General features: G+C 42.9%; 4 protein-coding genes across 7 annotated transcripts in view; 2 read left to right on the top strand and 2 right to left on the bottom strand.

Annotated features, from left to right (window-relative positions):
- Positions 1 to 63,554: 63,554 nt before the first annotated feature.
- On the bottom strand, positions 63,555 to 88,764 carry ric8a (ric8 guanine nucleotide exchange factor A). 2 transcript variants are annotated; one of them, XM_069327003.1, is made up of 11 exons: positions 88,662 to 88,764; positions 83,930 to 84,066; positions 83,257 to 83,381; positions 82,842 to 83,040; positions 81,790 to 81,922; positions 73,713 to 73,891; positions 72,750 to 73,020; positions 69,866 to 70,109; positions 67,886 to 68,036; positions 65,220 to 65,339; positions 63,555 to 64,559 (listed from the first exon to the last, which is right to left on the bottom strand). In XM_069327003.1, exons 2-11 carry the CDS (start codon positions 83,998 to 84,000, stop codon positions 64,430 to 64,432), a joined length of 1,623 nt encoding a protein of 540 aa, XP_069183104.1. In that variant the 5' UTR covers positions 84,001 to 84,066; positions 88,662 to 88,764; the 3' UTR covers positions 63,555 to 64,429. The 2 variants fall into 2 exon arrangements, with proteins under 2 accessions (XP_069183104.1, XP_045597103.1); XM_045741147.2 differs by lacking the exon at positions 88,662 to 88,764 and adding an exon at positions 84,808 to 85,046.
- Positions 88,765 to 89,645: 881 nt separating this feature from the next.
- Positions 89,646 to 123,517, top strand: TppII (Tripeptidyl-peptidase II). Of its 2 annotated transcripts, none has more exons than XM_045741146.2 (25): positions 89,646 to 89,800; positions 91,949 to 92,060; positions 93,322 to 93,450; positions 94,457 to 94,624; positions 94,951 to 95,144; positions 95,615 to 95,778; positions 97,397 to 97,501; positions 98,526 to 98,661; positions 98,939 to 99,135; positions 99,731 to 99,866; positions 100,532 to 100,691; positions 101,542 to 101,722; positions 102,378 to 102,487; positions 102,663 to 102,820; positions 103,303 to 103,480; positions 104,222 to 104,380; positions 105,566 to 105,667; positions 108,109 to 108,231; positions 109,332 to 109,577; positions 110,443 to 110,567; positions 112,310 to 112,394; positions 115,612 to 115,771; positions 117,243 to 117,472; positions 119,891 to 120,058; positions 121,021 to 123,517. In XM_045741146.2, the coding sequence occupies exons 1-25, from the start codon at positions 89,745 to 89,747 to the stop codon at positions 121,228 to 121,230; spliced, it is 3,792 nt and encodes a 1,263-aa protein (XP_045597102.1). In that variant the 5' UTR covers positions 89,646 to 89,744; the 3' UTR covers positions 121,231 to 123,517. The 2 variants fall into 2 exon arrangements, with proteins under 2 accessions (XP_045597102.1, XP_045597101.1); XM_045741145.2 differs by having other exon boundaries at positions 112,310 to 112,433.
- A 3,898-nt stretch (positions 123,518 to 127,415) lies between these two features.
- On the top strand, positions 127,416 to 134,303 carry LOC123757480 (zinc finger protein 525). Of its 2 annotated transcripts, none has more exons than XM_045741144.2 (3): positions 127,416 to 127,573; positions 128,891 to 129,515; positions 132,440 to 134,303. In XM_045741144.2, the coding sequence occupies exons 2-3, from the start codon at positions 129,047 to 129,049 to the stop codon at positions 133,939 to 133,941; spliced, it is 1,971 nt and encodes a 656-aa protein (XP_045597100.1). In that variant the 5' UTR covers positions 127,416 to 127,573; positions 128,891 to 129,046; the 3' UTR covers positions 133,942 to 134,303. The 2 variants fall into 2 exon arrangements, with proteins under 2 accessions (XP_045597100.1, XP_069183103.1); XM_069327002.1 differs by lacking the exon at positions 127,416 to 127,573 and adding an exon at positions 127,640 to 127,680.
- A 2,611-nt stretch (positions 134,304 to 136,914) lies between these two features.
- LOC123757479 (uncharacterized) overlaps positions 136,915 to 144,179 on the bottom strand; it is a 14,248-nt gene continuing 6,983 nt past the window's right edge. The window contains exons 3-6 of the mRNA XM_045741143.2: positions 143,854 to 143,955; positions 141,444 to 141,557; positions 140,889 to 141,048; positions 136,915 to 140,186 (exon numbers count right to left, since the gene is read on the bottom strand). Coding sequence (XP_045597099.1) covers positions 140,935 to 141,048; positions 141,444 to 141,557; positions 143,854 to 143,955 — 330 coding nt within the window. The 3' untranslated portion in view covers positions 136,915 to 140,186; positions 140,889 to 140,934. The remainder of the gene's footprint in view (positions 140,187 to 140,888; positions 141,049 to 141,443; positions 141,558 to 143,853; positions 143,956 to 144,179) is intronic.

Genomic DNA, 144,179 nt, shown 5'->3' with positions numbered 1-144,179 from the left:
CAGCAGACACGTGCCCCAGCAGACACGTGCCCCAGCAGACACGTGCCCCAGCAGACACGTGCCCCAGCAGACACGTGCCCCAGCAGACACGTGCCCCAGCAGACACGTGCCCCAGCAGACACGTGCCCCAGCAGACACGTGCCCCAGCAGACACGTGCCCCAGCAGACACGTGCCCCAGCAGACACGTGCCCCAGCAGACACGTGCCCCAGCAGACACGTGCCCCAGCAGACACGTGCCCCAGCAGACAAGTGCCCAGCAGACAAATGCCCAACAAAGAATCTCGCTTTCTTCAGACCCAAAACAGGGGGCTTCACCCAGAGGGAATCCCAATATTCCCCATGATGAAGGGAAGACAGCAGGTGTGGGACTACACGTGTACCTACACACACACACACACACACACACACACACACACACACACACACACACACATGTAGGCATACATAGACATATACATATTCTAAGAATGTGTCATAAAGGCGTGGGAGGGAGGTGCAGTGCGCGGGGCTGCCACCAGGGTGGTCAAGAGATAATGGGGCGCGGACTGGAGAATATTAAACGGTTTATGGCCTCAATATCGAGTGTGAGACGGGTCATCTGTGTTTTTTGTAGGGTGCCTCGCCCCCATCTTATGGTCCACACTGCTTTTGTGCCCGGCTGTTGCTCCTGAGTTACTGCTGGGGCGGCCTTTCATACTCCTCAGTCCTCTGTGTCTGTTCCTTCATGCTTCCACGCTTGGCGTTCTTCCTTTCTCACTTGTCTCTCTGGTTTAGACATATTCCCGCCTATTTACTAAATTTGCTCACTCGTTTTCATGTTTTTTTTTATATAAAATATACTCAAGTATTTCATTATTTCGTCTAGTATACAAGTCTCACTTTATAATGCATTTCTTCGTATCAATTTGTTACCGTTCATGAAGAACTATGGATGATTTAGTATTATACAAACAAATCAAGAAACCAAAACATAACCAATTTCCAGGAGCGAGAGACCAGAGTTCGTTAAGATCTAGAATATAAAATGAACCTTTTTCGAGGTTCTTCTTTATATAATTAAAAGTAATAATAATATCAATAATAATATTTTTTATTTAGGTAAAAGTACAGTCGTACACAATGAGTTACAAGCACAATGTTGGACTTCTAGATAGAGTTAGTATATGAGAAAATCCACTGGGGCAGTGAGGTGGGGCTCGAACCCTCGACCCCAGCATTGCCAGCCGCGTACTCTACTACCTGACCACCGTCAACGTGTAAAAGTACGCGACCCAGTGGATTTTCTCATTGATATAGATGAGGTTAATGCGATGTGTGTGTGTTAGAGTGCCTATATGCTCAGCCTAATGCCACTAATACGCCACTTTGCGTTTCATGCAAAAAGGAAGGAAGTCTTTCAAGGAAGTCTTTGAGAGATCATCTAGGAGCTCCCGGGGTGTATATTGGGGTAACTATGGGGAAATTACCTGCATATTTCTTGCACCTCTCTCACTAATAAATATACAATGCGAAAGAGACAGATTATCAAAACAAGATAATAATAAAGCATATTACAGAAGGTTCTCAGACCCATGCGAGGCGCTCTCTCCCTCCTCACAATCCTGTTATACAAATAGTCCTGTTTATACCCAAACATTACACATGCAAGTTGGCTGACACACTGTTGACAATTATCTGAAGCCAAGTGAACTGTTCCCTCGGTATTTGGGGTTTCCCTGTGAGGGGCGTCCCTGTGAGGGCGTCCCTGTGGGCGTTCCTATGAGGTCGTCCCTATGAGGTCGTCCCTAGGGGCGTCCCTGTGAGGTCGTCCCTAGGGGCGTCGCGAGGTGAGAAAGGCGGATATATCCATCAGACGCTAAGGAGATATATATATATCCTTCAAAAAATATATACAGGACATGGATATATCCAGCAGACACTACAGGAAGAGGGACATATCCACCAGACGCTGCCAGAGGTTCCCGCCACGCGTCGTTACGCGTCACAACACTCTTCTGTCCTCGCGCCAAAATTCGCGCCGGGGGGAAACAGGCGTAAGGAGTAGAAAGAAAAAAACATTAAAAAAAGGGGGGGGGGAGACGGGTCGCGTTTTCGTATGTAGTTGATTTTAGTGACTTGAGATGTCTTATATAATTTAATATAGTGTTGTTACAGTAGGTGTGACCTTGAGGGCACGCTACACCTAGCAGGCTTCCTGTCCCCGACCGTGGCAACCATATAGCATTATCTTCCCTTTTGTCTCATATATACCCACAATTCCTCCTGTTATTCTAAACAATTCTGACTGTTCCCTCAATCCGCCGCAAAAAGCTCCCTACAGTGTGTGGCTCAGTTGTTGTGTCTATAATCTTCAGAAACTGAATGTATCTCTTAACCCTGATAAAACTGTTCACTATATTCCCCCTTGGAAAGATGTGGAGGTCTCTCTGCATTATACTCCCATCAGTGTAAAACAAATGTATAACACTGACATTTTGAGATGTATAACATTAGAAGCTATTGACAGTCATCTTCAAATTCTCAAACCGACTGAATCCTATGCCTTTACTGATGGCTCTGTGCAGTTAGGCACTGGTAGAACAGGTTGTGCATGTGCAGTGTATAAAGGGAATGAAATGATCATGACTAGTACACAGAGATTGAACAACTGGGCAAGCACGACACAGACCGAGCTATTGGGTATTTATCTAGCCACTGAATACCTTAAGCTCAATGGTGGTGGAGTTATTTTCTGTGACTCTAAAAGTGCTCTGCAGTCCTTAAATAACCCATCACAATGTATGTCGGAAGTAGCTTGTAATATTAAATGGAATGTAATTTTTGCCAATGATAATAATTCTTGTATAAAATTTGTGTGGATCCCATCCCATGTTGGAGTTGAAAAACATGACTTTGTAGATCAATTGGCCAATGAGGCTTGCAGGAAAGAAAACATTGATTATGATTTTGGACTATCTAATGCAGTTATTAGAAACATACAAATTAAAGAAATTAATTCAGATTTAGAAGAACTAAGAAATGCACAGAGACCTGAAAGCTGCAGTATTAAAAGTTATGACAAGTTCTGTAATAATAGGTATTTGTATGGTCAGCACAGTAACCGGACCAGGCAATGTGATGTAGTAATCGCGCGAATTCGCCTTGGCTATAGACACATCTGGCAGGTTAGTGAGGCTGAGCCACTACCAGAATATTCAGATTGTAAACTCTGTGATAAACCTTTAATGCATTCACTAGAACACTATATTGATGAATGTGAAACCGTAAAGGACTTTAGACCTCCTGGCCTATTGTACCACCAACTGTGTAACTATTTTATTGACTCAGGTGTTCTGGACGACATCCTAACAATTTACCCAAAATTTGCTTGTCCATTTTAAAGAATGAAGAACAATTTCTACTTATATTCTAAGCTGTATCACTTATGAACCCATCCCTGCACTTGTGTGGCAGTGCACAATAGAAAGTTGTTTTCACATATCCACACATTAAAACATTGATTGTAACCGTGATATATATGTGCTTCAGCCTACAGTTTAGGCCTATTGTCTTATGTATGACCCTCTGTCCTGCGTGACAGTGAATACTAGCATTAACCTCAATTTAATAAGACTATCAAAATCCTCAGATTAGGCAAAATTGTAATTAATTTTGTCAATAAAGATGTTAATAATAATAATGTTATTCTTCCCTCATCTCCTCCTTTTCTTTTCTTCCCCCTTTGTGTACATTCACATCTTCATCATGACCTCTTCCCCCCCACATGACCTCGTGTGGGCCCGGCTCCACACAGGCAGGACCGAGGACTGTTATCAAAATGTTTCATTGGCCATTAAATCTTCGTTTGTCTGCGTCTTGCCCCCCCCCCTCACCTCTCAGGACCCCTACCCCCCTCCCTCCCCCCTCCCTCCTCCCTCCCTCCTCCCTCCCTCCTCCCTCCCTCCTCCCTCCTCCCTCCCTCCTCCCTCCCTCCTCCCTCCTCCCTCCCTCCTCCCTCCCTCCTCCCTCCCTCCTCCCTCCCTCCTCCCTCCCTCCTCCCTCCCTCCTCTTCCCCCTCGCGTCTGCGCATTAACACGCCATAAAATCTCAATTAGAAACTTTTGTGGACTAAAAACACGAAATATTTTCCATTTTCTTTCTTGAAGCGGAAATAAATCCCGTTTTCTCTGTGAAGGAGAGCAGCCCATTTTCTACGGAAAAGTGCGGGATATCCGTTTTCTTTACGCAAGCGTGAGGGACATCCGTTTTCTTCACCCAAAAGTAAAAGGGTAAACTCCCACAATTCAATTTCCTTTTTTATTCACAGAGGGTAAGGCAGAGGTGGAAAATGATGGAGGGAAGAATGGTGAGGGAAGGGGTAAGGGAAGGGGAGGGAAGGGGAGGGAAGGGTAAGGGAAGGGTAAGGGAAGGGAAAGAGCTGGCTTATAAAAGGGTTAGTCAGGACGTCCAAGTTTCCTCCTCTCATCAAGGTTATATATTTTTTATTTCTTTCTCCCCACTTCCGCGGGAGAGTTTAATAATCACTTGCTGGAGTTTGACAGATGTGGAGGTCACCAGGGGTCGCTGAGGGGAGGCTGAGGGCAGGCTGAGGGGTCGCTGAGGGGAGGCTGAGGGGTCGCTGAGGGGAGGCTGAGGGGTCGCTGAGGGATTAGTGTATGAAGGGGAGTGTGTGTGAGGGGAGAGAGGGTGGAGAGTGAGGGAAGGTAGGAGAGGGTACCTGATGAGTAAGGAAGAGATGGGAAAGAATACAGGTCATGTTGGAGGAGATCTTTGATGAGTCTTGGGAGAGAATCCTGAGATGGAACAGGACACTTAACATATCCTCGATGGGATAGATAGTTGACACACGGCGGCTTGCCTTGTTTCTGGCTGTCATGTGTAAATTAGGGAAATGAATCTTGATTCATTTCCCTAAACTATGTATTAAGGATGTATGTATGCAGCTTGTTGAACTAAAGATTCTCGAGTATAATTGCAACCCTTCCTTGTACAGCAGGTCTCTTGTACACTAAAAGATTCCGTGTATACTAGAAGGTCCCTTGTACACTAGAACTAATAAGTTGGGTGTAGGGTGTTGTGTAGTGTCAACACTGTAGCAGCTTGAAGATCAACTTTTAGCACACAAAAGCCAGCCTCTGCTACTGCCCGGGGTGTTCCTGCTACTGGCTGTGGTGTTCCTGCTACTACTGCCCGGGGTGTTCCTGCTACTGGCTGTGGTGTTCCTGCTACTGGCTGTGGTGTTCCTGCTACTACTGCCCGGGGTGTTCCTGCTACTGGCTGTGGTGTTCCTGCTACTACTGCCCGGGGTGTTCCTGCTACTGCCCGGGGTGTTCCTGCTACTGCCCGGGGTGTTCCTGCTATTACTGCCCGGGGTGTTCCTGCTACTGCCCGGGGTGTTCCTGCTACTGCCCGGGGTGTTCCTGCTACTACTGCCCGGGGTGTTCCTGCTACTGCCCGGGGTGTTCCTGCTACTACTACTGCCCGGGGTGTTCCCGCTACTGCCCGGGGTGTTCCTGCTACTACTACTGCCCGGGGTGTTCCTGCTACTACTGCCCGGGGTGTTCCTGCTACTGCCCGGGGTGTTCCTGCTACTACTGCCCGGGGTGTTCCTGCTACTACTACCCGGGGTGTTCCTGCTACTGCCCGGGGTGTTCCTGCTACTACTGCCCGGGGTGTTCCTGCTACTGCCCGGGGTGTTCCTGCTACTACTGCCCGGGGTGTTCCTGCTACTACTGCCCGGGGTGTTCCTGCTACTGCCCGGGGTGTTGCTGCTACTGGCTGTAGTGTTCCTGCTACTGGCTGTGGTGTTCCTGCTACTACTACTGCCCGGGGTGTTCCTGCTACTACTGCCCGGGGTGTTCCTGCTACTGCCCGGGGTGTTCCTGCTACTACTGCCCGGGGTGTTCCTGCTACTGCCCGGGGTGTTCCTGCTACTACTACTGCCCGGGGTGTTCCTGCTACTGCCTCAGTAACGGAGTCATTTTCCAGGCCAGTAGCGCGCTGAAATACGAGCAGAGACGCGTCTCTCCCGCCATAAATCCGGGTCGGGTTGTCCTGGCCCGCCGTCTATCATCGCCGCCGCTATGCACTTGTCTCTCTCGCCCGCCACAACTCGGCCGAGCGGTAACCCTCTCGTCCAGTTACTCGGCCGAGCGGTAACGTCCTCGTCCAGTTACTCGGCCGAGCGGTAACTCTCTCGTCCAGTTACTCGGCCGAGCGGTAACGTCCTCGTCCAGATGGTTCCCTCACTAATTATGGCCGTAAGTTGATGGCTTAAAATATGTAGCTTCGACGAGGATGGTTGAGGAACAACGTCTAAAGGAACGTTGTCTAGCGATGAATGGCTGCCATTCACAGTGGCTGGGCCAAGGTTCACACGGTGGCCGGGCCGGGCCAAGGTTCACACGGTGGCCGGGCCAAGGTTCACACGGTGGCCGGGCCAAGGTTCACACGGTGGCCGGGCCAAGGTTCACACGGTGGCCGGGCCAAGGTTCACACGGTGGCCGGGCCAAGGTTCACACGGTGGCCGGGCCAAGGTTCACACGGTGGCCGGGCCAAGGTTCACACGGTGGCCGGGCCAAGGTTCACACGGTGGCCGGGCCAAGGTTCACACGGTGGCCGGGCCAAGGTTCACACGGTGGCCGGGCCACAAACAAATTAGCAGCGGCGCCTTGTTCATAAAACCTCTGATTGTTTTGGCCCTCCGCAGCGGTAGTAAGGTGGCGCTCACTGTGGATGTTGCTCAGGTCTGCTGTTCGTGTTGACAGTGTAGCTGAGATTGTAAGTTATCTTTCTGTGATGGAACACAAGTTGAAAGTGTCTCGCTCCATGCAGGTCGGCGTTCAATCCCCGACCGTCTAAGTGGTTGGACACCATTCCTTCCCCCCGTCCCATCCCAGATCCTTATCCTGACCCCTTCCAAGTGCTATATAGCTATAATGGCTTAGCGCTTTCCCCTTGCTAATTCCTTCCTTCCCCCAGTACTTCCCAAGTCCATGTTCTTGTAACGTATAGGTTGTACCTTGTAACTAGGACGTAGGTTCGAATCCTCGTCGCGGGCCTTGTGGATTTGTTCATGCTCTTGTTCTCTGTGTTCGTCAAGAGTGTCCCTGAGGCGTCTGTGGTGTAAAGTGTGTCCTCGGGGGTGAGGCTCCCTTCACCCTTTGTAATTCTTCCAGAAGTTTCCTGGGTTTTTACCGCCCGTTTTGATTTAGCTTATTAGACCAATCCATTTTTTGTGTGTATTCTGTCTTGTATAAGATGTGCGACTCGTCTTGTGGTTCCCTTTGTGGCCTTTTGTGCTTGTGAGTTCATGGGTTGTGTTACAAGCGGCAGGTGGTTGTTATATGTGGCTTGTAGCCTTGGAGGAGAGGGGGGGGGGTCCCCTGTAGTGCTAGTAGTTACGTGGTCTTTGGGGGGTCTTTAGTATCGGTTGTTTGAGTGGTTTCAGTTGCCGCTGATGCTGTGAGAGTCTGCAGTGTTGACTTCCTGCTCTTGTCGGGAGCTGGCGCCATCTGGAGTGTTGAGAATGTTGCTGGACTAACTGCAGAGGTTGTGGAGATGGAAGAGAGGAGAAATGGAATGGGAGATGCAGAAAGGGAAGGTGGAAGGTGTGTAAGGAGGGGAATTAAGGGTATGACTGAAGGGGGAAGAATGGCCAGGGTCGAGGGGTCACAGTCAACTCCAGTGTTAAATGGTCAGTAGTTACATAATTGGGATTTGTCACACCCCAGAGTCGCCCCCCCCCCCCACTTCACCCTGACCGCACACAGCCCACCCCACCTCAACCCACCGTATATATTTAGCTGAGTCCTATAGGCCTATACGAGGCAGCTACTATTTATATCCACCCAAATTTATATATATATATTATATATATATATATATATATATATATATATATATATATATATATATATATATATATATATATATATATATATATATTATATATATATATATATATATATATATATATATATATATATATATATATATATATATATATATATATATATATAATATGTGTGTCTAACCTACGCTTGAAACACTTCCGTGATCCCGATAATTTGTTCCACACATCAACAACCCTGTTACCTCGCCATGCTTGTCTCATGCTATGTTGTCTCAGTACCATGCTGTGTTGTTATGGTATCATGCTATGTTGTCTCAGTACCATGCTGTGTTGTTATGGTATCATGCTATGTTGTCTCAGTACCATGCTGTGTTGTTATGGTATCATGCTATGTTGTCTCAGTACCATGCTGTGTTGTTATGGTATCATGCTATGTTGTCTCAGTACCATGCTGTGTTGTTATGGTATCATGCTATGGTGTAGTGGAGTCATGGTAGCCTGCCGCCATCATGGTAACACTTGTCACGTGTGACTGGTCAAGGTGTGTGTGTCAATACACATGTGGTCATTAAGCTCACTGTCCGCTCTATCATGGTACCAGTGGTCACTGTCCTCTCTATCCAGTGTTTACTCTCCATGGTTCATCTTCCAGCCATCAGGGGGTTCTTCTTTCCCACTTGCCTTCCCTTACATGCCTTACGTCCCTCCGTCCGTCCCTCCGACGCGCCCCTTCCAGCCGTCCCCGTCCCACAACCCCCATGAGGATACTCCATTAAATATATGTTTGCCGTCATTAATATTTCCGGCGCTAATATCCTCCGTGGACACTATACTGCATAATTCCTCCATCACTGGGGGTCAGGCCGGCCAACACTGTCTCATTGCTGGGGTAACCTGGGGGGATTGGCGGCCCACTAAGGGGGTCCTGCCCTTTGATTCATTCAACCCCTTGACTGATGTAAGGGGGTTAAACCCTTAGCTCTCTTAAGGGCGTGGGAGGTAAGGGGTTGGGGAGAGAAAATGTGGAATTATCTTTTCCCGTAGTGTGACGTCATGTTTGTTGTTGGTGTGACGTCATGTTTGTTGTTGATGTGACGTCATGTTTGTTGTTGGTGTGACGTCATGTTTGTTTATATCATGGTGTTTCCCGTCACGTGTTTCTCCGGAAGTTCCCGCCCCCCCCCCTGTCTCTCACTCTCCCGCCCATCTCACACTTTCCCGCCCCCCTTCCCCCTCCCCCCCCTCCCCCCCCTCCCCCACACTCTCACACTCCTCCGGCCCTCTTTCACTCTCTCTGGCCCCTCACACACAACTCTCTCACACTCCCGTCACTCTCACGTCCACTCTCACACTCCCAGCACCTCTCCCTCACACTCCCAGCACCTCTCCCTCACACTCCCATCGTCCAGATGCTGGGAGTTTAATCTACTCCAATCTGGCCAAGGTTGATTAAGTTTAGATTGGTTGTGCGCACATGTCTTCGCGACCAATCACATAATCAACGTTGAAAATCAACACAACTTGCAGCCAATCAACGTTATCCTCACTCCCCGCCATTCCCGAGATACCAGAACCATAACAACTTGTATCTTGGTGTCATCACTCAGTTCTGACTCTTATCTTCCTTAGTGGTCCTTAGACACGTGTGGTGGCAACGCTGGTAGTCGCCCCCCAGAGTTGCCATAACCACAACACCTTACATCTCTTCACTCATCAGTAATGTAATATTTTATTAAAGGCCTCGTGAAGCCTTTCGTGATGAAAAGGATATCAAGCGGCCGGGGATAAGAGATATGATATAAATTCCTTGGTGTGTTGAGGCAGTCAAATTGTCAAGTGCCTCTGTCAAGCGGTAGTGTGTGGGCGGGAGGTGGCAACACCCCGGGGGTGGCAGTGGTGCCAACGCCAGGCATCTGTGGGTCGCGACGCCTTCTAAAACATGTTTTTTATCAGGTGTTGACCCGACAGTACTTGCCTAAGAGTACTTGCCTAAGAGCACTTGCCTAAGAGTACTTACGTAAGACTGCTTGCCTTTTTTTTTTTTTTTTTTTTTTTATCTTTATTTGTATTTGTTCTCAACACTTTTTATTCTTTATGCTCAATTAGTATTAAGTTCTAGATATTAATGTTTTTCTTGCCCGAAACGCATTGCGTAATAGTGGCTTTAGGCATTGTATGTACTAGCTCTATCTATATATCAATCCATTAATGTAACATCACTTGTATGTATATACCTTACCTGAATAAACATATTTATTTATATTTATTTATTTATTATTTAAGTGACTTGGAAGGAGTGAGGTGTAGCTCTCACGCCCCGCCTACCACCCAGGTTGAACCTGTCGAGTTATAATTTAACTTTTATTGCATTTTAATTATCTTTTACACAGGTGGGTACAGGAGCAGACGACTTCTGACTCCTGTTACCAGGACCACAGCCTGCCCTTCCCACAGCCTGCCCTTCCCACAGCTCATGGTAAGCCTTGCTCACTAGTTTCCCCTGGAACACGCCCTGCTAATCGGTTTATAACCAGGTACCCGATTACAGCTGGCTGAACAAAGGAGAACAGTTATGGATTGGCGCCTAGTCAATCTTCCCTTGCCAGGATTCGAACCCAAACCAAACCAGGGACTGTTACTTTGTTGACATAGTGTCTGGAGGCCTCCAAGACCTCTCTTGAGTGCACTTAAGTTGCTGACCACCTGTGCACGATAAGATTTTAATTGGCAACAATTATTTAATTGGCAATTGATCTACAAGTATGACACAATTAAATGCATTGATGACTTTCAGGGTGAGTGTGATGCCCCTGGTGTGAGGTTATGACCGTGAGGGGTGGGGGGGGGGGGTTATGGGGCGAGGGGGTGAGGAGAGGTTTGTGGGGTGCGGGGAGGTTTGTGGGGTGCGGGGAGGTTTGTGGGGTGCGGGGAGGTTTGTGGGGTGAGGGGAGGTTTATGGGGTGTGGGGTGAGGGGAGGTTTATGGGGTGTGGGGTGAGGGGAGGTTTATGGGGTGTAGGGTGAGGGGAGGTTTATAAGGTGTGGGGTGAGGGGAGGTTTATGGGGTGTAGGGTGAGGGGAGGTTTATAAGGTGTGGGGTGAGGGGAGGTTTATAAGGTGTGGGGTGAGGGGAGGTTTATGGGGTGTAGGGTGAGGGGAAGTTTATAAGGTGTGGGGTGAGGGGAGGTTTATGGGGTGAGGGGAGACCATTGGAGACAGTCTGGAGGAACATGAAGAAAGAGCTCTGCATTACCCGGTCAACTTACCATATGAATGGGGGAATGGGACGCCTGTAGGGGGGGGGGGTGGGATGTGTCGTCACACCTCGCTCCGCCGCCGTCCCTACAGGGGCTATAAGGGCCAGTTACTGTAGTTATAACTGTACTTTAGTGACCCCTATGGGAGGGGGCTGACATTACTATCCCCTGAGGGAGGGGGCTGACTTTGGCTACACCCTGAGGTAGGCCCTGACCTTAGGGACCTTATGGCTCAGGGGCCTGACACTTGTAATTCCTGAGGCTGGTGGTGGTGGTTGTGGTAGTGTGGTGGTGGTGGTTGTGGTGGTGGTGGTTGTGGCTGGTGGTGGTGGTTGTGGCTGGTGGTGGTGGTGTCTACACCTAGCTACACCTTCTCATCTGATCATAACACTTCACGAATCTATCACCCTATTTCTACACCTATTTTTTTTTCCAAGGTACATGACTTATCCAGGTATATTCTCATCCCCCCTCCCCTCCCCCACGTATCCTGCCGTTATCCATCCTGTACTATCCTGACGCAGCCTGAGCAGCGCTTTCCACCTCTCGGGGTCAACTTTGTCATCCTTCTCTGTGAGGTGTGAAGGATGTTTGTGTGGGTTGACCAGCGGGCGACCCACACCCCACCTGCGTACGGTGAGTGGCGTCGTAGGGGCAAGATAGCGCTCAACCATATAATTTTGTTTTATCTTTATTGAATAATAAGTCATAAGTCCAGCATTAGGTGTCTAACCTTCGCTCGAAACACTCCAGTGACCCCGCCTCGCTTCCCCCTCACTCCATACATCAACGACCGTCTTGCAACACTAGGAGTGATCCCTGTGTGTTGCCTGAGCCTCAACACACCAGTAGTGATCCCTGTGTGTTGCCTGAGCCTGAACAAACCAGTAGTGATCCCTGTGTGTTGCCTGAGCCTCAACACACCAGTAGTGATCCCTGTGTGTTGCCTGAGCCTCAACACACCAGTAGTGATCCCTGTGTGTTGCCTGAGCCTCAACACACCAGTAGTGATCCCTGTGTGTGTTGCCTGAGCCTCAACACACCAGTAGTGATCCCTGTGTGTTGCCTGAGCCTCAACACACCAGGAGTGATCCCTGTGTGTTGCCTGAGCCTCAACACACCAGGAGTGATCCCTGTGTGTTGCCTGAGCCTCAACACACCAGTAGTGATCCCTGTGTGTTGCCTGAACCTCAACACACCAGGAGTGATCCCTGTGTGTTGCCTGAACCTCAACACACCAGTAGTGATCCCTGTGTGTGTTGCCTGAGCCTCAACACACCAGTAGTGATCCCTGTGTGTTGCCTGAGCCTCAACACACCAGTAGTGATCCCTGTGTGTTGCCTGAGCCTCAACACACCAGGAGTGATCCCTGTGTGTTGCCTGAGCCTCAACACACCAGGAGTGATCCCTGTGTGTTGCCTGAGCCTCAACACACTAGGAGTGATCCCTGTGTGTTGCCTGAGCCTCAACACACCAGGAGTGATCCCTGTGTGTTGCCTGAGCCTCAACACACCAGGAGTGATCCCTGTGTGTTGCCTGAACCTCAACACACCAGGAGTGATCCCTGTGTGTTGCCTGAACCTCAACACACCAGGAGTGATCCCTGTGTGTTGCCTGAGCCTCAACACACCAGGAGTGATCCCTGTGTGTTGCCTGAACCTCAACACACTAGGAGTGATCCCTGTGTGTTGCCTGAGCCTCAACACACCAGGAGTGATCCCTGTGTGTTGCCTGAGCCTCAACACACCAGGAGTGATCCCTGTGTGTTGCCTGAGCCTCAACACACCAGGAGTGATCCCTGTGTGTTGCCTGAACCTCAACACACTAGGAGTGATCCCTGTGTGTTGCCTGAGCCTCAACACACCAGGAGTGATCCCTGTGTGTTGCCTGAGCATAAACACACCAGGAGTGATCCCTGTGTGTGTTGCTTATACACACAGTATACATTCATTCGCTTCCTGGCCTCAGTATACATGCGACCTGATCTAGTGTCGTGTATACATATGTATGGTGGCCATGTGTATGCTGTGTACCAAGAGTTCTTATACTGTATAACTATATCAGAACATTCTGTCTGTTCAGCAAATAACTTACAAGGTAAGCGATGGTGGAGGCGCCTTCAGTCACAACACTGTGCCGTGCTGATGTCAACACCCTCACTACTGTGACGTCCTCACTACTGTGACGTCCTCACTACTGTGACGTCCTCACTACTGTGACGTCCTCACTACTGTGACGTCCTCACTACTGTGACGTCCTCACTACTGTGACGTCCTCACTACTGTGACGTCCTCACTACTGTGACGTCCTCACTACTGTGACGTCCTCACTACTGTGACGTCCTCACTACTGTGACGTCCTCACTACTGTGACGTCCTCACTACTGTGACGTCCTCACTACTGTGACGTCCTCACTACTGTGACGTCCTCACTACTGTGACGTCCTCACTACTGTGACGTCCTCACTACTGTGACGTCCTCACTACTGTGACGTCCTCACTACTGTGACGTCCTCACTACTGTGACGTCCTCACTACTGTGACGTCCTCGCTCCTGTGACGTCCTCGCTCCTGTGACGTCCTCACTACTGTGACGTCCTCGCTACTGTGACGTCCTCGCTACTGTGACGTCCTTGCTCCTGTGACGTCCTTGCTCCTGTGACGTCCTCACTACTGTGACGTCCTCACTACTGTGACGTCCTCGCTCCTGTGACGCCCTCACTACTGTGACGTCCTCACTACTGTGACGTCCTCACTACTGTGACACCCTCACTACTGTGACATCCTTGCTCCTGTGACGTCCTCACTACTGTGACGTCCTCACTACTGTGACGTCCTCACTCCTGTGACGTCCTCACTACTGTGACATCCTCACTACTGTGACATCCTCACTACTGTGACACCCTCACTACTGTGACACCCTCACTACTGTGACACCCTCACTCCCAGTAATAGTCTACCTGCAAACTGGCAAGTGAATCTTAGTTCTGAACAGAGACTATTCTCAAGTTATAATTTCATTATATTATAAATCATTAATTTAAAATATAAAAAGTATACGACAGAAACTTTTTTGAAGAAAAATTTGGTTTTCCGTAAACGGAATTCTCGGGTACACTCAAATAGTTTTCAAGCTTGATATTTGACATTATCCTCAATGATACACCATATTATCGTAACCAAGCGTAATGAAACCTAACCTAATCTTAACCTAAAGTACCCTTAGCCGTTCTCAATCCATTCCCTTGAGTGGATCTACTCACCGAGGACAGGTTGCAGACTTACATATCAGAGCAGCCAAGCTTCACGACTCCTTGAAAACTTCCTGAAAATTTATTCAGAATCTTGAAAACATTGGAAACAAAATACAATACGCCCAAGCTGTATCAGCAGTCAAAATACAGCTACATATACAGAGGACATAGCCAGTAAAAGCAGTTAATGAATATACACACAAGACATACAACTGGCCTGGTCAAATTCACATTGTGTTATATTCATGAATTTTAATACGGACCAGTTGGGCAGTTTTGAAAGTGAGGAGTCATGGTAGACTATTGTATCTGGCTGCTGTGAGCGGTGTGTCGGGCTCAAGGTGAACCTTGATCACCATCACACACGTCTGGGAGGCTCCCGGACGCAGGTTCGAATCCTCGTCACGGCCCTTGTGGATTTGTTCATTTATCACCGTGCTCTTCATGGGGCCTCCTAGATATGCAGGTAGATATATAGCCGCATATTCTGTATTTACTATTTTCTGGTTTAGGGCTTCTATCCCTCTAACTATTTTCTTAGCATCAGGGCTTAGCTTAGCTTTTCAGCTAAGCCCTGATGCTAAGAAAATAGTTAGAGGGATAGAAGCCCTAAACCAGAAAATAATAAATACAGAATATGCGGTCATATTCAATGAAACATGTTTGAAAGAAAACCTGCTGCCAGTATACACCAGTAGATATATAGGTAGATATATATAGGTAGATACATTAGTCTACAGTCATTATCATACACGACATCTACTTTACAGAGAACTCTGGTCAAACTCGTCCAACACGTAAAGCAGACACGCCCGCGGCCACAGAGGAAGACAGAGGACAATCGCTCGTCAAAGGAAGAAGAAGGAGGAGGAAGAAGACAATGTCAGAGGAGGAGAATAGGGGGAGATAATGGGAATAAATGGGGGGGGGGCAAGAAAGAAGGGGAAAAGACGTGTGTGGATACATGTGTTGACCCGGGCGGAGATTGTCACTTTTTGTGTGTGGCTGCAAGAGTGGGGGGGGGGGGGCGCCTCGAAAGGGGTGGAGGGGAATGGGGGTTACGAAGGAGGGGGGAAGAGGGGGCCTGATGATGGAGCTGGTGGAGGGAAGAATAGGGAATAGAGAGAGGGGGGAGGGGGATTAAGGGAGGGGAGTGGAAAAGTGGGTGGAGGACAGAGTAGGGGGGAGGGGGGTGGCCACAAATGACAAAAAGATACAAGCAGGGTGGGGGGGGTGGGGGGCGGGGGGTCGCCCACTGTTGGGTCTGTTGACCTTCTGTTGCTGGCATCCGTTGACCAGATATATTTTGACTTTCTTTATTTTTCTGGATGTTGGGAGGAGGAAGCTGAGACGGGGTAGGAATAGGGGGGAGAGGTGCATGGTTGGGGGGTGGGGGGTGAGGGGGGTGTGGGTGGGGGGATGTGGTGGGGTTTGAGGGGTGGGTGTGGGATGGGTTGTGGGGGGTGTGGGGGGGTGTGGTAGTTGTGTGTGGTGGGGGTGTGGGGGGGGGGGGGAGCATCAATACCTCGTTAACAGCGGAGGGGACAGCCAAGAGTAATTACCTAACAGTACTTGCCTAACAGTGTCTACAGGAGAGTGAAGTCTAGCTCCAGGGCCCCACCTCCCAGCCTTATTGTACCTGCTGTAATATAAGTTAACTATTCAGACGTTCGAATTGTTTGTTGACTGTGGCCATGAAGTTGTATACCTGGAGGTGGCTTCCACACCTTCTTACACGTCAACTACCCGTACAGGGTACAAGGATTACCTTTTATTCCTTCGGCTCCTTTGTGTTTCCACCTGTGTCCACTTGTCCTAGTTGTCTCTCGGTTTACAGTGGCTATCCTTGTCCACCTTGTATCTCCTCCTCAGTATCTTGCATGTTGCGATCATATCCCCTGTTTCTTCTCTGATTGTGAGGTCTAGTTCCCTTAACCTTTCCTCATAGCTTAACCCTCTCATCTCCGGCACTAATCTTAGTTACAAAGCTCTGTATTTGTCAACTTTGGGTATAAGCAAGGTACAGACTCCAGGCCTGGACCACGTCTTCCAATCTTGGTCAGGAGTTAGGTTAGTAAACAACATTTTAGCGTCGACTATTTTACTGAAGTAATATTCTGAAAGATCATTTTCACTGGTCGGTTATTTATAATTATGATTTTACCTAAGCTAGAGTAATGTTAAATTTGGCTGATTGTCTCGTTAACTTTGACCATCAGTTTGGTCTGCTTCACTAACCTAAACTTTACCCACTGTGGCAGCACTTATCTCCTCTTCTTCCCTACTGGTCACAAGCTTTTGGTTTTTTGTTGACATTTCAATTGTCCTTGTGTGTGTGTGTGTGTGTGTGTGTGTGTGTGTGTGTGTGTGTGTGTGTGTGTGTGTGTGTGTGTGTGTGTGTGTGAGTGATCACATAATAATAATACTTTGTTCAACTTCAATTCTGTTTGGCCAGTCAAACACGCCACCTGCGTCCTCGCCCTGTGTTTTTTTTGGGTGGGCTTGGGAGGGGGGGGGGGGGTTGGGGGGGGGGGGGTTAGTAAAGAAAATGGAGAGTTAGAGGTGAAGTAAAATTTGAAATGTGGTATTTGGAGTCCGCCATGATGGCGGGCGGCCTGTCCGCCTTGCTGACACGCTGATATGATAGTATGGGTGGTGGTGGTGTGGGTGGGGGGGGGGGAGGTGTGGTCAGGTGTTATGGGGTGGTCGTTGAAGGTGAGGACGTATGGGTAGCATGATCAATGGGCGGTGGGCGGCAGTTATAATGCCGCCCACGTCCCCATGATGGGCGGTGGTCATTATCCTTCATCCCCCCTCTCTCTCTCTCTCTCTCTCTCTCTCTCTCTCTCTCTCTCTCTCTCCCCTTCTTTATTCCTTCCCCTCTTCTTCCTCTCTCTTATACCACCTGTGTCCCCCTCTTGTACATATATGATGCTCTACACCATCAGATACATGAAAGAGGGTCGTCCCTGCCCCCCTTATATAAGAGGGGGTTGGTATAGGCTCCGTCCCTGCCCCCCTTATATATGACGGGGTTGGTATAGGCGCCGTCCCTGCCCCCCCCTTATATAAGAGGGGGTTGGTATAGGGGCCGTCCCTGCCCCTCCTTATATATAAGAGGGGGCTGGTATAAGGGCCGGCCCTCAGTCCCCTATGATTGTCCCCCTACCACCAGGTGAAGTTTGGTGACACAAGCCGCAAGCGTCTGGTCTCCGTCCTGGGACAGGGAGAGAGACTATACCAAGTGAACACTTCTCAAGTTATCCGCTTCTTACCCAAGTGAAGAACAACTGGAGAACTGCTGTGAAGAACACCCTCCTCTCCCTCCCCCATTCCTCCCACTCAGCCATCCCACATCCCCAGCCTCACCTTTCCCATCCTCTGCTTACCTATTCCGCGGGGATACCTCCTCCTCCTCCTCCTCTCCCAGTGTTGCCAACGTGCCAGGGACCTCCTCCACCCGTCCCGTTTACCTATTCCAGGGAGGCTGTCTGGCCGACTTATTGCATCCTCTCTCTCCGTTCATTCTTTATCACATCGTTATCAATTAGCGTCTTCTGCTTCACATATGCCGGACACCTCCCCGGAATGTTGATAACTGGGGTGAGGGGTGGTGCTGGGGGGTGCTGGGGGGGTTAGGGGTGGTGCTGGGGTGGTGCTGGGGGGTGAGGGGTGGTGCTGGGGGGTGAGGGGTGGTGCTGGGGGCGTGCTGGGGGGTGAAGGGTGGTGCTGGGGAGAGGGGAGGAGGGGGTGAGGGGTGATGGGGGTGCAGGAGGGGGTGAGGTGGTGGGTGGTGAGAGAGAACTGACAGATGAGATAAAGAGAGTATTTACCTCTGGTGGAACACAAACAAGGAGACATAGGGTGGAAACTCAGTGCCCAAATGAACCACAGAGACATTATAAAAAAAACTAGACAACAACTTTTATCACCCCTTTCAAGACCATCACAGCCCCAGGGGGAAGCACTCAGTGCTCCTCTGGTCACCCTGTTGCAATTGGGAACCTGGTTGTAAACCTCTTAGCATGTCGGGTTTCAGGGGGAAACTAGTTAGGTAACAGTTACCATGATCTGTGTGAAGGGAGAGGTGTCAGAGGGGGTGACAGGAGTCACACGTCACCTGCTACTGTACCTTTGCTGGACACTTTTGTCCAGTCCTGGTGGTCCAGTTGACCGGCACTCAGGTCTAACACAAGAGTCGCTCTGTGGTGGTTATCACGGCGGTCTGGTCCTCTTGTGGGGTCCTTGTTAGTCCTCTCGTGGGGTCCTTGTTAGTCCTCTCGTGGGGTCCTTGTTAGTCCTCTCGTGGGGTCCTTGTTAGTCCTCTCGTGGGGTCCTTGTTAGTCCTCTCGTGGGGTCCTTGTTAGTCCTCTCGTGGGGTCCTTGTTAGTCCTCTCGTGGGGTCCTTGTTAGTTCTCTCGTGGGGTCCTTGTTAGTCCTCTCGTGGGGTCCTTGTTAGTCCTCTCGTGGGGTCCTTGTTAGTCCTCTCGTGGGGTCCTTGTTAGTCGTGTCAACACTCTCGGGGGTCTCGCCCTTGCAGACGAGGTCCTGTAACACACACAGGAGGTCCTGTAACACACACAGGAGGTCCTGTAACACACACAGGAGGTCCTGTAACACACACAGGAGGTCCTGTAACACACACAGGAGGTCCTGTAACACACACAGGAGGTCCTGTAACACACACAGGAGGTCCTGTAACACACACAGGAGGTCCTGTAACACACACAGGAGGTCCTGTAACACACACAGGAGGTCCTGTAACACACACAGGAGGTCCTGTAACACACACAGGAGGTCCTGTAACACACACAGGAGGTCCTGTAACACACACAGGAGGTCCTGTAACACACACAGGAGGTCCTGTAACACACACAGGAGGTCCTGTAACACACACAGGAGGTCCTGTAACACACACAGGAGGTCCTGTAACACACACAGGAGGTCCTGTAACACACACAGGAGGTCCTGTAACACACACAGGAGGTCCTGTAACACACACAGGAGGTCCTGTAACACACACAGGAGGTCCTGTAACACACACAGGAGGTCCTGTAACACACACAGGAGGTCCTGTATAACACACAGGAGGTCCTGTATAACACACAGGAGGTCCTGTAACACACACAGGAGGTCCTGTAACACACACAGGAGGTCCTGTATAACACACAGGAGGTCCTGTATAACACACAGGAGGTCCTGTATAACACACAGGAGGTCCTGTATAACACACAGGAGGTCCTGTATAACACACAGGAGGTAGTCTCCACTCGCGCGTCTGGCCAACACATTACACACACACATTTACTCAAGGGGAAAATGATAGAACGGATAAAAATAAATTGTTAAAACAAAGAAATAAAAGGTTTTTCTACCTTGAGATGAGTGTGACTGGAACAAATGTAGTGAGTGAAGCAGCACCAGGCGCGGCACTCCTCCACCCATCACGTCTCGTCATATAACACCAATGACATGGTTGAGAATGTTACAAACTACATCATCAGATTTGCAGATGACACAAAGACCTTTGCTAAAATAGGGCGCCAAAGCGACTATGAGGTCTTGAAGAGAGATCATTAAACTCCACAAATTAGTCGGCAATGCTTTTTAATATTGAAAATGTTGTTGATCTGGACAACTTCCAAAGGTCAGATGTAACACAAACAAGGAGCAACAGTTTCAAGCTCAACAAGCCACAGTGTTAGGCAGAAAACGGTGCTTTTTTCCGCCTTCAGAAGATACATCTCTGGAATCTCCTACCCGTTGTAGCCGTAAATGCCAAGACATTACTGCAGTTCAAAATCCAGTTGAAAAAAAATCCTCAGGAATAATGAGGGTCAGCCTTGACAAACTGATGGCTTCCTGTCCTCGTCGAGGCCACTTGAGAAATACTGATCCACTGGAAAATTTAAGTAAAAACTCTCTCTCTCTCAGATTATCCTGTGTCTCTATCACTCTCTCCCTCTCTTCCGCACACTCTCCAACTCCCTCTCTTTCCACATTGTTTCTCCCTCTCTTTAGCGTTCCCTCCCTCCCTCCCTCCCTCCCTCTCTCTTCCGCTCCCTCCCTCCCTCCCTCCCTCTATCACGTAAAATAACAATGGTAAAAATGTGTTTCGTGATGACCCTGGAGTGTCATGTCCAGAATCACGACCCTCAGCCCCGTCCGTCTCTAGTCATCCCCTCTCCCTCAGAGTACCACCTCTCCCCTCTCCCCTCTCCCCTCCCGGCTAGGATCAGGGATGGTGAATTAGAAGCGCAGGAATGGGGAGTGTGAGGAGTAATATTGGACGTGCTTGTTATGAGTGAGGGTCGTTATAGTGGGAGTGGTCGTAACGAGCTGGTGGTCGTAACGAGGTGGTGGTCGTAACGAGGTGGTGGTCGTACAGGGGTGGTGGTCGTAACGAGGTGGTGGTCGTACAGGGGTGGTGGTCGTACATGGGTGGTGGTCGTACAGGGATGGTGGTCGTACAGGGATGGTGGTCGTACAGGGGTGGTGGTCGTGCAGGGGTGGTGGTCGTACAGGGATTGTGGTCGTACAGAGATGGTGGTCGTACAGGGGTGGTGGTCGTACAGGGGTGGTGGTCGTACAGGGATGGTGGTCGTACAGGGGTGGTGATCGTACAGGGGGGGGGTGGTCGTTATGTGTAAAAGACATCTGACCGTAACTCAAAGATCTGCCAGCAACTCTCCAAGAAAATGACGTCACTGGTTTCTTCTGTTTCTGAAATAATAATTTTCTCAAACTTTATTATGAAATTTTTTTAGTAAATAAATAACTGGAAAAATATCCAAAAGACCAGAAATTGGGCCGCGATGTGACCTATTAGCCTGTTGTTGCTGGCTTGTGGCACCACCAGTGTGTCTGATGTTGGAGGGGGCCTAGTGGGAGGGAAGGAGGGGGGCTAGTGGGAGGGAAGCAGGGGGCTAGTGGGATGGAAGGAGGGAGGGAGGGCTACACATCTGGCACCCCGCGCCTCGGAGGACCAATTAGCAGGTGGAAATTAGGTGTGGTCGGCACCCTGGTCACGTGACCCACTATTTACTGCTGTAAAGATTTGGCCCACCGGGGGGGGGGGGGGGGGAATTCTGGGATGGATATAGGGGGGGGAACTCTGGGAAAGGAGAGGCATGAGTGATGAGGGAGGGGGGGCGGTGTGAGGGGAGGGGGGGAGGTGGGAAAGCACATTACTTGACAGGACAAGTAAACCTCATTATCCAAGTCTGTTGTTGGTAAGATTTTCCTTGTCTGGCAACGTCTGTTAGTCTCTGATGATTAGGACTGTTCATGGTCCCCATAGTGGCCCTCACTGCTCATGGTCCTCATAGTGGCCCTCACACTGCTCATGGTCCCCATAGTGGCCCTCACACTGCTCAATTCAAATGTTTAATAAGTGAAACTGGGAAGCGTGTCACCCTAGAGTTTATATACTACCAACGGTACAGTATCTGAGCTTTGCAATTACTTTCTTCACTCTCGTATTCTTGAAGATATCCTCACAGTGTAACCAAAATTTGCCAGTGCCGGCTATTGAACACATGGCCCTGTATGACTAGCCATCCTGCGAGATGGGGACTTTTAGTATCACACATTATGTAATCCTTCATATAATCTATGGTAGCTGTATAAATGCCGATATATCTAAATAATTTTGCTTACAAAAAAGCTTGAATAAAATCCCTGCATTGAATATATGTCATGCAAGTACTTATATTAATCGTATCTTTGATATCTACATTGCGCTTTGGGACCCAGATGACAGCCATGGCATGGCTTCTTTTGCAACAATTATAAACTGATGAGTACTTGCTCCTGGACAGTACTTACTGTCCAGGAGCCTTCTGGAGAGTACTATTCCTAAGCTGTTTAAATAAAGCTTGCAACAGTTTCACCAGACGCTGGACACAGCTTCCAAGGCCAGAGTCACACAAACACACAAATTCCGATCCATTTTATGGAGATCACATATGTGCACAGTTCCTGAGGGCCCCACACTGCTCAGGTTAATATTTCCCAATGGACATTACCCTGCTCATAACCTGTGTGGCTCTCTTCCGGGGAGAAACCCCTCGAGCTCGCCTTCCTCACTTTTATCCAGGCAGAAACTGTCCTCTCACGGGGCATTTTGTGCTCTCGAAATGTCTCTGAACTCAACTCTCCACCCAAACAACCTCAGCCAGCGCCCAAAGCCACTAATCTAACATTCTACAAACGAGACTTAGTTTGGTTCTGGACGCGAGAGCTCGGGGGATAATTCTTCGTTTTTCTAAAACACAAAATGTGCCTAATTTTTAGCTAGTTAATGTTCTCGTTGTGTAGTTTGTGGAAAAGGTCAAATATTCATTAAGATCTAACAAGTTTTCAGGTGAGTCTGACGCTGGCCAACAAACTCGCCCTTCGGGATACACTAAAAATTAAATTTTAAGTGCACGGAGCAGTTTGTTAACTGTTCGGTTGTTGTTGTTAAAGATTTGCTACCTGGAGCAAAGTTCCAAGTAGCACGGGCTATGGTGAGCCCGTAGAACTGTTCGGTGTTCTAAGAAGTTGTATTTATTAATGTATATTGGTTATACACACGATGTTGTTTGGTTATGATATAACCAAGGCCTTGACCTGGGGGTCTTGACCTGTGGTCTTGACCTGTGGTCTTGACCTGTGGCCTTGACCTGGGGTCTTGACCTGGGGTCTTGACCTGGGGTCTTGACCTGTGGCCTTGACCTGGGGTCTTGACCTGGGGTCTTGACCTGGGGTCTTGACCTGTGGCCTTGACCTGGGGTCTTGACCTGGGGTCTTGACCTGTGGCCTTGACCTGTGGCCTTGACCTGGGGTCTTGACCTGGGGTCTTGACCTGTGGCCTTGACCTGGGGTCTTGACCTGGGGTCTTGACCTGGGGGTCTTGACCTGGGGGTCTTGACCTGGGGGTCTTGACCTGGGGTCTTGACCTGGGGCCTTGACCTGGGGCCTTGACCTGGGGCCTTGACCTGAAGCCTTGACCTTCGGGTAGGCCTCGTTGCACCACCTTTAACCCTAGATCACTTTACCCGTTCAGGCAGAAACAGTTTTTTACCACTTTCGGTATTATAATTCCTCTCAATTATTTATGCATAAAATTAAATATTAAAGGGAGACAATTCTGGCGTCGTGGTGGCAAGGAAGGTGTCCGTTCCCGCGCCCAGCAGGTAACATGAAGACAGCAGATAGTTTCTGTACGATAGCGGGGCCTGGTTACCCGCTATCATTAGCCTTATGGTCGCGAGATGGCCTCCTCGACGCGGCGACACACACACATAAAATAATATCCCACTATCTGGAGGAATCTTCCCTAGGTAGGCAAATCTGTATTGTCGGTGAGAGCCATGGCGGGAACGGCTCGAGAGGTAGCCATTGTTCTCTTGTCGCCACCCACGCGTCCCGACCTGCGCTTGTGGCTTCCCGCCCCGAACACCTCTCAACAGTGACGGTATGATGGAATAATTTAATGTATTTTCCTCTCGTTCTGTTGTTTAGTAGGGGTAGTATTACTTGGGGATTGACAAGACGGGTAGTTTGTTTGGTTGTTAACGAGGGAAGGAGTAGTTTGGTCGGGGGAAGAGCGCATCGGGACGAGTTCGGCGGGACGCGGGCGTCATTCAGGTCTGACCCGCCCTGGGCGGCATTGTCGCGGCACGCACACTACCCCCCCTCTCCCCCCCACACAACACCCCCTTACCCCCAGGCACATCCCCTTACCCCTAACACACCCCCACATTCCTCGGAAACACCCCTAACACATCCCCTCACCCCCAAACACAACCCCCCCCCTTCACCCAAAACATTCTCTCATCCCCAACACCCCCCCCCCGTCACCCCAGCCTACCTCCGTCAAGAACCCCCCCCCCCCTTCAAGTACAACATTTTTTCCTCATACACAATCCACCCCTCACCCCAGGAAACATTCCTCAGTACTCCCATTCCCCCTCACCTAAGAACTGTCCTGTGCCCCTTCATCCTCTCTACTCCCCCCCCCACCTTCCCCACCAAAAAATAGGCCAGAATACTACACCCCCGCACGAACCCCCCCCCCCCCCTCATGCAACCCACTCCCCTCCCCCCCACCTTTGGAAGAACTTCGTAACACACCATACAACATGGGTTTTGGGATGGTAAATCTTGCCTCGCAGATTTAATAGAATTCTTGGACCAGGCGAGAAAAATTGGACAAGAGAAGGGTGGGCAGACTGCATATTTTTGGAGTGTCAGAAAGCCTTTGACACAGTACCCTATAGGAGAGTAATGCATTGACAGGAGAGAGAAGCAGGAGTGAGAGAGAGTCAGTGTGAGGGGGTGAGGTCTCAGAGTGGAGAGGTGCTGCTAGTGGAGTCCCACGGGGATCAGTTCTTGGACCTATGCTGTCTCTCATGTATGTAGCGAGCTTCCAGAGGGAAGAAATTTATTGCTCTCAATGTTTGTTGATGATGCAAAGACTGAGGAGTATTATGACATAGATGGTAAGGCTTCATAATGAACTGGACAAACTGAAAGCATAGTCCGACAAATGGTTACTAGAGTTTAACTCAAGTAAATGTAAAGTAATGGAGCCAGGCGGAGGAAGCAGGTAGCCAGAGGCTAGGTGACAACTGGGAGCTGAAATCCTTGGTGAAACAGACTATCCTCTTGGAGGCCCAACCTGACCTCTAGCCTCTCTCCCTATTCTTTCCCGCAGTATTTCAAATGATGTACACAGCCTATGTGCGCTCTGTCACAGACTATGTCGCACCCGTCTTGTGCACGTACTCCCAAAGTGATATGAAAAGACTTGAAAACATACACAATGAAGCCATACCAGTCATTCTTGCCCCAAAAACTGCTAAAACATCTATTGTAAGAGAGGCGTTGTCTCTCCCCGGTGTTATAAGCAGAGTTAAGAAAGTGAATGGTAAGCCAGCAGTTAAGATAGCCAGAGATCCCCACTACAATGATATTGTCAAGAAAAAACTGAGTTGTGTGCTCCTCACAGGATGAAACAGGAGAAGCCAAGAATGTCATCACAGATGAGTCTGCCACCTGGAAGATCTTCACCTGCTTGAGCACCTGCCTGGGAGCTCCTGCTTGAGCACCTGCCTGGGAGCTCCTGCTTGAGCACCTGCCTGGGAGCTCCTGCTTGAGCACCTGCCTGGGAGCTCCTGCTTGAGCACCTGCCTGGGAGCTCCTGCTTGAGCACCTGCCTGGGAGCTCCTGCTTGAGCACCTGCCTGGGAGCTCCTGCTTGAGCACCTGCCTGGGAGCTCCTGCTTGAGCACCTGCCTGGGAGCTCCTGCTTGAGCACCTGCCTGGGAGCTCCTGCTTGAGCACCTGCCTGGGAGCTCCTGCTTGAGCACCTGCCTGGGAGCTCCTGCTTGAGCACCTGCCTGGGAGCTCCTGCTTGAGCACCTGCCTGGGAGCTCCTGCTTGAGCACCTGCCTGGGAGCTCCTGCTTGAGCACCTGCCTGGGAGCTCCTGCTTGAGCACCTGCCTGGGAGCTCCTGCTTGAGCACCTGTCTGGGAGCTCCTGCTTGAGCACCTGCCTGGGAGCTCCTGCTTGAGCACCTGCCTGGGAGCTCCTGCTTGAGCACCTGCCTGGGAGCTCCTGCTTGAGCACCTGCCTGGGAGCTCCTGCTTGAGCACCTGCCTGGGAGCTCCTGCTTGAGCACCTGCCTGGGAGCTCCTGCTTGAGCACCTGCCTGGGAGCTCCTGCTTGAGCACCTGCCTGGGAGCTCCTGCTTGAGCACCTGCCTGGGAGCTCCTGCTTGAGCACCTGCCTGGGAGCTCCTGCTTGAGCACCTGCCTGGGAGCTCCTGCTTGAGCACCTGCCTGGGAGCTCCTGCTTGAGCACCTGCCTGGGAGCTCCTGCCTGTAGAGAGGTTACCTCACTGGGAAGAGGTACCATTTAAGATTGTTATAAACCAGATGACAACGAAAAAGTCCAGCATAATACCACGAGAAATGAGGCATAAGAATCTTGAGGAAATTTATAAAGAAGCCGGAAGTGAATGAGATCAAGTCTACACTGATGGGTCAGCTAATGCTACCAATGGCAGGACTGGTGCAGCATACACTGTAATTAGAAATAATCCCTTTCAAAACTGTAGTGAGGATAATATACGTATTGAAAACTGTACGTCTTCAACGTAAGCAGAGCTAACTGCTATTGTTAAGGAGTTAAGACCTTGAACGAAACACTAACGGTGCAGCTGTGAGAGTACTAACCAATCAGGGAAGAGTCGTCAAATTCCCCTGGATCCCTTCCACTGGAATGTCCACAGGATCCTTCCCCAAACCATCTCAAATATCCTTGACTGTGAGTCAGAATTATTGTATAAGGTTTCCACTCTGGCAGTCAATAAATAACCCAGCAGGCTTACTTTATACATGCACAAAATTATGAAGGAAAAATAATGTAGAATATATGTAACTCTTGCAAGATGGGCGCTCTGTGCGGATATTAAACAGCTCCACTATTGTATGTTTTTGTGGTGTATTGTGGGAGTCTGTCTGTCTCCCTCTGTGTCTCTTTGTGTGTGTGTGTGTGTGTGTGTGTGTGTGTGTACTCACCTAGTTGTACTCACCTAGTTGTGTTTGCGGGGGTTGAGCTCTGGCTCTTTGGTCCCGCCTCTCAACCGTCAATCAACAGGTGTACAGATTCCTGAGCCTATCGGGCTCTGTCATATCTACACTTGAAACTGTGTATGGAGTCAGCCTCCACCACATCACTTCCTAATGCATTCCATTTGTCAACCACTCTGACACTAAAAAAGTTCTTTCTAATATCTCTGTGGCTCATTTGGGCACTCAGTTTCCACCTGTGTCCCCTAGTACGTGTGCCCCTTGTGTTAAATAGACTGTCTTTATCTACCCTATCAATCCCCTTCAGAATCTTGAATGTGGTGATCATGTCCCCCCTAACTCTTCTGTCTTCCAGCGAAGTGAGGTTTAATTCCCGTAGTCTCTCCTCGTAGCTCATACCTCTCAGCTCGGGTACTAGTCTGGTGGCAAACCTTTGAACCTTTTCCAGTTTAGTCTTATCCTTGACTAGATATGGACTCCATGCTGGGGCTGCATACTCCAGGATTGGCCTGACATATGTGGTATACAAAGTTCTGAATGATTCTTTACACAAGTTTCTGAATGCCGTTCGTATGTTGGCCAGCCTGGCATATGCCGCTGATGTTATCCGCTTGATATGTGCTGCAGGAGACAGGTCTGGCGTGATATCAACCCCCAAGTCTTTTTCCTTCTCTGACTCCTGAAGAATTTCCTCTCCCAGATGATACCTTGTATCTGGCCTCCTGCTCCCTACACCTATCTTCATTACATTACATTTGGTTGGGTTAAACTCTAACAACCATTTGTTCGACCATTCCTTCAGCTTGTCTAGGTCTTCTTGAAGCCTCAAACAGTCCTCTTCTGTTTTAATCCTTCTCATAATTTTAGCATCGTCCGCAAACATTGAGAGAAATGAATCGATACCCTCCGGGAGATCATTTACATATATCAGAAACAAGATAGGACCGAGTACAGAGCCCTGTGGGACTCCACTGGTGACTTCACGCCAATCGGAGGTCTCACCCCTCACCGTAACTCTCTGCTTCCTATTGCTTAGATACTCCCTTATCCACTGGAGCACCTTACCAGCTACACCTGCCTGTCTCTCCAGCTTATGTACCAGCCTCTTATGCGGTACTGTGTCAAAGGCTTTCCGACAATCCAAGAAAATGCAGTCCGCCCAGCCCTCTCTTTCTTGTGTGTGTGTGTGTGTGTGTGTGTGTGTGTGTGTGTGTGTGTCTCTCTCTCTCTCTCTCTCTCTCTCTCTCTCTCTCTCTCTCTCTCTCTCTCTCTCTCTCTCTCTCTCTCTCTCTCTCTCTCTCTCTCTCTCTCTCTCTTTCTTTCTCTCTTTCTTTCTTTCTTTCTCTCTTTCTTTCTCTCTTTCTCTCTCTTTCTTTCTTTCTCTCTTTCTTTCTTTCTTTCTCTTTCTTTCTCTCTTTCTCTTTCTTTCTCTCTTTCTCTCTTTCTTTCTTTCTTTCTCTCTTTCTTTCTCTTTCTTTCTTTCTCTCTCTTTCTTTCTTTCTCTCTCTCTCTTTCTTTCTTTCTTTCTCTCTTTCTTTCTTTCTTTCTCTTTCTTTCTCTCTTTCTCTCTTTCTCTCTCTTTCTTTCTTTCTTTCTTTCTTTCTTTCTTTCTTTCTTTCTTTCTTTCTTTCTTTCTTTCTTTCTTTCTTTCTTTCTTTCTTTCTTTCTTTCTTTCCCCCCCCCCAAGCCATCTTGCCTACTCCCTGCCTCAGCAGACGGGGGGAGGGGGGGGGGGGATGACCAGCTGCTGGAGGGTTCAGACGACCACGACTGATACAGGCAGCCAGCCTTTCCTATCATGATGGTCACTCACACCCGCCCTATGATAGGGCACGGCCCTGGTGGTGGGGGTGGTGGTGAGTGGTATCTTCAGTGGGGAAGGGTGGTGATGCAGTGGTGTGGGGGGGGGGGATTGCAAAATTCACAACTGAATATAGAGATAAACTGTGTATGTGTCAGCCACACATTCTTCGCAGACGGATCAGTAGATTAACTGAGACAAGAATCTGGAGCTACATTTAAGGCAACAAATTCTAGAGTTAGACGGAAACTGTCAAATGGTTGCTCAACTACACAGAGATGCTAGCCATTCAAACCATCAAACTTCCAAACATTGTCTCGCTGAACACCGAAAACACGTTACCATACAGCTCCCAGAACTGGCAGTGAAGTGTTACACAAAGGACACCATCTTGTCACCATACAGTTCACTACACATGTCATAACATTAATGTAGACGAATACCAAGGTCCTCGAATCCATATCATCTGTGTGCCAAGTCGTGTAGGAATATCAGGGAATGACATTGCAGAGGAAGCTGCAGGACTTGCAGCTAGTAAGAGGAATGAAGACATTTCCACCCCACAGAGTCTAGCACACATGAGGGAAACATTAGAGATAGACCAATACACAAGACGTACAATGAACATAAGAGCAGCTCTACAGCGTCACCACCTGCGGGATGATACAAGTTTTTAACTAACTATAAACCTCGTATTTTGGAAAAAGGGAAGAAGAGCGACACACTTACGCTGTACCGGGCTTCGACACCCAAGTACATGTGTAGTAGGCTTACTGGCCCCAGAGGACAGGAAGTGTGAGAAGTGCCCAACACACCACCCCAACCTTATTGAATACACTGAACAGTTACAAAACAAATATGGTTTCCAAAGAGATTCAAGAGCACAGTTGTCAAATACACTGAAGGTATTATACAAGTCATAAGCCCTCATCCACCGCATCATTATCCCAAGAGCTAATTAGTGATCCCTTTACCACCTGCGTCATCAAAAATTATTAAATCACTTTGTTTGGAATATAATTCCCCTTCCTGACATCCTAGGCTTACAAGTATGGATGGAGGGAGGGGAAGGGGGGAGGGGGGAGAGAGATAGGTACGCGGAGGTAAGCCCGCCAAATGTGTGTCAACGGTCAAGGTCACCGGTGACGTCAAAACAAGTGAAGCCTGACAAGCGCCACCGTTGTCACGGTGTGGTCAGTGATCAGGCAACTGGCCGCAGTAAGCTTCCTCTGGTTCACACTTTGGAAGATTATTTATTTCATTAGTAAAGCGTGATGGTTCGTGTGAATGTGAGTCTTGGTCTGTGGCGGGGCGCTGGGCGGCGGCCACAACGGCCAGGCACTACTTCCCCCTGTTGGTAATCCTGTTACCTGGGGTGGTACCCCTCCCTCCCTCACTACTGTTGCCCCTCCCTCCCTCCCCTCCCTCCCTCCTCCTTCCCTCCTCCTTCCCTCCTCCTTCCCTACATCCGCCTACCTTCCAGAGAACATAAAGATTCAGCAGCTGCTGGACAGCACTTTGGCCCCACAAGACAGCTTCTGTGTACAGCTTCCCCTACGTCACTCAGTTGACTTGAGATCTTTGTCAACATGCCGCCCCCCTCCCCCCGGTCTCTCACCCAGACTGTCAACACTGTCTACCGATGTCTGGAAACATTTGGTAACCGGGGCGCGCCTGGGAACACCCGGCGCACACGTTCGAGCCCTCATCACGGCTCCTACGGATTTCCAAATGTTGTAACTACCTAAGGTTCACCTTCCCTTCCTCCCTCCCTTCAACCCTACGTCATAACCCTACACTTTACCTGCCTTCTCCTCCCTTCCCCTCACTCCTCTCCCCCCCCCTCGCCTGGGGGGTGGAGGGGGGTACCCCATGGGAGGGGTATGATCCCCTGCACAAACAGACACACACAGCTGAGAAGATTCCTTCGCAACACTGAGAACATTCTTGCAGTTATGACTGGCAACTCTCCGGAGGAGAGTGAGAACCCAAGAGAGAATTATTGGGACTTACGGCGTCAATCAGTGATTGATGCGGCGCTAATTAAGGAAAAAACGGAAGATCTTGAATCAGTGGATCAGTTTTTGGGCTAATATATCTGACTGGTCGGCGAGGGAGTGTGGGAGTCCCGGTCAGTGTGGGAGACTAGGAGACCGGTCAGTGTGGGAGACTGTGGGAGACCGGTCAGTGAGAGTGCTGGAGACCAGGAGCTGGGGTATGAGAGCCAGGCGCGCTGTATGGAGTGTATACCTCCACCACTTGTAGGTATACACTATACATTATGCTGACGCTGAATGAATTATATAAATATATTGGTGATTCCTGGACGAAGTGTCCAGATGTGTGAGGAGTTCTTGTAGACCATGTGGCGCCCCCTGGTGGCGTCACACCATGTGGCGCCCCCTGGTGGCGTCACACCATGTGGCGCCCCCTGGTGGCGTCACACCATGTGGCGCCCCCTGGTGGCGTCACACCATGTGGCGCCCCCTGGTGGCGTCACACCATGTGGCGCCCCCTGGTGGCGTCACACCATGTGGCGCCCCCTGGTGGCGTCACACCATGTGGCGCCCCCTGGTGGCGTCACACCATGTGGCGCCCCCTGGTGGCGTCACACCATGTGGAGCCCCTGGTGGCGTCACACCGTGTGGCGCCCCCTGGTGGCGTCACACCATGTGGAGCCCCCTGGTGGCGTCACACCGTGTGGCGCCCCCTGGTGGCGTCACACCGTGTGGAGCCCCCTGGTGGCGTCACACCGTGTGGAGCCCCCTGGTGGCGTCACACCATGTGGCGCCCCCTGGTGGCGTCACACCATGTGGCGCCCCCTGGTGGCGTCACACCATGTGGCGCCCCCTGGTGGCGTCACACCATGTGGCGCCCCCTGGTGGCGTCACACCATGTGGCGCCCCCTGGTGGCGTCACACCATGTGGCGCCCCCTGGTGGCGTCACACCATGTGGCGCCCCCTGGTGGCGTCACACCATGTGGCGCCCCCTGGTGGCGTCACACCATGTGGCGCCCCCTGGTGGCGTCACACCACGTGGCGCCCCCTGGTGGCGTCACACCACGTGGCGCCCCCTGGTGGCGTCACACCACGTGGCGCCCCCTGGTGGCGTCACACCATGTGGCGCCCCCTGGTGGCGTCACACCATGTGGCGCCCCCTGGTGGCGTCACACCATGTGGCGCCCCCTGGTGGCGTCACACCATGTGGCGCCCCCTGGTGGCGTCACACCATGTGGCGCCCCCTGGTGGCGTCATACCATGTGGCGCCCCCTGGTGGCGTCACACCATGTCTACAACTGTATATGCTCATTCGTGGTCATCAAGGGTCATCTGACGCCATCTTGGGTCATGTGAAAGGGGTTACCCAAGAACATCTCACGTCACACAGGCTCACCGCGGACCTTACCGGGTCGGCTGCAGTCATTTAAAAGAACAATAATGGATCTTATTGTGAGCCATAGTGGCGCACTGGCTCCTAAGTGCGTTGTTGCACTCAACCCCCCGAGTGCACTCAGTGGCCAGAGTGTACTTGTGGTGTTGGCAGCGGGGGGGGGGGGGAGTTGTGGCCTTATCTTGGCCTGTTACGTCCACTGAAGCCTTACACACACACACACACACACACACACACACACACACACACACACACACACACACACACACACACACACACACACACACACACACACACACACACACACTCTCTCTCCCCAAAGGCTCATATAAATAGAATAACGTCAGCAGCATACTCTACTCTGGCAAAAGTCAGAACATCCTTCAGAAACTTGAATAAGGAGGATTTTAGATCACTGTATACCACCTATGTGAGGCCAGTCTTAGAGTATGCCGCACCATCTTGGACCCCCATCTTAAAAAACACACAGGAAAGCTCGAAAAAGTGCAGAAATTAGAAAGTTAGAAAGAACTTTTTCAGTGTCAGAGTAGTTAACAGGTGGAATGCATTAGGCAGTGATGTGGTGGAGGCTGACTCCATTCACAGTTTCAAGTGTAGATATGATAGACCCCAGTAGGCTCAGGAACCTGTACACCAGTTGATTGACAGTTGAGAGGCGGGACCAAAGAGCCAGAGCTCAACCCCGGCAAGCACAACTAGGCGAGTACACCCCGCCCCACACCCCACCCACACCCCGCCCCACCCTACACCCCGCCTCACACCCCGCCCACCCCACACCACACCCCCACACACCCCACACCCCACAGTGGCCTGTGCCGTGGTGTGTGGGGAGCAATAATCACATTACTAACTATTGTCAAGCGGGAGGCAGCAAATTGCATCTCACGTCTCAATCAGCTCACTATTGCATTATCACGCTCAACAATTACCACAATTTTTACACCAACTTGCCCGCCATCACCAAATTTTTCACTTGAATCTGTGATTGGATAATGGTATTACTGGTGATGGGGGGAGGGGGGGGGGAAGAGGGGTGGGGGAGTGGATTACGGATAGAGAGGGGGGGTAATGGGGAATTAATAGAGTCCGGAATGAGGGGGGGCACTAATGAGGGGAGGGGTGTATGGGGGGGGGTGTCCTTCCCCCCCCCCTCCTGCCTCCTCCTAAATCTCTACCCTTCCTTTCTCCCATGTATATCGTCTTCCCTCACCGCCCCCCCTTTCCCCATGCCCCCCTCCCTTCCTCCACAACCCCCCCTCCCCCCTCCTATGCTAACTACCGCCCGGGCATAATTACCTCGTCCAGATAAGTCGTCAATAAAAAGAGGACGCGGCCCGCCAATGACCACTCCCAGCCGTCCGCAGATGACCCAAGATAAACACCCCCGCCCCCCCCCCCCGCCCACCCCCGCCCGCACACCCCCGCTCCGCCCTCCGCCAATCACAAACACGGCGGGGATCGTATCGGCGTTTTGATTGGCGGAGAGACAGATGAGAGGCCTCCAGGGGCGTGTGCTCAGGCCTCCCGCCACGATTTATGAGGACATGTAGCGATCGTCTTGGGGAAATTGTAGGGGGGGGGGGGAGGAGGTGGTGTGGGGGAGGCGGGGGGGGGGCCCTAAACCCCCCCCTCCCGGGGCCCCTCATGAAACAGACGCCCAGGGCCTGTCATTATGTTTTTCCTTCCGACCAAAATATCCACCAGGGGGCCCTGAGCACCACCAGGGGGCCCTGAGCACCACCAGGGGGCCCTGGGCACCACCAGGGGGCCCTGAGCACCACCAGGGGGGCCCTGAGCACCACCAGGGGGGCCCTGACCACCACCAGGGGGGGCCCTGACCACCACCAGGGGGGCCCTGACCACCACCAGGGGGGCCCTGACCACCACCAGGGGGGGCCCTGACCACCACCAGGGGGGCCCTGACCACCACCAGGGGGGCCCTGACCACCACCAGGGGGGCCCTGACCACCACCAGGGGGGCCCTGACCACCACCAGGGGGGCCCTGACCACCACCAGGGGGGCCCTGACCACCACCAGGGGGGCCCTGACCACCACCAGGGGGGCCCTGACCACCACCAGGGGGGGCCCTGACCACCACCAGGGAGGGCCCTGACCACCACCAGGGGGGGCCCTGACCACCACCAGGGGGGGCCCTGACCACCACCAGGGGGGGCCCTGACCACCACCAGGGGGGGCCCTGACCACCACCAGGGGGGGCCCTGACCACCACCAGGGGGGGCCCTGACCACCACCAGGGGGGGCCCTGACCACCACCAGGGGGGGCCCTGACCACCACCAGGGGGGGCCCTGACCACCACCAGGGGGGGCCCTGACCACCACCAGGGGGGGCCCTGACCACCACCAGGGGGGGCCCTGACCACCACCAGGGGGGGCCCTGACCACCACCAGGGGGGGCCCTGACCACCACCAGGGGGGGCCCTGACCACCACCAGGGGGGGCCCTGACCACCACCAGGGGGGGCCCTGACCACCACCAGGGGGGGCCCTGACCACCACCAGGGGGGGCCCTGACCACCACCAGGGGGGGCCCTGACCACCACCAGGGGGGGCCCTGACCACCACCAGGGGGGGCCCTGACCACCACCAGGGGGGGCCCTGACCACCACCAGGGGGGGCCCTGACCACCACCAGGGGGGGCCCTGACCACCACCAGGGGGGGCCCTGACCACCACCAGGGGGGGCCCTGACCACCACCAGGGGGGGCCCTGACCACCACCAGGGGGGGCCCTGACCACCACCAGGGGGGGGCCCTGACCACCACCAGGGGGGGGGCCCTGACCACCACCAGGGGGGCCCTGACCACCACCAGGGGGGGCCCTGACCACCACCAGGGGGGGCCCTGACCACCACCAGGGGGGCCCTGACCACCACCAGGGGGGGCCCTGACCACCACCAGGGGGGGCCCTGACCACCACCAGGGGGGGCCCTGACCACCACCAGGGGGCCCTGACCACCACCAGGGGGGCCCTGACCACCACCAGGGGGGGCCCTGACCACCACCAGGGGGGCCCTGACCACCACCAGGGGGCCCTGACCACCACCAGGGGGGCCCTGACCACCACCAGGGGGCCCTGACCACCACCAGGGGGGCCCTGACCACCACCAGGGGGGCCCTGACCACCACCAGGGGGGGCCCTGACCACCACCAGGGGGGGCCCCTGACCACCACCAGGGGGGGGCCCTGACCACCACCAGGGGGCCCTGACCACCACCAGGGGGGCCCTGACCACCACCAGGGGGCCCTGACCACCACCAGGGGGGGCCCTGACCACCACCAGGGGGGGCCCTGACCACCACCAGGGGGGGCCCTGACCACCACCAGGGGGGGCCCTGACCACCACCAGGGGGGGCCCTGACCACCACCAGGGGGGGGCCCTGACCACCACCAGGGGGGGGCCCTGACCACCACCAGGGGGGCCCTGACCACCACCAGGGGGGCCCTGACCACCACCAGGGGGGCCCTGACCACCACCAGGGGGGGGCCCTGACCACCACCAGGGGGGCCCTGACCACCACCAGGGGGGGCCCTGACCACCACCAGGGGGGGCCCTGACCACCACCAGGGGGGGCCCTGACCACCAGGGGGCCCTGACCACCAGGGAACAATTAAAGTATCTGGGGACAAGAAGCAACTGCCAAAAAATGCTGATGTTATGGGTGCTTGGAGAAGAGGGAGAGGAGGAGGAGGGGAAGAAAAGAAAGGGAGGAAATGGGAGGGGAGGGAAGGGGGTGGGGAAGGAGAGATAAGAGAAGGAACTTGGTTAGGTTAGAGAGAGAGAGAGAGAGAGAGAGAGAGAGAGAGAGAGAGAGAGAGAGAGAGAGAGAGAGAGAGATAGGGAGTAATGATAAACAGGAAGGGGGAGAGTGAGAGGGGTGAGGGGAGAGGTGAGGGCTGATCATGAGAGGGGAGAGAGAGGGGGGGGGGTATATGAGAAAATGCGGGGGTTAAAGGCAAGGGGGGGGGGAGGGAATAGGGTATCTAGAAAAGGGATAATAGTGAGGAAATGGGAAAACGTTGGCGGTCATGGAGAGGTGATGAGGGGAGGGGGAGGGGTGGGGGGGGAGGGGTGGGGGGGGGAGGGGGTGGGGGACGGGGAGGGGGGAGTGGCAAGGTTGGTCATAAAGGGACAAACGTCACCAGCAGATGACATAAACAAGTGGTGATAATGGGTGTTGGATGCTCCAAACTAACCCCCCCCTCCCCATTACCCCCTCTCCATTACCTCCTCCCCATTACCCTCTCCCCATTACCTCCTCCCCATTACCCCATCCCCATTACCCCCTCCCCATTACCCCCTCCCCATTACCCCCTACCCATTACCCTCTCACCCCCACCGCCCCACCTGTGTGCCCGGGCACCAGAGTGCCAACACGTAGCCTGGTGGATAGCGCGCAGGACTCGTAATTCTGTGGCGCGGGTTCGATTCCCGCACGAGGCAGAAACAAATGGGCAAAGTTTCTTTCATCCTGAATGCCCCTGTTACCTAGCAGTAAATAGGTACCTGGGAGTTAGTCAGCTGTCACGGGCTGCTTCCTGGGGGTGGAGGCCTGGTCGAGGACCGGGCCGCGGGGACACTAAAAAAAGCCCCGAAATCATCTCAAGATAACCTCAAGATAACGAAAATAAATACAGTAATTAAAATGTAATGAAAAATGGTGTTAGTTATCCGTAGACCTTTGCGTGTGTTTCCCGATATTCCCGGGTGGTGATGACTCTTCTGGTGGGGGGACTTAACCAGAGATGATTGGTGGACTTGATGGTAACACGTGATGAATGGGGTCACTGTTGACTACACAGTGATACGGAAGACTAGGGTCCACTCCCCGTAGAGTTTGTCAGAGTATTACGCCTGAACACTTGTGAACACAGAACATGTTCATGATCTCACAAGCGACATTTTTGAGTGTCCAGTTAACGATTAACAGTTGTTCAGTGACTTTATTCACCACCTCCACAGTCATCCAGACCCCAGACCCTGCCAGGTGATCCCAGACGACCCCAGTCGACCCCTGCCAGGGGACGCCAGACTCCCCTACCAGGTGACCCCAGACGACCCCTGCCAGGGGACCCCAGACTCCCCTGCCAGGTGACCCCAGGTGACCCCAGACGACCCCTGCCAGGTGACCCCAGACGACCCCTGCCAGGTGACCCCAGACGACCCCTGCCAGGTGACCCCAGACGACCCCTGCCAGGTGACCCCAGACGACCCCTGCCAGGTGACCCCAGACGACCCCTGCCAGGGCCCCAGACTCCCCTGCCAGGTGACCCCAGACGACCCCAGCCAGGTGACCCCAGACTCCCCTGCCAGGTGACCCCAGACCCCCCTACCAGGTGACCCCAGACGACCCCCTGCCAGGGGACCCCAGACGACCCCAGTCGACCCCTGCCAGGGGACCCCACACGACCCCTGCCAGGCAGAAGCAGGAGAGACAACTTTCTCTAAAAAACGAAAAGTTATGTTTTTCTTGTCCATTCGAGCCAACTTCAGGGGGAGACTCTGGACCAATTCCTCAAGCTCCGTTGGGGCAATTCTTTCTGGGCAAGTTGGCAACTGCTGCTCCTATCTTTTATCTTATCTGATAGATTGATCATTTTAATGTATTAAGTTGACTGTTGCGGCTGTGTACAGCCTCGTATGGCGTCATTAATGCTTCCCAGCCGTCATGTACCTAGTTATTGGAGGACATTATCTCTCTCAATTCCTCTGAGAATTTTGTAGGTAGTGATCATGTCTTCCCCTTACTGTGTGTGTGTGTGTGTGTGTGTGTGTATATATATGTCTGTGTGTGTATGTCTGTGTGTGTGTGTGTGTGTGTGTGTGTGTGTGTGTGTGTGTGTGTGTGTGTGTGTGTGTGTTTAATTAGGAAATAAATTGAGAAAATATATCACATCTTGAAATATATTCACCGTGAAAAAAATTGTCGCGCAAAATTTATAGCCTTGTTGTATAGGTCACCTCGCCAAATGACTGACACCGCGAAAAATAACAGCTCGCAAAATGTCTCATACCGCGAAATAAATAAGCCGGTGAAATGTTTGACATATGTGAAGAGGAAGAGAAAAATGTCTTTATAAACATTATTAATTAATGTTTTGGTGGAAGCTGCAGCCATACTACACACGGGAATCACCACAGTCTCTACATGATCAACGCAACTGTTGACGGAGTAATTGGCAGCTGGGTAGTTAAGGCTCGCTCACACACACACACACACACACACACACACACACACACACACACACACACACACACACACACACACACACACACACACAGTGTGTGATGTGTGGCAGTGATGTGGTGGAGGCTGACTCCATACACAATTTTAAATGTAGATACGATAGAGCCCAGTAGGCTCAGGAATCTGTACACCAGTTGATTGACAGTTGAGAGGCGGGACCAAAGAGCCAAAGCTCAACCCCCGCAAGCACAAATAGATGAGTACAAATAGGTGAGTACACACACACACACAGTAAGGAAGACATGATCACTACCTACAAACTTCATAGAGGAATTGACAGGTAGATAAGGATAAACAGTTTAACACTGGCGGTACGCGAACAAGGGGACAAAGGTGGAGACTGAGTACGCAAATCAGCCACAGAGACGTTAGAAAGAACTTTTTAAATGTCAGAGTAGTTAACAGGTGGAATGCATTAGGCAGTGATGTGGTGGAGGCTGACTCCATACACAGTTTCAAATGTAGATATGACAGAGCCCAGTAGGCTCAGGAACCTGTACACCTGTTGATTGACGGTTGAAAGGCGGGACCAAAGAGCCAGAGCTCAACCCCCGCAAGCACAACTAGGCGAGTACACCCCGCCCCCAAAAGAGCGCCAATAGAGACATAATAAAGTATGGTTAAAAAAGTATTATCTTGTGAGGTAATGATTTATAAGGAGACACGAGTGTTGAGCTGAGAGGTGAGGGCGCTGCCACAATGGCCGCCGGTGATACATCACTCTTCAACACCTTCCCTATCATCACTTTGGCAGGGGGGGCAGGGGGGGGGGTAGTGGGGGGCAGGGGGGGGAAGGGAGGCAGGGGGGGGAGGGAGGCTGGAAGGGTGAGGAAGGATGATGATGGACAGGTGAGGAGAGAGGCGGAGGAAGATGACGAGGGAGAGAAACATGTATCAACAAACAGATAACGAAGGGAAGGAAATAAAAATAGTACAGAAAGTAGGTTTAAATGAAAGGGTAGAAAATAGTGGTGAAAGAAAGGGGTGTTTTTTCTTATTCTCTGCCCCCTTCCTTTCCCCTGGAGAGGGGGGGAGAGGGAAGTGAGAGGGGGCAAAGGGAAAGCAATGATAGATGGATAAGGGAGAGATAACGGGTAATTGAGAGACGACATGGAAAGGAGATGAGGGAGAGGGAGAAGAAAAGTCCCGGATCTTGCACATAGAGAGAGAGAGAAGAGTAACCCCACCACAGTACACCTCACAGTGTGGGGGTGTACAGTACACCACACAGTGTGGGGGTGTACAGTACACCTCAGTGTGGGGGTGTACAGTACACCTCACAGTGTGTGGAGGGTGTGCAGTACACCACACAGTGTGTGGGTGTACAGTACACCATTGTACACCATCGGCACCTCTGAAAATATCGGACGTTATGCGACTGAGAACTGGAGCCCAAGAGCTCATGCTCGGCCGGGGAACACAACACTGATGTATCCTGGGAACTTGGCCCTTCAGGACGCCATAAAGCACCTACGTGAGACACGCTCGTGAGTATGCAGCCCCAGCATCAAACCTCTAATTAAGGAAACACAAAATAATACTAGAATATGTTGTAAATATTTGCAACTGGACCTGACTACACTGGAGGAGAGAAGGTACAGGGGAGACATGATAACGACGTACAAGATATTGATCAAATAAAGATGTCACAGAGCTGTCACAAACGACGTCTTAACTCTAAGACAAAATACAACACAATACAACAGGAAACTCTACATTTTAATACAATACACAGTTTTATATTCATAAATCATAACATGAACCGGTGAAATGTTATTCACTGAACTGCTACTTGTCGAGAGCCGGGGCTTGAGAGCCGGAGCCCGCCAGCACGTGTAGGTGAGCACATGTAGGCGAGTCTCCCCCCCCCCCCCGTGTCCGGGTAAAACAATTACCGGTTATAATGAACATAATGAGGAGCCGGAGATAAGGCTCCGGATAATTATCTGGTTATATTGAGCCAAGTGGAGAGTTCCGCAGGTTGTGTTGCGTGCGGTGACTCCCAACACTCTCACTTGTTGGTGGGCGCTGTTGTCCTCCCGCAACACGCAACTTTGTTGTTGTGTGTGTGTGTGTGTGTGTGTGTGTGTGTGTGTGTGTGTGTGTGTGTGTGTGTGTGTGTGAGTGACTGTGTGTGTGTGTGTGTGTGTGTGTGTGTGTGTGTGTGTGTGTGTGTGTGTGTGTGTGTGTGTGTGTGTGTGTGTGTGTGTGTGTGTGAGTGACTGTGTGTGTGTGTGTGACTGTGTGTGTGTGTGTGACTGTGTGTGTGTGTGTGTGTGTGTGTGTGTGTGTGACTGTGTGTGTGTGTGTGTGTGACTGTGTGTGTGTGTGTGTGTGTGTGTGTACTCACCTAATTGTACTCACCTAATTGTGCTTGCGGGGGTTGAGCTCTGGCTCTTTGGTCCCGCCTCTCAACTGTCAATCAACTGGTGTACAGATTCCTGAGCCTACTGGGCTCTATCATATCTACATTTGAAACTGTGTATGGAGTCAGCCTCCACCACATCACTGTGTATGCGCGCGTGTGTGTGTGTGTGTGACTGTGTGTGTGTGTGTGTGTGTGTGTGAGTGACTGTGTGTGTGTGTGTGTGTGAGTGACTGTGTGTGTGTACTCACCTAGTTGTACTCACCTAGTTGTGTTTGCGGGGGTTGAGCTCTGGCTCTTTGGTCCCGCCTCTCAACCGTCAATCAACAGGTGTACAGATTCCTGAGCCTATCGGGCTCTGTCATATCTACACTTGAAACTGTGTATGGAGTCAGCCTCCACCACATCACCCCCTAATGCATTCCATTTGTCAACCACTCTGACACTAAAAAAGTTCTTTCTAATATCTCTGTGGCTCATTTGGGCACTCAGTTTCCACCTGTGTCCCCTTGTGCGTGTTCCCCTTGTGTTAAATAGACTGTCTTTATCTACCCTATCAATCCCCTTCAGAATCTTGAATGTGGTGATCAAGACCCCCTAACTCTTCTGTCTTCCAGCGAAGTGAGGTTTAATTCCCGTAGTCTCTCCTCGTAGCTCATACCTCTCAGCTCGGGTACTAGTCTGGTGGCAAACCTTTGAACCTTTTCCAGTTTAGTCTTATCCTTGACTAGATATGGACTCCATGCTGGGGCTGCATACTCCAGGATTGGCCTGACATATGTGATATACAAAGTTCTGAATGATTCTTTACACAAGTTTCTGAATGCCGTTCGTATGTTGGCCAGCCTGGCATATGCCGCTGATGTTATCCGCTTGATATGTGCTGCAGGAGACAGGTCTGGCGTGATATCAACCCCCAAGTCTTTTTCCTTCTCTGACTCCCGAAGAATTTCCTCTCCCAGATGATACCTTGTATCTGGCCTCCTGCTCCCTACACCTATCTTCATTACATTACATTTGGTTGGGTTAAACTCTAACAACCATTTGTTCGACCATTCCTTCAGCTTGTCTAGGTCTTCTTGAAGCCTCAAACAGTCCTCTTCTGTTTTAATCCTTCTCATAATTTTAGCATCGTCCGCAAACATTGAGAGAAATGAATCGATACCCTCCGGGAGATCATTTACATATATCAGAAACAAGATAGGACCGTGTGTGTGTGTGTGACTGTGTGTGTGTGTGTGTGTGTGTGTGTGTGTGTGTGTGTGTGTGTGTGTGTGTGTGTGTGTGTGTGTGTGTGTGCGCGTGCGTGTGCGTGCGTGCGTGTGTGTGTCGCTGTGTGGTTGTGCGCGTGTAATTGTGTGTATATATATTAATTCCTTGAGTAACAATGTCTACAACTTTCTGACAGTCCAGGAAGATACAGTCCACCCAGCCTCCCTCTGGTGACTTATCTTGAAGACGTGTCACTAGGCGGTGAAGCGGACTGTAGCTCTGGGGCTCCCGTCTACCTCAACACCTCCCCCCCCCCCAGCAGGCACAACTATGTGAGCACACACACTGTCTCTAAGAAACTTATCGCTGTAAACCTTTCAATAATATTCTTTTGAACACTTTTTAATTGAGGGTTGTAATGATGGCTGGAGGCGGGGGGGGAGGGGGAGGGAGAGAGAGAGAAGGAGAGAGAGAGAGAAGGAGAGAGAGAGAGAAGGAGAGAGAGAGAGAAGGAGAGAGAGAGAAGGAGAGAGAGAGAAGGAGAGAGAGAGAAGGAGAGAGAGAGAAAGAGAGAGAGAGAGAGAGAGAGAGAGAGAGAGAGAGAGTAGAGTAGACTAATAAAAGCTGAATGAATAGGGATGTCACGGTGATTGATGACGTCACGGAACTGAGGCTACGATAGTGACATCACGGTGATTGATGACGTCACGCTTGTGAGCGTAAGCTAGTGATATCACGGAGATTGATGACGTCACGGTCCTGTATGCAAAACAGGCACATCGCAGCGAATTATGACGTCTCCGCGCCGAGCTAAGTTACTGACGTCACAACAACACCTGCACGCTATTGGCGTTAAATTAACGACGAAACAATGTTGACGTCACGGAAATTTGTGACGTCATTGCGCTGGCGCACTCCCATTGGAGGAGGACCCAACCCTCCAAAAAAAAAACTACTTACGAAAACAATGAAACAAAAATCGTGATTCCTTTGTTATTTAGTTTACAGGAGGTAATGGGAGGTAATTACCGGGTAATAGCTTGGTTTACCAAGCTTCCGCCTCACTTAGCCGGCTCCTGGAGGCTAAATAAGAGCCAGATATCGCCTCACTTAGCCGGCTCCTGGAGGCTAAATAAGAGCCAGATATCGCCTCACTTAGCCGGCTCCTGGAGGCTAAATAAGAGCCAGATATCGCCTCACTTAGCCGGCTCCTGGAGGATAAATAAGAGCCAGATATCGCCTCACTTAGCCGGCTCCTGGAGGATAAATAAGAGCCAGATATCGCCTCACTTAGCCGGCTCCTGGAGGATAAATAAGGCCCAGATATCGCCTCACTTAGCCGGCTCCTGGAAGCTAAATAAGAGCCAGATATCGCCTGTAACTTAATACTGTTGGCGACAGCTGCCAACTGCTCTCAATAACTCTGGCATTTATGTAATTTTTATTTCTATTTTATCATCGTCAACCCTTGGTAGGGGGGGGGGGGTACTACCTATACCTACCTGTTGAAGGTTCCGGGGATCAATGTCCCCGTGGCCCGATCTCTGGCTCTTGTTTGGAAGGTTCTTGTTCATCCAACCTCTCATTTTTCTAGCCGTTGTAAGTCAGGTGTTCCGACACGAGTACTCGTAAGTCTTTGACATTGTTTTTTCTTTCTTATAGTGTGGCATGTCTGTGCTCCACATGTGGCGTGTCTGTGCTCCACATGTGGCGTGTCTGTGCTCCACATGTGGCGTGTCTGTGCTCCACATGTGGCGTGTCTGTGCTCCACATGTGGCGTGTCTGTGCTCCACATGTGGCGTGTCTGTGCTCCACATGTGGCGTGTCTGTGCTTTATCAGGGTGTCTCAGGGCAGGGGCTGAGGGTAATAAAGGCATACATTATGATGGTGTAAGAGCTGTCAGCATATTTAATAAATTACCTGTCAGACCATCTTAACCTCAGCCCACCACCACCACCAGGGGGCTCTGGTGGGATGGAGGGACACTCTCCTTCCTTCATTCCCTCCTTACTTCCTCCTTCTCCTTACTTCCTCCTTCTCCTCCACCTCCTCCTCTTCTCTAGACATCGCGGGACCTAAAGGCAATAGAAGCTCAAACATTCACATAACCCCCCCCCCCTGCCCTCCTTCCTCCCCCCCCCCCTTTCAATGGCTGTTTTTTTGGGTGGGGGGGGGGGTTATAATAGCAGGCGGGCTGTCTGCCTTGCTGACATGATGTTATAATAGCAGGCGGGCTGTCTGCCTTGCTGACATGATGTTATAATAGCAGGCGGGCTGTCTGCCTTGCTGACACGATGTTATGATAGCAGGCGGGCTGTCCACTTGAAGTCTGATGTTTAGTGGCTGTATGTTCAGGAGCTCCTGGAGCTCCTGGATTGTCTGATCATATGGTGGACGGTTCTTTGCTGCTCTCCTTAGCGCCTTATTTTGCACTGCTTGCAGTTTCTGCATGTTAGTTTTCTTTATGGTGTGTAGTGGTACTGGGGGAGACTCTAGATGCGGCCGAACTAGAGCCTTATATAGGTGGATCTGAATGTTTGTACTGAGGCTTCGGAATCTCCTCAATTTTCCTAAGACTGTTTTGGCTTTGTTTAGTCGGTCCCGTACATGAATTTGTATCCCTGTTCTATTGATCATGAGTCCCAGTATTCTGCCTACCTCCGCATATTGGATCGGCTGGTTATCAAGGATGATGGGGTCCGGGTTTCTTTTCGCAATGTGTATTATCTGAAACTTTTGTTAGTGCTAATTTTCCATTGCTTCTCAAAGTTGTTTATGAGTTCAATTGCTGCCTTGATCTTGCTATCTAGAAGCGACTTTGATGGCCCAGTTGGCATATTATTTGGGTGACATCGTCAGCGTATGTGATGTATTCTCCATGTTGGGGTTGGGGTAGGTCAGCTGTGTGTGTGTTGAGGAGCGTGGGAGAGAGGCAGCTACCTTGTAGTACTCCACTGTTCACGTGGATTATGTCACCCAAGCAACTGCCGATACTGAGCCAAGCTGTTCTGTCATTAGTGCGGCGTGACTCTGTGGGAGCCCCAGCTCAGATATCTTGTATTGTAGGCCTGTGTACCAGACTTTGTCAAAAGCTTTCGATGCATCTCTGAACACTATGTTACATTGTTATTGTTTCTTTCTGGCATTGACTATCTGTTGACCAGACCACACACTAGAAGGTGAAGGGACGACGCCGTTTCGGTCCGTCCTGGACCATTCTCAAGTCGATTGTGAGAATCGACTTGATTCTCAATCAAGAGATTGAGAATCACAACCACACAATCGACTTGAGAATGGTCCATGACGGACCGAAACGTCGTCGTCCCTTCACCTTCTAGTGTGTGGTCTGGTCAACATACTTTAGCCACGTTATTGTGACTCGTCGCCTGCATTGACTATCTGTTCATAGATCAGGGCTGTAGCTGTATGGGCGCCGCTCTGGTGTGTATACCCATGTTGTCTGCTGTTGTACTTCTCTTCGTGCACTTCACAAGTCTCTGATGAATTATATTTTCGAATATTTTGTCTGGAACTTCGAGAAAGGGAAATTAGTCTGTAAACTTCTGTTTGAGATACCTTACCTTGAGGTTACCTTGAGGTGCTTCCGGGGCTTAGCGTCCCCGTGGCCCCGGAGATTGCTCTACCTGGCTTGGGAAGTACTCTGATGGTGGCATTTTGGGATAATTTTGGGAGCAGTCCAGATGCCAGAGCTGCAAATTAATAGTCGAATATATTAATAGACAGTAATCACGGGGAGTTTAGTTAATTATAATTTGTATATTGTGCTAATATCCTTAGCCTAGTTCTTGTAACCTGCGGTGATTAGGACCTCATCGATGGTTGTGTTCATGATGTCACTGTCACTGTCAGTGTCACTGTCAGTGTCACTGTCAGTGTCACTGTCAGTGTCAATGTCAGTGTCAATGTCACTGTCAGTGTCAATGTCAGTGTCAGTGTCACTGTGAGTGTCACTGTCACTGTCAATGTCAGTGTCACTGTGAGTGTCACTGTGAGTGTCACTGTGTCACGATGTATTGCATGAGTGTTTATAGTGGGGACCTGAAGACTGCAGGAGGGGACAGTTCCTATCTCCTCCCGGGAATGGCGATCGATTTGTCAAGATGTGTGAAGGAGGGGAACATCCTTCCTCCCTCACCCCCCCCCTCCCCCCTTCCCCTCTCACACCCCCCCTCCCCCTCTGACGACCAACCCCCTCATTAACTGCCTCGTAGGGAGTAATTACTGTCTCGTACTTAACCAGTAATGACTTAAGTGTCCTTATCACTATTATCGTCTTCAGATTAAACATTATGACACAAATTATCACTAATTAGTAGTAGCAATGATAAATAAACCTCATTGGCTAAATATTCAACATTTTCACACTTCATTATAATTGAAAAACACTTCGCATACCGTATTTATTTGAACGTGTAACGACATTTAACGGACCCGACTGTTTTATCCCACACAACTTCTTGGCTTTGGCAAGCAGGTGGTGGGGCCGCTATAGCGAGGCCTGGAGAGGGGCCGCTATAGCGAGGCCTGGAGAGGGGCCGCTATAGCGAGGCCTGGAGAGGGGCCGCTATAGCGAGGCCTGGAGAGGGGCCGCTATAGCGAGGCCTGGAGAGGGGCCGCTATAGCGAGGCCTGGAGAGGGGCCGCTATAGCGAGGCCTGGAGAGGGGCCGCTATAGCGAGGCCTGGAGAGGGGCCGCTATAGCGAGGCCTGGAGAGGGGCCGCTATAGCGAGGCCTGGGGAGGGGCCGCTATAGCGAGGCCTGGAGAGGGGCCGCTATAGCGAGGCCTGGAGAGGGGCCGCTATAGCGAGGCCTGGAGAGGGGCCGCTATAGCGAGGCCTGCGGAGGGGCCGCTATAGCGAAGCCGGGGCAGGGGCCGCTACAGCGAGGCCGGGGGCTGTTATAGAGAGGTGAAGGTCTTATTGAAGGTGTCGTGGCCCTTATGGGTCTTTGGTCACGTTCTGGTCTACTAAGTGGTCTGGTCTGTCCTCGGCCCGTGTTAGTGGCCCGCTGAGGACATCTATTACAACCTGCAACAATAGAAGCAAATAGACTTGAATGTTGTGAGAAATCTGGAAAAAAGTGTACCACCAGGATGAGCCTTAAGGTATGGTACACAAACGCTGATGGAGTTAACAAGAAAGTAGAGGAAATAATAGAAAATGTTTAGCAGAACAGAACCTGATTTAATTATAATAGTGAAAACAAAAATAAACGACATGAGTTCTGGTGCAATATTCCCAAGGGGGGACACCAAGTAATAAGGAGAGAAACACAACGAAGAAAGGAGGAGGAGGAGGAGGATTTACACTCCTAGTAAAACAGAAGTGAAATTCGAAGAACTAGAAAATCAGACTTCAAATAGATACACAGGCTCCATCACTGGGACTCTGACAGCTGATGGGAATATAGGATAGTGGTCCTGGGGCTAGATTCACGAAGCAGTTACACAAGCACTTACGAACCTGTACATCTTTTCTCAATCTTTTGCGCCTTTGTTTACAATTATTAAACGATATATATATATATGCTATATAATATATATATATATATATATATATATATATATATATATATATATATATATTATATAATATATATATAATATATATAAAATATATATATAAATAAAGGGCCTGAGTTCGATTCCCGGCCTTGGCAGAAACAAATGGGCAGAGTTTCTTTTCACCTGATGCATCTGTTCACCTAACAGTAAATAGGTATCTGGGAATTAAACAGCTGCTACGGGCTGCTTCCTGGGCAATATGTGTGTGCGTGTGTTAGAGAGAAATACTTTTAGTAGACATAATAAAGGAAAAATAAACGGCTAGAAAGGCGGGGTCCAAGAGTTAATAGCTCGCTCGATTCTGCAGGCACAAATAATAATAAAATCTAGTAAAGAGAGGCACACACTCGAGGCGACAAAGAGTTAACTACCCGGGCTGAAAGGAACATCGAGGATTGTAACAAGATCTCCAGGATAAACAGGCTAAAGCCAGGACAAAGAAACGTCAGTAAAAGCAATTACGGATAAATCAGGAGACCATAAATAGATGGAGGGAGAGAGAGGAGAGGGGGAGAGGAGAAGGGGGCAAGAAAGAGAAGAGGAGAGGGGGAAGAGCGTCAAGTATCGCGCGTAACGTCACTTTTCCCGCCCGCTGGTGTTGGTGTCTTTGTGTGGCGCGCCAGGCCCCGGATGTGACCACTACTGGTCACCCTTCCAGAATTTTACTTGAAGAGACGCGACCTTCCGCTCGCCGATGCTCTTATTCGACGGCTTGTGTTGGGGTCTTGTTGCCCCCCCCCCCCTCTCTCTCTCTCTCTCTCTCTCTCTCTCTCTCTCTCTCTCTCTCTCTCTCTCTCTCTCTCTCTCTCTCTCTCTCTCCCACTCACTCTCTCCCACTCTCACTCTCTCCCACTCTCTCTCTCTCCCACTCTCTCTCTCTCTCCCACTCTCTCTCTCTCTCCCACTCTCTCTCTCTCTCCCACTCTCTCTCTCTCTCCCACTCTCTCTCTCTCTCTCCCACTCTCTCTCTCTCTCTCTCTCTCTCTCTCTCTCTCTCTCTCTCTCTCTCTCTCTCTCTCCCACTCTCTCTCTCTCTCTCCCACTCTCCTCCCCCCCCCCCCCCACCATTCCTCCAGCCGTCTGGAGGCCGTGAAAGATCGCCTCTTATGGATCGAGGTGTAGGGATGCAGTCAGCGTAATTCATTCACTTTTCCTGTGTCCCTTCATCCCCTCCCCCCTCCCTCCCCCCCCCCCCCACACTCTACTGACCCCATAACACCCTGGACACCATGAAATCAGGAATCTTATCCCCCCCCCGACCTTCCTCCCCCCCCCTCTCTCTCTCTCTCTCTCTCTCTCTCTCTCTCTCTCTCTCTCTCTCTCTCTCTCTCTCTCTCTCTCTGTATATATATATATATATATATATATATATATATTATTAAATATGACCGAAAAAGTAAGATTAATAATTCTAACACGAATTTTCTCTATCTTTCGTACATTTCTTTTCACTGTTGGTGGTAATTCAAAAATCAATTCTCCAAAATTCATTTTTATTTCTAGTCTGACGCGACACTTGAGCGCGTTTCGTAAAACTTATTACATTTTCAAAGACTTTAGTTTACACATACACAACTGAATAGAACTTACACATCTCCGATTTGTTTATATCTACATTTGAGTGAGGTGGATGGGGTGAGGTGGCATTAATAGGGTATTAATTTCATCAACACAAGACAGAACACGAAACAATGGGTATTGAATGGAAGTGATTGTAGAAAGCTTATTGGTCCATATTTCTTAATGCTTCTATATTGGAGCGGAGTCTTGAGGTGGGTAAAATATAGTTGTGCATTAATTGGCTGTTGATTGCTGGTGTTGACTTTTTAATGTGTAGTGCCTCGCAAACGTCAAGCCGCCTGCTATCGCTGTATCTATCGATGATTTCTGTGTTGTTTACTAGGATTTCTCTGGCGATGGTTTGGTTGTGGGAAGAGATTATATGTTCCTTAATGGAGCCCTGTTGCTTGCATAAGCAACAGAAAATTCGTGTTAGAATTATTAATCTTACTTTTTCGGTCATATTTAATAATATATGTCTACAGGAAAGACTGCGACCAAAATATACTAATATATATATATATATATATATATATATATATATATATATATATATATATATATATATATATATATATATATATATATATATATATATGTCGTACCTAGTAGCCAGAACGCACTTCTCAGCCTATTATGCAAGGCCCGATTTGCCTAATAAGCCAAGTTTTCCTGAATTATATTTTCTCTAATTTTTTTTCTTATAAAATGACAAAGCTACCCATTTCATTATGTATGAGGTCTATTTTTTTTTATTGGAGTTAAAATTAACGTAGATATATGACCGAACCTAACCAACCCTACCTAACCTAACCTAACCTATCTTTATAGGTTAGGTTAGGTTAGGTAGCCGAAAATGTTAGGTTAGGTTAGGTAGGTTAGGTAGTCGAAAAACAATTAATTCATGAAAACTTGGCTTATTAGGCAAATCGGGCCTTGCATAGTAGACCGAGAAGTGCGTTCTGGCTATTAGCTACGACATTATATATATATAATATATATATATATATATATATATATATATATATTGAGGCCATCCTGCTGTTATTGTAGTACTTACAGTAACAATGAGGACCACAGTATATATACCGACCAACAACGAAATTAGAACGTAGATATCTGAACTATTGAGTTGCACAAGCCGGAACACTGTGTTTTATTTGTTTCTTTGACAAAGTAACCTAACTTAACCTCCCTAGGCCTAATAGACGAGTTCTGAGGCCTAATAGACGAGTTCTGAGGCCTAATAGACGAGTTCTGAGGCCTAATATAGTACATATGAGTGCTATACTAGGCCTAGGAATATTTAAGCTTTTTTTTTTAGCTTCATTTTTCATAAAACAATTCCTTACTAGTCAGTATACTATTATCTAAAAGCTGGGTACATGTAAATTGGTGACTATTGACAATCGTCACGATAGTTACTATGTAAACCGGAGGATGGGTTGGTATATTCCACTTCCTCCATTCTTCGTCCCCTCTTGTTCAACTCCTCTCCCTCCTACTTAACGGCCAACACTACACTTCCTCCTTATCGTCCCGATTCCCCCCTCCTCTGTATGTCCTCTTTATTTATCTCTCTTACTTTCCGGTTTCTGTTCTTCACCCGTCCTCTCCATGACCTCTTATCCCCCTCCCTCCCTCCCTCCGCCCCCCGCGGGCGTGTCTAGTGGTCGGCTGTGCTGCTGAACGCGACGGTCTCTCCTCCACGACACAACACGGAAATATTAGCACCCTCGGCTCTTCTGGTTGAGAGGTGTTGTTGGTCTCTGTCTCGCTGACCTCTCAGGCTCGCTGACCTCTCTGTCTCGCTGACCTCTCAGGCTCGCTGACCTCTCAGGCTCGCTGACCTCTCTGGCTCGCTGACTTCTCCATTCCACCTCGTTCTGTCTTCTTCCTCTCTCTTACAACACAAAGTGTGAAAGAAGAGAATACGAGGAGGAGGAGGAGGAGGAGGAGACGGCGGCACTGGCGCCGCCGCCGACGGCAGGAATGTTTCCAAGTAATTATCCCCGCCTTCAGGACCAGCTTTCCTCAACCACAAAATAACTCTTGATTTTCTTCCGCTTGTTGAAGATGAAAAGTGGAGGGCAGATGTCTCGCTCATTCTGCTGTTGCTTCCTTGTCCTACTTCTGCTGTTGTCTCCCTCGTCCTCCTCCTCCTGTCTGTCTCGCTCTCCTCCTCCTGCTGATGCTGTCTTCCTCCCGCTGCTGTCTCCCTCGTCCTCCAGTTGATACTGTCGTCTTCTTCGTCTTCCTCCTACTGATGCTGTCGTCTCCCTTGTCGTCGTCTTCCTCCTGCTGCAGCTGCTGCTGTCTCCAGAGTCCAGGCATCTCTACCTATGTGGCTTGACCTGTCAGATCGTATAGTAGTCTGGTGTTTGTGTACCCCCCCCCCCCTCCATCCCCTACCAGTGTCGTCCTAATGTCTGGGCCCCGGGCCCAGGGCCCAGGGGCCCAACAATTCTAGAGGGCCCCATGCTGCCATAATGATCATAGGAGACCTTTTGGCAGAGTGGATCATTATTCAACCTCCTGCTGGAAAGGCCTGGGATTCAAATCCCATTTTAAATTATATTTGTAATATTTACCTGAATTTACCCGAGGGCCACTAGTATTCATTACCTCTATGAGGACAGGAAGACGGAGGCTTGTCAAATTTCCCTCCACTTGCCCTGATGATCTTTTCCAGCTGTATTTTAAAACCAAGCTGAGTTTTGGCGTTTACGGCTTAGGCGGCTAGGCGGTTCCACGGGTATAGTTCCACTTTTTCACCTCTATGGGTAAAAAAGCATCTCCTGTTTTCTGTCCTACGTTGTAGTTTGTTGAGCTTGAACCCATTGCTCCTCGTTCGTGTTACATCTGACCTTTTGAATAATATATGCATAATTATGTGACGATGAAGGAAAGAAGCCGGCCTCGGGTGTAAGAGGGCTGTGACGATCTCTGTCTGGAACCCGTAGGTGTTGGGCTCGGACGTCCACCTCCTGGGGCTCGTGCGGCCCAGGCTCTGCTTCGGGAGGCTGGGGTCATTCTTACCCTTGCTGGGGTGGTTCTTCTCCGGCCCCGACCACGGCGGTCTCCGGGTCTTGAATCCCTGTGCCTTCGTTTACCTACTTAGACGTTAACTCCGGAACTGGAGCCCCTATTTCAGGTCGTTCAACCACGTTCTGACAGTTCCTACGACGGCGCTGGAACCAATCATATTGACGTTTGCCTTTCCATTGGAGAGGGGGACTTTCGGCGCCGTGGAGAGGGGGACCTGCTGCTTGGGGGTGACAGCTTCTCCTCCATATCAACCTACCTGGGCTTTGCATCCTGGAGAGGCCACTCCAGACCGACAACCAGACCGCAACTCAAGTCTCCTATGACTGATGGATGCCTTCTACTACTGGTCCTGCACTTTAGCGGACGGGCGGGCCCCATCATCTAGGTACAGGCCTCCAATACCCATCATCTGGCCAGGGGTCTCCAGTGCCCATCATCTTGGTAGGAACCCCAGGGCATTGCTTTGCCCATGACCAACAATGCTGTTAAGAGGGCCCTGTTGCTAGGGTTACGTTTTCTATGTAAGAGTGTCCGGGGGCGCGAGTTTATGAACAAGTCAGACGTGGTCTCATGTTTGGTTGACTGGAGATATTTTGCCAATATTTTAACTGCTTCGTATTTTATATGTAGTGAGAGATCTTCCTAATATATGCTCTGTGTTGCAAGACACCTTGAAGGTGTGACGTTTTCTGGAAAAGAGCAGTACCATCCTGGCAGGTGTTTCGCCAATCTTAAATTAATAAAAAAAAAGAGAAAACAAATTCAAATAAAACTGCTGATGTGGTCCTTTTACGATGTGTCAATTGCAGGCAAAAAAACAAGAGAATACAAACTTTAAACATTTAATATAACAAAAAACTACTTTAATTTTACACAAATGATAAGTAACAATTAATGAAAACAAAACCTCTTATCCACTTGGCTTAAACATAATCAAAAGAGAAAAATACACGGGTGAATTTATGTTAATAACAAAAGTGAATGTAATACTTTATATAAGATGCTATGTGCGTCTACCGTCACCCATAGGAGAGGATAGATGCGGAAGCAATGAGCACTAGAAGCGTAATCTACTGTGCTGTTGTTGTTTAAGTTTCACCTACTGGGAACAAAAAGTTCCAAGTAGCACGGGCTATGGTGAACCCGTAGTAGACTTACCTGGCACAGGAGCGGGGCAAGTAGCACGGGCTATAGTGAGCCCGTAGTGGACTTACCTGCTGGACGCTGGCAAGTCCTTTTATATTTGGGCGGTGACGTCAGACTGGCGCGAATTCTGGAGTTGTAGACGAGGAACCAACAGGAAAACGATCGCCCTGATGGTAGTTTGCTGGTGGCGGGCGAGACTGCAGGTGCGAGACTTTCGTGGAAGGTGGGGTGGAGGGGCCAGGGGAAGGTATGTCTAGACAATACGTTTTGGCACATATTGTTGTTTCTTGATGTTAGAGCATGCTGATATGGATGTGGTAAGGAATAGGCAGAATCTACTGCTATGCAGGAGATAACTGTAACAAGGGTGATAAGTTCCTGTTTGAAATTTATTCTGGCACTGTGTTGCCTAATGCAGGGAAGGAAATAATGTCCAATTGTCTCTGGAGCATGGCAGTCGATGCAGTCTAACCACGTCTAACAGCCTGGTTGATCAGTCCAGCAACCAGGAGGCCTGGTCGACGACCGGGCCGCGGGGACGCTAAGCCCCGGAAGCACCTCAAGGTAACCTCAAGGTAAGCAGCTAATTATCCCAGGTGCACACTTTCTGGTAGCTGCCTGCTGACTGTGAGGAGGACGGCACCACCAAGCACTACTCTCCCACACAACCCACTAGGAGGTCTGTAATCATAATGTTAAGAACCACTGGCCCAGGAGGACCTTACACGTGATACCTTTGTTCACCTTGCAGTAAATAGGTAACAATAGGTTGCCCAACTCTTGAGAGTTAGGCAACTGTTGTGGGTTACTTTTTGTGAAAGGTCAGTAGTTGGCCTGGGGACACCCAGATAAACCTAACAATTTTCCTGTCCCCAACAATGGGAAAAACCAACATTGAATGTAATGAAACACATCTTTCTTGCTGAGATTGCTCCGTACTAAAAGGTCACATCAGTAGCGATTTTTTTTTTTTAATTATCAGGGAAAAGGCACCAAGCCCTTATGATTTTATAGCCCTGGGAAAGGGTCAGGATAAGGATTTGGGATGGGACGGGGAAAAGGACTGAATCGGTAGCAAAAGTTATTTGGCCAAATGAGAACCAAAGCCAGAACCTGGCACCCTCACAGAGATACAAAGAATGAGTGACAATTTGCCATCCCACTAAGCAACCCGTCCTCAAGACACGCTCATTAAAGCTTCTGCTCATCCCCATGACACATTCATCAATTTTAAGTGTTAAAAATAGGTTTGTTCTCATTTATATACAGTATTAATATTATAAAATAAAGATCTATGTATAGTTAGGGGTAAGTTAGGTTAGATATTTAGGTTTTGTTGGCGATTATCTGGAGTACATGCCCCATGCTTCGCGAATGATTTGGCCTGGGTTCGTATCCTGGGGAAGGATTGACTAGGTGCCAGTCCTTAACTGTACGCCTCTGTTCATCCAGCAGTGAATTGGTACCTGGCTGTTAAGTGATTTGGTGGGTCATATTTCAGGGAAAATTTGGATTAATGACCTGCCTGAAATGCTATGGGTGTGAGTGGCTATACAAGAATGTAAGAACTCCTGTAGTTACACATAATAATAAAACAATACATGGGTGCAACATTTATAGTGTTGCAGGCAATGAGTCACAATAACGTGGCTGAAGTATGTTGACCAATCTACACACTAGAAAATGAAGGGATGACGACGTTTTGGTCCGTCCTGGACCATTCTCCGGGTCCAACATTCTTTAGTGTTGCAATTCAAACAGAAGTCATCAGCGAGGCACTATTCAAAAAATGTCACCAGTTCTGTGCAAACGGTTTTTCATTCATAAACAGGGCATTTGGCAGCCAGATTAATGAGCATTTGGCCTTTATTGATGAGGCAGGGCTGCACTGAGAAAGCATTCAGAAAGTTAGCAGAGCTTTACAGACAAATGGAATTGCGATAAATGAAGCCTCGAAAACTGCCAAACAATTCAAACGGTTCACACTGAATATGGGATCCACTCAAACAAACTAGATAAAAATCCATTAATTACGATTGCCCCCAGCAGCTGACTCCCCTGGTCAGTTCTAGAGGTGATGAATCTCTAGAACTGACCAGAGGAGTCAGGCCAGGCTTCCTAAAGCTAAACACAGAATGAGAATAGGACTTACCAAAGAGGAGGAATGTGGGAGGTACTAGGGAGAATAGACACCAGACTGGGAGACATGGCCCAATAGTGTGTTGACATTTACGGGAGGAAACCGGTGTGAAAAATTCAAAATTATCCAAATTATATACATTTATTTGGCTAAATATTAAAATAAATGCCTGCTTAGAAAGAATAATTCTTATTTATCTTTATGAAATTCAATTTTTTGTTGAAAATGGTCTATGAAACTTTAAAAATTACCCAAGGCCTAGCTGCTGTTTATACGATATAGGTTTGCAGCTCCTTCTGATGCCTGATTTTTTTTTGTGCACACTTGTCATCAATTTTGTTTAGTTGCAGAACCACATTACACAACATAGATTCCAAGTTGAATATTGTTTTGTTCACTACTCTTGCTTCTCTGCCCTTCATTTTTAATTGAATAGATTCAAGTTAAGATGGCCATTCTGTAATGCATACACAATGGAAAAGGAAAAAAAAATGTAGAAAAGACAGTTCCAATTCTTGAAGCATTTGAGATCAGTGTCAGAGAAGATATAGAAAGTTTGTCCAAAGTAGATTGGCAAATGGACAAATTCCTGCATATCATACTTTTCTTAAGGCTAAGCAGTGCGGGATGCTGCAGATATATATTTATATAATGCCAGTGACTAATGATTAGTCAGTGAATGAGTAAAACAAAGAAAATTTACCTTTCATTTTATCTTGCATTTTCAGTCAATGTTGGATAAAAATTAAATAAAAAAGCAAAGAACACACAAGTCCAATTAATTTACTTAATAATTATACATGATTTGAACTCCCTGTTATTGGTCCATAATTGATACAGAATACATGACAATTTTATGCTCACTATTCGTAACATCACTTACTCTTATAATGTACAGAAAGATACAGTACTGTGATTACATAAAAGGAAAAAAGTGAATTTGAGGAAGTCGATAATAGTTTACATAAAGATTCAATACATCTCAATAAAATTTGTAAAAATCAACTTTAAGATATATACAATATCACAATTCAGAAATAAAATCATCTTTTATAATTAGTAACTTATTAATATAAAAATATCTATAAAAATGCATAAAAGTATGGCCTTTGTGAACTGGTAAGCAGAAGCATGGTGTCTTGTTATGCAACACTAAACCACAACTAATACTTAACAATAATGCCTCGGCGCGAGACACACGATAAAATGAATACTTTTACATGAACACATCTAGCAACACCTACTCTTGTTGACACTTTAATCAAGTACACTTCACACCAAAACAACTCTACAGATAAATCATCAATGCCAATACAGTATTTTTTATAATATATATATATATATATACAGTATATAATATAATATATATATATATATATATATATATATATATATATATATATATATATATATATATATATATATATATATATATATATATATATATGTTTGATCTATTGACAGGCAAAATTGTTGCATTTCAGCCAGAATAAGTTTAATAGGATAAATGTACTTACAAGCTGCTTATTTTCCTATACAATACACACATAGTAATATATGCAAACATCAGTTTGACTGTGGTTCAGTCTTCAGTATCATCATAATCATCTTTCACATTCAAGACACCTTTAACATTAATGTAGTACAGATTCAAAAATTGGAAAAATTGTTCACCAGACACTATCAGGCATTTGCATCAAGTGATTGCATACTCAACACCACCAGGCTACAGTTTCAAAGCTTGCCTCAAAATACTCCATCAATCGAGATGGTTTTCTGGCCTTGGGCCAAGAACTAAAATTGTTATCAATCACGACGAAACTCCAACTTTGATTTACGGTTTAGTCTTCTACTAATGTACCAAAGCATAATTGCTCTTATGAGAGCTGTATAATGTGGTAAGACTCCAAAGATTATTATTAATCATTTAGGAGTGCATTATATAATGTCATTAAATTCACACAAAATACCACATGTCAAATATCTTAAAACAAAAAATACAAATATCTAGCGATTAACGTGTAGTGATTCAAAGTAGTGTCCCCGTTTACAATTATTAAAGATTATACCCAAAATCCTGAATCTATGTAATAAAACATCAGTGATTGTTAGCAATGAAAAGTGTAGGCAAGTGACTATAGATCTGAACAAGCAGCAGCCAACACAATTGTCTCTTCTACACCTGTATTTATCTTCAACTATGAAAATTCCTCCAACAGATTCAACAGGCATAGTCCGAACACAGTGCAAGACAACAACTTGTGGAAGCAAATGAAATGGGAGGTTATTAAAAAGACTTAGGGATGTAAAGAGTAGTCGTTTATACCAATACAAATGGAATTTAGGACTTATTCTGAATATAATGAGACTATTTCAAGTGTGACTTGGGATTGATCTTATTTTTTTAATAGACTTAGTTTTAGTGCTTCAGCTCTAAGCCAAGTGGTTTTTCAGTGCTAGGAATAATTCTATGCTATCTCAGGACACCAATGAAAGTCGGAGACCAGGAGACAATAATACAGATACAGAACTGTCAAAATTAGTTAACAACTGTATGAAACAAATTTGGATGGATTAAAAGAAAATATAACTAACATATGATGAGTATGCAGCCGGCTGAATATAAGAGTAGTGATTGCCAAAATATTATATGAACAAGATGGCCGAATAGAGAAAAAAGTGAGCAGATAAAGAGTCAAGATTTATCAAAATAATATAAAACAACAATGTATCAAGCTATCAAATGATACTGTACTGATACCAAACAGTGTGAAAGTAGGCAAGTGATAGCCAATATTGTGGCAAATTCCCATATCTTAGTGAACAGCTGGTGAAAAACATTAATGCTCTCATTACCTATTTTGCATTAGCTTCTTTGAAAATATCTCGGTATAAAGAAGCTTCTTGAAGGCCAGAATATAAATGTGTGTTGCTTATTATAATAACAAAACACATTTTTGTTATACCTAACCACTAAGATAAAAAATATCTTTAGCTTGAGAGACAGAAAAGTATAACCTAAACGGCGACAACAGATTGAAACACAATACCTATACAGTATTTGCAAGACATTAGCATATATTGCACAACAATGTAATAAAACAATATCAATATTTTAATTATGAACATATCTAATTCTTTTTTATATATCAAACTCAAAGTAATATTACTTTAATACTCATAATTATAACTGGTAGCCTATTAATAAAAATATGCTTAGGTCAAATCCACCATGAACACTATATCAGATAAATTCCTTTCTTCCTCTGTCATCTTCCAGTACCACCAGCAGGGCTTAGTCATATTCATATTTCTAAACAGTACCAATCCTAGCTCTTAACTCAAACAATACTCCACTTGAGTCATTTAATCAGCAATGCAGCACCCCACTCTAGCTTTTCATCGAAACAATATACACTGTACCACTCAAGCTCGTTACGAAACAATATTCCATGCTTGCCCGTTATCACAGCAACACTCCCCTTTACCCACTTTAAACACATTTCCTAACTTGTTCTAGTAAAATAACTTAACCATAGCCTCATCATAATCACTTATTCTGCCATATAAATGAATGGTTTTGATATCATAGAGCAAGCCTCCACTCCAACTATTAGTTACACATGATTTGCAAGAAAATATAGGGCCTTTGTTGCTTTGTTTTAGACCACTCAGCTTAGCCATTACTACCAAAGACAAAACAAAAAATTACTGCTATCATGAATATCTGACCTCTTGAACATAACCCAATACAGTGTGTGTTATGGGTCTTGCTTGAGCACTTCCAAGTCGTATCATATTATATTGTACAACAGTTATGCTTTGGCGTACGATAAACGTGCACTTTACATACGTAATCCTAGAAAACTTTACATAACCTAAGGATTGTGGATATGTTGAATACAGGTCCATGGGACTGTACAAGTTGATGTGTTACTACTTGGAAGTGGTACAATCTATCCCAATATCCTAAACCTCTACAATGCTTGTTCTCCTTTACACCCAATTAAGTACACAACTGGTCTTGAATCACTCGCCATCATCATAATTCTCACATTACCCAATACATGCATCAAGTAAATCGAGAAGATATTTAAGTATTTCATACGTGATTGTTCAAGTTAGTAAAGAGGACCATCACTATATTGTACAGCAAAACCTACATGTGTGCTTTACTGCTTTAGTTTTATATTGTATTTAAAGTTTGCTTTACTATAGTACTGTACAGTAATTTCAAATTGCAGTTACAGTTTTCACCATGAAAATAATTTCCTATTGTATTTAAGACAAGAAGAACATTTTGTTCCTAGTTTGTAATTAATAATGCTCTTGATGTAGTGCAATAGTGTCTCTCATAAATAAGACAGAATAGCTAGTACGGTAAACTCCCATACACACTGTATACATACATTATCAGTACAAAGCAATATATACCGGTATATGTAATGCTCATCACGCCTATATAAACAAAATACCATAACTGCAGCCCATTACCACAGATGGACAAGTGCCAAATTTGAAGCAATTTTACATAACCTCAATTGCTTGAACCTAGGAGATCTCCCTAATCTATAAATTCCATTGCTTATTAATCTGTGGAAGCATCACTACAGTGCTTCGGTGCTTTTAAATTCACTAAAGCACTGAAATTTTCACGCCGAGATCTACGAAGCCAAAAGTGTTCTGCATTGTGTGAGGACAGGTTGAACACTGGCCCTAATCAACATTAAAAATGGAATTTAGATTCCTAAAAGAGTATAATTTGGGAGACAGGTGATAACAGTAGAGACTCGGTGCATGCAACCATCTCTTATATACACACTGACTAATACATGTTAGTGCTGGAAACATTTTTTTTTTTTAAGCATTTATTTTATCTTGTACTGTACCACAGATTATTCCAAGAATTATTAAAAATCATATATATTAATATTGATAAGGCATATTCATAACCGACACAAACACCGCATATTTTCATATCACATACTGTACTGAAACTCCCACACCTAAAGTATACAAGTTCCACTGAACACGGCAAGTTGTGTTAAAGGTACGTATCATAAAGCATCATATGGCCAGTAATATTAAATAATTATATACAGTAGACACAAGTCAACTCTGTTTTATGCTTCACTATGAATCCTCTGGACCAAGTTCATTTTTTTCACAAACTTGTTAACTGTAAATTATTTTAAATGCATAAATAAGAAAATTGAAAGATACTTTAATTAACAAAAATGTATTATAGTGAACAGATTCAATCTAAATTCAATTGTGTTCATAACAGGACCAATGATAATCATGATATTTAACAACAGAATGAAGTGATGTAAGAGCTCACTAATCCAGACCCTATTAACCCAGACCTTTGGGTAATCCAGACAACTTGATTCCAAGTTTTCTCTGCCAACTTCACCAAACTGTCAGAAATCTGGGTTACTAAGAGTTTTGGCAAGGTTTATTAATGACATTGGGAAACCTATGGTCACCAGAAAGCCAAGGGCCTTCAACTAGTGAAGCTTCAGCAGGTGGCAGTCAAAACTGACTTTGTCATGCTCGTGTACATTGATTTTAGTGTTATGTTAGGTCAGGATGAGTTAATAAATTATTATTGAAGCTCTTTATCAATCAAGCTAGCAAATTCCAACAGGGTAACCTGACATTTCTGTTACTGTCACAAAATTATTTTAGTACTACAAGTACTGTATTGTAGTGCCCAAAATGCTATGCATGCTTGTGTCTGTACAATAATGTAAGAACTCCTGTATATATAAATAAAATCAATTGTACCCTAAGATCCTCCCCCTAACCATGTAAATTTATGTTTACTGTGTCGAAATATGAATTATATCGATTGTCGAACAAACTTTTTTAATACTGTATGTTTATTTTTTAACCTTCCCAGTAAGAATTCCTGCTAATCCAGATGACTGGTTAATTCATAAAAGGGTGGGCCCATATGATCTGGATTAGCAAGCATACAGTTGTTATGTACTGCAATGTGTTGTTAAAGCATAATAGAGTACTATATTATATAAAACAAAATACTGTATATCCATTTATTGTGTTGTATTGTTAATAGACCAAAAAATGTGACTGTGCATAGAGGAGAACATTATATTAATTTTATATTTAATAAATGTCATGATTATGGACTGATTACTATGTTTTTAATGCAATACTATGTAGTTCAGCTCTGTACATGGTCTCAAGGAAGGCATTGCCTTGTGGAACTACCAGCTTTCTATAATATTCTCTACTTCAGTATCTACATTTGGTGAGATTTTACTAACTTGTTCTTAACTCAAGCAACACATTGGAATGCTGTTTGATTCTTCACTACCTGCATATGTACCTACCTTTACATTACCGTGAAGTGATTCCAAGAATCGATATCACAACGACCCAGCCTCTGACCAGGCCTCCTGGTTGGTGGTTTGGTCAATCAACCAGGTCAAGTTGGTGCTTGTTATATGCCACTGCTCGCAGTCTGACAGTTTTGGCATGCCTTGTATATTTGACGTGACACTATCTCGGGTTCACAAAGCTGTCTTGTTTTCCTGCCTACACGCTTTGTAGGCAAACTGTGGTTCTCTTATTCATGTGGCACTCTCACATTTCTGGCCAGGTTTCTTGTACCTTGTGCTGTTTTCTTAAAGACTAAGATAAAACTAACATAAAAGAAAGTTCAGTGAATAACTTTCAAGCCAGGACAAGTATGAGCACTGCCCTCGGCAAGGACAAGCATGAGCACTGCCCTCGGCAAGGACAAGCATGAGCACTGCCCTCGGCAAGGACAAGCATGAGCACTGCCCTCGGCAAGGACAAGCATGAGCACTGCCCTCGGCAAGGACAAGCATGAACACTGCCCTCGGCAAGGACAAGCATGAGCACTGCCCTCGGCAAGGACAAGCATGAACACTGCCCTCGGCAAGGACAAGCATGAGCACTGCCCTCGGCAAGGACAAGCATGAACACTGCCCTCGGCAAGGACAAACTAGTGATGAAACACAAATAAATATCAGAGAAAGGCATAAGGTGGAAAAAATAATAGCAAATCAGTATTTATTGTAATAAGTGACATATAGGTAAAGAAAATGGAGGTGGTGAACAAGTGGGACTGCAATGCGAGCAAAGCCATGTAGGAAAAATGGTGACCCCCATATATTATACTCCATAAGATAATGAATATATGGAAAAAACAAGGCCAGCTGGTAGTATGAGACAGTGATGAGTGTTTTAACACATCTTCAGCCAACTCTCAAAATACTAACCATTATGCTGCACATATACTCTCCACTTGTGAAGCATAAACCAAGATTGAAAGGCACACACATTTGCAACTCTATAGATTGGTGCCAGAGCTAAGAAGGTTAAGCTATGAGAATAGGCTAATGGAACTAAATTTCACAACCCTAGAGGATAAAAGGAATAGAGGGGATATGATCATAACATAAAAGATACTGAAAGGAATAGATTGGTGGAAAAGGATAACCTCTTCAAACTGAGAGAAAGCAGGACAAGAGGACACAGGTGAAAGGCGGACACATAAATGAGCTGAAGAAATGTAAGGAAATACTTGTACCCTGTACAGGTAATGAACAAGTGGAATGCACTGAAAGAAGATGGTGTGGAAACCACTTCCATGTACAACCACAAGACCAGATTCGACAAAGAATTTGAATGTCAGAATTGTTCAATTAATACACAAAAGGTACAGCAAGGCTGGTAGGCAGGACAAAAAGCTAGACCTTACTTCCCCTTAAGACACCTACATAAGCACTGGAAATGCCAACACCAGTCTTTATGCTACATGTATAACCTACTCTTCCTTTCACTTTAAATATAGCCAAGACAAGCAGGAAGTGGGTGCCGTTGAAGAATAGAAGTTGAAGCTTGACGAGAAGAGCTGCTGTAAGAGAAAATGTGCCAGGGCTTGACCCAGCTGCTGGACTAATGACAGACTTAACTGAGCAACAGTTCAAGAGGCACGGTGGTGTAGAAGTCTTTCTTCAGTCTTGTTCTTTTTTCATGTATATACATTCTTGGTGATGTCAATATTATTATTATTATTCTTGAGGGTTTGATTTCTCATCATAACAGTGATGGTGTCACTATCACTCGCATTAGGGTCTTGGTTTGTGAGGCTGGGTCTACACAAGATGCTGGCAATGGTGCTTCAGTAGCAAAGTATTTTGAGAGCAAGTCTGCTTGAGTTGTGACAAGTGATACATAGTCTTTTCAATTAATTGCTTTTTAAGCAACACCAACCATCACACTACAAGGATAACCTACTCTACCCTCACACTAAACTGGACACACTAACACCAACCATCACACTAAAAGTATAACCTACTCTACCCTCACACTAAACTGGACACACCAACTAACATGACATCATTGGCAAAGAGTAGAAAAATACTAAATTGTTCCAAACACAAACCTAGGCTACAGGTAATAGTTGAACTCTGTGTGCATATGCTCAAATGATTTTTACATAAAACAGCTGATTACAGTATTTAGTATGTAACTTCTGTATTTTATAAATGTTTATAGCTAAGAAAAATCTAAAAAAAATTAATAAGAGTCATTTGCACAGGCAGTGATGAATTATAAACTAACAGAATAGAGTACTTGGCCACAGAAAGAAGTGTTATAAATACTGTAATGTGGACTAAATAGGGATGAATATTATCTAAGATAAATAGCTTCTTAATTACTAACAACTCATTCAACCTAGTTATCATAGCTCAAACTGTCAGCATATATATATGCTCAAAGAACATTTTGCTTTTAAAAGCTACCGAGATAATCTCCTTAGCAATATCAGCTTGCAGATATGCTTCCCACCAAAGTTTGCTGACATAGACTATTTTAGTCATGATCTGGATAGAATGCATATAATGTGACTAACATGATTGTTGCATCCCGAGGCATGAAGGTAGCGTGACTAGTCAGAGTCATCGTTGTTGTGGTCGGGTGGGTGCATGACGCCCATCCCTTCTTGCAGTTCCATCACGCTCTCCACAGGGTGCGGTTTTCCGTCATCACCAATGCGGCACGGCTGGATAATGTTGTTTCTGCGAGTGACAATATCACAAAGGAATTATGACTCTCTCAAGTGTGTTGCTTTTCATGTTCCTCTCCCTCATCCCAGAAACTCACTGTGTACCTTTGTGTAATAATTCACTTGATTAAATTGAACTTTACTGAACATGTAATTCTAACCATGCTTATATATTTGTATATTTACTATGGAGATCCCCCTGAATATTGTGGTATAATTGTAATGTACATTTATCCATATCATCCAGGAGTTGCATTCTGATCAATATTGATATTCTTGATCTACACCTCTTCCCCCAATCTACATCCATTATTCCTTTTGACTTTGGCACTGTATGTTCCTGGTTGTATCCATCATATTTGACTATTCCATAATAAAATCTAAGTACTTCCAATCAAATGGAAAAAATTGGACTCATTTGACCTTGTTACATCTGCAATCAGTTTAGTTTTGCAGGCAAGGAGTCACAATAACGTGGCTGAAATATGTTGACCAAACCACACACTAGAAAGTGAAGGGACCGAAATGTCGTCGTCACTTCACTTTCTAGTGTGTGGTTCAGTTTAGTTTTGCTCATTTTTTGTTAACACAAATAACATAGAAAACCATGTTGTAATTCATTGAAAATATATCATAGTTGAAATTGCTGGCTCTTTGGAAACAGAAACGATACCTTGTAAGTTTATCGAGAACATTAACAAGCTTCATTGCCTCGTGCTCTTTTTGCTCATCCGTCATACCCTCTAGTGGTGAAGGCCGAGGCGGCTCATATCTGCCAGTCACTGGGTTCACCCTAAAAAATAAATATAATTAAATTAGGTTTGGTACATTATGATGATTGAGGTAATTATTCCCAGGGCATTATCCAAGTTAATTTCCTAATACAGCTTTTAATGAAATAATCTTATAAAACCAAAAGCCTGGCCTACATCACTTGCTCCTCATATTTCTTTCCACTTCCAATGGTAATGCCAGACCATCCCCACCTCCACCATACACTAAAAATTTTTGTTAACACCCAAAACCAAATCCTTGACAACTCCAAGAATCCTGTTGTGAGTAGCATAGATGGAGCATAATTGGATGAATGTTGAGGCTGCAATGCATTATTTTTATTGTCAATGCCAGAATCCAGATGGAAAGAGACTAAAAATTATAATCAACTCACTATCATAATTTTTTTAGGCATAAGCCTCCTCTCATTGAATGAACAAGAAAATCAATATTTTGGGCATGAAAACCAGGCAATGCCAAACTAAAACAACAACTACTGAAAGGCAAAATCTAAGGATGCAAGCATCAAGTCCCCTGAGCTGAGGCATGCAAGATTCACTGCTTTCAAGAGGAGAATCTTTGCACCTGTACTCTAAAAGAAGGTACAGTAGACATATCTGCTCAAACTTTCAAAAAATTAAACTTGCAGCAAAGCCTGAAATGCTGTGAATAGAACTGAAATCTGATCCATTACAAAGAAAAGCAAGAAGAGCATCTTAGAAAGAACTAGCAATGCTTACTAAAAAGGAGTGGGGGATGCAAGATTAAGACATGTCTACACCATGAAATGAAGAACCAATCAGCCACTAGTACCCACAAAGGTCTTAAGAGGGAAGCAAGAACCACAAGAGACTATGAAACTGCATCAGCCATAACCCCATAATAACCCAACGCTTGAGGGCATTTTAGCAAAAGACCAAAAAGTAGACAACAACCGATTCATTAATTCATTGCAGCAAAACATTATGAAACAAAAACATACAAGGAGCACGCCAAGCACGAATTCCTGCCTCGGAGGCATTTGTTCGTGCCCTTAGGTCACCCCATCATCTCCAGGTAGACCACGCACTTTTGGTGAACTGGTCCCAGCCAATAAACATCCAAGAAAAGCTGGGATCCACAAGAAACTGGCAGCACATTAGACTAGCTGTTCAATGACTGACTGGAACCTGCTAGAGATGGCAAGGGCATTGTTAAATTTATACAGCATATCCTTTAAGTGGGAATGCCAAATGGCAAATAGAGGAGCATGAAAGCTCCAAACCAGATCACACTGAGCATTATTGAACACTGATGGAAAACTATATTTTTTCTTACCTGTAAATAAAAAAAAAATATGATAATGTAACAATGCATAATGAAAGCAATGCATTTTGATACAAACCAAAATGCCAAAACAACCCTGAAGATATCCTAGTGCTATAATAATACAGTATAGTGAAAATACACACAAAGATGGCTACAATGTACACAGCCCAAATGTTGTCACATGATGTCAAGCAAGGACATCATGTGACAATAGGATTTTATTACATTACTTTTCATATAGAGGCCCATCAGGGTGGAAGGTATTCATCAATACTCTTTATCTCTAGTACCATTATGACACTGTAGGGACAGAGAACAAATCCACAAGGGCCGTGACGAGGATTCGAACCTACGTCCGAGATCATCCCAGACGCTGCCTTTATCGACTGAGCTACGACATGGTCAAAAAGAGAGTTGAAGCCCTAGTTCTACTGAACTTACTGGATCTTGCAGCCTCTTCGAGACACAAACCAGGAAGTAATAAAGTAAGGGCGAAGAGGGAGAATGGCCTATAGACATAGCTCGAGTGCATGGGGGAGTTGTGTAAAACCCTGGTTTGTGTCTTGGAGAGGCTGCAGGATCCAGTAAGTTCAGTAGAACTTCGGTTTCAACTTTTTTTTTACCATGTCATAGCTCAGTCGATAAAGGCAGCATCTGGGATTATCTCGGATGTAGGGTCGAATCCTCGTCACGGCCCATGTGGATTTGTTCATTTGATGCATCATGCTATTGTGATTTCTGTATATGCTGAGTGAGAACTTATGCTGATAGTCATCCTGCCTAACTGCAAGAGCTATGAGGAGAGGTTAGAGACATTAAATATGCCAAAGCTAGAAGATAGAAAAAAAATGAGGTGATATGATCACTACATACAAAATAGTAATGGGAATTAACAAAATTGATGAAGAATTCTTGAGACCTGGAACTTCAAGAACTTCGGTCATAGTTTTAGGGTAACTAAACAAAGCTGCCAGAAAAATATTAAATTCACTGTCACAGAGTGGTAGATGGTAAGAACAAGAAGCTGGTGGTGGTCAAACCTTCAGTAGTTTCAAAACATTATATGACAAAGAGTACTGGGAAGACAGGACACCACAAGCGTAGCTCTCATCCTGTAACTACACTTAAGTAATTACCCAGACACGGAAGACTTGCCTTCGGGAGCAACCAAATGACTTCCATAGAAAGGTACTTGTCACCAACTAAAATCTAGTTTTTAAACTTTATAAATAATCAGATTATAGCTACTGTACTTACATTTCCCTCACTCTTTCGTACTCCTCAGTGTCAGAATCCTCCGAGTCCGAGGAATAATCCACCGCTGGTTTACTACCACCAAGCATAAGACCTCGGGAAGCAAGGAGTCCTGCTGCATTTCCATATCCAGTGTACTTTATGAGGCGGTCAACTGTACAAAATCAAAATGCTATAGTATAAATATTTGTCTTTACAGTTAAGCCAAAATTGAAAAGGATAAATCCAGTAGCAAGACAATAAATTTAAATAATAGTCACTATTTAAGACTTCATTATCATGGTTGTGGTTGCTGCTGCTAACACATGATTGCAGTAGTTAAAAACTTATAAGTGAGTAAGAAGCAATGTTATTAAAGCTTAACCTTGAAAAAATTTACAAACATTAAAAATCTGGAACAATTTGATTTCGATCACTATTTAAAGGCTTGGAATAAGGACACAAATTTTCAAAGATGTACAGAAAATATGCACAGACTGACCCAGAGCTCTTAATACTATTTTTTTAATATTTAAAAAAATATATATTTTGACAACTTAACCCCATACTGTACTACAAATAGTTAAAATACAGTTGATGTTGACCAGACTACACACTAGAAGGTGAAGGGACGACGACGTTTCGGTCCGTCCTGGACCATTCTCAAGTCGATTGTCTTGAGAATGTCACAATCGACTTGAGAATGGTCCAGGATGGACCGAAACATCGTCGTCCCTTCACCTTCTAGTGTGTGGTCTGGTCAACATACTTCAGCCATGCTATTGTGATTCATCGCCTGCATATGGTTACAATACAGTTTGTGTAAAGAATTTCTCTTCTATGGGTGACCCAGTAGGTTTACCAATGACAGTGGATGCATTCAGACCCCGTGACTTTTATCTCTGATGGTACAGTACAGTTTTAGAAATAGCTACTCAATTATTTATCTGTGTTTTTCTTGTTTCAGTAGTTGTGAGTATTGAAGAAAATATGCTAACCAGCAAAAGTAGTCAAACTAAAAAATTTAGGAGGAAGAAGACAGTTTACCATTGATGAAGAAAAGTGATCAAGGCTGTAGAGATTGGTGCTTCCACAGATGTTAAAGCAGAAGCAAAAGCCACATAATTCATTGCTAGTACAGAGTTCTGGTAGCTAAGAATCCGAGAGAAAAAAATTCTTGTTCAATTTCTGGACACGTGATATAACCCCACCCCAGATCACTACACTCTGCCACCCTGCTCGCTCTGCAAGCAGCAGAATGAGCAGGTGGTAAAGTGGGAAGGCTGGTGGTAGGGCAGAGGAGGTAGAGTATGAAAGTGGATGGTAGGGTGGGCATCGTGGGTGGGCAGGCAGCAGAGCAAGCGAGTAGCAGACTGGGTTGTTGGCCTATAGATCACACCCAGTCCTTCCCCAGTACCCCATCCCCACACTGGATCCTCCCTGCTACCTCCATCTCCTGCCCCTCTAGCACTGCCTGGATGGAATTAATATGGTATGGGCTTTCTTCCTACTAGCTGATGGCCTAGGAGGCAGAGATTGCCCAAGTGTCTGACACCCAACTTGCATTGTTTACTAATTGTGAATGCTTGACTGGCTGCTACATAACAGAGACAGTGAAATCTGTGAAGGGAACAACATAACCATTGGCCTAGTGAGGGCAAAGTTGTCACAATAAACCCATTAGTGGACTCCAGTTTGACAAGCACCAGTCATGTTAAATTCAATACCACATTCCGGATTTAATGATCAATGACTCGGTAAATAAGGCTCCAGTTACCGATTTCAAATTTGGTTGTTAGAACTGACAGAACAGTAAATCAGAGGTCCTTAAATCGAATGGATACTTTACATGCAAAAAGTTGTGGTCTATTATTTGCAGTGACAAAAAAAAAAAAATTAGCAATAAATAGCAAAAGTGTCAGTGGAATGGAGGTGGATTGGAATTGTTGGTGCATACGGACAAATCCAATCTTAATTAATCCACTAGATAAAACAAAATCTTACCACTTTCTTTGCACAGTATGAAGAGGAAATTTGCAGACAAGTGCTTCAAATCATGAAGAGGTGAAGTCATTAGGGTACACAACTTATTGCGAAGTGTATGCCCCTCCTCAGGTCTTTTACTTACATCCCGAAGAGGAGGTAATACACGTAAACGTACAAACTTGCGGATAGTACGGTTGGCCTGCACCATCTCAACCATCAGAGTCAAAATTGGCATGAGGGACTTGTTTGAGGATTGGCCAGGCTAAGGAACAATTGAATCCATTAAACATTGGCATTATTAATTTTTGCATTATTAATCACATTAAAAGCTGTTCATTTAAAAGCAAAGTACAAAAGGTGAACAAGTGTAAAAGAGTGAGATTTCATTGTAAATTTTATTGTTGCACAGCTTAATGTACATACACACTAGTGTAGGTGTTTCTGACCGCTGGGTACCTTACCTTGCTAGGCTGCCCCTGACAATGCCAATGTAGGAAGCATTCATCATGGAAAAAGTAATATGAAAATGTAAATGTTTTTTAAACCGAGCTCTCAGAACCAATTAAGTAATTTATGACAAAACCTAGGCAAGGCATCAATGAATATGGACACTATACAGAACTGTACTGTAATCCCTCTATTTACATCCAGGTTGCATTCCTGGAAATTGAGAGTTTAATCAAAAGTACATACTGTACATCAAAACCTATTTTCCCACAAAAATCAATGTCATAATGTGGATATGAATTCTGCAAAGAAATTAAATTTCAAATTATATCCAAAATCCAGGAAATAAATATGGTAGCATACATTATAAGTACATCCATCCATTCTTGCTAAAATATAGCAGTGGAGATTTTGTGTGTTGAAGCTTGGTATGGGGTAAATGCTACTTGAATAGTTGCAGAAAGAGAGAGGCAGGTATGTCTAACTTTTCGACCTAAAGGAGAAATAGGTGCACCTTTCTCTTGGGGGTTCCCTTGGCTCCTTGAAGGAATAGTTGCTAATTAACTTTCAGAGCTCTTTTGTGCTATTCTTCTCATCGTATATGGTTGACCAGAAAACTTACCTGCTCTCTTAAAATCACTGCCTCATTCCAACATTTTCATGTCATTTCTTCATCTTCTTTTTATTATTTTATTAATTTGGAGTTGTGTATCTCTTAACCACTAAACTGCACAAAACGTCATATGAAGTGTGACATTGAACTCAGTTTTTTAAATTTTCTGAAACTCTTTCAAATGTTTTGTGCACAATCTATTAGGCAAATACTCCAACTCTGTCTGAATTATATCAGTGTAACTTGAAAAACAATAAAATAAAAAATAATTATAAAATTGAATATTGAAAACTTCAGATTTTGAAATCGCCTGCAAAAATATAAAATATCACCAATTGTTCATTTGATGTTATTATGTTCTCAGATTAGCATATGATTTTCATTTTCATATATTTAGAATATATGAAATAGTTTTAGTATAGTTTACTGTAAAAAAAAATTGTCAATATAGCATTTGAAATACAGTACAGTATGCGCAAATTTAGACAACAAAAATTAATAACTCCAAAGTTTAGAATTTATGAAAAATCAATGCTATAGGGGTTGTAGAACAGACAGCTGTGCACACTATATGTAAAAATGGTGAGAATTGGTCAGAAACTAGATTTTTGGATGCTGAAATAAGTTGAAATTCTAGTTATAGATATAATTGAAGTTGAAGTTATCGACAATAAATAAGGCAGTTCTAATTCATGAATTTACTTGTATGTTTTAATAAACATTGTTTGGCATTCGTACTCAAATATGTGAAAGATGTAGGTCAATATGTGTTGAAATGAAGTCAAGAAAAAATAGCCCCCCCTCCCCAAAAAAATACTGTATATAGGGATAATTATATATAAAATTATTAGGGATAATATATATAAAATATAGGGATAATTATAATATTTATCTTGTTTTCTTGCTTGTTAAAAGATGAATACAAAAAGTTATAAGAAGCAGGTCACAGGTCAAAATTTATCCCCCATGGACCAAATCTTGCTTTTTTTTATACTTGGTAAAAACTTGAGGCGAAGTGATTAAACAAGATGCTGTACAAGCATAGCTTAACTGTATAAATTCAAATACAGCACTGCATTAGACATTTGGTGCTATGAAGAGGGGGGACCTGCTGCATGGTTAACAGCTTCTTCCCCCATATTAACCTACCCTGGCTTTGCGCCCTGGAGAAGAAACTCCAGACCGACAACCAGAGCGCAACTCCATAGTCTCCCGAGACTGATGGATGCCTACTACTAATTATTTTGTTTAACACATTTAAAAGATGGTTATGCAAGGTAATTTGGAATTCTGATCAGAAAATATTATACAAACTGATACAAAACTAAAGCATATAGCAACTGTAGAGAGCGGTTGATGGCACAGCATTACGTTGCTATTACACAAAAGTACTAATGTCATCATAACATAACTCATGATATATATAACTACATACATATCTATACTTCTTATCTCAAACTCAAGTGTTATTATGGTATAGGACAAATCTCACAAATGCTACCCCAGTACCTTAAATCATTTATCAATTTAAACTACCATATACTGTAATAATACTCAACATTTAAAAATACTTGAAAAATTAAGATGTCACAAAGAACAAAACCATATAAACTCTTGGTACCTTATATGTTGCCCATGTCAAACATTGATTTTCTGGCTATGTGTAAAAAACAAGAATAAATTTAAATTCTGAACCAAAACAATATTTATTTATTTTTTCAAAGAACATGTAAAATGCTCCTAGTCATTTATAATTAATATTAGTGAAGCATACTCAAACAGTTAATCTTTCATCATAAACTTAACTGAATATATGATTACATAATAAAACTCAATACTTACAGCTTTTAATCTTGAATCAAGAAAATCTAGAAGTTGTATAATGGCTGTCATGTCTTTGCCATCATACTCGCAAGAGCGCTCATCAAAGTCATGACTATTGACCTCGGTGAAGCAGGCAGCTTCCATCAGTGCCATTGCTCCAGCAGTTGGTTGTGTAGTGACTACAGCAGGAACAGGTGGGGACGTGGGCCCACCGCTGGCCTGCGGCATACTCAACAGTAACTCCTCATACATGTTCGGAGGCATCACTAACAGCAAGTTAACAGTATTGCTGCAGGAAAATATCATGTTTTGATTAAACAGAAATGGCAAACAAAAACAAAAACACAAAATAAACTGAAGTTTTGAGGACACAGATGCAAATGCCATTCATACTTATATTGGAAAACATAGTTAAATAAATTACCTGCAACATGGATTTACAAAGAGACAATCATGAACGAATTTACTCTTTTTCAAAGCTACATGAAGCAGTAGACAAATGTAAATATTATATTATTGCATATCTCTAGTCTTTATTAAGAACTTTCATGTGACATTTTATTATCAAAGATTGATAACGAAGGTAGAGAAGCATGGTGTTGGAAGGAACCATTTAGCACTGACTGCAATATTCTTCTATTATTGCATGATGACAAATTCTGTGACAGCAATATTTAATAACTGCACACATTATAGTACATGTATACGAAACCTTTCCTTACACTCCAGTATTCAACAAGAAATTTTGTCTTTAAAACTGGTGCTTGGACATGCCCACCTGCTGTCATTTGTTGGCAACGAAGTTGAATGTAAACACAAACAAAACCATGCAACCTGCCACCAACATCACACGACACTTGCCTACACTCACACCTCTTATGATAATGCAAAACAATACTTTTCTCTGAAAGGAAAGTACAAAGAAACCTTCTAATTTATTTCATGAAAAATCATATACAGTACTGTGTTTCTTTAAATAACCTGTGTAGTGAATCTGTTTTCTCTGGACACCGACAAGATGCCAGCAGAAGAGAGCGGAGGATGCTGATCAGTCGTAGGCAGTGGCTGTCCTCCTCTTCATCTGGGCAGTTCTTATCAATATGGAGGACTAGATTGTATAGGACTTTTAAAACCTCATTCACTAGCTCTGCCTGTTCATCCTGAAAAAATCCACGCAATAAATCTAATGAAACTCCTCTTTCTGGCGAGTCTTTGGTGGCTCCTTGTTGCTGGCTACTTGGATTGCTCCACCCAATTCAATCCAAGCCAGACCCTTGTGAGTCATAGTAAGCCTACCTGGGACCAGAGGCCAAAACCTGGCCTCTCTATAAAGACTCAAGGAGCAGGATACAAGATCACTCTAACCAATAAAGTCCAACAGAATGGTGGGCAAACCAAAACAATCAGCAAGGTAAACAAATCCTAGAAAATTAGAAAACAAAACCCCAAAACCTATTTGTTCATAAGAATGAAGGTAACTGCAGAAGGCCTATTGGCCCCATACGAGGCAGCTCCTATTTATAACCACTCAATCCCACTCATTTGCATGTCCAAACCACGTTTGAAACAATCAAGGGACCCCACCTCCACCATGTTACGCGGTAATTGGTTCCACAAATCAACAACCCTGTTACCGAACCAGTATTTACGCAAGTCTTTCCTAAATCTAAACTTATCCAATTTTATACCCATTGTTTCGTGTTCTGTCTTGTGTTGATACTTTTAATACCCTATTAATATCCCCCTTGTTATGTCCATTCATCCACTTGTAAGCCTCTATCATGTCACCCCTAACTCTTTGCCTTTCCAGTGAATGCAATTTAAGCTTAGTTAATCTTTCTTCATATGAAAGATTTCTAATTTGGAGAATTAACTTTGTCATCCTACGCTGGACATATTCAAGTGAATTTATATCTATTCTATAGTATGGCGACCAAAACTGAACTGCATAATCTAAATGGGACCTAACCAGAGCAAGATATAGCTGAAGAACAACACCAGGTGTCTTGTTACTAACGCTTTGATTATTAAATCCCAGTGCAATCCAACATGGATTGCGATGTTGTATACCTTGACTTTAGCAAAGCTTTTGATACAGTGCCACATGAAAGACTGATTAAAAAAATAGAGTCTCATGGTATTGGGGGTGCTATATTAAGCTGGATTAGGGCATGGCTATACCAAAGGAAACAGAGAGTTAGTATAAATGGAATCAAGTCAGAGTGGGAAAATGTTGTAAGTGGAGTGCCTCAAGGCTCTGTCCTGGGACCTCTGTTGTTTATAATATATATAAATGATTTAGATTCAGGTTTGAGTAGCAACATTTGCAAATTTGCCGATGATACGAAAATCGGTAGGGAAATTAATTCGGAGGAGGACTCACTATCACTTCAAGTTGATCTAGATAGGGTTTTGAAATGGTCAAAGGATTGGCAGATGCAGTTTAATGCTGATAAATGTAAAGTTCTGAGGTTAGGTAATGATGATAGAGTTACAAGATACGAGCTAGATGGTGTTGTGATTGCGAAGTCGGATTGCGAAAGGGATCTGGGAGTTATGATTAGTAAGAATTTAAAACAAAAGGATCAATGCATAAATGTTCGTAATAAGGCAAATCGGACACTTGGATTTATTAATCGCAGCGTTAGTAACAAGACACCTGGTGTGGTTCTCAAGCTATATCTTGCTCTAGTTAGGCCCCATTTAGATTATGCAGTTCAGTTTTGGTCGCCATATTATAGAATGGATATAAATTCACTTGAACGTGTCCAGCGTAGGATGACTAAGTTAATTCCCCAAATTAGAAATCTTTCATATGAAGAAAGATTAACAAAGCTTAAGTTGCATTCACTGGAAAGGCGAAGAGTTAGGGGTGACATGATAGAGGTTTACAAGTGGATGAATGGACATAACCGGGGGGATATTAATAGGGTATTAAAAGTATCAACACAGGACAGAACACGAAACAATGGATATAAATTGGATAAGTTTAGATTTAGGAAAGACTTGGGTAAATACTGGTTCAGTAACAGGGTTGATGATTTGTGGAACCAATTGCCGCGTAACATTGTGGAGGTGGGGTCCCTCGATTGTTTCAAGCACGGGTTGGACAAGTATATGAGTGGGATTGGGTGGTTATAGAATAGGAGCTGCCTCGTATGGGCCAATAGGCCTTCTGCAGTTACCTTTGTTTTTATGTTCTTATGTTCTTATGTCCTATTTGCCTTATTATGAACATTCATGCATTGATCCTTTGGTTTTGAATTCTTACTAATCATAACTCCCAGATCCCTTTTGCAATCCGACTTCACAATCTCATGAACCAGTATTTACCCAAGTCTTTCCTAAATCTAAACTTATCCAATTTATATCCATTGTTTCGTGTTCTGTCCTGTGTTGATACTTTTAATACCCTATTAATATCCCCCCGGTTATGTCCATTCATCCACTTGTAAACCTCTATCATGTCACCCCTAACTCTTCGCCTTTCCAGTGAATGCAACTTAAGCTTTGTTAATCTTTCTTCATATGAAAGATTTCTAATTTGGGGAATTAACTTAGTCATCCTACGCTGGACACGTTCAAGTGAATTTATATCCATTCTATAATATGGCGACCAAAACTGAACTGCATAATCTAAATGGGGCCTAACTAGAGCAAGATATAGCTTGAGAACCACACCAGGTGTCTTGTTACTAACGCTGCGATTAATAAATCCAAGTGTCCGATTTGCCTTATTACGAACATTTATGCATTGATCCTTTTGTTTTAAATTCTTACTAATCATAACTCCCAGATCCCTTTCGCAATCCGACTTCGCAATCACAACACCATCTAGCTCGTATCTTGTAACTCTATCATCATTACCTAACCTCAGAACTTTACATTTATCAGCATTAAACTGCATCTGCCAATCCTTTGACCATTTCAAAACCCTATCTAGATCAACTTGAAGTGATAGTGAGTCCTCCTCCGAATTAATTTCCCTACCGATTTTCGTATCATCGGCAAATTTGCAAATGTTGCTACTCAAACCTGAATCTAAATCATTTATATATATTATAAACAACAGAGGTCCCAGGACAGAGCCTTGAGGCACTCCACTTACAACATTTTCCCACTCTGACTTGATTCCATTTATACTAACTCTCTGTTTCCTTTGGTATAGCCATGCCCTAATCCAGCTTAATATAGCACCCCCAATACCATGAGACTCTATTTTTTTAATCAGTCTTTCATGTGGCACTGTATCAAAAGCTTTGCTAAAGTCAAGGTATACAACATCGCATCCTTACCACTATCAACTGCCTCAACAATGCTAGAATAAAAAGATAACAAATTTGTTAAACATGAACGGCCATTTATAAAACCATGTTGCGACTCAATTATTAATTTATGTTTTTCAAGATGAAGACGAATTTTATTTGCTATTATAGATTCGAGTAACTTTCCCACAATAGACGTTAGGCTAATTGGTCGATAGTTAGACGCAAGTGATCTATCTCCTTTCTTAAAAACTGGTATCACATTAGCAACTTTCCAAAACTCTGGCACTCTGCCTGACTCTATTGATTTATTAAATATGGTTGACAGTGGGTCACAAAGCTCCTCTTTGCATTCTTTAAGCACCCTAGCAAACACTTCATCCGGCCCTGGGGATTTGTTTGGTTTGAGTTTTACTATTTGTTTAAGAACATCCTCCCTGGTAACTGCTAAACTCGTCAACCTGTCCTCGTCCCCACCCACATAGACTTGTTCGGCTGAAGGCATATTGTTAAGTTCCTCTTTAGTAAATACAGATACAAAATATTTATTAAAAATACTACTCATCTCTTCATCACTATCTGTTATTTGACCTGTCTCAGTTTTTAATGGACCTATCCTTTCCCTAGTCTTAGTACGATATAACTGAAAAAACCCTTTAGGATTTGTCTTTGCTTGCCCTGCTATGCGAACTTCATAGTTTCTTTTTGCTTTCCTTATCTCTTTTTTAACATTTCTAACCAGTTGTACGAATTCCTGTTCTAAAGTGACCTCCCCATTTTTAATCCTTTTGTACCAAGCTCTCTTTTTACCTATAAGGTTCTTCAAATTCTTTGTTATCCACTTTGGGTCATTAGTATACGATCTATTCAATTTGTATGGTATACTACGTTCCTGTGCTTTGTTTAGAATATTCTTAAATAAGTTATATATTGAATCCACATCGAAATCCCCATTTAAGTCACCTATCGCTGGGTTCATGTCTCGCTCCAAGACCGGCCCACACCCCATACCCAAGCCTTTCCAATCAATTTGACCCAAAAAATTTCTTAGGCTATTAAAATCAGCTTTTCGAAAATCTGGCACTTTAACAGAATTTTCTCCTACTGGTCTATTCCATTCTATGCTAAATCTGATTTCTTTGTGATCACTGCTCCCTAGCTCACTCCCTATTTCGATGTCATTAATTTGCGTTTCCCTGTTAGTTAACACTAAATCTAAAATATTATTTTCCCGTGTTGGTTCCTTAATGTGTTGCGTAAGAAAGCAATCGTCAATTAATTCTAGAAAATCTTCTGCTTCACTATTCCCTGTTTTGTTCAACCAGTTTATTCCGCTAAAATTAAAGTCACCCATGACATAAATACTGTTAGATCTAGATGCTCTAGATATTTCATCCCATAGATGCTTTGCTTCCATTCTGTCTAAATTTGGTGGCCTATATATTACTCCTATTATAATATTATTAGCTTTTTCGTTTAATTCAATCCAAATAGTTTCTGTGTGTGGCTCTGTTTTGATTCCCTCTTTGAGACTACATTTCAAATTGTCCTTAACATATACACTATCTAGCTCGTATCTTGTAACTATCATCATTACCTAGCCTCAGAACTTTACATTTATCAGCATTAAACTGCATCTGCCAATCTTTTGACCATTTCAAAACCCTATTTAGATCAACTTGTAGTGATAGTGAGTCTTCTTCTGTGTTAATTTCCCTATCGATTTTTGTATCATCGGCAAATTTGCAAATGTTGCTACTCCAACCTCAATCTAAATCATTTATATATATTATAAACAATAGAGGTCCCAAGACAGAGCCTTGGGGCACTCCACTTACAACATTTTCCCACTCTGACTTAACCCCATTTATACTAACTCTGTTTTCTTTGGTATAGCCATGCCCTTCTTGAGTTATCTTGAGATGATTTCGGGGCTTTTAGTGTCCCCGCGGCCCGGTCCTCGACCAGGCCTCCACCCCCAGGAAGCAGCCCGTGACAGCTGACTAACTCCCAGGTACCTATTTACTGCTAGGTAACAGGGGTATTCAGGGTGAAAGAAACTTTGCCCATTTGTTTCTGCCTCGTGCGGGAATCGAACCCGCGCCACAGAATTACGAGTCCTGCGCGCTATCCACCAGGCTACGAGGCCCCTAATCCAACTTAATATAGCACCCCCAATACAATGAGCCTCTATCTTTTTAACACTTTCTGCTGATGAGGACTCCCCCCGGAGTCCTGTTTCGCCTCACCGCTTCCGCATGGTGGACATAAATTTATGTCCTCTTTTAAAATATTTATATAAAATTCAATTTTAATCCGATTTACTTTGGGTTTGTTTCAAACTGCGCGCCATGAGGCTCTCTTTCTCACCACTAGGCGGCATGGTACAATAAGTTCATGAAAGGTGTGGACCACTTCGATCAATTGGTATTACCATTTTACCCGGAAAACTCAGAAGTGGACCTAAAAGATAGTTTTATTTCCTGCAAATGGCTTTGCATAATGCCTTTGTTTTGTACAAATACAACACAACTGATCAAAAAAAGCTAACATTGGTACAGTTCCACGAGGTGGCAAATTGGGCCCTATTGTGCTGGGACCCGGAAGATTGGCCTCAAACAGCAACAGTATCTCAACACTTGCGGCACGCTCCAGACATAAATGATGACACAGGTCCTGCCTATGCTGACGCCATGCAAACTCCTGGACCATCTGGTGTGAGGCGGCCTTTGTTCACTTCAACACCTCAAGCTGAAGCAGCAACCAAATCAGAACCCGAGATGTCTGGCACACTGCCATTTGACGAGACGGTTTTGTCAGATGACTCTGACTCAAATGTTGAACCTCCAGCGATTCAGTTGATTCTGAAAATCGCATGAACTACAAACTGAAACGAGTATTTTGATACCAGAATGAACACTATCTCACAAACTGCCATAAGTAGACTCGAACCTTCATAGATTTTTTTTTGGGTGTAGCGTGTGTCTGGTTGCAGGTGGGTGACTTTAGCCGTTTATACTGGTAATGCTTCCCCCATATCATGTATTATATACATATGTCTGTTTAGGGAATTTTATTCCGATCAATGTACAACCAAAAATAACTGTGTGCAACAAGTACAAACTTGACAAACATAACAAAAGTAAAAACATTTTGTGTGTGTTTGACGCTCACTGATATGTTCCAGCGTTGTTTTATATTTGGCGCTATTCTATCTTACGCTTTGTTGATCTTTTTTACCTACGGGCTCATAGAACATTCTATTGTGAACACATTGACACACAAATGAATGACGTACATATAATAATAATGTCAGGAGAGTGAAATAAGTATAAACTTTCAAAGCGCCGTATCGCACATGTGTCGTCCCGTCACCGATACCGGGTAACAATTTCACCACTTCCCACTCTCTTGCGGGTGGGCCGCAATCATTATTCTACGTTTATATTCATATCACCATGTTGGGAATTTCATTGCGAGTCCATTGATACCAAAATTAACGCTGTAGGACAAGTGTGGAGGTGATAACAATCCCAAGAGTAAAAACATTTTGTTGCTGTTGGGCGCTCACGGCGAGTCATCTTCGTAGTTATTTATTTGGTGCTGGTATCCCTATACGTTTCGTGACTTTTTTTACTGATGTTCTTCTAGAGAATTTTATTGCGAACATGTTGGTACCAAAATGAAATACGTTGCTCGAGAACTAAGGTCAGGAGAGTAAAAAGAGTATACACATTTTTGTTTTTACGCTTACGCGGCAAAAACGCCGCGCGCACATACCGCTTTTTTTTTTACCATCCCAGGGGGCGCGAAAGTGTTAATCAGTCTTTCATGTGACACTGTATCAAAAGCTTTGCTAAAGTCAAGGGACACAACACCACAAACCTTACCACTATCAACTGCCTCAACTATGCTGGAATAAAAAGATAGCAAACTTGTTAAACATGAATGGCCATTTATAAAACCATGTTGTGACTCGTTTATTAATTTATGTTTTTCAAGATGAAGATGAATGGTACAGTATTTGCAATTATCAATTCAAATAAGTTTCCCACAATAGACGTTAGGCTAATTGGCCAATAGTTTGATGCAAGTGATCTATCTCTTTTCTTAAAAATTGGTACTGTACCACATTAGCAACCTTCCACGACTCTGGCACTCTGCCTGACTTTAATGATTTATTAAATATGAAATACAATGGCTTGCAAAGCTCCTCTTTGCATTCTTTAAGCACCCTGCAAAATATATTCTCTTGGTCTTTTCTTGGTTATGGTGATCTCATAATTCCTGCTACTTGTGCCTCTATATAGGGGATCAGGTTTTGGCATCAGGTCCCCGGTAGGCTTTAAATTACCTGCAAAGGCCCAGTGTGAAGTGAATTACAGTATGTGAAGCCATCCAGGTGGCTACTCACAAGAAGCCACTATAATAGCCCTCCCAGAAATAATACATAAAACAAGCTTACAATCAAGACTTATATACTTGATATAAATTTAGGCACTATAAAATATTTGGAAAACATGCATGATAATCTTGATCATCATAAATAGGCCTCAAACACACAAATACATCATGGCACACAACTGGACTGTAATTTCTATTAATTCATAGGAGTAAGGGGCCATATTAACACAAGTTATACGAACATTAACATTAAAGTTAATCTAACTAAAGAAAAATATACTGTATTTCATAACATGCATTAGTGGCATGGGAAGTTACACACACCTGATCTGCTATTTCAAAAGTTCAAAAATATGTTAAAATACATGAAAAGGTCAAATAAAACTTACATTAAAAATTACAGGACATGGGATATAACCATTGATAGATTGAATTTCACTATCTTCCTGGGCAGTTTTTAGTGACAAGTCCAGTATCTCTATTAAGTACGTGAGGCCATGGTACTCGGATCGTAGCTGCGGTCTGTGGAGCGATACCACCTAAATTAATATTTACCTTACACTATTGCAGCAAATCTTATGCTTAAGCTTAATCACAACAAACTAATTAAATGAGTTAATCATGAACGATTGCTTAAAATTTGTTTCCTGTACAATGAAAAAGATATGTAGGTATAAAGATTTGGAAAGTGTTCTAGGAATAAGTTCATTAAGTATACTGTACTGTATACGATAACTTTGAAAACTGATTGATGCAGTTTACATTTAAATCTATTGCTAATGTTATTTAATGTCATCATGGCCTGGAAATGAACAATGAAATATAATAGGAAAACTACATCGGAAGTCGAATGTGGGGTTAGTGCAGAAAGAAAACCACTCAAAACAGGGCAAAGCCATATAAAATCTAATTAATCAAGGAGCATGAGCTGGGGTTGAATGAGCACACTGTTGTGAAAACAGTTTAAAGATGATTGCATAAAAGAGAGTAATCAACAGAAAGTGAAGTCCAAAGGACAACACTATGTTTAAACAGCAGTAAACATGGAGAGTACATTCAATAATGATGCTTTCCCTATATCAGTCTCAGAGATAAACTATCAATTTGCTCATACCAGTACATTCCTATTATATATTATCATTACATAATAAAAATTAATTTAAAGCCGTGGAAATTTATGTAGAAGGTAAACCATTAGAGCTAACAATAACATACATGTAAAAACAACAACAAATACTTATGTCATCATGTTGACGTTTAAAAAAATTATTGGTATCTTCATCATATTTAGTAAATTAATTTTATAACACCAGACATGTACATGACAATACAAGATCATTTCATGTTTCTGCTCACTGTGGCATACCGAGCACAAGGCAAACTTCTGGGAATTGGGTTAGTCTTTTGGGTTAAATCAATACAGTAATTATAGTTAATTCACCTAATATCCCCACAGAAAGCCGTCAGTAAAAAAAGGAGTCTCATATCAAAGTACTTGACGATGTGAGGTAACTCTGGGTCCCTGAATGTCTTGAGGCGGCACATAAGGCCCGGCACGCAGCTGTTGTTGCAGCACATCCTCTGGATGGAGCTGCTGTTGTACACCAAATTGCTCAGGCACTTCTGTGCTTCTATCACCACTACAAATAAAAAAAGGAAACTTCAAGTATCTACCATTTATATATATAAAATAAACTTTAATTATCCACCATTTATAAAGCAAGCATATGCATAAGGCACAATACCTAAAGATGAAGTTTAAAAAGAACTTTTAATATAATGAATTGGATTTTAATTTCAGGGCATGGCACTAATTATATACTGTATATAATTAATTTATGGCAAAGCAACTGTACCATCATAATTGATTTGTTGATTAAGACGCTCCAAGGCTTCCTCTTCTGGGACCAGGCCGGCCAGACGGACAATCACTGCCAGTCTGGTACTGTCAATAACCCTATACAGCGATGATTTGTCACGACTGCAGAAAGAGTTGGATTATCACCAATTGTATTGTAAAACAACTGCTTTTTTCCTTATATATGTAGTATAAATATTTACTTTCTAAAGGTGATAAAGTTTGACTTAATCAAACATCTCCAAGTCTCTTCTTGTGTTCGACATCTCTAAACACAAGAAAAATTACCGAATACCTTCATAAAGAAATAAATTTATACAGTTAATACCGTTTTCCTCTGGTCATCATCCATCCAAGAAAGGACTTCCGTCATACCCACTACATTTACTGCACTTGGCAATACAATACTGTACTCTATTAATTTTTACATATTCACTTGTAATGATTTACACTGCAAAACTTTGCAGTGTTTAAAAAATCCATCTGGATATTTTACTGCATAATAATGCATGTATTTTATCAAATAATTTCCCACTTTTCATTCACAGGTAAATTACAAAATTTATCTCCCAAAAAACTGATTACAAAAAATGTGTTTATTAATAAAGATTTTAATATTTTCCTCTTCTCTTATTGCTACTGAAACATACAATTTAGTACATTAAGCTTACCTCAAAATTCTAATAGCAGAGAGACAAATTTGATGAGTGGTGTTAGCCAGAGGATCACTCAGTCGCCCCATGATAACGTCCCACAGCCGGTCGCAACATTCAGGTTCAAGGCCCACGGGTGTGAACTGTTTCTCATACTATTTGTAAAGGCAAGACGACAATTATTAAAAATATGACACTAAAAGACTTAGAGTTACTTCTGAGCAACCTATCAGTTGCTCCCAGAGTCAGCAGACAGGGTATACCCAAGATACTACTCACACACTATACTCTAGTTTACTTTCCCTCTACAGTGACAAGTAACTTTAAAAAGGTCTTAGCCATGCATTGAGGAGACTGTGGAGGACTCTCTCAACCCACTGCCAAGGATGAACAGTGACTGACACCAAAGAGCTGAGCAAACCTCTCATCACTACCTCCAAACAATGAGTGGTGAGACGAGTGGTGTAGTGGAAGCAGGTTGACCGTGTTGTGGTAAAAAGGGAAACACTGGCGTCATAACGGGCTGGGAATGAGAAGGGCGTTGTAGAAGAACAGAGTGTAACAGGTCTCGTGGAAGGCTGGGAAAAGAAATGTGGATACCTGGTCAACCGGATTATTATTCTAATGTCAGGCAGAGACTAACTGCATCTAAAGAGTCTGATTGACTAGACCACCAACCAGGACGCTTGATTAGAGACTGGACACTGATCCTTGGAACCAACGCAAGGGAAGGTGGGTTTGTGGTGAGATAGTTCTCATTAACTTTCAGGGACAAGACGGGTGTTATAAGAGGGTAGTTACTGTCAGAGATGTCGTTAGTGTTCGGGGGCGAGACAGGTGTCGTAAAAGACCTGGGTTAAGACAGGTGTCACAGAGGGCCAGGGGAGACCACTCACCTTCCCCACAAACTCCTTCAGTAGGCGACCCACGTCCTGATGAGTACCGCTCTCCAGCAGCTTCAACACCGACTCCTCCATGGCCGCCACCTGCACCAGCCTGTGGTATTCTACAGGACACACCTAAGACTTCCTCTTTACGAGTGATGGAGGGCGGACAGGTGGGGCTTCTCAGCTCCTCCCTGACACTCCCAGCAGACAGCTTGTAAACATTCCCCGTTCGCTACTCCAATACTTTTATACAAACTTTCCAAAAACGCATCAAACTAGTTTACACACCTAAGTGTTTATTGATTACATTATTTTATTGCAATTTTTATTTAAAAAGTACTCTAGTTTGGATATAAATTCTCGGTTATTTTGCGCCAGTGTGACATTCACAATTGAATTGTTTGCTTGCATCAATTTTGGCCGTGACGTCATAGTATAAGGAATCGAATCATCTACAGCAAAGATGCCCAAGTGTATAGTCGCCTAGTTGTGCTTGCGGGGGTTGAGCTCTGGCTCTTTGGTCCCGCCTCTCAACTGTCAATCAACTGGTAATTACCTAAGTGTAATTACCTAAGTGTAGTTACAGGATGAGAGTTACGCTCGTGGTGTCCCGTCTTCCCAGCACTCTTTGTCATATAACGCTTTGAAACTACTGACGGTCTTGGCCTCCACCACCTTCTCACTTAACTTGTTCCAACCGTCTACCACTCTATTTGCGAAGGTGAATTTTCTTATATTTCTTCGGCATCTGTGTTTAGCTAGTTTAAATCTATGACCTCTTGTTCTTGAAGTGCCAGGTCTCAGGAAATCTTCCCTGTCGATTTTATCAATTCCTGTTACTATTTTGTATGTAGTGATCATATCACCTCTTTTTCTTCTGTCTTCTAGTTTTGGCATGTTTAATGCTTCCAACCTCTCCTCGTAGCTCTTGCCCTTCAGTTCTGGGAGCCACTTCGTAGCATGTCTTTGCACCTTTTCCAGTTTGTTGATGTGCTTCTTAAGATATGGGCACCACACAACAACTGCATATTCTAGCTTTGGCCTAACAAAAGTCATGAACAATTTCTTTAGTATATCGCCATCCATGTATTTAAATGCAATTCTGAAGTTAGAAAGCATCGCATAGGCTCCTTGCACAATATTCTTTATGTGGTCCTCAGGTGATAGTTTTCTATCTAGAACCACCCCTAGATCTCTTTCTTTACCAGAATTCTTTAAAGATTTCTCACATAATATATAGGTTGTATGGGGTCTATGTTCTCCTGTTCCACATTCCATCACATGACATTTATTAACATTAAATTCCATTTGCCAGGTGGTGCTCCATATACTTATTTTGTCCAGGTCTTCTTGAAGGGCATGACAATCATCTAAATTTCTTATCCTTCCTATTATCTTAGCATCATCAGCAAACATGTTCATATAATTCTGTATACCAACTGGTAGATCATTTATGTACACAATAAACATCACTGGTGCAAGAACTGAACCCTGTGGTACTCCACTTGTGACATTTCTCCATTCCGATACATTGCCTCTGATTACTGCCCTCATTTTTCTATCAGTCAGAAAATTTTTCATCCATGATAGAAGCTTACCTGTCACCCCTCCAATATTTTCCAGTTTCCAGAACAACCTCTTATGTGGAACTCTGTCGAAAGCCTTTTTTAGGTCCAGATAGATGCAGTCAACCCAATGGTGTACAGATTCCTGAGCCTACTGGGCTCTATCATATCTATATTTGAAACTGTGTATGGAGTCAGCCTCCAGGGTGATACCCGATCAATCAGGCTGTGATTCATACGTCAGGCTGCGAGCAGCCGCGTCCAACAGCCTGGTTGACCAGCAACGAGGAGGTCTGCTCGAGGACCGGGCCTTGGGGACGATAAGCCTCGAAATCATCGCAAGGTTACCACGTCTCCACCACACGTGTGAGCGGGGAAGTGGGCATAACTGATGAATAGCTTGTGGAGAGTTGCTTGCAGGAGGAGAGAGAGAGCCGGGACTTGACCCCAGCCTGCTCAACGATCTTGACTAGTACTCACCTAGTTATGCTTGCAGGGGTTGAAGTAATTATCAAAAGGTGGTGTAGCGACTATAAACAATATACTCGTTCCAAACTCATTAGGTTAATGGGCGAAGCAAAACTCTCATTAGCACTAATGATGTCACTCATACCTTTTCCCTAATTACAGTTAACATTCTTTCCATCCTTCTAACCTACCTTGAGTTCTAACCGACCCCAAGACGCTCCAGCTTCGACACAGAGCAGACAGTAGACTCCGACCACATCGAGCTCTCACACTCCTTCCCCATCGAGCTCCCACGCTCTCAGCCTCATCGAGTTTAGACACTCACCATCCCACATGGAGCCGCCACGCTCGCCTGCATCCAGCTCCGCGACTCCGGCCGCACTTGGCTCTCTGCTCTGCCCCAAGGTCCGTCTCATAAATAAATAAATAAATGTTTATTTAGGTAAGGTATATACATAAAGAGATTTTACAAAGTTTGTTGGGTTAATAGATAGAGCTAGTACATACGTCTCATCGTCTACGACACTGCCAACAACAACCGACTGTTGTAACCAAGACTGCTAAATAAATATGAAAACCTGTATCACTGTATCTAATCTACCCAACAACGTAACAATCGTACATTACAAAGGCATCAAAGCCGGGAAGGCTATGTAACTCTTGAGCCTCGGCTCATTGGTCCCGCCTCTCAGCTGTCAATCTACTGGAATAAAGGGTCCTGAGCCTATTGGGCTCTATTATTTCAAGCTGAGTTTCCAGACACATTCTAAATATAGCAAAACAAGTTTCTAAAACTGTTGGCATTCTTTCTAAGATCAGATATTATGTACCTCGCCCTGCCCTGGTGGCGCTTTATTACTCTTTCATCTATCCTTACCTCAATTATGGTATTTGTGCTTGGGGTTCTACTACCCAGAATCATTTACGTCCTCTAATTAATCAACACAAAGCTGCTATCAGAACAATATCAAACTCTGGCCCCAGACAGCACTCGGTACCCCTACTTAAATCTTTGAATATGTTAGATATTAAGTCACTGCACATCCTCTCATGTGTATTCTATATATTTAAAACTGGACTGTAATGCCAATCCTGACCTTAAACGCTTCCTAGAAGGTTGTAACAGAACCCATGGGCACCACACCAGAAACATACATATTTGCTATTCCAAGAGTGCGACTTAACCAAACTAGAAATGCTCTACAAATCAAGGAACCCAGAATGTGGAATGACCTTCCCAATCATGTCAAAGGCTGTACCTCTCTCAACCAATTTAAGAGGAAAAACTAAATACTACCTAATAAACTCCCTGTTACCTACCTTACCCCCTAAATGTTAACCCATGTCTTGCTTGTGACGGGTTGTGGTATCGCAGCTATACTGGACCAAGGTGGTATGGCTCTCCATCACATAAATAAAAAAAATGCTGCTATTGGCCATGCAGTGAGTAAGTCGCAGGTGAAAAATGGAAATCATCAAATAAATAATTAAAACAATTTACTGAAATAATGAACAAAAAATTACCTGAGAACACTTGGCGATCATATAATGCAAAGGTGGCCAAGTTAATATGAAAATTAATACAAAAATAAACTGTAAGAAAGTCAATGGATACAATGCATGAAGATATACTGGTGTACTGAAGACAGCTACCATACCACCATGGCATCAGACACGGCGTAGGCCAAGGGCAGACGACGAGTGAGAGAGACCAAGGTGATCCAAGAGCACTAACAAAGAGACAGGCTTTCCAGGGTTTGTTGTTGTTATAGATTCAGCTACTGGGAACAAGTTCCAATTAGCACGGGCTATGGTGAGCCCGTAACTTACTTGGCACAGGAGCGGGGCAAGTAGCACGGGCTATGGTGAGCCCGTAGAGGACTTACCTGGCACAGGAGCGGTGCCAGGTAAGTTTAACCTTTCCAGGGAGGAGGTGCCCTTTATATAGTCTGGCGGTGATAACCCATCCGGTGTCAACGCAAGGTGGACCTTTGGTCAACTAACAAACTGGTAGTTTGTGGATAGCAGTGTCTTTGTGTTAAGCTGCACCACTGCCAGTTGAAGGTGGCTAACTGATTGTTCGTGAAGGCAAACTACCGGTTAGCAGAGGCGCCCGGCTTGCCTCTGGGTCGTACCAGGCCGTACCAGGCCCCGTGGGGTATGGAGAGGTGGCAGGACTGATGACTCGTCTGGGCTGGTGTAGAGGTAGACTTCCAGTACAGAGGCATTAAAGGTGAGGGGAAAAGGCAGTTCCACTGCTATGCAGGGGATTCACGTGACATGCTATTTTCAAACAATACTGTGTCTTGACCAAGTTGTATAATTGCTGATTTCTGCCATGTTCCCCCTCCCCCCTTTTCTTTCGTTTTCAACATAATTTATACTTTAATCTCAATTAGTATTAAGCTTTAGTCTAAGTGGGTTTTTCCCCCACACCTTACCCGAAACGCTGTGCGTATTAGTGGCTTTAGGTATTGTATGTATTAGCTCTATCTATAAATCCAACATTATGTTTGTAACTCATCTTCTATGTATGTACTTTTACCTGAATCAACATTTTGATTTCTTATTTTGACTCACAAATTTCTGAAGATATTGTTGAGTTGTACCCAGAGTTTGCTACTGCAGGCTAGTTTTTTTTAGTTTAGTTAATTTATTATGCACCCCATACCCATCTTCAGCCTCGCAAATAAAAAAAAATCGAGGAAAAGTACATTTATCTAAAAAATAGTTATGTATACAAGCCTGTATTATGATGCCTTATTTGTAAGTTTAAACTTTTCCACAATAAAATGCGACAGTTTTGCTAGTATTGACAAGGATGCGAGTATCATCACAATAGCGCAAAGATGACATTGAAAAATTAAGAAAAAGTTACCCCAGTGGCTGGGAAAATTTAGAACAACAACAAAGATGGCGTCGACGGCAGACTCGCTCGGGGAGTTTCCTTGCTCAGGTCTCCTGCCAAGGTGAGTCCTCTTGCTGCCCTGGTCCTCCTCCCCTCGTTCAGACCTTTGTCAGGCCACAGCACCTCTCTAGAAGCCCTCACGCAAGTTGTATGGGTTTTATGTGGGGATTATACGGGTTTTTGAAATACCGCAGTGTCAGCCTGGTTCCTAGTAATCACTGCTGACCTCTGCTGCAGTCTGTCAATCACTAAGTCCTGGGTGTTGACTTCTGCTGGAGGGTGTCAGACATTCCAGGTCCTGGGTGCTGACCTTAGCTGGAAGCCGTCAGTCATCCCAGGTGTTGGCTGCTGGAGGCCGTCAGTCACTCCACAACCTGGCTGTGAAATATTGATCTAAACATAGCCACCTCTGCTTACACAGTCAATTTAAATATAACAAATATTACATTTGTGCTGCACTGTATTTCATATAATTTATGGGTGACTTGGTTCACACATCATGTACAGTACTGTACTATTGTAGGTGTAATGCTACTTACTCTGGTGACACAAACACACAGTATGATGTTTTTAGCTGTATAGTTGATATAGTGTAGTTACAATGGTTGATTCAATTTGCCCAAAAATGCTTTGCTTAGTAGTGGCTTCATTAGTATGTGTCCTTACAATTGTACATTACTCTTAGGTACTTTGTATGTCTTTGTTCTTTGATTTAGAAACAGCAACTGAATTTAATAGCTTCTTTTCATCGGTTGGTGCTAACCTTGCCAGAAAAATCCCACATACTTAGACACATGTTACCACATATCTTTCAGGCAGCTATCCTAACACTCTTCTTTCACTGGTCAGCCTGACAGATGTTGTGTCCATCATTCACTCGCTAAAAACCAAAGCTGGGAACATTAGTGAAATACCATCTATGGAATACAAGAGTGTCTCCCATGCCCCATCCATAGCTCTGTTCAAAATTATTTATAAACAGCTCTACTCCTACCTTGTAAAAATTCAACATGTTATTAATTTAAGTGTGTGTCACTAAGTAAGTAGTGACATACACCAATATGTAGCCATCAATGATATAACCTCTCCCACTCTACCATTAACTGTAGGAGTACCACAGGGCAGCATTCCTAGGACCTCTCCTATTTCTTATATGTACATCAATGATCTGCCTAATGTCTCTAGCAGTCTTAAACCTATGTTATTTGCTGACGAAACTACTCTTGTCTACGCAGACTTCAACCCACACACATTATTTAATGTTGTAAATAATGAATTAAAAAAAAGTTCTTATGGATGTCAACCAACAAACTCGCATACTAAACATAGAAAAGACCTACTATATCTTATTTGGAAGCAAATCAACAAATGCAATTCAGCTTCAGATAGACAATGTTAACATCAGCAGTAAAAATGATGGAAAGTTCCTTGGCCTATACTTAGACAAGAGACTCAACTTCAGTACCCACATACAACACATGACCAAGAAAGTCTCAAAAAGGGTTGGTATATGCTTTAAAATCAGATATTATGTTCCAATCTCTGCTCTCCTCTCACTATACTACGTGCTAATATAAATAAATAATAAATAAATTTTATTGTTTAGCTTTTTAAAACAATTTTATTGTTTAATCTATCCCTATCTTACATATGGTATCTGTGCTTGGGGTTCAACCACTGCAAACTACCTCAAGCCCATCATCACCCAGCAAAAATCTGCTATCAGAACAATAACAAACTCTGCTTTCAGACAACACTCAGCTCTGTTTAAATCCCTAAACATGCTAAACATAAACTCACTCCGTACATTGTCTTGTGGTGCTACCACACATGGTACAACAGCATCATGGCAAGTGGCATTATAAGATGGAGATGTCTGGGAAGACAATGATTTGTTGCAAGTCCATAGTGTTGCTGCTGCTGGGTGCTGCCTAGTATGTGACTGGTGATGCTATGATTTTGGTGCCCTTGCTTTTAGGCCAAAGTTGCTTGTAAATTGGTTCATTGGAAATTATCATGGGATCTGTTGGATTTCATTAGTACAGTACAGTATTTCATAGAATCCCTGGAAATATGGCACAGATGTTATTAGTGGTATGTGGGAGTCCTGTAAATATGCAATTCTTGGGGATAATCTAAGTAGCTGCAATAGAATTTATGATATTACTGCTACATATGTAAATAAAATTGCCTTATCCTGCCTTTTCAGAAAAGAAACTGGGGTTGTTAGCTTACTTACGAAGAACCCCACTTTTGATGGCCGAGGTGTTGTCATCGCTATCTTTGATTCAGGTGTAGATCCGGGTGCTCCAGGGCTTCAGGTAAGAACACTAGAAAATGTTTAATAAAACAATGTATAATATTCGGTATTGTGTATGTATATTTTGTTTTTACATGTCATCAGCATATTACAGCAGACTCTTGCCACTCAGTTTTTTGTATTCATAGAACAATATTGGTTATTGTTAAAATGAGGGTGAATCTTCCCCATCAAAATTCATGGATACGAGTTATTCATGGATATGAGAATAACCAAAATTACTTTCTGGCATAATCACTTAACAAATTTGTTGAAAACCAATTTTAAAAAGTACCAGTTCATCAAAAATGCACTGTATAAAGACAAAAAAGGTATTTTTTATTTGCTACTTCAAGGAAGGAAACTATGGTGCCAAAATACATTTATGGAAGTTCCCTTTTTGCAAGCAGAGTTGTAGAAAGTTTGAATAATTTAAATGAGAAGGCAGTGGATACCAAAACCATCGGTAGTTTCAAAGTATATGTAACAGATTATAGGGAAGATCGGACACCACGAACTTAGCTCTCATCCTGTGACTACATTTAGGTAATTAATTCATTTGCAAATTTACCACTTGTGGAAATTTCATGACTGTGATGGGAATTTGCAAATTTGATAAGAAGGTATTTGTAGATCCGTATCATTCAAAAATAAGAGGTTTAAATAAAATTAGGAATAAGAAAACATCGGTGCCAAAATGCATTAAATTTAAAACGTAAGTACAGGTAACGTATGTAAATTCTAATGCCAAGTGGTAAATAAATTCCAAAAACATTAGAAGCTTCGACATTTCTTATGACAAAGATTTTAGGAATAGCAAGACATCATAGTTGTTCTCATCCTGCAACATTACATAGGTAATTACAGAAATATATTCTCACTGTTTCTTAAATTTTTACATCTAATAATAATAAGTTATTGTACGACTCTTTTTCTTCGATACCTATCCCTGTTATTACTATTCGTGGATGCCTCACGAATATATCCCTAATGTGAATAGCAGGGGTCTATTTTTACAGTTTATACTTTTGGAAGTATTTCTCCTGATGTTCAATCCCTAACAGTCTAAGTGGTTGGCATTGTTCCTCACTCCGTTTGCCCCTATCCTAGCTCCTATCCTGTCCTTATTTCCTTTTGATTTGCAATCATACTGGCTTAGCACTTTCTCCTCATAATTTCATATTCTTTCCTTCACATGTTATTAACATGTCATGCACAATAGTTTCTTTAATAACGTAAATGAAGTAAAGGTTGAAATGAATTTCTTAATATTTCATTTACAGGTAACAACAGAAGGGAATGTAAAAGTAATAGATAGAATTGATGCCTCTGGTGCTGGCGACGTCGACACGTCTACAGTGGTTCAACCAACAGAAGGAATAATAACGGGACTTAGTGGACGCAAACTTAAAGTAAGAAATTTTATTTTGAAGTAAATAACTGAGAATTTACAATTACTGCATATAAAGTTCATGATGTGAGACAGTGGTGATATATGTATAGTACTGTATTTATGCCATTAATTTACAGTAAGGATTGACTAGGCACCAGTCCTTAATTGTACGCCTCTGTTCACCCAGCAGTGAAGTTAGCTTCCAGTAGTTAGAACAGAACAAGCCTATTTTATTTAGTACAGTAGTAGCAAGTGATCTATTGTGAGATCTTGAGGTTATCTTGAGATGATTTCGGGGCTTTAGTGTCCCCGCGGCCCGGTCCTCGACCAGGCCTCCACCCCCAGGAAGCAGCCCGTGACAGCTGACTAACTCCCAGGTACCTATTTACTGCTAGGTAACAGGGGCATCAGGATGAAAGAAACTGCTCATTGTTTCTCGCCGGCGCCCGGGATCGAACCCGGGACCACAGGATTACGCGTCCAGTATTCTGTCCGTTCAGCTGCCGCCGGAAAGTACTGGCGGATGTTAATGAGAATAGGAAAAATAGGAATAAGTTAAAGTACATATACACCAAGGCATGTACATAGGTTGGTCTTGTGGTACTGTATATTTATAGATACAGTATGTTACAACTTCCAAATCTTATGTCTACAGTACTGATATTGTTGATAAATGCTCATGCATATTTTTAATAATATGTGAAGTAACAACTCTCTTCAGCAAGTCTGAATTAGTATTTGAATTGTCTAGTGCTTTATCCTTCTAGTACTGTATTTGAGTTATCTAACAGCCATTTAGCTGTACTGTATAAGCAAATATTTAGCTACTAAAATAGTTATACTAGTAATAGTGTGAAATGACAAAGTTGTAGACAACAGAAGTGAGGATTATTAATACTTAAGTTGTTTTCATTGGTCTTACTTACTCATAAGATGTTTTGAAAGATTAAGTGACTCTTAGGTATATAAAAAAAACATATTTATATTTGAAGGCTTGATTTGTACATGTTTTCATCTCTCACCAGATTCCTGAATCTTGGGTAAATCCATCAGGAAAATATCACATCGGAGTAAAGAGTGGATATTCACTGTACCCGCAACGATTACGTGAGAGAGTGTCCAAAGAAAGAAAAGAACAGAATTGGGACACAATCCATAAAGAGTTGTTAGCTGAAGCTCAAAGGAAAGTTCAGGTACAGAGTTTGGATTGTACTCTGATACATAAATTTCTCTTGATAATGGTGTGACATACATGTAAAGTAATTTTATGTAGCTTCTTCATTTACAGATGGCACAGTTGCTATAATTATCAGTTAAAAGTTTATTTTGATGTAGTTAGCCTAAATACAAACTAATTAGAGTAATGGTATACAAACTTATAGATTGTAGACGTCTTAGACAGTAGTAAAAATTCATTCTTTAATTATGAAACCTGTTTTAATTAATATAGTTTATATAGATTACAAGGTAACATTTTGTAGGTTCTGGTGATAAAGGCTAAAAGTATGTGTTATTTCAGTCGTTAGAAAGTAGTAAGAGTAACGGGAGCAGCGGCGGCACAAATGGCAACGGTGGCAGCAGTAGTCTATTAGAGAAGCTCACCAAGGAAGATGCCGAGTCCAGGGTCGCACAGCTCAATACACTTGAGAAAAAGTACAATGACTTGGGACCAGCGTACGATTGTGTCGTTTATCATGATGGAGAGGTGTGGAGGTGGGTCTTCATCACTTTCTTGACAGAATAATTTTGTTTCCTTATTCTTAAATGCTGTATTTCTCTTATTTGGAAATTTTAGTTTTTTCTGTAATTAACTGTAAAGATGATGAATTTACATAACTTGAAATTATATAATGGTACCGCTGATAGATTTTGAGGCATGAAATATTTGCTAATGTAAGTTTTGTTACTCCTGCCTTCCCTTCCTCTCTCATCACTTCATCTCTTCCTCCTCCCAACTCTTCCTCCTCATCACTTCTGTCCCCTCTCACTTCTCATTTTCTCTTCCTCCTCTTTCCTCTCATCTCTTCTTTCTCCCCATCTCTTTCTCCTTATCACTTCCTCCTCCCTATCACTTCCTCCTCATTTCTCCCCATTTCTTCCTCCTCCCCATCTCTTACTCATATTAATAAAGTATAGTTTTGTGGTAAGTCTATGGCATATAGAATGTGTGATATTTTTTCTAGGGCTTGTATTGACACGTCAGAGCGTGGGGACCTGGAAACCGGGATCCACCTGGGTGAATATAGAGTTACTCACCAGTGGGCATCACTCACCCCTGCAGACCAATACAATATTTCTGTCAATGTACATAATACTGGAAATATTCTGGAAATTGTCGGCATGTGCTGTAAGTTGTGTTGTCGACATTTTTTTTATGACGATTGTATAGCAGTTAATAACTGCTATGCATTAACTATATATAAATATATGAAGTCGTGGGTTAATCGTAGATAGTAGTGGGTTAGTCGAGTTGGTTAGGTTAATATTTTGATTTGTGTGTACAGTTTCATTGTATTATTCTTTTAAATCCTTATGACAGTATATGCAAGTTAAAAATTAAACAAATAAATATTGAGGGTTATTGTATTTTCTTTATTCTGCATTATACCTATGATTTATTTAAATTAATTTTATTTACTCTGGTATTGGTGGCCTAAAATTTACTTGTCTAACTTGTGTAGAAAACGTGTGAACTAGTTGTGTGTATTTATTTATTTATTTTGGGGGTACCACCTCTGGTTGTTTGTAGGGACCTTCAAGTCCCGAAGAAGAGGATATGCAGTACCCGGGGCAGCCTTGTCAGGTTCCCATGTGCGCTGGCACATATTGTCTTCTCCTACCTTTATATGTGTTTATTTTATTTGAACTTTATTATAAAAAAGGAGTGGGATATGTCTCTCACCAACCCTATTCCACCCATTTTCTTTTCCCCTTTTTCTCATCTTCACTTTTCCCTTCCCTCCCCCTCTCCTTCTTTCCCCTCTTTCACTCCTTTCCCACCCTCCCATTTTTTCCAATCTTTCACCCCCATTCCCTCCCCACCCCTTCTTTCCCCTTCTTTCACCCCTTTCCCTCTCCTCCCCTACTTTTCCTCCTGCCCCTCCACCTGTTCCCTCCTATCATTTTTTTTACCCTGTCACCATACCCTCCACCCTTCTCCCTCATTTCCTTACCCTCTGCTGCCCCTCTCCTCTCCTTCTTCAAACAGATAGACATTTCCATTTATATATAAAGTAAATGGTGAAAATGTACAGGTATACAGCCAGATGAACTTACACTCTATGGATAACACATGCCTGATTTCATCCCATTTCCATTTCAATCTTCATAAAAATTGCTTGGGGGTGTTGGGTTACAGACTATATTTCTTAAAGTATTCGGTGTTCCCCGTGCCACAGTGGTAACACACTCGCCCCACGCTTCGCAAGCGATTTGGCCTGGGTTTGTATCCTGACCGAGAAGGATTGACTAGGCACCAATCCTTAACTGCATGCCTCTGTTCACCCAGTAGTGATTGGGTACCGGTTGTTAAACGATTGACGGGTTGTATTCCAGGGAAACTAGCAGGTAAGGCTTACCATGAGCTAAGGGAAGGAAAACCTGTCAGCCTGCAGCTCTCAGCCTGCTAACAGGAGCCAGCAGTTGTCTGTTTCAGTACCCACCTTTGTGGGGGGGGAAGGGGAGGGGGAGCAAATATCCGTCCTGTATCTCGGACCATTTCCCCTGCAAATTTGGGGCGAGGCTAGCCCCAAGCATCTGGCCTCGAACTTTCAACAGACATTCTCTCTTAGTGCTTGTGTTTGCGTGTATATTTATAAATAAATAAATAAATAAAATAAAGATATATATATAATATAAAAAATAAGGGAGCTGTTGTTATTTAAGGTAATATAAATACATTTCCACAGAAGATATAGTCTTGTGCAGTTTGCACACTGTTTAATTTCATGTATTTAAACTTGCAGCAAGCCATGGTACCCACGTAGCATCCATCGCTTCAGCCAATTTTCCTGACAATCCCGAGAAAAATGGCGTTGCTCCAGGTGCTCAGATAGTCTCCATCACTATAGGTAAGATGGGGAAGATGTGTATGAATCATCAGATCAGCCCCCTTGATCTGACGAGTTTATAGCCTATTGATGAATTTATAAAAAATTTCATGAAGTTTTATTTAGATTTGGATTATTCTACACACGTTTTGTTTTAAATTGTGTTAATACTGTATTGTAAGACTAAGATAATATTAGTAAAGTGGTGTTGCCATCACTCAGGGAGGGCCTGGTCAAAGACTGGGCTGTGGTAACCTTGATCCTTGCAACCACTTCAAGGTAATTCAGTGGGTGCATGAATGGATATGATGCAATTGCTGTATTCAATAAACAAAGTTTAATCAAGTAAAGTTGGATCAAGTAAAAACATTCGACTTGGATCAAGTAGAATCATTCGGCTTGTCTTTTATGGCTTGGTTCAAGTAGATTCTGGAGGATTTGGCACTGCAATTGATTTCTGAAGTGCCCTTAGACTCTTCAGTGATATGTCTGTTACATTTGTGGCTCCTTAAGTGCCTATAAATGTCCTTGTTGGAATCTGTGGTGAGTTGGGGTGCATTAAAGATTTCTTCACACTGCTAAGGAAGGTACTTCTTTAATGAAGGCTGTTATGATTTTGCTGGATCATGTAAACAAAATTTCTTTGATTTGATCTTCCCTGTAGGAGGGCCAAGTCTTGTGAGAACCTTTTCCAGGGGTGTATTGATTGAAAAGATCTTTGGTACAACTCTGTAAGTGGCAGGAAGAAAAGGGCCAAATAAGGAGGTTGATTGGGAGTCAGGATCACACTGAAAGTTTGGTCAGGAAGGAGGGTGGATCGTGATGGAAATGTTAAATATATTAGTTTAGGATGGAAAATCAACAGCTATGAAGAATAATCAATATGATAATCTCGGTTCACTTTGTTGAGTGACAATACGAAGTGTAATGGTTGTGGACTTTGTTCTACATTTAGCGAACTCTCTTGGATTAAGCTTGCGTAATTTTTTTTTAGTGTTGTACACTTTTGTTATGAGTTTTATGTTCATTGTTATTATATTTTCAGGTGACAATCGTATTAATAGCATGGAGACAGGAACAGCATTAGCCAGAGCCATGTTGAGAGTGATGAAGAATCCATTCTATAAAGTTGACATTATAAATATGAGTTACGGTGAACATGCACATTGGTCTGATACTGGGTATGTATCTCGTGCTGTTCCTTATTTAGTAATTGCTAAATTATTTGTTTTATAAGAAGAAAATGTGTTATGTGCCTAGTCAAGAAAAATGAATGTTGATATTACTGTACTATAGTGTATTGTATAAACGGTTAGTAAAAAAAATCTATAGAAACATGTGCTGCTTAATTTATAGATTTGCATGCATTTCATGAATTTTTATTAATTTCTTTCATGATAAGTACTATTATTTATTTAATATCCCTACGTGTATGTGATAATATCCCTCTTTTTGCAGTCGATTGGGAGAGCTGGCACATGAAGTAGTTAATAAATATGGGGTCATCTGGGTAGCATCGGCAGGTAACCACGGTCCAGCTTTAGCAACAGTGGGAGTCCCTCCTGACTTTCAAAGTGATTCTATAATCGGTGTTGGTGCCTTTGTGTCACCAGACATGATGATGGCTGAATACTCGATGATAGAGAAGCTTCCTGGTACGTTGTTAATTACGTAGTCCCAGTAGGGGATACCTTGTAGTTTGGTCAGGGTTTTCCCCATTGATTTTTGTGGGCATTATCTTGAGAACACCTCTTCATATTGACTTGAAACTTGTTAAACTTTGATAATTCATCCATAGATGCTTCCTGAAATTGTGTAGGTAAAGTTATCTGTTTGATGTGACATTGAATGAATGTAACTACCAAAATTTCTATACCAAGAATAGATTATTATAATTTCTTTAAAATTATCTTGGTGAAATTCACTCGTATTCAGTTTTCAATGGTCTTCCACCAACAATTCATTCAATATACTTGAGCCATCTTCCTCAACTCGCCATACTAATGGCATAACAAATGTTTAAGCAGAAAAAGTGCTTAAAAGTATCTTTAAAAGTAAAAGTTCTTTAAAAAGTATCATCATTGGCATGGCATCGTTTGTTTGGAAGGTTCTTGTTATCCAGCCTGTCACTATCTGAAAACTATTTGGTTGTCAGTGCCCAGCAAAAAAACAATATCCATCATCCTCATAATATATATTTGGGATTTGTATTTGGATAAATTGATTTTTCTAATGACATTTAATTACCAGGTTGTCCATACACGTGGTCATCTCGAGGACCCACCGCTGATGGAGCAAGAGGTGTTACAGTGTGTGCACCTGGTGGCGCTATTACCTCCGTGCCAACATTCACACTAAGAAGTAACCAGCTGATGAATGGAACTAGGTAGAGATCCTATTCACCAGTGTAGCTAGTTTGTCCTGTCTTGACCAATGTGTAAACCAAGTTGAGTTATTCAGTTTGAACCCAGAAAGAGGCATTTCATTACAATTGATGTGCAATTTTTTACTGCCTTAACATATCTTGAGTCTTGTGCCATACAAGCATCTTTGATCTTCAATTTGTACATAAGCATAAGCACTGCCACTCCTCCTGTAGCCCTATACTCATATCTTTTCATATGTTATTCATAATAACCAGGGCTTTTGTTGCACCTGTCACTTTCCATCCCTATCTTGACTCTCGGTAAATTCTAACTTTGTCACCTACTCACTTAAGGTTTTAAAACTGAATGACCACATGTAGCACTTCATGTACTGTTCCTTTATTTCACAAAATTTTTTGCCAAAACAATGCATCATTTGCATAGATTAAATTAAATATACATCTGTACAGTGTTACCTTCAAATAAGTCAGATTTTGCAGTCTTTAAAACAGATTGACTTTAAACTATACTAGTTTGTAGTTGATCGTCATGCACGCATATCGGGGATAAATTTATTATTGCTAAGTTTAGCATACTAAATGTTAAGTTAAATCAAGATAACCCTACATTTAAAATATTATGCTATGTAATAGAAAATATCATGCATATTTGTTATGTATTACAGCATGGCATCTCCACACACGGCTGGTTGTGTTGGCTTGATTATATCTGCACTAAAGCTCAAGTCCATTCCATATTCTCCATACTCCGTCCGTCGTTCAATACAAAATACTGCGCATAACTTAGATGTTGACGTCTTTGCCCAAGGTCATGGACTTATCCAGGTGAGCAATATTCTTACTGTTGTGTCATAACCATTGTGTATACTATAGGTATACTGTAAGAGTTCAGTAATTGACATTCAAGAAAACCGATTCTCCAAGTAATCTAACTGAATTCATGTTCAGGTTTTTTACCTGTTTTGACCTTTCAACCCATATTGGCATTTGGGTTAAAAGGTTATACTGAATGAGAAACTAATAAATTTGAGTTTGAGTGCTTGTTTTCTCCACATGAATAAATATTCAGGTTTTTGTCAATTTGTACCGAATGAGAAACCCAAACAAATTCGAATAGTTATTTTTGGATGTTTCCAGTAATGAAGTTGGCAAACTCAAATACTGTACAGTATTCAGCTAACTCTGATGAGGGTGGGCCCTCGTAGTATTTAGATTGCCAAGCATAGACGATACCTGATAGGGATAACTATACATTTTCTATAGGACAATTGACTTTTGATTTTATGGCTATGATATGTAATATATGGATTACCTTGACCTTCACAGTATTATTTTGAAACTTATAATACTTATGTTCTTGCCTAATTGTTCTTGTGGGGGGGTCGAGCCTCAGCTCTTTTGTTTCCACCTCTCAACTTTTTCATCAACTGGTGGTAGTAGTGCGAAGAAGATTCCTGTTGATAAAAGAGTTATATAACCCACTAGTGCCAGATTTACAAATCATTGATAGATTTGTGGAAGAACTTTGAACAATATGGTGAAAATCAATAACTATAGCCTGATTTGAAAAATGATATGCTAGGTAGAATGGTTGAAGATACTAAAATGTTTTGACATTAAATTGTTAACATTCTGTAGTTGTGGACTAACTTAATTATCTGCACTTCCTTTGAAGGTAGACCGTGCTGTAGACCACTTGCTGGAGCATTCAAATGGAGTAGAAGACAAAGTGCGCTTTACAGTAGAATGTGGCAATGACAGGAGGAAGGGTATACACATACGTAATTGGAAGGCAGATAAGCCTATAGACATGGCGGTCATGGTGGAACCTGTTATGTTGAATGACATGCAAGCTGGTAAGTTCATTTAGTATGTTTTGAGTAAACTAGTAGAGGTGTACTCATGTATCACTCATCATGGTTTTGTAGTACTGTATTGTTATTAGCAAAATTTCAGTCGATATTTTGATACTTTTTTCATAAAGGTGACTACTTCTAAAGTCTTACAAAAATATTAAGTACAGATATTGGAGTGTCAATTATATTGTAATATGAATATAAATTTTGGTAAAATGTTTAGTATTTGTACACCTATAGAAACATTAAATTATGTTCTGGTTGCTTTTAAATTAACCTTGAGTTTTATGTTGCAATGTCCTTCATTTATTGAACATGTAGTTGGTAATATAAATAAAATTGGTAAGTGGTGAATTTAGAAGTCTTGTATAATCCATTGCATGTAAAAACAACCTTATTACTGGCATTAGGTATGCCCACTAGATAGATGGAGCCTTTGACATTTAACATGTTCCGAAACAAGTTCTCTCCTTGGCTTTAGAAACAACTGAGAGGACTTTGCAGAAAAACAACATATTGGTATTGTTCACTGTATTGTTGTACATTATTAAGAGTAATAGAGAATTAGAGCATTATTAAGAGTTATTTTAAACTGAGGGTTGTATGTATGTATGTATGTAAAGTACTCATTATATACATATTTTTTTTAATTCAGATCCTAATGAGAAACTTGCATTCTGCATGGAGTTGGTTATGACCTGTGATGCTCCCTGGGTCAAGGCACCTTCCTGCTTGCAGATGTCATACACAGTTAGATCGTTCCAGGTAAGAAGAGTTACATATAGAGGAATTATGTATGAGTTATATATTGACCAGCATGAGCTGTCTACACTATATATTTGTTCTATAATTTATTTCATGTGGAGAACTCTTCTTGAGAACTCATGATTTTTTTTTAATTAGAAACATGCAGCATGCAGGATATATCTTGTAATTTCAGTTGAGCATAGATCCACGTGGCCTTGAGAGGGGACGAGTGTATTTTACTTCAGTGAAAGCCTACAACTCCAGTAACGTAGAAAAAGGTGTCATGTTCGAGGTTCCCATTACGATTGTTGTCCCTACAGTAGACTTCCTTCATGGCTACCTTTATAACTGGTGAGTGATGACCTCTATATTGGAGTTATTGTAATATAAATAAATCATATCTGTTAATCTTGTCATTAATATCTTCCCCCAATACGGAGGCACATCTGACAGTGCTAGGTGTGCTGGCCACCTGACAGGCTAACGGGGCTTCTCATACTGGGTGTTGCCAACCTTTAAGTCCTTGCCTCTACCTTCCACTGTTTCATTTTGTATTCACTTGAACAATCCAGCCCCACTCTTATAATATAATAAAGTAAGAAATATGTTAAATACACAGGTTTTGTAATATATTGAGCTATAAATAACATAGGAAATTTTCATTGTGTTACAAGTGAGGAAATGCCAATTTGTTTCATCCAAATTTGTGCTTATGCATACATCCTTTAGCAGGTATTAATTTTGACAAAAATAATTCACAATATTTTTTTGATAACTGAATTATGCCTATGAATGTATTTGAATTTTTCCTGAGTGAATGGTTTTCTTTTTAGTCCAGCTGAGGTGTTTCGTGCAGGTTTTGTTCGTCGTCACTTTCTGTACGTGCCAATAGAATCAACTTGGGCCACTGTGACTCTTAAAGCATCTCACTCGGACAAGTGCCAACGGTTCACGCTGCACGCTGTACAGCTCAAACCAAAATGTAGTGTCAAAACGCTAGAGTATTATAAGGTAAGGAAATCTTGGGCAGATATCGTTGTATTTTTTCATTTTTGTTGAAGAAATATATTACTATTATTTAATTCGTCATTATAGTTTTTAATTTCCTGACTTCTTATTTTCATGGTCATAATGATTTTTTATTTGCCATATTGTGTTGTAAAATTAACACATTTGTAATGGCATGCTCCGCCGCTGGTATATTGGGGGTTTCTCATGTTGCCATCGATGTCTACCAGTGGTACACCTTAAAAAATATACCATCCCACCAGTATGTACTACTGGTGGATACCCATGGCTACATGAAAAATCTGAACTATATAGTTGGTAGAGTGTGCTATCACGATTGTATCGACCCACGTCATGACATCTCAAAGCTAGTGTATTTACACTGTCAGTTTTAGTGTAGTTAAAGGTCTATTCCATAATATGTAACTTCTATAATCTGCTCTTATTTTAATTCACAGTGATGCCAAAGTAGGCATGATAAGATGCTGTTGTAGAATTTTGCAGTCAGTTTAATCTACCGAGTCTTTTTCTTGTTTGGGAACTTGAAATTCATAGTTTTCTTTGGACTCAGAATGATAGTCTGATTTTTTGTCATAACATATATAAATATTAAATACAACTTTGATATTATATTTCAAAATAATTTTAGAGTATTGTTGCTATTTTTATATTAATAAGGGCAGAAGTATGTGTATGTAATTATAAGCAAGGCATTACATTTCTTAATATATTCATGCTTCTCAGGTTATTAATCTAGGATGCAATGAAGTTAGTACACAAATATTTGGTGTACGAGGTGGCTTCACAATGGAGCTTTGTCTCGCTCGCTGGTGGTCAAGTCTGGTAGATGGACAAGTAGAAGTTTCTGTAGAGTTTCACAGTCTCCGCCCATCACACGAAGAGGTAAGCTGTTACACCTATCTGCGTTGACTGTGAAACTGTGCTTTTGCAATAGTTGGCACAAGGCAGGAGTGTTCATGTAGATGAATATGGAGTGGTATGGGGCTATAAATGATATTTCATGTCACACAGCAACAGGGGCACTGGAGCAGGAACAGGATGAATGTCACCACCACAAGGGTGAGGACTCTAGTGATGGCAGAAGTAAATAGGTCCACAGTAGAATCAACATCTACAAGTTAACACTTGCCACCCACACACACATGATACTGTGATCAATTCTGCACTGTACAAAAGGAGCATTGGGGGGCCACAAAAGACAGTCTTGTGCCCCCTTACTTCCCTGAGCTGGAACTGGCACACAGACACAAAGAAATACTTAAAATTTAGAACACTTGCAGTACAATGTATGAAGCGCAGGTATCGCTGTGTAACTTTCATTTTCTAGTATCGTGGAAATTTTTTTTTTTTTTTAATCAGTCCAAGTTTATTATATGTACTGCCATGGCAAGTACATATACAGGACATGCCAAGCCATGGAAAACACATACTGTATACAGGACATGAAAAGTCATGGAAAACACAGGTAGATATCAGTTGACACAACACACCAATTCAACAAAAACAGGGACTTTTATTTTGCATATTTGTCCCACAAAGTATGGATCATTCAAACAATAACCATATCAATGAAACATAAAATGGGAGCCAAACTCACAAACGTCAAGATTGCAGCCCATACATAAGAGGTATGTTTTTGGTGTATGCTAACTGAGATAATCACTCAAAGGACAGAAATGGGTATGAGTTGCTAGGAGCTGGAAATGTAAATCTGCTACTGTACTTCATCAAGCGAAACATGGGAGCAAAGAACTGCATCTGCATTACCCAAGAAGAGACAAACCACATTGAATGTTTGAACATATAGCAGCATAGACACTAACTTTGAATAAAAAATAAGATTATATTGGTAGAGTTAATCTGAATTTCTCAGCAATTGTTTCTGTGAATCTGGATTGTTGTGATTAGAGGGAGGTTAAATGAAGGTACAGTATATATTATATGGAACTCCAGCACACAGAGTAAATAATTATTTTAAGGTTTGATACATTTGTTATCACATAGTTGATACAATAAATTGATATAATGTACAGTGTTATTTATACACTTTTTATATTTATCTTGCAGGTTACATTATTCTGTAGTGACGGAGTACAGAGAGTTGATGTTCGAGCAGGACTGCGACCAGAGGAGATGTCCCCGCAGGCTACACTTAAGCATCATACACAGGTCTTGTTATTGCCTTATGTTTACATACAGATCTCTGGATTGAATGAAATTGAAGTATTCTTAACATAATTTAGAAGCCAAGAGGGCTGATGTGCTCCTTTCTGAGTGGCCCTGCAGTTGCTCACTGTCATCTGTCAAGCTTCCTGTCTGTCTCCCTTCTTGTATATCGGGACTATGTTAGCCGTCTTTCAAATTTTTGCCAGTTCTCCTGTTTCCACTGATTTGTTATACACCATTGAAAGTGGTAGCACACTGCTTATGCTCCTTCTTTTAATATCATTGGTGAAATTCCATCCAAGTCTATAGTTTCTGTCACATCCAACTCAAGCAAATGCTTCCTTGTCTCCCCACGGGTAATCTCAAACTCCTCCAGTTGTACCTGGTTAGGTATTCTCCCTCTTATCTCAGGAATATCTCCTTGCTCTAATGTGAAGACCTTCAATTTCTTATTGATTTCTTTGCGCACATTTCCTTGTCATTTTTTTGTCACTCCTTGTCACACTTCCCTTCTGCTCCTATCGTCAGTTTCTTTACCGGTTCCTTCACTGTTGTTTTCCTTCTTATGTGGCTGTGTAGCAATTTGGGACAATTCTTTGCCTTATTTGCTATGTCATTTCTGTACTGTCTTACTGCCTCTCTTCAGTGCAGTGCTATTAAGTCCTGCAACCTGCAGCCTATCCTCATGCCTTCGATGTCCGTAATTATGTTACTCTTGTGGTGATCTTTGCTAACATGTCCTGGACTGATATTCAGGTGTGGTGGGGGAGGTGGTTGGTGGTTTAACAGGGTCTTGGTGGCTCAAAATTTCATTAAGGTTGTCGGGCCTCGTCATAGCTGAATTGCCTTGTCATTTCTCTCGTCCAGTTATCTTTTCTTTGTTCTGATTACCTGTCATCTCTGCTCCTTCCTGGTAAGTTCCTTGCGTTTTTTCTCTATAGGTAGCTTTAACACTTTCGCGCTCCGTGGAAACTCGCGGTTGACAGGGGGTAGGTAGCCCCTCCGTGTGGGTAAGCGCGAGGTGACACCCAAATGTGTATACTCGTTCCAGCTTTCTCACCTTAATTCTCGTGCTACGTCGCTCGTTTTGGCATCATTGTGTTCGCAATTAAATTCCCTACAGATGTGTATGAATAAAATGTACAAAAGGCTGGAGTGCCTCCCCGCAGAAAAGCCTAAAGTTACCCGTGAACGAGCACCATTTTGTACATTGCAACCTAATGTTCAACTCGTTCAATTTGATAACATCAAATTTCGTGCTACGTCGCTCATTTTGGTATCAAATTGTTCGCAATAAAAAGGCGATTATTTTAAAACTAGTCCCAGAATAATAGAGCAATAACTAGATTTTTAACAAATATTTTAATTCTGGACGCTCATCATCACAAATTTATTTATATCTTTCCAGTGTTCTGACATAAATATTTGTGTTACATCTTTCATTTTGGTATCAAATTGTTCGCAATAAAAAGGCGCGCATTTTAAAACTAGTCCCAAGATAATAGGACAATAAATAGAATTTTAACAAATATTTTAATATTCGGACCATAGGCCTATTTATAATATTTCAAGTGTTTGGACATCAAGTTTCATGTTATATCTTTGATTTTGGTATCAAATTGTGTGCAATCTAAAGGCGCTTATTTTAAAACCACTACCAGATTGATCTGATAAAATTTAAATTTTTAAAAAATATTTTAATGAGTGACTCAGTACTGCGTCATTGGAACACATTCAGTAGAAAAATGAGTGACTTAATAGTCAGTCTGTGGAATGCGAAAGTGTTAAAGGGCCACAGGGGGGAATCCTCAGAAAATCAGCCTTGAATGTAATGAAATGCCTTTTTCTGGATGAGCTCTGGTGATCCCTGATTCTTTTCCCCCCTCATCCAGGTTTATTGGTTGGTGTTTGTTGTCTTCATATCTGCTCAGAACTGGCTTAGAAGGCTGGAGGAGACATGGAGCTCTGGTTCCGCCCCCTTAATGGAGGTGGTTTAGCGTAAACACGCTCATGCTAGTTTTGAGACATTTGATTATTTGTTTACATTGTTCGTGAGTACGTTTGGTAATTTTGAGACTGGTTGTTTTGAATCCAGCAGTGGTCTGTATTAATTTGCTGACTTTCTGGGTGCTTTGCCAGTAGGGGTAGGAAGTGTCATCTGCTCTCTGCACTTTTGTGCAGAGAGCAGATGACTCTTGTCCTTGGTAGACCAAACAGAACTGTGGTGGTTGTGACCTAGTAGCTGGGAGCCATCTCATTGAAATTGCTTCAGGGAGCCACTGGGGCTCATCCAGAAAGAGGCATTTTATTACATTCAAAGCTGCTTTTTACATGAATGTATTCCCCCATGTTTATCAAGAGCTGCATGTTATCTTCACTAAGTACTGTACAGTATGTGTGTTGTTTATTGCCACTAATCATTTTGGCCTATTCTTTACCCACAGGTATTGACACCAGCTGAGAGTAAAGTTGAGGTGCTGGGTGGACCAAGAGACACTATCCCAGGTTGTCGCCCAATATACCAGCTGGTATTATCATACAACCTTTCTGTGTCAAAATCTGCAGAGGTAAGCTAATGTTTGTTGTAATTAGGTAATTCATGATGAGGGTACCAGTTGGTGTGGTCATTTGTACCAATTGATTTTTATTTTGCATAGTTCTGTAAAATATTTTGAAAGCCCCATTATCATAATAATTTAACAAATAAAACACACTTCCTCTCCCATTGGAACAATACCTTTCTTAGTGTGGGGATCGAGTGCCCTGTTAGCCCAGTGTAACTTATGAAGGCCCTCTTAAGGTTAAAGGATACGAGACAGTGAGTTGGTTCAGTCATCTAGGGCAGAGCTCGTCAAACTTTTTTCTCGGTCCAGTATCGGTAACCCTTTTGGCCTGATAATAATTTGATATTAAAAGATGGCAAGCATTCAGAATACCAAGATAGATGTAGTGTATTAATCTGAAATTTAATTGCCATTATTAGTATACACTGCATTTACTATTTATTATTATTATTATTATTGAAATTATTATTTTTATGCAGTAATGGGAAAGTTAAGGTAAACAAAGTACTTAACCCAGAGACTTGCACTATGTGGATGGGTATAAAATATTTGCGAGTTCATCAGAAATGTCTGATCAGCTGTTCAGTGCACTTTTGCACTTAATTACTTATTTAATGCAGGCGATGAGTCACAATAACGTGGCTAAAGTATGTTGACCAGACCACACACTAGAAGGTGAAAGGACGATGACGTTTCGGTCCATCCTGGACCATTCTCAAGTCGATTGTCAATTCTTATTTAATGCCTCTAGCCGCTTTCATAACTCTTGCTTCTCAGTTCTTCAAGCCGTTTTGTACCTTTTCCAGTCCTGCCTTTGCACCTTTTCCAGTTTTTCCAATCCCCCAAATCCTACAATTTTTCCATTTGTAGGATTATTGGGTAAGTTATTTATGTTAGGCTAGCAATCTTGTCATTCCTTTTACGATATGAATATTTTTGAAACATGGAAATTACTTGATTGAATCTGTTCTAGATATTCATCTTTCCTCTATTGACTTTTTGTACAATGTCATGGTTCATGTGTGTTCAGTTGAGCTTTCACATTTATATACTTTTATGTTTCATTCATATGATATTTTATTGTTTTAATTTGTCACTTCCAGGTTTCTCCTAAGTGTGCCCTGCTGAGTGATGTCTTGTATGAGTCGGCATTTGAATCCCAATTGTGGATGCTTTTTGATCATAACAAGCAGCTGCTAGGCTCTGGTGATGCTTATAGTAATAAGTATTCCATTAAACTAGAAAAAGGCGACTATTCTATACGGCTGCACGTTCGGCACGAACGACCAGATTTGCTAGAAAAGCTGTCCGACCTTCCTCTTACAGTCCTGACTAAGTTGGCTCAAGAGGTGAGAATAAATATTTCTGTTGTTGTACATCCTTGAGGGTTATACAGACTTTTAATTAATAAATGGGATTCTAATTTGATTATAGATATCATTATAGGTCTCTAATTTAAATCAGAAAATTCGTAATATGGTATTATTTTTGTTAAAAAATTGTGCAACACTGTACATACTTTGGTACACTTCAATTATAATTCCCGTAAATTGTATGGTTCCAAATATTATATTTGAAAAACATCTAGCATCATTGTTAAGATTTTCCCATGATATAGTTGTCCACCAAGGCCAAAAATTTGTATGTTATATGAAGAGGTATGTAATGTTCAGAAATTGTACAAAAAATTGTATTATCGTTCAATCTTTCTGTGTCAAAATTTGTAGAGGTAGATTGGTGCTGCATTTGGTGCAGCATGAGAACAGTTTTGGATATTTTTGTTATGACATCATATATATATTTTGTAAATTTATTGTCTCTTTTGTACATTAATTGTACATTAATATGCACCCGTATGTCCTGGGGCTAGATTCATCTTGCACACGACCACTCGAGATCTGTAGCTCTCATGACGGTAATGGTAGCACAGCTTCTGCTAAACACTTTACATGCTTTGAAGTCCTATAAGGTTGTCCTGAACCCAAAGGTGTTATTGCTATGGGATGACTATGAGCTTCAGAGCTCTTAAGAGTTCAGTAAATAGAGATGAAGCTAACATTATCAAGGCAAGATGTACTGATCTCTCGGGTGGATACATAGGTGCTTGATAAAAGCTGGCCCAGGCTTTCCAATATACACAATAATATATATATTTAGTTACTTTATAAATGTTATTGTGTAGATTCAAGTTAAATGTTTAAATTAATTTGACAGGTAAAATTAGATGTATATACATCTTTAAATGCGGCAATGACATCGGGCAAGAAGGCTCAGCCCATCACACTAAAGAGTGGTACAAGCCAACCCATCTACCTCACAGCTCCCAGCCTCTCTGATAAGTATGTACAGTTTTGGCACACTGCTCCTTAAAGCTTGGTGATTTGTTGCAGTGAAGACGGCTACAAAAATTGCAGACACCCTTATTCACTTCAGTTATGGTTAAGACTGCAAAAGATGACACAGCTAAAATGGAAAGAATTTTGGTAATATAGGAATTGGCACCAACACCACCACTATTACAGCAGCCATTAACCATTACCCTCACCTTTGTCACTGCCATTACTGCCACATAACAATTGCCACATGCCATTGCCATTGTCACCTTCTTTACCACCACATGACCAGTCACCTCCATTAACCACTATACAACAACCATTGCTGTTGTCACCTCCATTACCACAGCACAACCACCACAATTGCAACAAGCATACCTGGAGAGGATTCTGGAAGTTCTTCTACTCCCTGATCCCGGCCTGTGGCCAGGCTCAACATCACAGTTATTACCACCCATTCCCCCATCATTACCACCACCACTACAACACCTTAACTTTACCAACACCATTTATTTGTTACATTTCTAAACTAATTTTGTCAAGAGACAAACAGAGCATGTCTTGACTCATTGTGCTTTGATTCAAGCATAATCTCTGGTTTATAATGTTTCCCTTTCCAAGGTAAATGTAGATTTCCTCAACAAGGTTTTTTGTATACACATGCCCTGTCTTGGGATGTTGGGACTTAACTCTTTCTGCCGGCTTTAATTGTTGTCGAATTCAAGGCCTGATCTAATTTGGCATACATCATGGTGTATTTGTTCTTCATAGGAGCTAGTATTGGCCCAGTTGCAGGACAAGTACTGTATTCAGCCTTGGGGTCGACTTTTAGTCAATTGATTTTGGCTTCTACTGCCCATGGGACATTGCTAATGTTACCTGTGCTGCTTCTCCAGTATGTTGTCAGATTTCTTTGCAGCTTGCCTTACCCACAAGTCATGATAACTTCCTGAATTTCATATGTATGCTTTTACTTTTGCTGACTTCCCTTTTCCTTCTCTTTCTGGAGAATAACATGGATTGGGAGTTTTTTTGCTACATGCATTGCTTTCCAACAGCTTCAGAATTCATTTAATTTGAACGTTGCTAAGCCTGCTCCATGTTGGGATCGTGGCAAAACTCTGGAATCTCAAGCTGGTACTGGTTTATCAGGTGACATGTGAGTTCAGTTATACCTATTGCCAGGTAAATAAATTTGGCTTGATATAACTCTTATCAAATGGTGGTTGTTAACTTGAGAAACTTCCATGCAGCCCCTCCATAGTAAATCCCGCTGATGGTATAAATTGGAGGATGTTTTGGCACATTTGAGTGAGCTTGGGCCAGATTTTTGTGGGTCTTTCGTTTAGTGTTAGTAGACCATTCTTTGGCCAGTAGTAGATAAAACAAGGCAAAAATTCGGTTTCTCCTAGGACATCCCTGCTACAAGTCTAGCTATTCACACCAAAGGTTCTGCAACTGCCTCCACAAAATGTTGGCCAGTGGTCTTCTTCCAGAGACAATTTCTCTTCGGGTCTCATCTGTTCTCTTCAGTGGCGATATAGAAATGTTTTTTCTGTTAACATACAGTACACTTTTGTTTCAGATTCAAATTAAAATATGCCCTTCTTCAATTGTTTTCAAAATAACCTTCATTTGATTGCTTTTCAGTAATTAATTTAATAAATAATTTATTTTGTATCAAATAATTTATCCTTAACATAGTTTTTTGTGTAAGAATGATGCATTTTTTTATTTTTTTATTACAGGACTCTGAAGGGCCTTGGGCTAACCCCTGGTCAAGCTTTATTAGGTAGCCTGTCGTTTGCTAAGGATGAGCAAGTTCGGAAAGCTGTAAGTAGCCACAAGTTTGGGCCCATACGTACTATGCCGGTAAGAGCACAAGCTTACCCTATCTTCACTTTTCTTTACTTTTTCTCTCCTCCTCTATCCATGAAATTTTCAAAGGTTGAAAACTAGTATCGAGATAATACATAAAGGCATTTATGTATTATCTTTAAGTATTTATGCATTTATTTATCATTTAAACTTTACTGCTAGCTGTGTTATTCTTGCCACGGGAGCTATAAACTAAGACATGTACAGTACAAGAAGAAACATTGCAAATTGGTAAATGTAAGAATGGATGTATTCATTCATAAATTGTTCAGTAATTTTTTTTCCTTAATTCAAATGAAAATTAATTATATAATTGAGAGTGGAAAAGAGAGGTTTACAGGTGGTATGATTTGTGCAGTGTTGGATGATGTGGAATTACTGTTTTGCGAGTCACCACTTTTATACCAAGTTTCCAAGTGTATGAATGAAGTTTGGAATTAGGCATGTTGAGAACAGTCGTATGTTTAGTTTTCATTAATTCTCGATTCTACTGCTAATCAAAAGCAAATTGGAGTTTCCTCACAACTTATATTGCTGTGGTTTACAAATGTTTGGGTTATTTTTATGCATCATCGCACATCTCGATCATTCTGGACTTAATTGTGTGCTGATTTTGTGGCTGGAGTGTGAAAGGAGCATTAAATATTTGTCAAAGTATGTATGTATTTTGCTGAGTAAAGAGTGGAAAAAGTGGACTTTTGAGGGTATTTGAAACATGTTCCTATTTTTCCTTAGTACCTTATTCAGTTAATTTGCAAGGTTTTCAAAGGAATGTATTCTTCATGCAAATTGAGGGCTGTCAGTAATGATAAGCTTGATAGACAATTATTATGGCTTGTAAATATTTTTAGAAAGCCATGTGGATATGAAGAGAGGTTACTGCACACAACATAGTGACTTGCTAATAGTTGTTTTAATTATGCGAAGTAGCTAATATTTCCTCGGCTGATGCTCTTCGCCCCTTGGATCTCGTGCTGAAGATATCAATTTTATATTTTTCCAAATCAAAATTAACCATAATTCAATATGTATTTGCCTAAGCAAAATGAAGCTACCTTACCTTAGTCTATTCTATTACGTTCAAATAAAATCCTAAAATGCATAGCTAAATGGTCGAGTTGAGGCCGGAAGCCATGATTGCTTTCTGCTTCTGAATCTATTATAAACACACCAGTTATCTTCTCGCTGTAATGTTATTTACAGTAATTTTCAAGGAGTACTGTACAGACTAAAAAAAAAAAGTTTTTTACACAAAAGTAAGCTTTTTATCCTGTTTTACCATAAAGAAAGTAAAATATGAAATATTGAGCTCTTTAACACAAACTATGAATAACATGGGAAAAGTTATTTGCTGCAGCTGGCATACTTTATCATTTTGGAGTTGTGATTCTTTCATCAACCCCTACGCTTTTCTCAAGTCCATGTGCTCCCAAGGTGCTCAGCTGTCATATAAAATGATCACTGTGGATAATAAATTATGCTTTACACCGGATTGTACGTAGATACATTTTTTAGGTTGCTCTATTCGGCAAAATCTGGTGTGGCTCTTTGGTCAGGATCAGTAAGCCATGCAGGACAACATTGTCATCAGTGCCACTGGGGATATTTCAATTGATCCTTCCAGGGACTCCTTTAAAGTAGCTTGGATACCAATTTAGGAGAACTGTCTGGTGCTGAGGGAAATGCATCTAATATATTTAAAACAAATTCCATGGCTCATTGAACTGCCTATTAACACATCAGCCTACCTCAGAGAAATGTTTGTTAATAATTATTATTAAACCACAACAACAACAAATGTGCTAACTGTGCATCACTTGACTTCCCCAACCACCACCAGGTGGCAGCCTGAGTCACTCAGGGCATGGGTAAATCTATTACCATGCTTTCAACTGGTGCACTGAATGACACATTTCTTGATAACTGCAGAACATGTCATCTGAAACGAGTGCTCAGCATTCTTTTGTACTTTTCCTGCACATTTAGGGTTTCATGCCTGAACATTTTCTTGAGTAGGCTTGCTGTTCACATTGTGTATCTTGCATTGTATTCACATTTGGTTTCACTGTTCTCATTCTTGGCACCGCTAGCGAACACTGCCATCACAGTTATCTTCTCTGAAGTTTTTGTATTCCTCTTTTGTGAAGGCTTTTCTCAAATTGGATCCCGGTTTGGTGCCTTCTTTTGATAATTACTTACTTCTCAAATTGGTGAAGGTGGGGTTTGCAAAGGTATATTTTCCAGATGGGTTGAGATTATCACAGGAGTCCACTTGGTGCCAGAGTTGGCCCTTGTTTTTCAGGGTTTTGGTCTCAGATTGAAGTGTGTTCATTTCCCTGTTCTGTATCCTTCTCTGTCCAAGTTGCATTTACCGGGCCCCTCCTGTCCCCTTCCCCCTCCACCTGCATGCTTCAGCTTCAGCATGCCATCAAGGCACTCTTCCCAGAAAAGATTAAATTTTTCTGTGTAAACTTATCAGGCAGTGTAATAAAATTAAATTGAATGTGCAGAATTGTATATACTAAATTATTTATATCAAGAGAAAATATTGATGAATGTCAGTCACAGCTCATTTTTTATGGGAAACTTCCAATCACAAATGAATATTTTGTTTAAATCAACCAATCTTAATTTACATCAGATTTTTATTAATTTTATATTGACGTAATGGACAATTAGATGGTAGAATTTGATACTACTGTATTCACTTTATAGTTTGGAAAAAATAAACCTAAGAAACAAATATGAATATTGCTAGGATTTGTATAGCACATATATGTACTATATTAGGCCTCAGATAGCATGTATTAAGCCTAGGATGGTTAGGTTTGGTTCGGTTTTATTAGCAACATAAATACAAAATCTTTTCAAGTTTGTCCAAATTCAATTGTACCCAATTTTTCTTTCTAACTAACTGTACATTACGTCACTATGTATGAAGGTCCACATGGTTACTACAAGTGCTATCTAAACAGAAGGATGGGTTGCTATATGTGCCTTCAAGAAAGAAGAGTGACTTGTTCATAGTGTATTGGGTTTTGATGCTTTTAAGCTTAATAGTTAATGTTTAATTTTATTTCCTTTCTTGCTTTAAAAGAAGCAGCATTCAGGTTGGTTTAATATAACAAGCCATTTGGAAATATTAAGATTGTGATTTTTGTTTTGTTCTCAGGATCAGTATTCCCTACGTGTAGTAGTTACGGAACTGCCTTGCAAGAAGCGCAGCACCGGTAGCAGCAACAGTAACTCTGAAGAGAAGAAGGAAGCAAAGACCTTTGTTGACTACCAGGAGGCATTGAGGGACCTGCAGACTGCATGGATATCTAAACTAGGTACACACTTAAAGTTTAGATTAACTCTTCAAATGCACATGTAAAACAAGGATGATTGTGCCATATCTGACCTTCCTGTGCAAGTGAATGGGGGATGATGTAAAGTACCATGTAAGATTTAAAAGTTCCACACATACATGGGGCTCACATTTGCTTCCTCGGGCCTCTAGTAAAGAGACGTCATCTTGGAAAAAAATCCTGGGCACCCCAACTGCATGCAAGGGCCTCATTATTGAGTGTGTGACCATGAGTAGCACATGCTGTTGCAGCTTGTACCTACACCATCACCTAATGATGATGAAATAAATAAGTACTGTAACTGCAATTATTTTGCAATGATGTCATAAAAGATCCTGACAGTGAGTGATTGACTATGTACAAGGTTCTGATATCAGTGAACACAATTGTCATGAGCATGATGTACATGCCTCAGCCCGTCCTCTAAATAAAGACCCCAAAAGTGATTCCATGCACCCACCAAACCCCCTGTTTATGAATGAAAAACAGTTTACACATGACTCGCAACTGATTTCGTTCGAACACTTCTGGAAAAAGTGGTTCACTGATGAATTTTGTTCGAATAACAGCGCTGTAAACGTTTCACTACAAATACAAATAATCACCAACAGAACCTGAACACCTAACCTAACCTAACCTATGCCTATATATGCACAATGTTAATATATTATAATATTAATTTATATTTGAGAAAGTTCCCGTTTTGAATGAACAGTACGTAAAAATTTATGAATGTGTCTGTGGGGTCGACTCCTGGATGGAATGGACTTGAGTTGAGGATGGGTTGCATGTCTCATATGTCGTGCTGCAAACAGCTGCATCGAACAGCCTGGTTGATCAGACCAGCAACCAGGAGAACACAGGGATACTAATTCTCAGAATCTTCAACAGGTAGTCAACAGGCATAGTGTACACTAGGAGGCAGATATTCATAGCACACAGCCATGGTTTCATGTATCTATACATTATGAAATGGGACCTCATTTTTCTTTGGAAAATATAGTTGTGGAAAATGATTCATATTTATAATTTAGTGACAGGATAATAGCAATGATAATTGATAATATCAGTGTTGTGACTACAGTTAGAGATGTGCTTAGTATATAGCAGGCATTTTGCTGCTTAGATTTCATTACGAGACCCACCACACCTGCTTAGTGATTGCTTATGGTGCATACAATGTAGGTACTGTACAATCAAAGTGAATACTTATGTAGGTAAACTGTAATTCTATTTTATTAGTGTTGATTAATAAGCAGACATAAGCATATGTTTTACTTAGTGTACTTTATTAAACTAGTGTGCACAATAGTTTGTGTTAAATTAATGGGAAACTAATTGTGTATTGAATTAAGGGATCATTAATGATTTTACTATATTATCCTGTGAATATAAAATAGTGTGTTTATGTTTATAATTTATCATGTAATAATTGCTTGCATTTGTTATTCAGACTGCGAAAGTGGGGAAGAGATATATAAAGAGGTGATGGCAGCACACCCAGATCACCTTGCTGCTCAGTTGGCACGCCTGCAGGCGTTAGATGCTGTCGGGGCTCAGAACAGAGCAGCAGTGATAGCACAGGCCACACGCATTATATCGGCAGTGGATACTGCACCTCTTCTAGCTTTCTACGGTACCAAGACCGACACGCGCTCGGATGCCGCCAAGATCAAAACACAGGTTAATAATAGCAAGTCCTCTTGGTTGCCTTAAGTGGGTTATAAAGTCTATTAACAGACACAAGTTTGTTTTGTATTGTATTGCACATTACTTTCTGGGGGAGGGGTGCAATTGTTGGCTCTCTAACAATTGAGACAGCTCCACACATGAGTTACAGCAGCCCTAAGAGTCCATAGTAGCCTACTGGAGACCAGAGCCAGAACCAGGCCCTAACCCCCGTCTCACAGAAGCACAGTGAGCAGGGGACCAATACAGTTACCCTCACTAAGGAAACATACAGAGAGGAAATGAAGCAAAACACACAACTGCAAGGTACACAGAGAGAAGAAATGGAACAGCAAACAATTCTGCAAGTGAACCACCCAGTAGTCATCTCAAGTTCCACTAGTTACAACCGACCATCAACAGGCTGTGCCATCACCGGGAGCTGCCAGCTTCCTACGTCAATGTTACTCAGTCCGTCACCTGATGTCTAACTATTTGGACTGCTCCTTGAATTGCTAGCCTTTTGGGTCCCAACTATTTCTAGATAAGTGTTGGCCATTCTTTGGACTCTGTCCGGTGTGGGCCCCATTTGCCTGTGTATCGCTCCAGGATTTAGTGTTGACTTCATGTGTGAATGTTTACAAGCTTCACTTGTAAAGATTTTGGATACTGTTCACTTCGCACTGCATGAGCTTAAGGGAGCCCTTCTTAAGGCACTTGTTTAGTGATGCCCCTGCCCCGACATTACATTCTCTGGTTGGTTCAAGAGTTTGTCTTATAGAGGCCAGCCTACTGTGTAGGGTACCTTGCCCTGAATAGTGCAAGGGTCACTTTGATTACTCTGCAGTGGTTCTGTGGATCAACGTTCCTGTGGTCCAGTCTCTGACCATGCCACTTGGTCTGGTCGATCAGGTTGTTAGATGCAGCTACTCACAGTCTCACAACGTATGAATCACAGCCTGATTGATCACGTATCATTTGGAGGTGTTTATCAAGTTATGTTTAGAGAGAGTGTTGAAAAACTTTGGCCCCTGATGTTGATAGAATTACCTCAGCATACCCACTGCACTTCTGCTTTTCAGCAGGCAATTTTGCACTTCCTACCATGCCTCCTGGTCTCAAGAATTATTTCTGCATGCAGATTTGGAACCAGTCCCTCTAATATTTTCAAAATGTATATTATTGTGTACAGTACGTCTTGCCTGCACTGGAGAGAATAAACACATGGTAATCACTCTTCTGCTGTTTTTAAAAGTTCGATGGTCCTAGTATGGTTGAATGGTTCCTAGACATTAGTTGATGTGCTAGACATGGTCCCCATCTTTTTTTTAGTAATGTCCTAGCAAGAAAGTGAGGGACTCAGGATTTTTGTTCAAGATGGGGGATGGTGACTGGAGGCCTGGGGAAGTACATGTGAGGCTCATGTATGCGCAGGATTTTTAAACCTTATGCAGTACCCTAATACTTGACTTGATGGGATGTGCAGTTGACCATATTTAGTCACCTCATCACCTGATGGGATGTGCAGTTGACCATATTTAGTCACCTTATCACCTGATGGGATGTGCAGTCAAAGGGTTAAAAAGTATTATCATTGATCTGGCATTACCAGCTTAAAATTTTTATTTTTCTTGCAGTTTTGACAGCTACTTTATTGTTTTCTTTAAAAGGAGGGTCTTCTGGCATGATTTCTCTCCAATCATTTATAATGCTGTTTCATTCTACAGTGTGATTTTACTGTATTATATACAGTACAGTATATGGTTTTTGTTTTGATATTTTAGTTTTTCCATTAGTGTAGGCGCTGGAACTTACTTATCTTCTTTAAACATCGTGTTATTTTCTGTGGCCCATTGGAAGACCTGATTCATATCAGTTTGGAGATTGGCTGTATCCGCAATATTGTCTACTATGAAAATCCGAGGTTCATTTGCAAAGAATGATATGGAACTATAGTTTGTGTCCAATATGCGGAAGAGGAAAAATTACTGGGGCAAGCACTATATTTTGGGTGATGGAGTTTTTCACTGTGGATGATCCAGAGTTTAACTGGTTGACTATTTCACTCTAGGATCTGTTCGTTGAGAAAATTAAAGATCCATCTTCCTACTTTGCATTTTGTTACATTCAACACTTGATTTTTCCCATGTGATGTTGGTATCAAAATTGGCTTAGTATTGAAATTTTATCATTTGTACAAGCAAACAAAAAATACTGGGCAAAAATCTTTGCTTAATTTGGATCTTCCTCTACACCATCAAGGGTCTTATCCTAGTTAATTTAAATAATCATGAGTCACTGTCTTGATATTTGATCATTATTCATTGTGTATAAGATGTTTTGAAGAATTTTCAATCTCTATACTTCAATTTATTTCAATTTTAACATGAAAAATATATTTCACAATAAATAAGTTTGAATATAATTTTTCAGATGGATAAACAGCGTAATACCCTGCTTGAAGCTCTTTCCCGCCAGGGATCAGCTCTCTGTGCTGATATTCTCGCTCTACCTGCTGCAGAGCGGACACAGGAAGCCATTGAACAGGTGGACAGTATTGCTGTTGACATAATGAAATTTGTGGAACCATCAGACTCGAAGGTAAGTTTTATATGCAGCTGTGTTGCTAAAACTTTTGTTTTAAGCTTTAGAATTTCTGGAGAATGTAATAGAGGGATGCAGGGAAGGAAAGAGTGCACAAGAGTGAGTAAAAGTATGTGTGTACTCGCCTAGTTATACTTGACTAGTTGTGCTTGCAGAGGGGTTGAGCTTTGGCTCTTTGGTCCCCGCCTCTCAAATGTCAATCTACTGGTAATTACCTAAGTGTAGTTACAGGATAAGAGGCATCAGACAATGGGGGGTTAGACTAACATCAAATAATTTGGGGTTAGATGAACATCAAATAATTAGGGGTTGTTGATGGGGGCAGCTGGCCACTCCCTTGGTGCTGCTACTTAGGAGGGGTGGGAGGGACTCTAAGCCCCGAAATCATCTCAAGATAACCTCAAGATAACCACGTATGTCAGACCAATCCTGGAGTATGCAGCTCCAGCATGGAGTCCCTATCTCGTCAAGCATAAGAGTAAATTGGAGAAGGTTCAGAGGTTTGCCACCAGACTAGTGCCCGAAGTGTGACCCTGGAAGACAGAAGAGTTAGGGGGGGACACGATCACCACATAAAAGATTCTCAAAGGAATTAATAGGGTTGACAAAGACAGTTTATTTAACACAAGGGGCACACGGGTGGAATTTGAGTACCCAAATGAGCCATAGAGACATTAGAAATAATTTATTTAGTATCAAGAGTACTGTAGTTAATAAATGGAATGCATTAGGTAGTGATGTGGTGGAGGCAGACTCCATACACAGTTTCAAGTGAAGATGTGATAGAGCCCAGTAGGCTCAGGAACCTGTACACCAGTTGATTGACAGTTGAGAAGCGGGACCAAAGAGCCGAAGCTCAACCCCCACAAGCACAACTAGGTGAGTACATGTCTCGGCCATTTTCTCTACTTCTCTCATTACTAGCTGTTGTTAAATGAAGCATTATGATATTATTTCAGGTAAATGGATTCTTTGCGAGTTATTACCAAGTTAGAGGATTTGATGGATTGGCAGCACGAATAATTTCCCGACAGTGTGAAGAAAAGTGGACTCGAGAAAACGAGGCAAAGTTGACGGATATTTACAATCAACTAGGCTGGACGCACATTTCTACGCTTATTGCTAGTACTCATCCTCTACGGTTTCCTACCAGTTATGCGCCTTTCTGAGTACATAAATACAATTATCAGAGAAGGCATCTTTACCCACTTCATTTATTATGCTGCCGTAAAGTTAATATTTGAAAGCTTGTGCACATCTGTTATATTTCATCCACTGTTCTTACGATTCCATAGACATTTGCCACCAGTGTTTCCTTGAACACTTCCTCGACTCGACCAAAACATGCCCACGCACCCAGGTCTTAATCAAAGCACTAATTATAATTAAGTGATTTGTATGCATGCACCAGTGACCACCCATTGCTTGACACCTCTGAAAAGAGCGCCACAGATGGACACGAAGGCTTCATTGGATGCATAAACTAGAACTTGTGTATGTCTTCCCACTGTGGTTCATAATTTGTTCAATGAGTAAATATGTATTACCTGGTCAAATCAATAATATCTCTCTCAGGAATGATGAGTGGCTCCCCAGGCATTTATGTTAGAAGGGAAATTTTAGTTTGTTTCTGCTTGGTTTCTCCCTTTTATAAGTTGAATACATTTGGTAGAGTAGCATGTTAAATATAGATTAAAGTATTCATGGTAAATGATAGTGAAAACTATTTGAAAGGTTTAGCTCACACTTAGCATAGGATTTTTGTTTTAATTCATTAAATTTTTTATTAGTACTTTTAAGTATAAAGGGGAAAGTATGGAATCATATCCATGAGAGTGAAAGTTTGTTGATTTAAGGATTGGCAGATCATTAATCAATCATTAATTTTAATCATTAATTGTGTTGTATTGTATGCTGAATGGTTTGTATGTAGTTGAAGATTTTGGCTTATATATTTCATTTTTATTTTTTGCCCACTTATTCATGAGTAATACTGTAGCTTAATCCATAAGGCATTAACTTCTGTAAGCCAAAAAAAAAAGAACAGAAAAATTCAATACGTACTTGAATTCAGAACAATTTGAATGACGTGAATAATAAGATAGATTATTTGTTTTATTACAGTTGTTTGTTTATTGTTTGTTCTTGTTTAGGTGAGGGAGGGGGTTAATGTTCTTGTTTAGGTGAGGGCGGGAGGGAGAGAGGTTCATGCTTTTGCTTAGATGAGGGAGGATGGTTAATGTTTAGGTGAGGGAAAGTGGCTAATGTTGATGATACAGGAGAGGGAGGTGGATTAATGTTGTTGTTTAGGTTAGGGCGTGGGGGTAATACTCATGGTTAGGTTAGGGAGGGGGCGGGGGTGGGTTACTTACTTATCCATGGTGAAAAGTGGTCACACACTGGTGTAAAGCAATATCCCGTGTAGTAATGTGAAGGACACTAGGCTTTGGAGTTTATAAGTTGAGGCGCATCAATGCAAGCAACTGGTTGCATGTTGTACACTTGATGTTGCTGCAGTTGCTCTGAAGGTGATACATTTGTAATACTATGTATTGCACATCTAGTTTCTACATGCTCATTCTTATTTAGAATGATGCTTTAGCTGGCAGGGAAGCAACTTGTGACTTTAATTGAACACAATCTTCTCAACTTATTTATTGTTGGAATATCTTTTGTATTGTTATAGGCCAAGGAAGGCCAAATTATGTCATGTTTTTGCAGTTCACATAAAAATGTTTTATTTTGATAAGCAGTAACGACTTGTTATATTTGCATAATAACTCATTTTATAAGGATGAAATTTACACATTTACTTATTTTGGTGTGTGTGTGTGTGTATTAGTTTATACAGGGAATGGGATATTTTTACAGATCAACAGCTGAAGGGTACTGTGACAACACTTACCCGAAATTCTGCTATTTATTTATTGTTTCTAGAGGACTGTGAACCTTGTACAGTGTGCATAAATATTAGTGGGAGCCAACAAGGTCCTTGTGATGAACACGCATAGGGGTTCCACCAAGGTCTGTGTGGAGACAGAAATTGTAGCCACCAAGGTGTATCTCGACACACAGACGGGAGCTTTCATGATGTTTCTTGACACAGATTGGGGCTTCCATGATGTATCTCAACACACAGATGGATGCCACCATGGTGTATCTCGAAATGAATGGGTGCTACGGTGGTGTATCTTGATGCGCGGACGAGTGCTACCACGGTGTATCTTGACACATGGGTGGGTGCTACCATGGTATATGTTGATACATAGATGGCCGCTGCCATGGTGTGCCTCGAGACACAGGTGGGTGCTACCATGATGTGCCTCAGAACATGCATGGGGGCTACTGTGGTATGCCTCGAAACATGGATGGGTGCTTCTATGATGTATCTCTACACACGGATTGGTTCCAACAAGTTGTTTGAATATCTATAAATTTACAGCATGAAAAAAAAAAGATCCATTTTTATAATGAGAATAATGTGGACAAATAAATTTAAGGATGATGCCCTATTAATGTGCATTGTACACACGTGTATTTTTTTTTTTTTTTTTTTTTTTTTTTTTTTTTTTTTTTTTTTTTTTTTTTTTTTTTTTTTTTTTTACGATATGACTGCTCTTAGGAAATTATGTTGTCTGTTTCGTCTTTTTGTTATGATATATATACGTCCTTGATAAAATATCGGATATTTTCATGGTTCAGGATACCTTTACGTTTGTTGATGCCAGTCCAATAGTTTAATGGTAATACAGTATACACTTACTAATTCTTAGGTAATTGAAGAATTTTGCATCTACAAAATAAATTGTAAGGCAAGTTTTAAAGGTTCTTATTAGTTCTAAATCTTTTGTATAAACATAAGCTTTCTTGACTATTTTATTTTTACTTCCACCTTAATTAACAAACTGTGGATGACCTGTATAATGTTTTGATGTGCAGAGATTGGGCTATTTTTAATAACAAACCGAACTTGTTGATGATTTTGTACGTAAGGCATACTGGAACAATAAATCTAAGCTCTTAAAGTTTCTGGCCATTACTAACTTCTCTTACAAAAAGAAAATCTTGTTCAATGTGTATTAACAGTAAATTATATTATTTCTTTAACACATTCAAACTTTATTTTTGTTGTAGTTGTGCAGGATATTTTGTGTAAGAAAAGACTCTGTTTTAGGTATAATTACTATTTTTCACGTTGGCCTTGCACAGAGAATTAGCGCCAGACTAGTCTCACAGGTTTTCTTGATGACGTTTTTTTGTTATGTTGAATATTGGAACGAATGTTATTTAGAAAGAACAAATTAAGATGTGCTTTAATTGCCAAGAATCTTCTAATTTCCATAAATTGTTACTATAGTATTGATTTAAGCAATATATTGTAATTTGAGAAAATAAACTGCAATATGTGATAGTTTCTTTTAATTAAAGTTGTGTAAAAACTTCTTCACCTTGATTTGTGTACAAGCTATCCTACTTAGAAAATAAATATTTTTTTTTATTTTTTCTGATCAGTTATGTTTAGAAGAAGTCTTGATTTGATAATGTATTTCTAGTTTCTTGTTAGACTGACTCCATGTACAGTACCTCTCCATCCCATGCATTTGTAACACAATCGGCTCGCAATCAAAGGGCCTGGGTTCAATTCCCACATATGACAAGATGATTGTGTATGCTTCTTTACACCTGATGCCTCTGTTTACCTAGTATTAAATAGATACCAGGAAGTTAAGCATTTGTTGTGGGTTTCATTCTGGGCTTGGTCAGTAGTTGACGTAAGGGGACCTCAATAATCCTAAGCGCAGGCTTCCTGTTCCTGATAATGGGAACCATTATACATGCAGGCAGGAAAACTTGTGGGATAATAGCAACACACGCACTGAGCCTTACAGTTGATGGAAACATCTAGGTGTACTGTATTACTATTTAAGTTCCATTGTAGGTGATTTTTGTTTTTCCAAAACATTGTTAACCAAGGTAAACAATGAAATATGCAAATGTGTTAAGCTGCAGCCTCCAGTTGCATGGTTCATGGCTGTTTAAAATTTTAATTCCATAAAATTCCCTGGTAGGTACATCAGTGGTTAAGCCTTGAACTTTAAAAGGAACTAAGAGGCATAGTTACCTGGAGTATACCTGCAGTGGATTCTAGGAGTTTTTATATTCCCAAAAGTTCAGCCTAGGGCCAGGTTGACTTGTGATAACTTGATCCAACAGGTTGTTGTTAGGAGTAGCCATAGGCCCATGTGTCCACAACAACCTGGTTGGTCCAATACGTCTTTCAGAAATTTGTCTGTTTCATGAACCCCATCTACATTTAGCAATATTGTTAATGTTGGGAGGATATTGCATAGCCATGAACTCCTGATGTTCATGCAGTGTTCCTTGATTATGCCTATGATACCTCTACTCTTCACTGGATCTATTCTGCATTTTCTGCTTGTCAATCTCTCCAGTATGTTGTTTTATTTTGCAAATTTTGGACCTAGCCTTCCAGTATCTTCCATGTACTGTATATAGTATGTGGTACCCCTCTCATCTCCTTTTTAAAGCACTGAGACCCAATAATTTATGTTAATATAATATTGTGTCTATGCATGCCGTATATGTTCTTGGTATTCCCTCCATTTCATAGAACTCCTCTCCTTTAAAAGAGAAGTGAGTACCGAGCAGTAGTCAAAGCGGGAATTAAAAGTGATTTGAATAGCAAGAACATTGCGGTGGAATCCCTAGATTTAAAGGTTCTCATAATCCATCCTATCATTTTCCTGGCTGATGCTGTATTTGCTCACTTAACATTAGGTCGTCTGAGGTCATTATTCCCAGATCCCTTACATGTTATCCTTTCTAGTTTGAATACAGAACAGTATTTTCAGGAAGTTAAAAGTCCTGTAGCACAGTGATCTATGTTGTTGACTCACAACTGAAGGATCCATACAGGACAGAGAAGATTGGGTATGTTTCCTTTCATCTGATGGTACTGTTCACCCAGCAGTTAAAGGTACCTGGGAGTTTGGCAATTGTTGTGGGTGTATGTAGGGAAGATAAGTAGTTGACCAAAAGAGACCTCGATATGGCTAAGTACATGTTTCCTATACACACAGAAATCACAATAGCATGATTTATCAAATGAATAAATCCACAAGGGCCGTGATGAGTGTTCGAACTTACGTCCAGGATGATCCCAAACGCGCTTTAATCAACTGTGCCATGACATGGTATAACAATTGCAACCGGGATTGCTACTGCTCTCATCTCGGTTGCAATTCTTATACCATGTTGTGGTGCAGTCAATTAAGGCACGTCTGGAATCATCCTGGACGTAAGTTCGAACCCTCATCACAGCACTTGTGGATTTATTCACCGGCTTTCTATTCACGACAATGGGAACCATTTAATAAATAAATGGCCTTTATTAATTATCTTTTCAAAACATAATACAGTACACTATATAACATGTAGATTTACATGTTCATTTACATGTTCATTTACATGTACACTACATAATGTATATTTACACAATACAATTAATGATAATGGTGCTGTACGAATTTTTCCCATTTTAATACCCTTTATAAGTCTCTTCTCTTCACTATTCAATACCAGCTGAGGTTCACCCCACCTCTATCCTCCCAGTATTTTTGCTCCATAATGCAAGAAGGTATAACCCAATACTGTACAGAACCTCCAGAACGGTCCGTCTAATTACCACAAGCTACCACAAGCTACACAAGCTTCACAAAGCTTCCTGGCAATACGTTAGTAATGAATAAATATGATATATTTACTCATTATAATATTGGTGCTGAATGTACAACACGAAAAAACAATTTTAATCTGAAAAAGTATCTTTTTATAAAGAAATTAGACGAAACGCCAAATCAAGTCGACGATCCAAGCGTCGGTTAGGTTAGGTTTGGTTTGCTTTGGTTATTATTTTTTTTTGTCCCCTAACTCCCATTGCCACTTCGGGGGGGTATAGGGTTTTTATGTAGCTTCAGGGGACCGATCCCCCCAGCCACAGGGCATGGCGAGACGGCACCCCTAAGCATACCTAATACCCTAACAAACACAAACTAAAATAAACATATATGGCAGATCTCATCACACCCACAAGAGTTAAGATGATACTAATAATACATAATAATAACCTGAAAATAAACAAACATTAGTGGAAAACTCTTTTGTAGTTGGTTTTTTCTATATGGGACACAACACACATAGGTAGGGGTGCACAGTATATCATTTAAAAAGAACAAACGCTTAGGTTAGGTTAGGTCAGCCTAACCTAACATATCATATTTATTCATTACTAACGTATTGCCAGAAAGCTTTGTGAAGCTTGTGTAGCTTGTGGTAGTTTGTGGTAATTAGACGGACCTGAAGAAAACCCCCGGCCACACTTGGGTGGCCTGGGGCGCCACCTGTGGCCGGGGCGGGTAACTACAAGAAGTAAACACGGTGGCCCAGCTGAGGGTCCGAGGAGGAGGAGGAGCAGCTCCAAGTTGTGTTGTGGTAAGTTATGGTGTACTCACCTAGTTGTGCGCGGGGGGGGGGGGGGGTTGAGCTCTGGTTCTAGCACTTTGGTCCCGCCTCTCAACTGTCAATCAACTGGTGTACAGGTTCCTGAGCCTACTGGGCTCTATCATATCTACATTTGAAACTGTGTATGGAGTCAGCCTCCACTACATCACTGCCTAATGCATTCCACCTGTTAACTACTCTGACACTAAAAAAGTTCTTTCTAACGTCCCTGTGACTCATTTGGGTACTCAGTTTCCACCTGTGTCCCCTTGTTCGCGTACCACCTTTGTTAAACAGTTTATCCTTAATTGCCCTGCCAATGCCTCTGAGAATTTTGTAGGTAGTGATCATGTCTTCCTTACTCTTCTGTCTTCCAGTATTATGAGATGCAATTCATGCAGCCTTTACTTATAACTCATGCCTCTTAGTTCTGGGACTACCCTAGTGGCATACCTCTAAACTTTTTCCAGCTTCGTCTTGTGCTTGACAAGGTACGGGCTCCATGCTGGGGCTGCATACTCCAGGATTGGTCTTACATATGTGGAATACAAGGTTCTGAATGGTTCCTTGTGCAGGTTCCTGAAGGCAGTTCTGATGTTAGCCAGCCTTGCACATGTCACAGATTTTATTCTTTTTATGTGGCCTTCAGGAGACAGGGTTGGTTTGATATCAACTCCTAGATCTTTCTTTCTCTGTTTCATGAAGGACTTCATCTCTCACTCAGTATCCTGTGTCTGGCCTTCTGTTTCCACAGCCTAGATTCATTACCTTACATTTACTCGGGTTGAACTTTAGTAGACATTTGTTCGACCATTCATTCAGTTTGTCTAGGCTTAGGACCACTCATTATTCACATCACTCATTATTATGTGTGAAATCTGGTCCTCCAGGTGGCACCAGCTGCATATCTACTTTGTGGACCCTTTTACTACTACTATTCTTCTTTGTGCGTCGGACATGTGCTTGCATCTCTTTATCCTAGATTTCCAGTAAATAGGTGCTATCATTATTATCAGTACTGGTTGCCGCCCGTCGCGCATGTCATTTATTTGTAAAAAATTAGTAAAAAATCCATTTTTTAACAGATTGGGATGAAATTTTCATGACACTGATGCCAAATAATGTGAGATTTGTTTAAAATTGTTCACTGTATTTCATATTTAGAAAAGTACTTCTCAGTCACCAGGCCCCTTAACAATAGTTTATGTCAAATGCATGTTCTAAAGAAAAAAAAAAGAAAAAATTCAGCTTGTAGTGTGATGGAAATATTTTCTTGATTCTCTGTTAACAATATCTTTTATTTTTCAGAGTTTAGAATTGTGTAAAGCCCAGAACACTCATTGGTCAGCAACTTGATCCCGACTTATCTTAAGGAACATGTCATTGTTGGGACAACTTGTATGAAAATATTAAAGCCTTGTGGGTAAATGATTACAACGGTTCCCGTGCCAGAACTACAGTAGTATGGACCAGAGTAACATGATAGTAGTGGTAGGAGAGCTGGAGTCAGACTCGGAGACAATATTGGAGGCATCTGAATCTGGGACACTTATATTTAAAAATGTGTCATCTCAGACTGACCTTGCATACACAAGCAAGGCTGCTTTCCCTATAATATTTTGTACTATTTTGTCCTCAGTTAATGAAGCTTCTACTCAAACTGACATCCCTGCCAAATCTAGTGTTGGTGTATCTGCTGATGTTAAGGACTTAATTCACCCTTTATCTTTGAATAATGTCACTAAAATTAAGACAGAAAAACCACCAAAGGTAATAGAGACAGAAAAAGACGTTCTTCTTGAGCAGACTATTGAAGATGTTATTCTTGGCCTTTCCGCAAATGAAGAGAGTCGGTGCAGTGATCAGCCAAACAACTCAGTGCATAGTGATGGATACGACAATGAAACTCTTCTTTCCCCTTACCCAAGAGATGGTCAGTTTCTTCTTTTACACATTTGATGAATATGTTGTGTTATTATGTGATATACAATACTGTACTGTACTATACTGTATAGGATTTTGGTTGCCTTTTCTTGTCTTCATTTTGTGTTATTGCTTTTCCTCTGCCTCCTACTCCCCATCTTCCATCTTTATTTTTGTTTTTATATACTGTACTGTAAATGATTATTAGTTACAGCCGTATAGTGAAATAGTTTTCTCACCTAGTGTATTTAATACATTTTTTTGCTCTGTCGATTAAGCACTATATTTCCTGAGCATGTGCTCTTGGGTACCTCTCCTTAAAAGAGAGCACACCAGGACACTGCAAATGTCAAACTTCTGAGGAATTCTGCACCTCACAGGTACATGTATCCTTGTAAATTGTCTCCTGCAACTAAGGAATGGGGACTCATTGAAGAGCAAACATTGATCCACTATTGAGAGGAACCGCATGCTATAACTTACAGAAATATTCAAACTTCCTCCAAATGATCCATGGTATCACTGAAATTGCTGAGAATAATTCTGATTTACTGTGCAGATATTGTTTTAGCAGAGACTACATACTTTTAGTCAAATAAAATTGGCCCAAACTCCTGTCCTGAAGGTCAGATATTTGGATGAACATAGCATCAGGTGCAAATTACTTCAATTAACAACTTTTCTGGAAGGGCGCCATCGGTGGCTCTCTGTTACTAGCTGCTATGGATAGCTCTTCGCACATCAAATTGCACTAGCCATTGTAAGTCATTAAAGTCAGAACCTAGTTCCCTCACAGAGGTGCAGGTAGGTAAAGATTCAAGATCATTAACTGAGAAAATAGCTACCAGAAAGGTAGAGCAAGACAAAACAACAACAAGATAAAAGTAAATGTGAGAAAATGAAAGACACAGTACAGTAGTTAGATAATTCAACTGCTAGTTCCTCCTTCCCTGGTGGCAGTACCAGAAGCTAATGGCTCAGCTGGTATACCTTTTCAGTCATTTGCTTGGTGCTGTAAAGTAAACAGTGCTCCATCGGATTGCAAATACCCTTCAGGTCCTGGATATTTTCCAGATAGAGTACCATAATTGGAGGTATTCTTTGGGCTTAGTCTTGCAGGAAAAGTGGGGCCACATTTATCCTTAGACTTATGTTCAGTGTTTATCTATTTTCAGCAAGCAGCCCTAGTGCTCAGTGTTCCTACTTGTTCTTTATCTTTGGTACCTGGTTTCGATTGTGTTTCTGGTGTAGTTCAGGAATGACTAGCCCACTTATAGCCTGCTCTCACATATGAGAGTTTACAAGATGTACCTTGGTCTTGTAACATGCTGATAATCATTCTTACTGCCTCTGTCATGCCACGTTTTGGGTAGGTGATCCCTTCCACTCTGAGGCCTGTGAAGTTTGTTGTCACGGCACATCTGTTTTGGCTAGGCTTCCTTCCCAGGGTTTGAGTTTTCGTAAGGGGAAAGGGTTCATAATTTCCTCCGTCGCTACAAACCTTGAACTTTTCTTGGCCTGTCCCCCCCCCTCTTATAATGTACAAAAGCATGTGGTTGTGTCTTCTATGTGGTGTGTGTGTGTAGTGGGTCACTTTGGAGTCCTTTTTCCCTTGCAAGTGCTGATTTTCTGGGGAGCCCCCCCCCCAGTGGCTTCCTGAAGCTGCCTTGCTGAGAGTGCTCCAAATTGTGCTCCAGATACTGAAAGGTCACATCATTCATGGAAGTTTTGTTTGACCTTCTAGGGATCAGAGCCAAAACCCTGGCTCCCTCACAGAGGAGCAGGGTGCAAGTGACAATTTGCGACCCCACTGGAGGATTAACTGGAGGGTTAATAGAAAGCAAAGTCTCAAACTGTTAAACAACTCCTCAAATGATTCACAAGGAACAAGGGATTCACTCAAACTAGCTCAAAACTCATTAGTACCAATTGCCACCCACAGGTTACCCAACCCCTACTCACAGCTGGCTTCCCTGATCATTTCTGTTGCTGATATTATGGTGCAAGGTTTGACTAGTGTTCTGGTCAGCCAGTTGTGAGCAAGCACCTCTGCTTTAAGCCAAGTGCCGGCTGTCCTTGCCCTTTGTTCATCTTGTGGGGGACATTTACTTGTGTATTGTTCTTTGATTATAGTATTAGCTTATGCATGTTTTTTCTGACTTGTTGTGTGGGCTTGGCTTTTACTGTGTTTCAGGCTGCATGCGCTGAGGGTTTTCTTCCATGGGTGTCAGCTAGTGCTGCCCTTGCACTGACAAAGTTATCTTCTCTTGTGTGTTCAGGAGTTGCCCCCTGAGGCCAGACCGCTGGGTTGGAAAGCCTCGCCTTGGGCTATTCATGGGTCTTTGACTCCACTGTTTGGACCCTTGACTGGGAGCATTCTTTTGGTTGTGCTGGGGTTTGTGTGCCTGTTTATATGGCACAATGCAGTCACCATTCGTAGCCTTACTGTTTTGTCTGCATATGGTGACTGTTTTCTGGCGAGCAGCTCCAGTGCCAAAGGTTTTTGCTTGGTTAGTTACCTTTGGGCCCTTTTCAAAATTGAAATTCATATGTAAGCACCTCAAACTGCACCAACAAATATTGGTCATCCATGCATATACAGTACATTGGCATATTCCTTCTCTATTATGTAGTAAACAGTTTTCCAGACAAGATAACCACTCAAGATAACCTCAAGACATAGTGCCTTATTTTGATGATTACTTACACTTTTGTATTACCATATAGTACTCTAATTTTCTTGCACTCTTGCACTTTCCATCTTTATTATGAAGTTTGAGGCCCACCAAATGTGGTAAATCACACAATAAGCATTTCATTAATATCAATAAATTATGTTTTTTTTTTAGCAAACCTGGCTCATGTTCAAGTACATTATTTGAGTGTATTTTACCTCTGTTTTGATACATTTTAAGAATAAAATATGTTTTTCAGATGTGAAGAATCCTGAAGATAGTGAATTTAGTTCTGACAATGATGTTGCTTTCTGGCAGAAGATGAAGCTCAAGTCCAAGAAAAGAAAGAGAGGCAAATTAAGGAGTGGCAATTCAGAAAAAAGAAAGTATTTAAAATACCCAGCTGGCTTTAGTAATTACAGTATTAAAATACCATTTGAAGACAGCTTTTCTGTTCTGGGTAAAATTTCACCGACTCTGCCACAACCAGAGCATGCAGAAGAAAGTAGACAGATGGAGAAAGAAAATATGACTATAAAAATAGAAGCAGAGGTTAATAATGATGACTGGATTACGGATGATGAAATGGATGTTGAGGAAGAAGTGGATATTGATTTAGCTTTTAAACTTGAATGGAAAATGAAACGCCACCCTTATAATAGCAAGGAGAAAAATTTTGTGTGTGAAGTTTGTGGTAAGTTGTATTCAAAGCATCATTACTTAAGAGAACATATTGTGAGGGATCATAGTGACCATGAACAAGCCAAGAAATACCCTTTCTGCTGTCGACACTGTAAGAGATTATACAGTGGCGAGAGGCAGTTAATGTACCACCAGCAGCAGCATAGTGGCCCATGTGAGATCTGTGGTTTAATGCTCAAATGTAGTGGTCTTTTTTGGATCCACAGAAGAAATCACGATTCACAGTGTGAAACTTGTTTCAAAGTATTTCAAACCAAAAGTTCTCTTGATATGCATATGAAACTTAAACACACTGAAAAAACAATTCCATGTCCAATGTGCCCAAGATTGTTTTCATTCAAGTTTCTTATGAATAAGCATGTTGCCAAGGCACACAGTTCTGGAACATCTTTGCAGCATAAGTGTGATGAGTGTGACTTTTATGCCAGGACTGAGGGTGCTCTCAGAATTCATCAAAGAAGGATACATAATAAAATACCAAAAATGCATACATGTGATGAATGCAACTCTTCATTTAGCACCAAACTTACATTTGATAAACACATGGCTCTTCATGCTAATGAATGTGGTTTTGAATGTCAAAATGATATGTACTCCCATAAGACAGCTGTACACAGTGGGTTGTCAAACGGCACCATAACAGTAGAGCATCAAGCGTTGACGAATCAGTTGCATCACAAAATTCTTATGTCTTATCCATGTGAAATGTGCAATATAATGTTTCCTGCTCGCAAGAAGCTCAGCCGTCATCTTTTGAAAGTTCATGGCATAGATAGCGATGCAGTCAGAGAATCAAGAGAAGTAGAGGAGTCTATTCAGTTGGCAGAAATGGATGAAGCTGCAACTGCTGTAATGCAGATCAATGTTAACAATGAAGATTTCCAGCCTGAGGTATCAAGGATAGATCTCAGAGAGGAGCATCCTATTTTCACTCTTACTGGCGGTAATTACCAGGGAACCAGATCAGCCTTGTTAATGCCGGCTAATGTTGTACCTCCAGATGTCAGTATAGTGGATATTGATGGTGTGCAGTATCATGTCATCAGAGGCAACCAGTAGAAGACTTAAGTAGTACACTCAGTGAATCAGACTCCTTTGACATGACTCATCTTGTGTATTTCTGGTCTCATATTGGCATCATGAATGATATCTCAGAACTCTTGGATATTATTTGTCAGATGTTGGTATATATCTTTCTGGGCTCAGTTCTTTCTAATGGTGATTACCTAAGCAGTTGATTCTTAATTTTTTTATGTACTGTACTATAGTATCATATCACTGAGTAACCAATAGGGGGGAAGTTAAATTTTGAATGCTGTACTGTATACGTATCTGCATTTTGGAGAGAACACACCAGCTGATATAAATTATCATGTAGACAATATGGGAAGGTAATTACAGTAAATGAACTTGTAAGATGATTATGAGTTTCTATTGTTAAAGACCTAATTTTTAGTAATTCAAAATTTCAGAATCATTCACAAATTTGAAGATGTGTATTTTACATCTATACATTTTAAGATGTATGCTGAGATGTATATTTTGGCCCCACTGAAATTTGTCTAAAGTTACAATGGTTACTTGAATGATAATCATTCAAGATCTGGTAATTAATTAATTGGCTAACTATTGTTTCTCTGAATCTAAATAGGCCTTCAGAGATCAGGTAGATTTAATGATAACTGAGGCTATTGGCTAATACTTTTTAAGTGTTAGTCATTGACTAGCTTGGTTATGAGAAGCATTGTATATTAGAGCATGTGTCATTTAACATTGATATGTGATATAATGATTGGGTAATACATATTCTAGCTGATCTAAGCTGTAACAAGTAACTGGAAATGAAGGCTTTGTCAGTGGTTAAGTAAAATTAGCTCTAGTGTTATGGAAACTAAAACAACTCTTAAAACTGTGTTTTAAACACACCATATTTGTTTAATTGAAAACCCTCTATGGCCTTTTCTTCTAAGCCTTTTAACAATAAGAATGTGGATTCTCTTCATGAACATTACTTCAAAGAGTAAACTGGAAAGCATTGATTCTAGACCTACAGTTTTGAAATAAATTAGTTTACCATAAATATAGATTACTGGATAGATTTTCTATAGCATGAAAGGAGAAGGAACATACTTAATGCCACGACATAAATTCGAGATAAATAGTTGTATATTTGGAGTAAAAAAAAAAGAAAAAAGTATTTATGGTATGCACCACAGCCAAGGAAGTAAATAGCCATATCACTGAAAATGTAAATGGACATAATAAAACAAAGAAAGAGAAAGTTCAATACATATTGCATATGTATATGTAGCAAACCACTTACCAATTAGCACCATTCTCAAAAACTAAGGCTAGAATTTTAGAACATATTTAGCACCTATGAATTCAAACATAATAAAAAAATACTTATTTCTGAATAGAAAAGCTGTTAATTTTCCAGACTGAAAATCAAATTGCCTTAGAATTTCTATCATGCAAGTTTAACTCGTGGGCATGTAATGGAGTGCCACCCTGCTCCTTATTGTATGAACTGCATTGTCCCTCTTAGTCATGCATATCCTTGTTGAATGTCCTGACATTTAGGACATTCGTGTGTCTTGCTTCCCACCTGTCTCAGCAGTCATTTGTCCCTCGATAGAATCCTTGGTAAATCAGATACCTTTGATATTTCTCGCCTCATGTGCTCGTTCTCGTATTGGCATCCTTGATGATATTTAGGGCCTTTTGAACATCTTGTGACTTTGATGATGCTACATAGTCTCCCTGGCTTGGTGCCTTCTTTTGATAATTACTTTAATTTAGAATTTCTATTAGTCTTGTGTTTGCACAGGAGAAAACTGTCTTTTTGAAAATTAAAAAAAAATAAATTAGGTGACACTGCTATTGGCATACATTTGAGGTCAGTCATGGTTTCTGGGAGGGCTCTCCTTGGTGGCTTCCTGAGCTAGCCACTTTATTAGCTCCACAAGGTGGTGGATGCTGAAACCATCAGTAGTTTCAGTGTCATATGACAAGAGTACTGGGAAGACAGGACACCATGAGCATAGCTTCATCCTGTAACTACACTTAGGTAATTACCTGTCATGCCACAAGAGGCTCTTACAAGTCATAAAAATCTACCTCGGGTAAGAGTCAGAAATTGGTCCACTCAATAGAGGTGAAAAAAGTCTGGGGGAATACTGTATATACCTTAACCCAAGGCAAAGGTAAAAATAATGGTAAAGGTAGAATTTTCTAAAACTAACAATGCCTTGGAGAAACATTGGTAAGTTTGTTAATTAGGTACATACTTGTTAGCTGGTTACCACTGCTAGTTACACCTCCCAACCACCAGATGGCAAATCTGAGGGGTCCAGTCAGACAGTCACCTATGTCACATGCCTTGTGTGGGGTTGTTTACAGCTACATCATGGCACAGTCCTTAGTCCCAGTTTTTTTCAGGTAAGTGTTGGAAATTATTTTGGACTTTGTTCTGCAGGGACCAGTATTTGTTTTTTCCAAATTATTTATTCACTTTATGAATGTGTTCTTTCTGGCATTACTTTTTGTATGGACCTTGAGTCAACTATTTGCCTTAGATTGCATGTGTTAAGCATTCACGACCCTTGACATTTACTAGCATTGCCCCTGCCCAGTCAGGGGCAATTCCCTGGGGAATTCAGGTGTTTGCTCTTTTAACTGGACACCCAACTGTAGCTAAACTTCTCTTGATGATGTCATTGATTGCTTCACGTCTTTCAATCTTTCCCTGTGACTTAGGACAGATGAGACCATGACTGCTGTATTGGCCTACCTGCGCATAGCTGCAGATTTACCGGTGTTCGGTGGAAATAGGGGCGGCATTTATATATACAGTATATATATATACACACATACACATACATATACATAATAAAGCAAAAAAAAAATCAAGAGGAAGGGGGTGGTAGGAGAAAAGCACACAGAAACAGTATTGGAGGGGACCTAAACATTCCTTCCGTTGATGATTACTTTCAATAAAATATGCTGTGACATCCTAAGGATTACATACACTTTTTTCAATTGACTTTATTTATTGTTATTAATATCAATATTATTTACGTGGTTTTGTGAGGGCTAATATGGCCGAGCTGAAAACATTTGCCCTATGCTTTCTTTAATGGTTCTATTATGCAAGAATATAATTTTCACACCAACATTGTTACACTCGAGCTTTAATAAACATTACAGTAGATAACCGCACGTGTGGGCGGTCCGTCTAATTACCACAAGCTACCACAAACTACATGGGTTAGTAGGATGGCGGGGTATGGGGTGGGGAGGATTTTGGGCTTTTTGAAAGGCCGTCTGTCTTATACTATGTGGTGGTTGCGTCGCTCCTTTCCTAGGGTTTTTGATGCTTGGTTCACGGTCGAGTATGTCCAGGGTGCTGCGTTGGTGTAGGTGGTGGGTTCCTGTGGGTGTGGTTGTGTGTGTGTCTGTGCGTGTTCCTTTGGTTCGGTTAATTCCCTCTGGTGGGTGGGGGTTTGGGGAGTCTGTGTTTGTTTGTCTTTGGGGTTTTGTGTGTACTGGGGTTTGCTTGGTTACCTTGTGTGGCAGGATTTTGTTTGTGTGTGGGTGGGTATGGGTGTGTTGTGGTGTTGTGTGGCATGTCTGTCTCTCTCCTGATGTGTCCGGTGCGTGGGTGTTTATTTTCTGCTTGGTGGCTGGCCGTCCTCTGTCTGTAGGGGTCGGGTTTGTGTGCTGGGTGGCTGTGTTTGTTTCGTATGTGTTCCATACGAAACAAACACAGAACAATGTGTTCCATTGTTGCGTGTTTTTTGTATGCTTGTGTTCATTGTCATTTTGTCTTGCTGCCTTGTGTTATGTGCTTTTCATTATGGGTCCTGTTGGCACGCCCCGTATGGGTGGCATGTGTTGTTTGTTTGTGTGTTTATGCTTTTTTTACACTTTGTTCTGTTATCTGTGTCATTTTACTGTGTTATATGTTCCAATGTCGGTTTGTACTATACCGACTCCTTTATTTTTTACTATGTTATTTTACTATGTAATGCAAATGTGTTCTGTTTCCTTTATTTTATGTACTGTGCTGTGTATTGCTTTGTTGTATTCCATTGTTATTTTCCTGCATTTACTTACTATGTTGTATTTACAGTGTTATATTAACATGGTTGTTATTGTGTTTATTAACATGTTTGTTGTGGTGTGTTGCCTGCTGTTGTGTGGTGTGGAGCATGGTGCGTGTGTTTTGCGTTTGTGTTATTTTTGTATGTGTTTCCTTGTATGTGTATTCCTGTTTATAATTTACCCTTGGTTTTATTGTGCTCCTTGTGCGCTTTTGTAATTACTGACGCTTTTGGCGCGCCCCGTCTGGGTAGTGCTGCTTTTGTTTGCGTGTGTGTGTGTGTGTGTGTGTTCTTATGTGTTATATGTTATTCTTTGTTTTCACTTTTGCGTTGATCAGTGTTACTTGTTATCTGTGTTGTTGTTATTCTGTGTTCTTCGTTATTCTGTGCTTTCCTGTTTATATGGTTACTATACGCTGTACTTGCTGTTTAAAAAAAAAAAAAAAAAAAAAAAAAAAAAAAAAAAAAAACTACACAAACTTCAGAAAGCTTCCTGGCAATACGTTAGTAATGAATAAATATGATATATTTACTCATTATAACGTTGGTGCTGAATGTACAACACGAAAAAACATAATTTTAATCTGAAAAAGTATCTTTTTATAAAGAAATTAGACGAAAATAAAAAGCTGTGACGCCAAATCAAGTCGACGATCCAAGCTTCGGTTAGGTTAGGTTAGGTTTGGTTAAGTTAGGTTAGGTTAGGTTAGGTTAGGTTAGGTTAGGATAGGTTAGGATAGGTTAGGTTAGGTTAGGTCAGCCTAACTTAATATATCATATTTATTCATTACTAACGTATTGCCAGGAAGCTTTCTGAAGTTTGTGTAGTTTGTGGTAGCTTGTGGTAATTAGACGGACCCCGTGTGGGTGTGGATGGCAGCTGTGGCAGGAGCAGTATAGCTGCCGTCTGCTGGTCAAGAGGACGGTGGCTCGGTAATGTTGGGGTGTGTTAAGGTTGGTGAAATTTAATCCCTGAGTAAGGGTTACCATAAAGTTCCAATGCACCTGGAGTACACAATAGTGGAAAGTGTTGGTGTGAACGCCATGCAGGGGCCGAACATGGCCGTGGCAGGCTTGTACATCCTGCCCGCGGACAGGATGTTTATGCTCGGAAATCTTTTTGGCACCTCCAGTCCGTTTTTTCTTTGGCCACAATACAAATTTTGTTTATTCCTCGTAGCCTGTTGCTCTTACAGTAGGCTTTACAGTTAATACATATTTTATCATTAATTATATTCTTCGCATTTTAGCTTTTTTGGACCAATCCAAATTTTGTCAATTTAATTTTTATAAAATTAATAAATACACGGAAATTGACGGAGAGCCTCACAACACGTGGAGGAGGAGGCCAGAGCCTCTCAACACGTGGAGGAGGAGGCCAGAGCCTCTCAACACGTGGAGGAGGAGGCCAGAGCCTCTCAACACGTGGAGGAGGAGGCCAGAGCCTCTTAACACGTGGAGGAGGAGGAGGCCAGAGCCTCACAACATGTGGAGGAGGAGGCCAGAGCCTCTTAACACGTGGAGGAGGAGGAGGCCAGAGCCTCACAACATGTGGAGGAGGAGGCCAGAGCCTCTTAACACGTGGAGGAGGAGGAGGCAGGTCAGCCGTGTTGATGTTGTAGGCAACACGGGAGACAGCAACTTCACCTGCTGTGTTGAATCTTAGTTGAAATTGTATTGGCTTTATAACACTGTGCACTGTGTTAGATAATGTTCCAGTGGAGTGTCGGGTATTTATCCACAGAGCTGACATTTCTTCTCATCTTTTGGAAGCTAGAAGCCTATTTCCCATGCACATGGGTATCCAAGCCTGATGCAATGTAAGTGTACCTCTGTTGTTCTACTGCTCCCTTTCATCAAAATAAATGTTTCGTAGTTGGTTGAATTCTTGCAACTGCTGTGTTGTGGTCACTGTACATCTTTTGCAGTGCTCTATGTTAAATTACTTTCTTAATCTGTGAGAGACTGTTATTTCGTCTCTTAGTTGCAAGTTTTGCAGCTTCGTCTGCAGTGTCATTCCCTATTATCCCCCCCTCCCCTACGTGTTGATGTCGCAGGTTCCCCTCTGATGTTGCAGGTCCTTCTCATGTTGATGTTGCAGGTCCTTCTCATGTTGATGTTGCAGGTCCTTCTCATGTTGATGTTGCAGGTCTCCCCCTCCCACGTGGTGATGCAAGTCCTACACAACTCTGCTCACACCTGTCAGGACATAATTGAAGCAAAATCACATTTCATTATATATATATATATATATATATATATATATATATATATATATATATATATATATATATATATATATATATATATATATATATATATATATATATATATATAGTGGACTTACCTGGCACAAGAACGGTGCGCGATAATGATTGTTGTTGTTTTAGATTCAGCTACTCAGAACAAAAGTTCCAAGTAGCAAGGGTTATGGTGAGCCCGTAGTGGACTTACCTGGCACAGGAGCGGTGCTGTGATAATGATTCGTTGTTGTTGTTGTTTAAGATTCAGCTACTGGGAACTAAAAGTTCCAAGTAGCACGGGCTATGGTGAGCCCGTGATGGACTTACCTGGCACAGGAGCGGGGCTGCCGCCGATAATGATTCGCTATCGACTGCTTATATAATCGGTCCGCACCACACCTGACTATCCTCTAGCAGGCTTGGGAGGAGGTATTGTAATTAGTGGACTAAGTAGAATTAACAGACCCATCTCATTTTCTGCACATAAGGTAATGAGAAAATGGAGCAAGTATATTACTGACATTATATACTTGCTGCAGATGATAAGGGTCAAACACCTTTAACCCCTTGCATAGAGGTGCGAGCAATAAAGACATGTTCTGAGGAATGGAGGGTTAATAAAGACAAAATATATATACAAAAGGTTTCATTTTCTTACTTGCATGTTCGGTCACTGAAGTGTTGCGGGTGGGAGCACCGCTCCGTCAGTAACGAGTGCAGGAACACTTCTCGAAGGACCAGAAGTGGCTCCCATCATTAGGGCAAGCTTCACGGTCGGTGTCTGAACACTTACACATGCACATGGTCCCGTCTGCCACCTGAACACCGAGGAAGTAATTGAAGATAACTGATCTTAAATGAACAAATCCACAAGGGCCGTGACGAGGATTCGAACCTGCGTCCGGAAGCATCCCAAACACTGCCTTAATCGACTGAGCTACGACAGGGTTGAAAGTGTCTGGGATGCTCCCGGACGCAGGTTCGAATCCTCGTCACGGCCCTTGTGGATTTGTTCATTTGATGCATAACGTTAGTGTGATCTCTGTGTGTGATGATCTTAAATGTTTTAACCTCTGAGTTGAATAGTGCAAGGAACCGACGCTGACATTGTTACGAGAGGCTAAATTGATTAGCGAATATATTACCTGACAGTACATCTAATTTGTAGTTTTCCGAACTTTTAATCAGTTGGAGAGAGATGAGAGCAACGTACCATGGGAAGAGAGCAGTTCATCTTGGCCATGTCGCAGACACAGCCACAGCTCTGGTGCTCGTCCACCGGCACATGAGCACACGCAGACATCATGTCTTGTGTCATCGCCATCACCTGTAGTGGAAGAGACCAGGCTGTGGTGAGGGTGGTAAAGGTGTAGTGTTTGTTGCACCCATCACGAGGTGATGGTGACCATGGTGGTGATTGTGAGGGTAGTATACCTCGAGTATACCTCCATTATATCTGGAGTATACCTGGATTATATCTGGAGTATACCTAGAGTGGGTTCTGGGAGTTCTGCTCCCCACACTCGGCCAGTACTTACCTAACAGTGTCTACGGAGAAGTGAGGTCTCCCTTGTCATGCCGACCACCTTTATTATACCTGTTGCATTATAACTGAAATAAGACGTTCGAATTGTTTGTCGAATCTGACCTTGAAGCTGTGGATGGAGGTGGCTTTCACAATTTCTTCTTTCAGTTCATTCCACTTGTTAACTACCCGTACAGGGGTACAAGTACGGGTAGTTAACACCTTACATTCCAGTAGTTAATATGGGTAGATAATATCTTACATTCCTTCCGCTCATTTGTGTTTCATGCTTCCCTCTTTGATTGTTGCCGCCGAAGGCGGCTAGTTTATTGTGCACCCCATACTCATCCTGTTCCCTCTATGTCCTCTTGTCCTACTTTATCTCAGTTTTAAGAGGCTATCCTTATCCACCAATCTATTCCCCCTCATTATCTTGTATGTTATGATCATATCCCCTCTGTTCCCTTTATCCTCTAGGGTTGTGAGATATAGTTCCACTACCCTATCCTCATAGCTCAGCCCTCTTAGCTTTGGCACCAGTCTTGTTGTAAACCTTTGTACTTTTTCATTGTTGGTTTTATGCTTTACAAAGTTTGGATTCCATGCTGGTGCTGTATATTCCGGTATTGGTCTAACAAATGTGTAGATTGCCTGAAGGAGCCCTGATTTAGTTTCTAAACAATGTTCTTAAGTTTGGCAGCCTTCCCTTATACGGGCGATGTTACCCTGTTCATGTGGGCCTCCGGTGTTACTGATGGAAGTCCACTCCCAAGTCTCTCTCAATCCTGCAGTTGCCTTCCCCTTATGGTGTAGATGCCTCCTGGTCTTCGTTCTCCCTTTCCCATCTCTATTACTTTACACTTGTTGAAATTGAATTCCAACAACCATTTGTTTGCCAACTCCTGGAGAGTTTGTCTAGGTCCTCGTATAACTTCCTGCAGTCCTCCTTTATTTTTACAATCCTCATCAACTTTAGATCATCTGCAAACATTAACATGTCTGAGCTCACTCGCTCAGATTGGTCGTTCACATAAATTAGAAACAGTAACGGTCCCAGGAACAAATTTTGTTGAACCCATTTGTTATATCCCCACTTGCGTCCAACAGCCTGGTTGATCAGTCCAGCAACCAGGAAGCCTGGTCGACGACCGGGCCGCGGGGACGCTAAGCCCCGGAAGCACCTCAAGGTAACCTCAAGGTAAGGTAAGGTGGTAGTTGTGGTGGTTGTGGTAGTTGTGGTTGTTGTAGTGCAGCCCGTCCTCCAAACAAAGACCCAAAGTCCATTCCATGCACCCGCCAAACCCACTGTTTATGAATGAAAAACAGTTTACACACGACTCACAACTGATGACGTTCGAACTTCACTGACGAATTTTGTTCGAACCACAACGCTGTAAATGCTTCACCCACGTACTACAAACACAAATAATCGCCAACAGAACCTAAACACCTAACCTAACCTATGCCTATATATGCACAATATGCTAATATATTATAATATTAATTACTATTTGAGAAAATTCCAGTTTTGAATGAACAGTATATTAAAATTTATGAATGCGTCTGTGGGGTCGACCGCTGGATGTAATGGACTTGAGTCGAGGACGGGTTGCCTAATCAGTACCTAAAGATGTACAATATGGTTATATAAAATAATATTAATTTATATTTTTGAAAATTCCTATTTTGAATGAACAGCATGTTAAAATTTATGATGCGTGTGTGGGGTCGACCGCTGGATGGAATAGACTTGGTGTGAGGACTTGTTGTGGTGGTGGTGGGGTCAGATTTAAAACTGGCACCACCCTACAGATCTTAACATATCTGAATTTACCTGAGGGCCACTAATACTCTAGTGGCCTCAACGAGGACAGGAAGCCGGCGGCTTGTCAAAGGTCCCTATTTGTCCTGATGTTGCCCAAGGAGTTAGGCAACGTTTGTGCAGTGCATCCTGGGAGGAAGTGGAGAGTCAGTTGCTAGCCAAGGAACACTTTGATTACCTTAACCTGCTTACAGTCATCGACAAAGGTAAACCATATGCGAGCGTTTAGTGTAACCTCCAAAGTCTCGTACTCCTTAAAGAACAGTAAATGCTTACCTTGACGAGCTTGGATGTAGTGTTGGAGGCCACACACTTGGTGTTGCTGCCCATACACATCAGGGCTCCACACCGCTTGACCATAGCCATCGACGGGTTCACCTGAGGACACACCAGGGTTACCCTCCTCAGGTCACAACGACAGGAAGGTTATTATTGTTTCAAACTGCGAGCCAGAGCTCCCAGGAGGCAAGTGAGGCCGTGTTAGACTATGTTAGAAGAGGGAGGGAAGAACTACACTTGTTTTACGGTTACTTTACCAGACTTTGGAGACACAGGAACACGTTAAGCTTGGATAGTTTTCCAAGCTGAACACGGTGGTTACA

This window comes from Procambarus clarkii, chromosome 19, assembly GCF_040958095.1.
Source record: "Procambarus clarkii isolate CNS0578487 chromosome 19, FALCON_Pclarkii_2.0, whole genome shotgun sequence".
Classification (NCBI taxonomy): Eukaryota; Metazoa; Arthropoda; class Malacostraca; order Decapoda; family Cambaridae; genus Procambarus; species Procambarus clarkii.
The sequence above is the reverse complement of the archived record's forward strand: the minus strand, read 5'-3'. Positions and strand labels throughout refer to the sequence as shown.

What these genes read in the sequence shown, in the direction of transcription:
- ric8a (XM_045741147.2), bottom strand. Translation starts at nt 84,888, where the DNA reads ATGGAGGAGTCGGTGTTGAAGCTGCTGGAGAGCGGTACTCATCAGGAC. An exon ending in TGAAGGAGTTTGTGGGGAAG is followed by an intron (nt 84,067 to 84,807) that starts GTGAGTGGTCTC and finishes CTTTACAAATAG; the next exon opens with TATGAGAAACAGTTCACACC. An exon ending in GTTCTCGATAAACTTACAAG is followed by an intron (nt 64,560 to 65,219) that starts GTATCGTTTCTG and finishes TGTCACTCGCAG; the next exon opens with AAACAACATTATCCAGCCGT.
- LOC123757480 (XM_045741144.2), top strand. Translation starts at nt 129,047, where the DNA reads ATGGACCAGAGTAACATGATAGTAGTGGTAGGAGAGCTGGAGTCAGAC. An exon ending in TTCCCCTTACCCAAGAGATG is followed by an intron (nt 129,516 to 132,439) that starts GTCAGTTTCTTC and finishes TATGTTTTTCAG; the next exon opens with ATGTGAAGAATCCTGAAGAT.
- TppII (XM_045741145.2), top strand. Translation starts at nt 89,745, where the DNA reads ATGGCGTCGACGGCAGACTCGCTCGGGGAGTTTCCTTGCTCAGGTCTC. An exon ending in AAGCTCAAAGGAAAGTTCAG is followed by an intron (nt 94,625 to 94,950) that starts GTACAGAGTTTG and finishes GTGTTATTTCAG; the next exon opens with TCGTTAGAAAGTAGTAAGAG. An exon ending in GATGATAGAGAAGCTTCCTG is followed by an intron (nt 99,136 to 99,730) that starts GTACGTTGTTAA and finishes TTTAATTACCAG; the next exon opens with GTTGTCCATACACGTGGTCA.